Source organism: Ranitomeya imitator, chromosome 4, assembly GCF_032444005.1.
Source record: "Ranitomeya imitator isolate aRanImi1 chromosome 4, aRanImi1.pri, whole genome shotgun sequence".
NCBI lineage: Eukaryota > Metazoa > Chordata > Amphibia > Anura > Dendrobatidae > Ranitomeya > Ranitomeya imitator.
In genome coordinates this window covers 535073059-535217237 of record NC_091285.1, presented here as the reverse complement: position 1 = coordinate 535217237, position 144179 = coordinate 535073059, and positions in this window count along the sequence as shown.

The window sequence follows — 144179 nt, the reverse complement described above, 5'->3', positions numbered from 1 at the left end:
GTGAAAAATGCGTCTCTGCAAGAGAGATTGACATGTTGTCAGTGTCCGCGGGCGTCTGTGGACACATAGTGGACATGGGATTTCTCGAAATCCCATCCACTATGCTGTAACATCTGGCCGCTGCGGGTTTGACGCTGCATAAATACCCAAACCTGCAGTAATTCCTGATTGTGGGCACATACCCTAAGTCTAAAACCGCACCACATCCATAATATATAGAAAAAAAAAGAAAGAAAGAAACCAAGTAAAGCAGTTTTGACCAGTAAAAGATAGGGCCACTGCCTTTCATGGCACATATATTATGGCTTTATACACAATACAAAATATCTCAGTGACCCATACCTGTCAAAGGGAGGCCATTATGTTGGGCTATTCCCAAGTTCTCAATGGAGAGTGCACCACTCCAAATCCAGCCGTCTTCCTGATTATTGAGGGGCGGACTCTCATCATTGACAGTTCTGACCAGCTGCCTTATTGCTCTGCTGGCTTGAATTGTGCATTCCCGATGTAGCTATATTGGGGCAGCTTTGATGAGCTTGCTACATCATGCTGCAGTGATCTAGGTCTGCTTTAGAGCAGTGCTTACAAGCTCTATTGGAAACAGCTTGTAAGAACTGCGCATATTAAGCCACGCCTGATAGACCATATAAGAAGATTTATATTATCAAGAATGGAGCTGAATTTTAATAAATACTAAAGTGCATGTATTTACTAACACTATCCAACAATACTAATCAATGATGATGAGAATAACCCTTTAAGGGATTGTCTTAACATGGCAACAACTTTTCTAAAACATAACTGGCCAAGCAATCTGTTAATTGCTATGGGCTCCAGAAACCTCCAGCAAACAGTTGATATGACTGAAGAAAATTACAGCCAGCCAGAAGTTTTTCACTGGATAGGCTTCTGCAACAGCAAACCGGTATTACATGGTGGCATTTGAAATAAATGATTGATCAGTGAAATTATGATTATGTAATATACAGTCATGGGCAAAATTGTTGGCACCCTTGAAATTGTTTCAGAAACTGAAGTATTTCTCCCAGAATATGATTGCAATTGCACCTCTTTTGTTACACACATGTTTATTTCCTTTGTTGTCAGTGAAACAACACAAAAGTCAGAGAAAGAATGGGCCTGATAAAATTGTTGGCACCTTTCCTAAATTGTGGATAAAAAACTTTGTTTCAAGCATGTGATGCTCAATCAAACTCACCTGTGGCAAGCAACAGGTGTGGGCAAAATGAAAATCACCCCTGAATCCTGATCAACCAAAACTGAATAAAAATAATAACAATCTCAAGATTATAAGTCCATCTCCAGAGATCTTGATGTTCCTTTGTCCATGGTGCATAAAATAATCAAGAAGTTTACAACCCATGGTATTGTAGCTAAACACAGGTTTTCATTTCAGATTTTGCACTCTGTGCAAATAAGGGTGTGGACTCCTTTTTTTTAACTGGACATTATGTTTATATAGCTCCCCATCTCTGGGTGTCCACTGGTCGCGGCCTTGATCCTTCTCAGCCCTTATTCACAGTCACGTCATTTAGACAAATGGTAAGGTTTTAATACTAGAAGGTAGGATAAGGTCATTATGTTAACCAAGCAACCTGGATTATTTTCATACACTGTTGCTATTTATTTACCCCTTAGTGACGGAGCCAAATTTTTTAAATCTGACCAGTGTCACTTTATGTGGTAATAGCTCTGGAACGCTTCAACAAATTCCAGTGATTTTGAGATTGTTTTTTTCGTGACACATTATGCTTTATGATAACGGTAAATTTAGGTCAATATGTTTTCTGTTTATTTATAAAAAATATCAGAAATTTGAGGAAAATGTTAAAAAATTAGCAATTTTCAAAATTTGAATGATTATCCCTTTAATCCAGATAGTCATACCACAGCAAACCATTAATAAATAACATTTCCATCATGTCTGCTTTACATCAGCACCATATGTAAAATGTTCCTTTATTTTGTTAGTATTTTAGGAGTTTTAAAAATGTAGCAGTAGTGTTGAGCATTCCGATACCGCAAGTATCGGGTATCGGCCGATATTTGCGGTATCGGAATTCCGATACCGAGTTCCGATACTTTTGTGATATCGGGATTTAGATTAATGTGTAAAATAAAGAATAAAAATAAAAAATATTGATATACTTCAAACATGCATAGATCCCTAAAAAAAATGACTGCTACATAGTGTTGAGCGATACCGTCCGATATTTGAAAGTATCGGTATCGGATGGTATCGGCCGATATCCGAAAAATATCGGATATCGCCGATACTGATATCCGATACCAATACAAGTCAATGGGACACAAATATCGGAAGGTATCCGTAATGGTTCCCAGGGTCTGAAGGAGAGGAAACTCGCCATGTTTTCCTTCCTATGAATGAGCTTGTTAAGTACCTTCGATGACGTCGCGGCTTGTGATTGGTCGCTGAGCGGTCATGTGACAGCTCACGCGACCAATCACAAGCCGCGACGTCATCGAAGGTTATTAACGCGCTCATTCCTAAGAATGAGCGCGTTAAGGACCTTCGATGACGTCGCGGCTTGTGATTGGTCGCGTGAGCGGTCACATGACCGCTCCGCGACCAATCACAAGCCGCGACGTCATCGAAGGTCATTAAAGCGCTCATTCTTAGGAAGAAAAGCATGGCGATTGCAGCGGTGACAACCAGGGCCCATCCGAGGGTAAGTATATCAATATTTTTAATTTTTATTCTTTATTTTACACATTAATATGGATCCCAGGGCCTGAAGGAGAGTTTCCTCTCCTTCAGACCCTGGGAACCATTACGGATACCTTCCGATATTTGTGTCCCATTGACTTGTATTGGTATCGGATATCAGTATCGGCGATATCCGATATTTTTCGGATATCGGCCGATACCATCCGATACCGATACTTTCAAATATCGGACGGTATCGCTCAACACTATGTAGCAGTCATTTTTTTTTAGGGATCTATCCATGTTTGAAGTGCCCTTAGGGGTCTCATATATTGGGAAACCCGCAAAAGTTATACCATTTTAAAAACAGCACCCCCTGACAATAAACTGCAGTCAGGTAGTTTATTAACCCTTCCGGTGATTTTCAGGAATTAATGCAAAGTCGTATGACAGAAATGAAAATGTGTATTTTTACCACCTAAATGCCGCTAACTTCTGAGCAGGTTACAACAGCAATCAGACTCTAAGGCCGCTATTTGCTTGTGAATTGCCATCGCAAACATCAGGACCACACAATCATGATCTGAGGGCACCAATTGGGATAAATAGGAAGCCCCCACACTCTGTTAACCATTTATAATGATGTAGTCACTATTGACAGCAGCATCTAAGGGGTTAAACAGATATAGACAGTGCCAACACTGATCATCACTGATGCAGCAAGTTCTCAGCTATAGTGTACAGCCGACAGCTGCTGGATTGTCACCTGTATGGGAATGCTGCTCTCTTATATCTCAGGTCAGTTAAAAGACGTATTGGTAGTCATTAAGGGGTTTGCAGGGTATTTGCTCACTTTCCTTTTGTTGTTGGTTATGTTTACTTCCGTATTGAGCCTACACAAGATACTTGTGGTTGTAATTTGCTTATGAGATTCCTATCCTTGAAAGTTCCCTTAAAATATAAAGGCTGTATTTGCCCATTGCCATCTCCTAAAGGTACCGTTACACTAAACGATTTACCAACGATCACGACCAGCGATACGACCTGGCCGTGATCGTTGGTAAGTCGTTGTTTGGTCGCTGGAGAGCTGTCACACAGACAGCTCTCCAGCAACCAACGATGCCGAAGTCCCCGGGTAACCAGGATAAACATCGGGTTACTAAGCGCAGGGCCACGCTTAGTAACCCGATGTTTACCCTGGTTACCATTGTAAATGTAAAAAAAAAAAAACACAACATACTCACATTCCGGTGTCTGTCACGTCCCCCGGCGTCACCTTCCCACACTGACTGTCAGCGCTGGCTGGCTGTAAAGCAGAGCACAGCGGTGACGTCAAGAAGTCACCGCTGTGCTCTGCTTTACGGCAGGCCGGCGCTGACACAGTCAGTGCGGGAAGCTGACGGTGAGGGACGTGACAGACAACGGAATGTGAGTATGTTGTGTTTTTTTTTTTTTTACTTTTACAATGGTAACCAGGATAAACATCGGGTTACTAAGCGCGGCCCTCCGCTTAGTAACCCGATATTTACCCTGGTTACCAGTGAACACATCGCTGGATCGGCATCACACACGCCGATTCAGCGATGACAGCTGGTGATCAGCGACCAAAAAAAAGGTCCTGATCATTCCCAACGACCAACGATCTCCCAGCAGGGGCCTGATCGTTGGTCGCTGTCACACATAACGATTTCGTTAACGATATCGTTGCTACGTCACAAAAAGCAACAATATCGTTAAAGAAATCGTTATGTGTGACGGTACCTAAAGACCAGCCCTGATTGGAAAACTGTCTAAGACAAGGAATTAGATTGGAACAGCTTAAATATCAAATTTAAAAAAAAAGTTACCATTAGAAATATTTTTACCCCAGGAAAATGATAAGACTGGCTAAAACAGAACCACATAATTAATACCCAGAAAAAATACAAGCGTTAGAAGCAAAAAAAAGGACAACAGAAGAAACCAAATGAAGTAAACTTAAGAAAATAACAATTTAAATAATGTGCAAATATAAAAGTCACTATTAGACCTCATTTTACTGCAAGAAAAGGGCGCAGATGAAGGATACATCAGCCCCTTGTGTACATAATGTGTACAAGCCCCTATACTATGTGAGGGAAAGAATAGACGGCATATTCATCTAATCCTAGCCAAGAAGGAGAATGGAGAATATTTTCCTTGCTAATTCCTTTCTGCACATCACTTATGGTGGAATTACAGATGCACAGAGTGTCATAGGTACAGATACAGAACGCACACTCTGCTGGTCTCTTGCTCCCTTTCACACGCTCTTAACGAACCATTCATTTTTTTTAATTGCAGAATACATATGGATACTTGAAAGCTTTCCCAAGGTTTTTTTTCTCCCATTCAGCATATCATACTGTGCTCATGAATATACATTAAGAAAATCAGGAACAGGTGTTTCCAAGGTCCTGTTTCGTGGGAAGCAACCCGAAAATGCAAAGCATCTTCTGGAAGAGATAAGAAGGGTCAACCTTTCTCCTGTCTGTGGACAGGTGTCACACACCATCATTAAAATTCGGCGGAAAAAAAAAGAATTTGTCTGCTACACCCTGCGCACCTTTTTTTTTTTACTACTGGAGGCTAAGGAAAGAGGCTTTCTTCCACTGTTACATAAAGAGGTGTTATAATGATGATAATTATCATAGGTTTTAATGAAATTGCTAGCTAAAAAAAATAGCAAAGGCTTATGGGAAAGAGAGAAAGAGTGTAATGATGAGTGGTGTGACGGAGGTGGCAGCATGTAAGATTAAAGCATTAAGCCTGAATAGCCTGCTATGTCCTTTGCATTAACTCTCATTCACACTGCCCAAACATTATTTTAACTGACATTTTCTCTATTATTTCTGCTAGCACATTTTAATTGGGAGGTATGATTGATTTGATGAGGGGGGAGTAGGCACTGGCCTATGCTCTATATTTAATTGCCTGTTAAACTTTGTAACAGATTAAGGGATTCTTTCTTATATTGGGGGGCAACCTCTTCACTCTGGTTGGATTAGACATTTTATTGTGGCTCCATGAATTGTAGCTTAATATCTGTTCAGAAATTGATTGGCCTATATTATTTTTTGCACTTTGTAAATGTCAATGGCAACTTTCCTTAATTGTACTAACACCATGACCTCAGAGACCCTTTGGACCGTTAAGCTTTAGTCTTTACGTCTACCTGCTGCCCATTCTGTTTTAAGGCGCATATAGTATGGCTTTACACAAAGTACAAAATAAATCAGTGACCCATTCCTGTCAAAGAAAGGCCATTATGTTGGGTTATTCCCAAGTTCTCAATCGAGAGCGCACCACTCCAAATCCAGCCGACTTCCTTATTATTGACGGGCGGACTCTCATCATTGACAGTTCTGACCAGCTGCATTATTGCTCTGCTGGCCTGAATTGTGCATTCCCGATGTAGCTATATTGGGGCAGCTTTGATGAGCTTGCTACATCATGCTGCAGTATCTAGGTCAGCTTTAGAGCAGTGCTTACAAGCTCTATTGGAAACAGCTTGTAAGCACTGCGCATATTATGCCACACTTGATAGACCATATAAGAAGATTTATATTATCGAGAATAGAGCTGAATTTTAATAAATACTAAAATTCATGTATTTACTAACACTATCCAACAATGCTAATCAATGATGATGAGAATAACCCTTTAAAGGATTGTCTTAACATGAAAAAAGCTTTTCTAAAATATAACTGGCCAAGCAAACTGTTAATTGCTATGGGCCCAGCACCAGAAACCTCCAGCAAACAGTTGATATGACTGAAGAAAATTACAGCCAGCCAGAATTTTTTCACTGGATAGGCTTCTGCAACAGCAAACCGGTATTACGTTGAGCCATTTGAAATAAATGAATGATCAGTGAATTTATGATTATGCAATATACAGTCATGGTCAAATTTTTTGGCACCCTTGAAATTGTTTCAGAAACTGAAGTATTTCTCCCAGAAAATTATTGTAATTACACCTCTTTTGCTATACACATGTTTATTTCCTTTGCTGTCATTGGAACAACACAAAAATCTGAGAAAAAAAGGCAAATTGGACATAATTTCCCACAAAACCCTAAAAATGGTCCTGATAAAATTGTTGGCAACTTTCCAAAATTGTGGGTAAACAACTTTGTTTCAATCATGTGATGCTCAATCAAACTTACCTGTGGCAAGTAAGAAGTGTGGGCAAAATGAAAAATCACACCTGAGACCTGATAAAAAACAGGAGCAGTTGACTCATTCTTTGCATTGTGTGTCTGTGTGTCCCACACTAAGCATGGAGAACAGAAAGAGGAGACAAGAACTGTCTGAGGACTTGAGAACCAAAATTGATTAAAAATAATATTAATCTCAAGATTATAAGTCCATCTCCAGAGATCTTGATATTCCTTTGTCCATGGTGCATAAAATAATCACAGCTAATCACAATTAGCTATTATAGCTAATCACAGGTTTTCATTTCAGATTTTCAACTCTGTGCAAATAAGGGTGTTGACTCCATTTTCCTTGAACTGGACATTAAGTTTATATAGCTCCCTGTCTCTGGGTGTCCACTGGTCGTGGCCTTGATCCTTCTCAGCCCTTATTCACAGTCACGTCATTTAGACAAATGGTAAGGTTTTAATACTAGAAGTTAGGATTGGGTCACTATGACGTGGTGGGATGGTTTTTATGTTTTTTTATCAAAATTATGTTATCCAAGTACCCTATATTAATTTCATGCACTATTTCTATTTATTTATTTAGTGCAGGATATTTTCTTACTTTGTTTTTATCATAGGTTTGTCTGCTTAGGGACCAGTGTGAACATGTACCTACACGCTGCAACTTAAACTTCAGTTCATTTGTTTAGGTTTTCCTTTCAGGTTTTTGCACTTCGTGCAAACAAGGGTGTGGCCTCCCTTTTTTTTGAACTGGCCATTACATTTATATAGCTCCCCATTGCTGGGTGTCCACTAGTCGGGGCTTTGGTCCTTCTCAGCCCTTATTCACATTTACATCATTTAGACATATGGTAAGGTTTTAATACTAGTGGTTAGGACATCTCAAATAGGGTCACCATGAAGTGGTGGGATGGCTTTTATGTTTTTTTAAATCAAAATTATGTTACCCAAGCAACCTAGATTATTTTCATACACTGTTGCAATGCATTTATTTAATGCAGGGTATTTGCTTACTTTGATTTTGTTGTAGGTTATGTTTACTCCCATAAGATACTTGTGGTTGTAATTTGCTTCTGAGATTCCTATCCTTGAAAGTTCCCTTAAAATATAAAGGCTGTATTTACCCATTGCCACCTCCTAATACCAGCCCTGATTGGAGAACTGTCTAAGACAAGGAAATAGATTGTGAGTGCTGTTGGGGACATGGACTTATGTGAATAACATTAATCTTTGTACAGCACCGTAGAACATTTTGGTGCTATATGGGTGCTATAGAAGCAACAGGAAACAAATTAATAATTGGCATAGCATGCAAAACCATTACCTCGATAATATGTTATATTAAACAAATTTAATGAGGAATCTAATGTTTAAGGAAGATTGACACAGCAGGATTTAGATTTCAAACAGCAAATGCAATGCTTGGCAACCAATGTATATTCATAGCTCTAATTACTGACACATATAAATTATACAGCTTCTTTGACTCATTCGATCCATTTAGTATCTTACCTGGCTTTAATTAGCCACACAACCTAAATAATTGAACATGTCAGTAATTAATAGAAGGAGTAGTAACTTTTCTCTATCTTTAAATATATCCTGGACTGACTTAGCTAAAGAAGATACACTAGATGAAGAAGTTTAAAAATTCCAAACATGTAAAATTGGTCTGCAGGCAGATAAGCCCAAAGGGTATACAAGAAAAATCGCCAAGGTAGTAGACATTCTTGTCCTTTTCAAAACCATCTATCTGTACAAGTCAAAGGAGCCCCTCCTGTGAGCACTGATTATAATGGGCAGAGAGTCATGGTTAGCCTGTATTATTTCAAGTGTTGGTACTTTTCAAAAGGAAAGCAAATGCCATGAAAATTGTAAAATCAGTTGCTTTTTTAAGAATCCTATTGTTTATTCTCCAAAATTGGACAATTGATCTACGATATATAGCTTTGTAGTACGAACCACGGCCTATAATAAGATGCTGTCATGCCAAAGCAACCTTTTTTTCGTGACCCTAGGCTTTAGAGCTCAGGTGTGTCTGTACCCCTTGCACCCACTCATTATCATTATTTGTATACTCATGAATTAAAAATTCATTGAGGATTATCATAAAACAGAGTTGTAGTGTAACAAAATGTTGTAGTGAAGTTGAAATTTTTTTTTGTTAGGGCCCATACTCAGGCACTGTCATTACTGTAGTGGCAGCGATATTTCTATCAAATATCTAATGAATGTACAAGCCCCCCTTTAGAGCAAATAGCGTGGGACTTCATGTGATTGCGGCACCAGCTCCCCCATGTTTTCTATTGGCTAATTGGATTAGAGCTCAATTTTGGCATGTTCCCTTAGTTCTCTTAATGTTTGAGGTTTATTCATATCTCCTCCACTTTGATTTGTTACGTTAATGGTACTTACCTGTTGGTGATTGGTTTTTCTAGTCCTCAGATGACAGGCAGAAATGAGCAACAGGAGTCTGATTGGTTAACAGATTTCGGCGCCAAGGAGAAGAACTTCTTAAGCACTGCAGATGAAGTTACAGCAGCCGGGATCTTAATTACAGCTGCCAGCCAGCCCTTCCTAAGCTAACGTCGTCACGGTATTTATTAGATGGTGCTCGCCCAGCTTTCTGGGTGGAGACTGGATGGTTTTCTTGTCTATGGAGTAATGAATTTTATTGTTATTTATTGGATTAATATATGTAATATTTGGTTAAACATTATTTATTGGATGAATATATTGAATTTTGAGTAACCATTAATAAATACTGCGGCCTTTTATCTTCACACGATGTGTTTCGTGTCATTTATTTGGTAAGTGTGGAAGGTGGTTAGAGTCGGAGGAGTTTTGGTGCCTGCTATCCCATGAAAGCGGACAGTGCATAGGGGAGAAACGAGGATGGAGAAGGAATAGTAAGTGCAGTATTAGGAGGCTTGTGAAAAACAGATCTGCAGACTGGCTGTGGTCCAATTGTATATGTAACAGGTCAATAACAACCCCCTATTCGTAACTCATATTTGCAGAAATTGTATTTTTTTCTATACAATGTTATGTTTGCATACAAATTCTTAAATAGGAAGTCTAGTTGAATATGCTAATATTCCCCAGAAATATTTGTGCCCAACACATACTTGGCAGATGGTCAGGATGCTTTTACTACAATTCCTTCAGGGCAAGTTGGCTATCAGCATGAATAATTGCTATGATTAGGTCTCAAGAGTTCTTGTAGGACAATCACGGGGATTAACACAAATTTGCCTTTTAATTTTTTTCTTTATGATAGATCATTTGATATTCCTATACTTCTTGGATTTATATAGACATGACCTTTCTAACAGTTTTTCTTCACTTCATACATATTAAGTGCAAAATTAGAGTTTTGCAAGTTCTTCTAATATAACTTTTGGTTGTAATTTCAAAATATATACTCAATTACTTACCTCTAGAGATGGTTGAATCTTTTGAAATTTTAATTTGACGGGTTCAAAGAATTTTTCCCCAAAATTTGATTTCCAGCAAATAAATTCACCTCAAATTGCAATACTGCTTGACCTCCAGTTGCCCTGAAAAAGACATATGTAACACTCTGAGGTCTCCTAGGATTGTATTCAATCCGTCTCAAGCACTTTAAAACTATTACAGCCTTAGTAATGTCAACTGAATCCAGCTGAATGGATACAATCTTCAATATATCTTTATTGGTGCATTATTAAAGTATCTTCTTGTGCATCTATAGTCAATGAATTAGATCATCAACTTGATTCTGATGCACTCTGCAGCTTTACACATGAGTGCACCAGAAAGACTTTGATCTCTGAATTATGTTCTAACTAATGGATTATAGATGCAAGTGAAGATGTTTTAATAATGCACCAAAAAAGGATCCGTGGAGCTGGATCCCTCTTACTATTTGTCATTACAAGACATTTCTGTCTGGAGTACTTGTCCAATGTTTCTTGAACCTTCTCCTTCTAGCTCTATTGCTCAGATGTGAGCTCTAGCATCCTCTTACAATCCTAAATTACCATAGAATGGCTGCTGAATTTCCTGCGTCTGCTTTTATACAGATAATAGTAGCTCAAATTCTCTGGAACCTGCAAATTTATTGAAATTGATATCGATTATAGTGATAAGCCAATGTGTTTGGATAAAGTGTTATTCAAGGATGCTCAAGTGCTAACCGAGTGTCTTCAACGTATTTGAAAAATATGTTCGAGTCCCCTCGAGCTGCATGTCTCACGGCTGTACGATAGTCACAACACATGCAGGGATAACCTGTTTGTTAGGCAATCCCTGCATGTGTTGCAGCTGTCAACTATCCATGAGACATGCAGCCGTGGGGACTTGAACATATTTTTCAAGCACTCTGAAGACACTCGGTTAGCACCCGAGAATGCTCAGATAACACCTTATTCGTGCATGTTCGCTCAGCACTAATCAGTTTGCATCTGATTTGTTCATCTCTAATGAACACTAATTTTAATACAACAAAATACTGAAGTAACTTCCTTTCTGACTAGAGTATATCAAAGCCACGGACACTACAGTGTATGAGAATGCAGCATTCATGAAGTTGGTGGAAGTACATGTAGTAACCAACATTTCTGCATAAATGTAATTTGAAAGTGAAAAAAATGAGAATATAATCAAAATATTAGGTTTTATAACACAGAGACAAAATATTTGCACTTTGTTCACAAAAGAGATAACAGCCATTGTTTTTATATCAGAATGAACACTAATTTATCTAATCTATCAACAGGAGATGTGTAGGTGTATTATGTGTAAAATTATGGCGTTATGAAACAGGCTTGTATTACAGTGTGGGTTCACAATAGTAACTGAGCTTTATTGTATACTGAAAGTTTATTTTCTACGATGAGTATTTTCTATTATGGATACAAGCTTTGTGTGCACACTGAACATAATACTGGTAAAACAGAGAGCTCTCCGCTTCATCTTAGCTGTTCAGTCCTGTACTTGAACTACAAAGCAGTACCGCTGGAGTCGAGAGATTTTATGTGCAACGTGTAGGCAGGGATGGACCGACAGGGAGTCTGTTAGGCCGGTTTCACACGTCAGTGGCTCTGGTACGTGAGGTGACAGTTTCCTCACGTACCGGAGACACTGACTCACATAGACACATTAAAATCAATGTGTCTCTGCACATGTCAGCGTGTTTTCATGGACCGCGTGTCCGTTTGGAAAACACGGAGACATGTCAGTGTTCGTGGGAGCGCACGGATCACACGGAGCCATTAAAGTCAATGGGTCCGTGTAAAACACGTACTGCACATGGATGTTGTCCGTGTGCAGTCCGTGTACCGTGCAGGAGACAGCGCTACTGTAAGCGCTGTCCCCCCCGCGTGTGGTGCTGAAGCCGCAATTCATCCCTTCTTCCAAGCAGCGTTCGCTGGAAAGAAGGAATGAATAATCTTTTTTTTTCTTTCCCCTTAAAAATAAAGTTTGCATGTTCCCCCTGTGCGCCCCCCCCCCCCCGTTTGCCAGGAAATACTCACCGACACCCAGCTCCAGCGATGTCTCCTCTCAGCGGCTGCAGCCTGTGCTGTGTGAGCGGTCACGTGGTCCCGCTCATTACAGTGAGGAACATGCGCATATTGCGGGACCACGTGACCGCTCACACAGCACAGGCTGCAGCCGCTGAGAGGAGACATCGCTGGAGCTGGGTGTCGGTGAGTATTTCCTGGCAAACGGGGGGGGGGGAGGGGCGCACAGGGGATGGGAGGCAGGAGGGGACGCACAAACTTTATTTTTAAGGGTAAAGAAAAAAAAAGATTATTCATTCCTTCTTTCCAGCGAACGCTGCTGGGAAGAAGGGATGAATATCGGCTTCAGCACCGCACGCAGGGGACAGCGCTTAACTGTAGCGCTGTCTCCTGCACAGTCCTTCTGGTCCTCAGTCGGCACACGGGCGGCACACGGCTGCCGCACATGTGCCACACTGATGTGCTATGTAAGCACACGGACACGGATAATTCCGGTACCGATTTTTCCGGTAACATAGTAACATAGTAACATAGTTAGTAAGGCCGAAAAAAGACATTTGTCCATCCAGTTCAGCCTATATTCCATCATAATAAATACCCAGATCTACGTCCTTCTACAGAACCTAATAATTGTATGATACAATATTGTTCTGCTCCAGGAAGACATCCAGGCCTCTCTTGAACCCCTCGACTGAGTTCGCCATCACCACCTCCTCAGGCAAGCAATTCCAGATTCTCACTGCCCTAACAGTAAAGAATCCTCTTCTATGTTGGTGGAAAAACCTTCTCTCCTCCAGACGCAAAGAATGCCCCCTTGTGCCCGTCACCTTCCTTGGTATAAACAGATCCTCAGCGAGATATTTGTATTGTCCCCTTATATACTTATACATGGTTATTAGATCGCCCCTCAGTCGTCTTTTTTCTAGACTAAATAATCCTAATTTCGCTAATCTATCTGGGTATTGTAGTTCTCCCATCCCCTTTATTAATTTTGTTGCCCTCCTTTGTACTCTCTCTAGTTCCATTATATCCTTCCTGAGCACCGGTGCCCAAAACTGGACACAGTACTCCATGTGCGGTCTAACTAGGGATTTGTACAGAGGCAGTATAATGCTCTCATCATGTGTATCCAGACCTCTTTTAATGCACCCCATGATCCTGTTTGCCTTGGCAGCTGCTGCCTGGCACTGGCTGCTCCAGGTAAGTTTATCATTAACTAGGATCCCCAAGTCCTTCTCCCTGTCAGATTTACCCAGTGGTTTCCCGTTCAGTGTGTAATGGTGATATTGATTCCCTCTTCCCATGTGTATAACCTTACATTTATCATTGTTAAACCTCATCTGCCACCTTTCAGTCCAAGTTTCCAACTTATCCAGATCCATCTGTAGCAGAATACTATCTTCTCTTGTATTAACTGCTTTACATAGTTTTGTATCATCTGCAAATATCGATATTTTACTGTGTAAACCTTCTACCAGATCATTAATGAATATGTTGAAGAGAACAGGTCCCAATACTGACCCCTGCGGTACCCCACTGGTCACAGCGACCCAGTTAGAGACTATACCATTTATAACCACCCTCTGCTTTCTATCACTAAGCCAGTTACTAACCCATTTACACACAATTTCCCCCAGACCAAGCATTCTCATTTTGTGTACCAACCTCTTGTGCGGCACGGTATCAAACGCTTTGGAAAAATCGAGATATACCACGTCCAATGACTCACCGTGGTCCAGCCTATAGCTTACCTCTTCATAAAAACTGATTAGATTGGTTTGACAGGAGCGATTTCTCATAAACCCATGCTGATATGGAGTTAAACAGTTATTCTCATTGAGATAATCCAGAATAACATCCCTCAGAAACCCTTCAAATATTTTACCAACAATAGAGGTTAGACTTACTGGCCTATAATTTCCAGGTTCACTTTTAGAGCCCTTTTTGAATATTGGCACCACATTTGCTATGCGCCAGTCCTGCGGAACAGACCCTGTCGCTATAGAGTCACTAAAAATAAGAAATAATGGTTTATCTATTACATTACTTAGTTCTCTTAGTACTCGTGGGTGTATGCCATCCGGACCCGGAGATTTATCTATTTTAATCTTATTTAGCCGGTTTCGCACCTCTTCTTGGGTTAGATTGGTGACCCTTAATATAGGGTTTTCATTGTTTCTTGGGATTTCACCTAGCATTTCATTTTCCACCGTGAATACCGTGGAGAAGAAGGTGTTTAATATGTTAGCTTTTTCCTCGTCATCTACAACCATTCTTTCCTCACTATTTTTTAAGGGGCCTACATTTTCAGTTTTTATTCTTTTACTATTGATATAGTTGAAGAACAGTTTGGGATTAGTTTTACTCTCCTTAGCAATGTGCTTCTCTGTTTCCTTTTTGGCAGCTTTAATTAGTTTTTTAGATAAAGTATTTTTCTCCCTATAGTTTTTTAGAGCTTCAATGGTGCCATCCTGCTTTAGTAGTGCAAATGCTTTCTTTTTACTGTTAATTGCCTGTCTTACTTCTTTGTTTAGCCACATTGGGTTTTTCCTATTTCTAGTCCTTTTATTCCCACAAGGTATAAACCGCTTACACTGCCTATTTAGGATGTTCTTAAACATTTCCCATTTATTATCTGTATTCTCATTTCTGAGGATATTGTCCCAGTCTACCAGATTAAGGGCATCTCTAAGCTGTTCAAACTTTGCCTTCCTAAAGTTCAGTGTTTTTGTGACTCCCTGACAAGTCCCCCTAGTGAAAGACAGGTGAAACTGCACAATATTGTGGTCGCTATTTCCTAAATGCCCAACCACCTGCAGATTTGTTATTCTGTCAGGTCTATTAGATAGTATTAGGTCTAAAAGTGCTGCTCCTCTGGTTGGATTCTGCACCAATTGTGAAAGATAATTTTTCTTGGTTATTAGCAGAAACCTGTTGCCTTTATGGGTTTCACAGGTTTCTGTTTCCCAGTTAACATCCGGGTAGTTAAAGTCCCCCATAACCAGGACCTCATTATGGGTTGCAGCTTCATCTATCTGCTTTAGAAGTAGACTTTCCATGCTTTCTGTTATATTTGGGGGTTTGTAACAGACCCCAATGAGAATTTTGTTACCATTTTTCCCTCCATGAATTTCGACCCATATGGACTCGACATCTTCATTCCCTTCGCTAATATCCTCCCTTAAAGTGGACTTTAGACAAGACTTTACATAGAGACAAACCCCTCCTCCTCTCCGATTTTTACGATCCTTTCTAAACAGACTGTAACCCTGTAAGTTAACTGCCCAGTCATAGCTTTCATCTAACCATGTCTCGGTTATTCCCACTATGTCAAAGTTACCTGTAGATATTTCTGCTTCTAGTTCTTCCATCTTGTTTGTCAGGCTTCTGGCGTTTGCGAGCATGCAGTTTAGAGGATTTTGTTTTGTTCCAATCTCCTCACTGTGGATTGTTTTAGAAATGTTCTTACCTCCCTTCTGAGTATGTTTTCCTGGGTCGTCTTTGTACGAGTCTAATGTTTTTCTTCCCGTCCCCTCTTCTTCTAGTTTAACGCCCTCCTGATGAGTGTAGCGAGTCTTCTGGCGAATGTGTGTTTCCCAGGTTTGTTGAGGTGTAGTCCGTCTCTGGCGAGGAGTCCATCATACCAGTAATTCACACCGTGGTCAAGGAATCCAAATCCTTGTTGTCTGCACCATCGTCTTAGCCAGTTGTTTGCATCAAGGATCCTGTTCCATCTCCTGGTGCCATGCCCATCTACTGGAAGGATAGAAGAAAAAACTACCTGTGCATCCAGTTCCTTTACTTTCTTCCCCAACTCTTCAAAGTCCTTGCAGATTGTCGGTAGGTCCTTCCTTGCCGTGTCATTGGTGCCAACATGTATCAGAAGAAATGGGTGGACGTCCTTGGAGCTGAAGAGCTTTGGTATCCTATCGGTCACATCCTTGATCATCGCACCTGGAAGGCAGCATACTTCTCTTGCAGTTATGTCCGGTCTGCAGATGGCTGCTTCTGTGCCTCTCAGTAGTGAGTCTCCCACCACCACCACTCTTCGTTGCTTCTTGGCTGTACTTTTTGCTGTCACTTGTTGCTGTGTGCCCTTTTCTTTTTTGCTTGCTGGTATTGCTTCATTCTTAGGTGTGCCATCTTCATCCTCTACAAAGATTTGATATCGGTTCTTCAGTTGTGTGGTTGGTGATTTCTCCATGGTCTTCTTGCTTCTTTTGGTCACATGCTTCCACTCATCCGCTTTTGGAGGTTCTCTGACACTTTTTGCACCTTCTGTGACCAGTAGAGATGCTTCTGTTCTGTCTAGAAAGTCTTCATTCTCTTTGATGAGTTTCAAAGTTGCTATTCTTTCTTCCAGACCCCGCACCTTTTCTTCTAAAAGGGCCACTAGTCTACACTTCTGACAGGTGAAATTGGATTCTTCTTCTGGTCGATCTGTGAACATGTAGCACATGCTGCAGCTCACCATGTAGGTTGTCACATCTGCCATGTTGCTCCTAGATCCTGCTGACTTGCTGTGTGTTTTCCTTCTTGTGTAATCTACTCAGCCAAGCTCTCTTGCAATAATGTCCTACCGGCGCGCGGTTTGGTGATGCTTTCGAAGCAGCTGGTCCCGGCTGTACCCAACGATCTTCTAGCTTAGGGAGACTTCGCTTCTCCCAGAAGGCACCTGGAATATGCAAATTAGCCTCCTGAAGCTTGAATCCCTGGTTTGGTGATGCTTTCGAAGCAGCTGGTCCCGTCTGTACCCAACGATCTTCTAGCTTAGGGAGACTTCGCTTCTCCCAGAAGGCACCTGGAATATGCAAATTAGCCTCCTGAAGCTTGAATCCCTGGTTTGGTGATGCTTTCGAAGCAGCTGGTCCCGGCTGTACCCAACGATCTTCTAGCTTAGGGAGACTTCGCTTCTCCCAGAAGGCACCTGGAATATGCAAATTAGCCTCCTGAAGCTTGAATCCCTGGTTTGGTGATGCTTTCGAAGCAGCTGGTCCCGGCTGTACCCAACGATCTTCTAGCTTAGGGAGACTTCGCTTCTCCCAGAAGGCACCTGGAATATGCAAATTAGCCTCCTGAAGCTTGAATCCCTGGTTTGGTGATGCTTTCGAAGCAGCTGGTCCCGGCTGTACCCAACGATCTTCTAGCTTAGGGAGACTTCGCTTCTCCCAGAAGGCACCTGGAATATGCAAATTAGCCTCCTGAAGCTTGAATCCCTGGTTTGGTGATGCTTTCGAAGCAGCTGGTCCCGTCTGTACCCAACGATCTTCTAGCTTAGGGAGACTTCGCTTCTCCCAGAAGGCACCTGGAATATGCAAATTAGCCTCCTGAAGCTTGAATCCCTGGTTTGGTGATGCTTTCGAAGCAGCTGGTCCCGGCTGTACCCAACGATCTTCTAGCTTAGGGAGACTTCGCTTCTCCCAGAAGGCACCTGGAATATGCAAATTAGCCTCCTGAAGCTTGAATCCCTGGTTTGGTGATGCTTTCGAAGCAGCTGGTCCCGGCTGTACCCAACGATCTTCTAGCTTAGGGAGACTTCGCTTCTCCCAGAAGGCACCTGGAATATGCAAATTAGCCTCCTGAAGCTTGAATCCCTGGTTTGGTGATGCTTTCGAAGCAGCTGGTCCCGGCTGTACCCAACGATCTTCTAGCTTAGGGAGACTTCGCTTCTCCCAGAAGGCACCTGGAATATGCAAATTAGCCTCCTGAAGCTTGAATCCCTGGTTTGGTGATGCTTTCGAAGCAGCTGGTCCCGGCTGTACCCAACGATCTTCTAGCTTAGGGAGACTTCGCTTCTCCCAGAAGGCACCTGGAATATGCAAATTAGCCTCCTGAAGCTTGAATCCCTGGTTTGGTGATGCTTTCGAAGCAGCTGGTCCCGGCTGTACCCAACGATCTTCTAGCTTAGGGAGACTTCGCTTCTCCCAGAAGGCACCTGGAATATGCAAATTAGCCTCCTGAAGCTTGAATCCCTGGTTTGGTGATGCTTTCGAAGCAGCTGGTCCCGGCTGTACCCAACGATCTTCTAGCTTAGGGAGACTTCGCTTCTCCCAGAAGGCACCTGGAATATGCAAATTAGCCTCCTGAAGCTTGAATCCCTGGTTTGGTGATGCTTTCGAAGCAGCTGGTCCCGGCTGTACCCGGTAGCGGAATTATCTGGATGTGTGGGACAGGCCTTACAGGAAGTTTCAGTCAATAGCATCAGACAGGGCCGGGACAAGGTATTTTGGGCAGATTAGACAAATTGCACCAAACTAACCCCTCTGTACGGACATCTCATATCATCTCCACCCTACCACACATATACCCTGTTGTGAATTCTGTGGCTGAATTCACTTCTGTGGTCACAAGTGGTATTGCAGTCTCTGGGCTTCCTCCCTCAGGTGTTTTGGTGAGCTCGTTGGCTGCCTTGCTATTTAGCTCCACCTGAGTCTGTCTTCCTTGCTCCTTGTCAATGTTCCAGTGTTGGATCTGAGCTACTGCATCTTTCCTTGGGCCTGCTGCTCTGCTAGATAAGTGCTTCTAGTTTGTTTTCTGTTTTTTCTGTCCAGCTTGCTATTAACTTTTGCTGGAAGCTCTGAGAAGCAAAGGAGTGCACCGCCGTGCTGTTAGTTCGGCACGGTGGGTCTTTTTGCCCCTTTGCGTGGTTTTCGTTTTAGGGTTTTTTGTAGACTGCATAGTTCTCTTTGCTATCCTCGCTCTGTCTAGAATATCGGGCCTCACTTTGCTGAATCTATTTCATTCCTACGTTTGTCTTTTCATCTTGCTAACAGTCATTATATGTGGGGGGCTGCCTGTTCCTTTGGGGTATTTCTCTGAGGTAAGTCAGGCTTGTATTTCTATCTTCAGGCTAGTCAGCTCCTCAGGCAGTGCCGAGTTGCATAGGTAGTGATAGGCGCAATCCACTGCTGCTTATAGTTGTGTGAGGATAGATCAGGTACTGCAGTCTACAGAGATTCCACATCTCAGAGCTCGTCCTATTGTTTTTGGTTATTGCCAGATCTCTGTATGTGCGCTGATTACTGCACGCTGTGTTGCTGATTGCCAGCCATAACAGTACAAGGAGCCAAACCAATGATTCCCAATAGAGGGAAAAAAGAAATCCTGACAGCATTTTTTTTTCTTAGCTCTGTCTTCAGTCTTTTTTTTCCCCTAGACATTAGAGTGCTTCAGGACACAGCTGTGGACATGGATATTCAGGCTCTGTGCTCCTCAATGGATAATCTCGTTGTAAATGTACAAAAGATTCAAGATACTATTGATCAGAAATCGATGCTAGAACCAAGAATTCCGATTCCTGATTTGTTTTTTGGTGACAGAACTAAGTTCCTGAGCTTCAGAAATAATTGTAAGCTATTTTTGGCCTTGAAACCTCATTCTTCTGGTAATCCTATTCAACAGGTTTTGATTATTATTTCTTTTTTGCGCGGCGACCCACAGGACTGGGCGTTTTCTCTTGCACCAGGAGATTCTGCATTGAGTAATGTTGATGCATTTTTCCAGGCGCTGGGATTGCTTTACGATGAGCCTAATTCAGTGGATCAGGCTGAGAAAAATCTGCTGGCTTTATGCCAGGGTCAGGATGATGTAGAAGTATATTGTCAGAAATTTAGGAAGTGGTCAGTACTCACTCTGTGGAATGAATCTGCACTAGCGGCTTTGTTCAGAAAGGGTCTCTCTGAAGCTCTTAAGGATGTAATGGTGGGATTTCCTATGCCTGCTGGTTTGAATGAGTCTATCTCCTTGGCCATTCAGATCGGTCGTCGCTTGCGCGAGCGTAAATCTGTGCACCATCTGGCGGTATTGTCTGAGAGTAAACCTGAGCCTATGCAGTGCGACAGGACTATGACTAAAGTAGAACGGCAAGAACACAGACGTCTGAACAGACTGTGTTTCTATTGTGGTGATTCTACTCATGCTATTTCTAATTGTCCTAAACGCACTAGGCGGTTCGATAGCTCTGCCGTTATTGGTACTGTACAGTCCAAATTCCTTTTGTCCATTACCTTAATGTGCTCTTTGTCATCGTATTCTGTCATGGCGTTTGTGGATTCAGGCGCTGCCCTGAATCTGATGGATTTGGATTATGCTAAACGTTGTGGATTTTTCTTGGAGCCTTTGCGGTGTCCTATTCCGTTGAGAGGAATTGATGCTACACCTTTGGCCAAGAATAAGCCTCAGTACTGGGCCCAGCTGACCATGTGCATTGCTCCTGCACATCAGGAAGTTATTCGCTTTCTGGTACTGCATAATTTGCATGATGTGGTCGTGTTGGGGTTGCCATGGCTACAAACCCATAATCCAGTATTGGATTGGAACTCTATGTCGGTAACCAGCTGGGGTTGTCAGGGAGTACATGGTGATGTTCCATTTTTGTCTATTTCGTCATCCATTCCTTCTGACATCCCAGAGTTCTTGTCGGACTTTCAGGATGTATTAGAAGAGTCCAAGTCTGATGCCCTACCTCCGCATAGGAATTGTGATTGTGCTATCGATTTGATTCCTGGTAGTAAATTCCCTAAGGGTCGTTTATTTAATTTGTCCGTACCTGAACACACCGCTATGCGCAGTTATGTGAAGGAGTCCCTGGAGAAGGGACATATTCGCCCATCGTCGTCACCATTGGGAGCAGGGTTCTTTTTTGTAGCCAAGAAGGATGGTTCGCTAAGACCGTGTATTGATTACCGCCTTCTTAATAAGATCACTGTTAAGTTTCAGTATCCCTTGCCATTGATTTCTGACTTGTTTGCTCGGATTAAGGGGGCTAGTTGGTTTACTAAGATTGATCTTCGTGGTGCGTATAATCTGGTGAGAATCAGGCAGGGAGATGAATGGAAAACGGCATTTAATACGCCCGAGGGTCATTTTGAGTATCTGGTGATGCCGTTCGGACTTGCCAATGCTCCATCTGTTTTTCAGTCTTTTATGCATGACATTTTCCGTGAGTATCTGGATAAATTCTTGATTGTTTACTTAGATGACATTTTGATCTTCTCAGATGATTGGGAGTCTCATGTGAAGCAAGTCAGAATGGTTTTCCAGGTACTGCGTGCTAATTCCTTGTTCGTGAAGGGATCAAAGTGTCTCTTCGGTGTGCAGAAAGTTTCATTTTTGGGGTTCATCTTTTCCCCTTCTACTATCGAGATGGATCCGGTTAAGGTTCAGGCCATCCAGGATTGGACTCAGCCGACATCTCTAAAAAGTCTGCAGAAATTCCTGGGCTTTGCTAATTTTTATCGTCGCTTCATCTGTAATTTTTCTAGCATTGCCAGACCATTGACCGATTTGACCAAGAAGGGTGCTGATTTGGTTAATTGGTCTTCTGCTGCCGTGGAAGCTTTTCAGGAGTTGAAGCGTCGTTTTTGCTGTGCCCCTGTGTTGTGTCAACCTGATGTTTCTCTTCCGTTCCAGGTCGAGATTGATGCTTCTGAGATTGGTGCAGGGGCGGTTTTGTCACAGAGAGGTTCTGGTTGCTCAGTGTTCAAACCATGTGCTTTCTTTTCCAGGAAATTTTCTGCTGCTGAGCGTAATTATGATGTGGGCAACCGAGAGTTGCTGGCCATGAAGTGGGCATTCGAGGAGTGGCGTCATTGGCTTGAGGGTGCTAAGCATCGCGTGGTGGTTTTGACTGATCATAAGAACCTTACTTATCTTGAGTCTGCCAAGCGCTTGAATCCTAGACAGGCCCGTTGGTCGTTATTTTTTGCTCGTTTTGATTTTGTGATTTCATACCTTCCGGGCTCTAAAAATGTGAAGGCGGATGCTCTGTCTGGGAGTTTTGTGCCCGACTCTCCGGGGTTATCTGAGCAGGCGAGTATCCTCAAGGAAGGAGTCATTGTGTCTGCCATCTCCCCTGATTTGCGGAGAGTGTTGCAGAAATTTCAGGCTAATAAACCTGATCGTTGTCCGGCCGAGAAACTGTTCGTCCCTGATAGGTGGACTAGTAAAGTTATCTCTGAACTTCATTGTTCGGTGCTGGCCGGTCATCCAGGAATCTTTGGTACCAGGGAGTTGGTTGCTAGATCCTTCTGGTGGCCATCTCTGTCGCGGGATGTGCGTGCTTTTGTGCAGTCCTGTGGAATTTGTGCTAGGGCTAAGCCCTGCTGTTCACGTGCCAGTGGGTTGCTTTTGCCCTTGCCGGTCCCGAAGAGGCCTTGGACACATATTTCGATGGATTTCATTTCTGACCTTCCCGTTTCTCAAAAAATGTCGGTCATTTGGGTGGTCTGTGATCGCTTTTCTAAAATGGTCCATCTGGTGCCCTTGGTTAAATTGCCTTCCTCCTCTGATTTGGTGCCTTTGTTCTTCCAGCATGTGGTTCGTTTACATGGCATTCCTGAGAATATTGTTTCTGACAGAGGTTCCCAGTTTGTCTCGAGGTTCTGGCGAGCCTTTTGTGGTAGGATGGGCATTGACCTATCTTTCTCCTCGGCCTTCCATCCTCAGACTAATGGCCAGACCGAACGAACCAATCAGACCTTGGAAACATATCTGAGATGTTTTGTTTCCGCTGACCAGGATGATTGGGTGTCATTTTTGCCGTTGGCTGAGTTCGCCCTTAATAATCGGGCCAGCTCGGCTACCTTGGTCTCTCCATTTTTCTGCAATTCTGGGTTCCATCCTCGTTTCTCTTCAGGACAGGTTGAGTCTTCGGACTGTCCTGGTGTGGATTCTGTGGTGGACAGGTTGCAGCAGATCTGGACTCAGGTAGTGGACAATTTGACCTTGTCCCAGGAGAAGGCTCAGCTTTTCGCTAATCGCAGACGCCGTGTGGGACCCCGACTTCGTGTTGGGGATCTGGTTTGGTTATCTTCTCGTCATATTCCTATGAAGGTTTCCTCTCCTAAATTTAAACCTCGTTTTATTGGTCCGTATAGGATTTCTGAGATTCTCAATCCGGTGTCTTTTCGTCTGATCCTCCCAGACTCCTTTTCCATACATAATGTATTCCATAGGTCGTTGTTGAGGAGATACGTGGCACCTATGGTTCCATCTGTGGAGCCTCCTGCCCCTGTTTTGGTGGAGGGGGAATTGGAGTATATTGTGGAGAAGATTTTGGATTCTCGTGTCTCTAGACGGAAACTCCAGTATCTGGTCAAATGGAAGGGTTATGCTCAGGAAGATAATTCCTGGGTTTTTGCCTCTGATGTCCATGCCCCAGATCTTGTTCGTGCCTTTCATGTGGCTCATCCTGGTCGGCCTGGGGGTTCTGGTGAGGGTTCGGTGACCCCTCCTCAAGGGGGGGGTACTGTTGTGAATTCTGTGGCTGAATTCACTTCTGTGGTCACAAGTGGTATTGCAGTCTCTGGGCTTCCTCCCTCAGGTGTTTTGGTGAGCTCGTTGGCTGCCTTGCTATTTAGCTCCACCTGAGTCTGTCTTCCTTGCTCCTTGTCAATGTTCCAGTGTTGGATCTGAGCTACTGCATCTTTCCTTGGGCCTGCTGCTCTGCTAGATAAGTGCTTCTAGTTTGTTTTCTGTTTTTTCTGTCCAGCTTGCTATTAACTTTTGCTGGAAGCTCTGAGAAGCAAAGGAGTGCACCGCCGTGCTGTTAGTTCGGCACGGTGGGTCTTTTTGCCCCTTTGCGTGGTTTTCGTTTTAGGGTTTTTTGTAGACTGCATAGTTCTCTTTGCTATCCTCGCTCTGTCTAGAATATCGGGCCTCACTTTGCTGAATCTATTTCATTCCTACGTTTGTCTTTTCATCTTGCTAACAGTCATTATATGTGGGGGGCTGCCTGTTCCTTTGGGGTATTTCTCTGAGGTAAGTCAGGCTTGTATTTCTATCTTCAGGCTAGTCAGCTCCTCAGGCAGTGCCGAGTTGCATAGGTAGTGATAGGCGCAATCCACTGCTGCTTATAGTTGTGTGAGGATAGATCAGGTACTGCAGTCTACAGAGATTCCACATCTCAGAGCTCGTCCTATTGTTTTTGGTTATTGCCAGATCTCTGTATGTGCGCTGATTACTGCACGCTGTGTTGCCTGATTGCCAGCCATAACAATACCCCCTATACATGGTTCTATATATATATCTATATATATAATTGTCTAAGGGTTTTTCCGTCTGTCTGTCTGTCTGTCTGTCTGTCCTGGAAATCCCGCGTCTCTGATTAGTCGAGGCCGCAAGGCCTCGACCAATCAGCAACGGGCACAGCGACGATGATGTCATAAAGGATGTAGACATCCCGCGTCTCTGATTCAGCGACGGGCACAGTATCGACGTAGATGTCATAATGGTTGCCATGGCGACGATGATGTCATAGAGGTTGCCTCGACCAATCAGTGACGGGCACAGTCTGCCGCGAATTCTGGAATCATCATTGTCCATATACATATGCATATTCTAGAATACCCGATGCGTTAGAATCGGGCCACAATCTAGTATATATATAATCATCTAAGGGGCACTTCCGTCTGTTTGTCTGTCTGACTGTCTGTCTGTCTGAATTTAACGTCAGGTTATAAGCTTTTACTTAAAAATCATGGATAAGCGACATAACTTCTGTCAGGGAGTGTATATACAGTACACCACAGTGTACAATATTCCCTGCATGTTTACCAGATTTATCCATATATATATAACACCAAAAAATAATCATAAAGCCACAAAGTAAAATAAATGCTTTTTAATAATATTAAAAACGTGTATAAATAAAAACCACTGAGCACCACAAACAAACAACAATAGGTGGGACACCTGGACTGAACAAAAAACACTCAGTGCGTGTATATGACTCAAGGCAGTAACAAAAGTGATAACAAATACTCTATATATGAGAGTATGAGCAGGGGAAAAACATGCCAAATATAGATAAACTGAGCAACAGTAATCCCAAAAGGGATAAACAAATTCCAATAAACTCACAACAATATTACCAATAGCACTAGATATAAGAGACACATTTTTCTGCCACATACCACTACAGTATAAAGGTAAGTTCACATAGGGCATTGTTGCTGCTTTTTTTTCTGCAGCAAAAACCTGATCTTCTTGGGAGGAAAGAAGCTGCGTTAAAAAAGCAGGTTTAGGTGTGTTTTTGGTGCGTTTTCTGGTGCTTTTTTTTCTTTGACCATGCTAATGTCCTTGGATTTTCAGCAAAAAAGCAGCAAGTAATGATACATGCGTTTTTGCTGCATTTTTTTTCAACATGCCCTATGTCCAAAAACTGCAGTAAAGCACAAAATACTGATCACACAAAACCAATGTGTGTGCATGAGATTTCTGAAATCTCATAGGTTTTGCTGGTACTGTAAAAAGCAGCTGAAAACACAGGTCTGCGACTAAAAAGCTGTTTGATTATTTTCATCTAATTTCCATGTATTTTGGTGTGCTGAAAACGAATAAAATATTGAAAAAAATCCTGGACGTCAGGATTTGCCACAAAATGCAAAATTCTCTTCAAATTTAGTATATTTTTCTCAATTTTTGATTGATGAAGCAATTTGTAAAATCACTTCCACAAGATAGAGAATGCTTCAAATACTTGGTCACCAAGTTTCCAGGCCTCTCGGAGGCAAAATTGAAGGAAGGTGTGTTCGTCGGACCAGACATTAGAAGGCTTATAGCTGATCAAAACTTTATCAATACCATGACGCATCCTCAAAAAGAAGGGTGGTTTGCATTTAAAGAGGTCATAGAGAAATTTTTAGGCAATAACAAAGACCCTGACTACAAAAAAATTGTCGGACGAATGTTGAAAGCATTTCAAGCTTTAGGTTGCCTGATGAGTTTGAAAGTGCATTTCCTCCATTCCCACCTTGACAACTTTCTTGAAAATTTGGGAGCTGTGAGTGAAGAGCAAGGTGAATGATTCCACCAGGACATTAGGCTAGTTTCACATTTGCGTTCAAATCCGCAGCGTTTAATACGCATCCGCAAGTGCAGGAAAAAACGTATAGGAACACATACAAATGCAGCATTTTTTAGACGCATGCGGGAACGCATGCGGTTAATAAAACGCTGCGTTTTCTCACTTTTTCATGCGTTTTGTCACGCGTTTGCATTTTTTGTGGGCATGGTGGAAAATTTTACAGGAGAAAAATCTAGATAACCAGACACCGCCAATGGGACTACAGAGGGCATGTATTATTGGATATCTATATATAGACCCTAGGACTGCTGAAATCTTAACAGTGTGCTACTGTATCCTGTGTCATGATGGATCTTCACATGGAGAGCTTTTATTTCAACCTGGATTTAAGCATCAAGCTGTTTCTTGCCTGTGCGTTTGCTTGGGAGCAACACAGAAATCGCAAAAGATGGAGAAGGACATGGCGTAGGCGTTTTTGGCGACACCCCATTATCGAATTACATGAGAGCCATGGAGCCTATCACACGCTGTATGGCGAGCTTAATGCAAACCCGGACAAATTCCCAGAATATACAAGGATGTCGCAAGACTCTTTCTGGGATTTGCTTGCTCGTGTCCAAGGAGCCATCCGGAGACAGGACACCCAGCTCCATAGAGCGATTTCACCAGAGGAACGTCTGCTGGTTACATTAAGGCACGTAATGTTATGGAAATTTTGCTTGGATAAATCTATCCCTGTGTGTGCTGCGGCCATTCCCAATAAGACTGAGTATTTTGAGCGCTCATCAACAATGGACTGTACACTATTGTGACAATAACATTCCACCAATACTGATGATTTATTGTACATACATGGATTTATAATTGCATATAGAAAGGAGGTGGTTAGGGCTGACTCCCAAGCGTGTACATCTAATTCTGCTGGAAGTTTGAATTGTTCCTTCATGATTGGCCAGAGTGCATCACCTGCTTTTATTTCCATTTATGGCCCAGAGATCATTCCAGGTGGCTATATATGTTCACTGGTTCTGCTACATTCTTCGGTAAAATGGCATGGGATGCATCCCTGGGTCTGGAAGATTGTTGAGAATGCTGGTCACCTGACTTGGGGTGAAGTGCACATAGTGTAATGGTGGTGCCTCTATCTGCCCCTGCATTCTTGGTGCCTGTGGGTTTCTTTTCCTAGTACTGGGCAGCATGTATGATGTTCCCTCTTCATCTTCATCAGATGAATAGTTGTGATAGCGTGTGCTGGGGTCATACACTGGCTGATTTTGGACTTAGAAGTTGCCTTTTTGTGTGAGGATGTCTCCCCCTTGCTGAAGCATAGGCTTATATTTCTATGTTGGTGTGAATGTAGGCAGCTCTGACCGGTGCTGAAGTTGTACATTATCAGCAGATGGTGATGTCAGTCCTCCCCCTCTGCACCCAGGGCTGAGCTGTCATAGTAACATAGTAACATAGTTAGTAAGGCCGAAAAAAGACATTTGTCCATCCAGTTCAGCCTATATTCCATCATAATAAATCCCCAGATCTACGTCCTTCTACAGAACCTAATAATTGTATGATACAATATTGTTCTGCTCAAGGAAGACATCCAGGCCTCTCTTGAACCCCTCGACTGAGTTCGCCATCACCACCTCCTCAGGCAAGCAATTCCAGATTCTCACTGCCCTAACAGTAAAGAATCCTCTTCTATGTCTGCTGCCTGATGTGTCTGGGGGCTGCCTGCTGTAGGGTAGGGAGACTTTCACCTTCTCCCCCTCCCCCCGATATCACAACTGGCAATGGCTGCACTGTGCCAGGGACATAGAAGGGGTGCCTTGTGCTGTAAGCACTGGATACAGAGACACCACATTTGTTGAGTTGTGCCCAGCCAGCAGCGAAGAAGAAGAAGAGGAAGTAGAAGAAGAAGATTAATGCACATATGAATGCTGATTAAGCAACTAAAGTGTAGTGGTCTGCATCTAGGACAAAGTTGAGACATCTGATCATGACTTAATACATCTGGTGCTGTTCCGCTTTCTGCTGGAAATCCCCGAACTGTCTGTCTGGCTTATATCAGTTTATGTCAGCCATTTTAAGCAATTGATTATAGTGTATATATTAGCTGTAGATATATGAGTATACATGAGTATATATAATTATATAGGAGTATATATTTCCATCACAGTAACAATTCTAAACAAATGCCAGTGCTAATTTTGGGTGTTCTGACATGTATTCTTTGTAAGCACCGATAGAGAAATTTGAAGAAACTAGATCCCAAATATAATTAATAAAAACATTTATTTTATTACAAAAATGTAAGACCAATACAAAATATAATATAATATTACTTGGTGAGATTCTATATAAAAAAGTACAGAGCCAAAGACCGGTGTCACTCCCCACTAATAAGCATATTTGGACAAAAAATGTAACAGTCCATATGCCTAGTGAAAATATAATACCAATATTATGGCTGACTATCAGGACTATTGTAATATATACCAGTATATATCTTGCTCAATATAAGGGATAATGTTATCCCTAATCACCATATAACTAGCAAGACTATCACACATAATCAACATTACCTGTAGTCATGTTTGAAAGAGAAGGGAGATCAGCCAGTCAGAGCACACCTCGACGAGCATTTCGTTGCAACCGCAGCTTCGTCAGGAGTATTTTCCTTTATGTCTTTAGCAGAACAACACCATAAATAGAATTGATAGTAATTTTTTTTATTATTTATTTTCTTCCAGATTTCTGGCAACCGGAGAGAGTTTATCATCCCTCCACTTCGAATACCGGCTTGGAATTTCCACCCTGTCCGGAATAGTTGCGGACACCTGCTGGGCTTTGTGGAATGTTCTCCGGGATGAGTTTGTACCCCTACCCACCGCGGACATGTGGATTGAAATTGCTGAAAAATTCTGGAGTGTGTGTGATTTCCTCAACTGTTTGGGAGCGGTGGATGGAAAGCACATCCGCATTATCAAACCAGCCAGAACAGGATCGGAGTACTTCAACTATAAAAAATATATTTCTGTTGTGCTCATGGCAATAGCAGCTGCGGACTGTTGCTGCATCGCCATGGACTTTGGAGCTTTTGGCCATGGCAATGATTCCCAGACTTTCAAGAACTCGGATACCGGGCGCCGTGTGTATGGCAAAAAATTTAATTTACCACGGCCACGACCTCTCCCCAACACTGAAGGCCCACCGATGCCATTTGTTATGGTTGGTGATGAGGCCTTTCAGATGTGTGAAAACCTAGTGAAGCCATATTCCAGTCGGGACTTGAACCACACTAAGAGGATCTAACTACAGACTGACCAGGGCCTGAAGAACAGTAGAGTGTACCTTTGGGATTCTAGTCTCAAAATAGCGCATTCTTGCAACAGCCATTAATCTAAAAATGGAGACAGTTGATGAGGTGGTCAAAGCCTGTGTGGTTCTCCACAATTACATAATGGCTAAGGAGCGACCCAACATTGAACTGGATGAACCAGTTGGAAACCCATTGCCAGATTACCAGCATCACCCGCTGCGGTCAACTGCTGGAGTTGGCCACATGCGGGACCAAATTGCTGCCTTTTTTGATTCTGATATTGGATGTGTGTCATGGCAGGACAATGTTGTGTAAATGTCCTGTTGGGATTTGGTCTGTACCAGTTTTTTTTTTAAATGATACTAATATTTGTTGTTAATAAACTTTACTTTTTGGTATCTTGACTGTGTCTCCTATGTATTTTCTCTACAAACCACTTAGGTTGTTAGTGGTAAGGTTGTTAATGTCATTGCATCCTGATTCTGTTCTGCAGACTGAAGAGACAATGGCTGTTTAATACAAAACAGATCTATACTCATGAAGTCAGGTGTCAGAAATAATGAATTCATGATGCACATATAACAGCTTCATGAATTCACTATTTCTGACACATGTCCAGGTGAGCATATATATGCCTTGTATGACCGCCATCGTCCCTTCACTATGTGTGAAATGGATTACGTACAGAGAAGTGAAAATGGAGGTTATACAAGGCAGTTCTCTACTAACTAATTAGTTTTTGGACACATGACCTGTTGAGCATAGTTCTGCATTGTATTGCCACTATTTTCTCTTCAGTCTGCAACACTAGTCTCAGACTAAGCAGAACGAAGAGATTATGGAGAAAATAGAAGTATATCCACATCATATCTCTATACTAAAGATACACAAAGCTGCAGTGTTGTACTTGCTAACTGCTGGAGCTATGATGTGGCCAAAAAATAAAGTGTGCGGCACAGTGTTTTATTTGGCGCACGAAGTGTGTTGCCGGCGGCGAAATACACAATTAACCACACATAATTGGGGGCAAAAAACAATAGTATTTATTTTATTACAAACAAAATATTTATTTAACTGCGCCTGCTTGGGGTAGATTGATGGAAATGGGGGGGTTTGTAGCTGTGAGGCCTGGCTAAGTGTGGATGATGCAGGGGTGGCAGGAGAAGGGGCAATTAAACTAGTGGGGTCTGGTAGTTTGGGGATGGGGCTTGACACATGAGAGATCTGAGATGCACTGGAAGGGTGAGACAAACCGGACATTACAGACACACTGGGAGGTGAGGGGGAGGAATACTGATAGTACGCATTTTTTTATTTTTTTTCCCTTTCTGGGATCTACGTGTTCTGGGAAGCCTCAGTGGGCTCATTTGTCAAGGCATGGTCGTGGTGGGTGACCTGTCGGGGTCTGGCTGCACTGTGCTTATAGAGCATGCAGCTATGCCAGAGTCCATAGTGTTCATAGAGCGTGCAGCCATGCCAGAGTCCATAGTGCTCGTAGAGCGTGCAGCCATGCAATAGTCCATAGTGCTCATAGAGTGGTAGGCCATGTCAGAGTCCATAGTGCTCGTAGAGCGGAAGGCCATGCCAGGGTTCATTGTGCTCGTAGAGCGGGCAGCCATATCACAGTCCATAGTGCTCGTAGAGCGGAAGGCCATGCCAGGGTCCATTGTGCTCGTAGAGTGGGCAGCCATATCACAATCCATAGTGCTCGTAGAGCGGAAGGACATGCCAGGGTCCATTGTGCTCGTAGAGCGGAAGGCCAAGTCTGGGTCCTGCTGCATCGTGGTGGTGGTAGAGTGGAAGGCCAAACCTGGGTCCTGCTGCATCGTGGAGGTAGAGTGGAAGGCCATGCCAGGGTCCTGCTGCTGCATGGTGGTGGCAGTGGAGGAAGTCCAAGCAGGAGCAGCAGTTGTCATGGTGGTGGCGGTGGGCTGTCCAACAGCACTCGGCATGGTGGTGCTGTAGTGGTGTCCGGCAGTGCTAGGAATGGAGGTGGCCATGCAGTGGTATGCAGCAGAGTTCGGCATTGAGGTAAAGCGTGACAGTGTGGGCACAGGTGGATATGCTGCCACTGTCTGCTGAAAATACTGACTCTGCTGCATAGTCTGCACATAAGCAGAATTGAAGGCCTGCATGACACTAAGCTGGAGATCAGGAGTAAGGTGTTCCGACATGCCCTGTTCAATTTGGTAAAAAAAATTATGTGCTGGCCTCTGGAGGTTGGCTTTAACTTGTTCAAGGCTTTTGGTGACCTCCTGGATACGTGTATTCATATGGATAATGGCAGTATCCAGTCAGTCACCCAAAACCTGGAGTCCATCGTGAAAAACCGAGCTCAAGTGCAAAAACTCGGGCATGCGTGACCTGTCTGATGCCCTCTGCCACTGCCAGGAGGAGCCAAAAAAAAAGGGGCAGAGGCAGAGGACTGGGAAAGGGAACACCTGATGGACCAACTTCCTGGCCTCTAGTTAGTGTGGCAGGCCCACTTCCTTCCGTGGCTGTCTGATGAAGGACCGCTCCAGAACCTGGGTCAACAGTGCTCCTCCATGTGCTGTGAAAAAAGGAAAAAAAATGAATACCAAAAACTAAAAAAATGCCAACTCCTGTTGAATAGAAGCATACAGATTATGGCAATACAACACAACCTAATATACAGGAAAAATACTTACCTTCTCTGAGCAAGGACTGGTCTTAAAAATGCCAGAATGCGATGGTATTTATACTTTCGGATCCTTGCTCCAGAACCACTGGGAACACGGCTCTCTTGACGCAGGTCCTTGTTGAAGCGGTCCTTCAGCGAACGCCAAAGTGTTTTGACTTTGAGCACTGTTGAAAAAACAAAAAATAATGGTTAGACAATGGACTTTTGGCCATGCTCACACAACTGTGTGTGATGAGAGAAACTCCTCCTTCCCAGAGCCATAACATAAAATGGGAAAAAAATTCCAAGTGCGGTGAAATTGCAAAAAAAGTGCAATCCCACACTTGTTTTTTGTTTGGCTTTTTTGCTAGGTTCACTAAATGCTAAAACTGACCTGCCATTATGATTCTCCCGGTCAGTACGAGTTCATAGACACCTAACATGACTAGGTTATTTTTTATCTAAGTGGTGAAAAAAAATTCCAAGCTTTGCTAAAAAAAAAAAAAATTGCGCCATTTTCCGATACCCGTAGCGTCTCCATTTTTCGTGATCTGGGGTCGGTTGAGGGCTTATTTTTTGCGCGTCGAGATGACGTTTTTACTGTTAGCATGTCGGTGCAGATACGTTCTTTTGATCGCCCGTTATTGCATTTTAATGCAATGTCGCGGCGACCAAAAAAACGTAATTCTGGTGTTTTGAATTTTTTTCACGCTACGCTGTTTAGCGATCAGGTTAATGCTTTTTTTTAGTTGATAGATCGGGCGATTCTGAGCGCGGCGATACCAAATATGTGTAGATTTTATATTTTTTTTATTGATTTATTTTGATTGGGGCGAAAGGTTTAAACTTTTATATTTTTTTTATTTTTTTAACATTTTTTTCAACTTTTTTTTTTACTTTTGCCATGCTTCAATAGCCTCCATGGGAGGCTAGAAGCAGGCACAACACGATCGCCTCTGCTACATAGCAGCGATCTGCTGATCGCTGCTATGTAGCAGAAATGCAGGTGTGCTGTGAGCGCCGACCACAGGGTGACGCTCACAGCCACCGGCGTTCAGTAACCATAGAGGTCTCAAGGACCTCTATGGTTACAATGGAGACGCATCGCCGACCCCCGATCATGTGACGGGGGTCGGCGATGACGTCATTTCCGGCCGCCCGGTCGGATGCAGTAGTTAAATGCCGCTGTCTGCGTTTGACAGCGGCATTTAACTAGTTAATAGGTGCGGGCAGATCGCGATTCTGCCCGCCCCTATTACGGGCACATATCAGCTGTTCAAAACAGCTGACATGTCCCGGCTTTGATGCGGGCTCACCGCGGAGCCCTGCATCAAAGCAGGGGATTTGACCTTGGACGTACTATCCCATCCGAGGTCAGATAGGGGTTAAATGGAATAAGTTTGGGACAACCAGAAGTCTTCCTAGACCTTATTTTCCAGCCAAACTGAGCAATCGTGGGAGAAGAACCTTGGTGAGAGAAGGAAAGAAGAACCAAAAGATCACTATGGCTGCGCTCCAGAGATGCAGTAGGATGATGGGAGAAAGTTCCACAAAGTCAACTATCACTGCAGCCCTCCACCAGTCGGGCCTTTATGGCAGAGTGGCCCAACGGAAGCTTCTCCTCAGTGCAAGACATATGAAAGCCCGCATAGTATGCTAAAAAACACATGAAGGACTATGAAAAATAAGAATCTCTGGTCTGATGAGATGAACATAGACCTTTTTGGTGATAATTCTAAGCGGTATGTGTGGAGAAAACCAGGCACTGCTCATCACCTGACCAATACAATCTCAACAGAGAAACATGGTGTTAGCAGCATCATGCTATGGGGGTGTTTTTCAGCTGCAGGGACAGGACGACTGTTACCATTAAAGGATACATGTGGAGCGCCCCCTTGGGGCCGTGGGGTACTTGGTACCAGGTCGTGCGGTTCACAAGGGATGTCACGGTGGCTGACCCGGTCCGTGGCCCTGGGATGTCCGTGTAAAAGGGAAAGGTTTTTAAAGGGATAAAGTTTGTGTTCGTGAAGCCACCTGTGGTATTCGGTCAGCGACGCTGCTTTAAGGGGTCCGCTGGGGTGATGTTATGGCAGCTAGAAGGTATACCTTCTCACAGGTCAAGTATGTCCCCAGGGCTTCCCGGTGTGTAGATGGTGGATGGTGAGAGGCGCCGAGAAGAACGAGGACACAAGATTGCAGTCTCTTTACCTTTACTGAAGACTTCAGCATACACAGTCCAGGGCACCAGATCACAGGGCAGGCAGAGTCCGGCCTGTTTGCAGGCCAGAGTCCCCTTGTCCAGGTGGAAATCAGTAGCCTTCCCTTGCACTGCAGTGTTGTAGTTCCTTACTGCCTAAGGCTTCACATAAGGTCCTCACAGATGTAATGTCTTTCTCTCTGTCCCCCATATAGGATAGGACAAACCCGTATGACTCGTGGCTAGAGGCTGTTTATAGTTTATACTCTAGGAGGCCCCGGCCTCCAAAGGTTGCCACCGTGCCTCCTGGGTGTAGGGCGGACAGGTAACTTGCAATTAGCTGTCCTGCCGGTCTCTGAACAAGGCATAAAGGTCGTTAATCCCTCGGTGTTCCAGCTACCAGGATTCTGCACCTTAGAATGAGGCAGCCTGTGCAGGGCTGGTCCCCTTCTGGTATCCCCTTCTTTGCTACAACTTCCTTCACGCTCGCTGCAATACAGTTCTGCCTTCTGTATTTCTCTTCCTAGGAACTGTAGCTCTGAGGGCAAGCACAGCTCCGTGTCCTTCTCCTTTGTTCTCTGACAGGATCCCGCCCCTGTTAGGGACCAACCAACTGAGCTGAGCTCAGCCAGCAACTAACTAACTTTCCATACAGGCGACCAGTTTTACCTATGTGGAGAGTGACCCAATAAATAGGGCAAGAGCTCCCCCTGGTGGCCTGGAGTGTGAAGTGTGTTGCATGTTTGTGTTAAGGACCGGCGGAACGCACCAAGTATAGATGATATGACACTAGGTGCGTTCGCAGTCCGAGGTCCACCGTGCAGGTAAAAGACCCTGCTGCTAGTAAGACGGACTATATGGCGGTACTAAGAATACACACATGGGTTAACTTCACCCTGCGTGAAGGAAGCGATCCTGTTGCGTCACAGGAGCGCAGTACCGCATATAGAGCGCGAGCAAGAAGTCAGCGGACTCAACCCCTACACAGGATTGAAGTCCGATTAGACACTTGCTGGCACAACACCGCAACTGGGTGTGTAAGGAAACTAATAAAATAGAATCAATAGGCACGAGAGTGCGTGCGGTGCCGCACTGACGGACGCCACTAACCACCCAGGCTTGGGTAAGGAAAGCGCAGAGGAAGCGCACGGCGCCGTACTGGCGGACACAGCAACAGGACCCTGTGATGTGTGTTATGTGCAGATGGTTAGTCGGGCGCTAGATAGCTACCATCATCCGCGAGCAGTCAACAACTCTAGGGAGGGATACTTAGGAGCTTTCATCCATCGACATACATCCATCTACACACACACATAATATCAAGACAATACTAGCGCATGGCCGTGCGGTCATGCGCAGTTTATATAGTTGCAGCACAGGAAGCTGCTACTGAAGTTTTTGCCCTTTCAGGACCTTCCAGAAGGACCAATGGAAAGTGCTGCAGTACCTGAGCATGTTTTGCCCTTTCAGGACCTTCCAGAAGGACCAATGGAATGTACTGCAGCACCTGAGCATGTGACCGAACATGTGGCCCTCGACCTCCAATGGGAGACCCTGCCCTGGGCATGCTCAGACAGAGAACAGCAGGACTTAGATCCAGAAACGTCCACTCGCCGCTGCCCAGCACTGGCTTCAATGGCAGAAGCAGGAGAAGCAGCAGTAACTCTTCGCACAGAGTCAGACTGAGCGAGACGCTGGGATCGACGTCCCTGCTGAGCAGACTCCACTGCGGCTGGAGAAGAATGGGAGACCGCAGCGGAGACGGATCGAGATTCCCCCTGTGCAGCAGAGGAAACTCGACTCCTAACATTACCCCCCCTCCTTGGGCCTCGCTACGTTCGAAGGCAGCAATGAGCTGTGGGGCCCGAATGTGCTCAACAGGCTCCCAGGACCTGTCCTCGGGGCCATAACCCTTCCAGTCTACCAAATAAAATTTTTTGCCACGTACCACCTTGAACCCCAAAATAGCGTTCACCTCATAATCGTCCGTAGACGAACCCGATGTCCCAGCAGATGACTCGGAAAACCGGGACATATACACGGGTTTCAAGAGGGACACATGAAAGGTGTCGGTGATACCCAGGCGTGGTGGAAGGGCCAGACGGTAGACCACAGGATTAACCTGTTCGAGGACCTTGAAGGGACCCAAGTAGCGAGGTGCAAACTTAGTGGACTCTACACGCAGCCTGATGTTACGGGCGGAGAGCCACACTAAATCGCCAGGAGCAAAGGTCGGGGCAGGGCGCCGATGTGCATCGGCGGAGGACCTCATTCTCTCCTTCGAGGCCCGAATGGCATCCTGAGTGCGGTCCCAAATGTCCCGTGCCTCCACTGCCCAGTCTGCCACCCTGGAGTCAGCAGAGGACATGGGCATAGGCACAGGAACCCGCGGATGCTGGCCGTAATTAAGGAGGAAAGGAGTCTGACCGGTGGAGTCAGCTACAGCGTTATTAAGGGCGAACTCTGCCCATGGTAATAAAGATGCCCAGTCATCCTGCCTGGCAGAAACAAAATGTCGCAGATATGTGACCAGAGTCTGATTGGCCCTCTCCACCAACCCATTCGTCTCGGGATGATATGCGGAAGAGAGATTTAACTCAATGCTGAGAAGACGACAAAGCTCTCTCCAAAACCGAGATGCAAACTGGGGACCCCGGTCACTGACAATTTTGTCTGGCATGCCGTGTAGGCGGAAGACGTGTCTTATGAACAACGCTGCCAAGGCCCGTGCAGAAGGTAACCGTGGGAGCGGCACCAAATGCACCATTTTCGAGAAATGATCGGTAACGACCCAAATGACGGTACAGCCACGAGACTTGGGCAAACCCACCACAAAGTCCATCCCGACCATCTCCCAGGGCCTGTCTGCGACCGGCAAGGGATAGAGTAACCCAGACGGCCGTTGTCGAGGAGACTTATTTTTGGCGCATGAGACACACGCCAGAACGTAATCTCTGACATCTCGGAGCATATGCGGCCACCAGTACGTCCTCGCCAGCAGCTCAGATGTCCTTTTTGTCCCAAAGTGTCCACCCACCCTGGAGGAATGAGCCCAAGAGAGAACCTCCGGTCGCAAATTTATGGGCACAAAAGTCTTGCCCAGAGGCACAGACTCAAGTGACACCGGAGCCACGGTTCTCAAGCTCTCAGAAGGAACAATAAGCCGAGGCTCTGCTTCCTCCTCCTCAGATGACACAACAGAGCGAGAAAGAGCATCAGCTCGAATGTTCTTCTCCCCAGCGAGATAATGGAGGGTGAAGTGGAATCGGGAGAAGAATAAGGACCATCTGGCCTGGCGAGAATTTAGCCGCTGGGCTGTTTGCAAATATAGCAAATTTTTGTGGTCTGTAAAAACTTGAAAGGGAAAACGAGCCCCCTCCAAGAGATGTCTCCACTCTGAGAAAGCCAATTTCATCGCTAGCAACTCCCTGTCCCCGATGGAATAATTCCTCTCTGCTGGTGTGAAGGTCTTGGAGAAGAAGAAGCACGGATGCTTCCGACCTTGAGCATCCTTTTGGAAGAGGACTGCTCCAGCACCAACGGAAGAGGCATCCACCTCCATTATAAATGGCTTATCGACATCGGGACGATGTAGGATGGGAGCGCTAGCAAAATGAGACTTAGTAGAAGAAAAGGCCCTGGAGACCTCTTCAGACCACACTTTGGGATTTGCTCCCTTCTTGGTGAGGGCTACCAAGGGAGCTACCAAAGTTGAGAAATGGGGAATGAACTGGCGGTAATAATTAATGAACCCCATAAAGCGCTGCACCGCTTTAAGTGAATGGGGTTCTTGCCAGTCCATCACAGCCTGTAGTTTGGCAGGATCCATAGCCAATCCCTGGGCAGAGATGATATAGCCCAGGAAAGGTAAAGACTCCTGCTCAAACACACACTTCTCCAACTTTGCGTAAAGAGAGTTTGCCCGTAAGAGGTCGAAGACTCTGCCAACATCTCTCCGGTGGGAGTCAATATCTGGAGAGAAGATGAGAATATCATCCAGATAGACTACAACCGAGGTGGAAAGCATATCCCGGAAGATGTCATTGAAAAAGTCTTGGAAAACGGCTGGGGCATTACAGAGCCCGAAGGGCATCACCAGATACTCATAGTGCCCATCTCTGGTGTTAAACGCCGTCTTCCATTCGTTCCCCTCACGGATGCGAATCAGGTTATAAGCTCCCCGCAGGTCTAATTTGGTAAATACCTTAGCTCCCCGTAGCCTATCAAAAAGCTCAGAAATCAGGGGCAGCGGGTACTTATTCTTAACGGTGATGGCGTTAAGACCCCTGTAGTCTATGCAAGGACACAATTCACCATTCTTCTTCTGTACGAAGAAGAACCCTGCCCCTGCTGGTGACACTGACTTCCTAATAAACCCTCTTGCCAAATTCTCCTGGATGTATTGGGACATAGCCTCCGTTTCCGGGAGAGAAAGGGGATAGACACGTCCCCGAGGAGGTTCTGCTCCAGGCAAGAGATCTATAGGACAGTCATAGGGACGGTGAGGCGGAAGGGTCTCCGCAGCCTTTTTGGAAAAGACGTCTGCATAGGACCAATAGTATTTGGGGAGAGTAGAGAGATCTGCGGGTATCTCAGTGGTGGAAACCTGAACGCACTCTTTCACACATCTGCCCTTACAGGATTCACTCCAACCCAATATCCTCCCAGAGGTCCACTCAATATGTGGGGAGTGGAAATGGAGCCAGGGTATTCCCAGCAGAATCTCATCCATTCCCTCGGGAAGGACAAGAAGGGAAATAATCTCCTGGTGGGATGGGGACATGGCTAACGTGAAAGGGACAGTCTGATGTGTGATCTGTAACGGAAGTGTCGACCCATTCACCACTCTAACGGTTACTGGTTTGGCAAGCATAACCAGAGGTATTGCGTGGCGCAGAGCAAAAGCAGAAGACATAAAATTTCCCTCTGCTCCTGAATCCACACAAAGCTCTACTGTCAGAGTGGATGTGCCTAACAGGATTGTCCCTTTAAAGGACAATTTGGAGGAAAATGCCGCTGTGTCCAGTGAACCTCCTCCAATGGACACTGGACGCGACCGTTTTCCCGACCGCCGTGGACATTTATTAGCGTAATGTCCCGGTTGCTGGCAATTTTTACACACCACAGGTACTCGAGCGGTCTGAGACCTAGGTCCCGCTCGAGAAACCTCCATGGCCTCATGGGAGTCGGACGCCATTACAGGAGATTCTAGAGGTTTGGCAAAGGTGGGAGCCAGCCGAAACCTCTGCCTACACTGGGTCCGCTCCAACCTCCGTTCGTTAAAATGGAGATCGATGCGGGTAGCAATAGTAATAAGCTCCTCCAGTGTGGCGGGAATCTCCCTGGTGGCCAAGGCGTCCTTTACATGATCTGCCAGTCCTTTCCAGAACACCGGAATAAGAACTTTATCCGGCCATTCCAGCTCAGAAGCTAGAGTCCGGAATAGGATGGCGAACTGGCTGACCATGGACGAAGCCTGAGTAATTGCCAACAATTGGAGCGCGGTATCGTGGGTGACACGGGGTCCCAAAAAGACCTGCCTCAGAGCGTCCAGGAAGATAGGAGCACTCTGTACCACACGATCACCACGTTCCCAAAGCGGCGTAGCCCACTCCAACGCCCTGCCCGACAAAAGAGTTAAAATGAATCCCACTTTCGCCCGTTCCGTAGGAAAACGTGCAGCCAGCAGCTCGAGATGTATGGAGCACTGGCTCACGAATCCCCGACATAGCTTACTGTCACCAGCAAACTTGTCTGGAAGCGGGAGACGGGATAAGGTCGGAGCAGGGGTGGCAGTGGACAAACTGGCTGCAGCTGCACTAGCAGCCTGAACAGCGACAGCAGTAACGTCCACAGCTGAGGTTGCACGCTCTAGAGCCGCCAACCTACCCTCCAACTGCTGGATGTACCGCTGTAGACGCTGACCGTCCGCCATTTACTAGCCAGACCTTGGCGCTAGTATTATGTTAAGGACCGGCGGAACGCACCAAGTATAGATGATATGACACTAGGTGCGTTCGCAGTCCGAGGTCCACCGTGCAGGTAAAAGACCCTGCTGCTAGTAAGACGGACTATATGGCGGTACTAAGAATACACACATGGGTTAACTTCACCCTGCGTGAAGGAAGCGATCATGTTGCGTCACAGGAGCGCAGTACCGCACATAGAGCGCGAGCAAGAAGTCAGCGGACTCAACCCCTACACAGGATTGAAGTCCGATTAGACACTTGCTGGCACAACACCGCAACTGGGTGTGCAAGGAAACTAATAAAATAGAATCAATAGGCTTGAGAGTGCGTGCGGTGCCGCACTGACGGACGCCACTAACCACCCAGGCTTGGGTAAGGAAAGCGCAGAGGAAGCGCACGGCGCCGTACTAGCGGACACAGCAACAGGACGCTGTGATGTGTGTTACGTGCAGATGGTTAGTCGGGCGCTAGATAGCTACCATCATCCGCGAGCAGTCAACAACTCTAGGGAGGGATACTTAGGAGCTTTCATCCATCGACATACATCCATCTACACACACACATAATATCAAGACAATACTAGCGCATGGCCGTGCGTTTATATAGTTGCAGCACAGGAAGCTGCTACTGAAGTTTTTGCCCTTTCAGGACCTTCCAAAAGGACCAATGGAAAGTGCTGCAGTACCTGAGCATGTTTTGCCCTTTCAGGACCTTCCAGAAGGACCAATGGAATGTACTGCAGCACCTGAGCATGTGACCGAACATGTGACCCTCGACCTCCAATGGGAGACCCTGCCCTGGGCATGCTCAGACAGAGAAAAGCAGGACTTAGATCCAGAAACGTCCACTCGCCGCTGCCCAGCACTGGCTTCAATGGCAGAAGCAGGAGAAGCAGCAGTAACTCTTTGCACAGAGTCAGACTGAGCGAGACGCTGGGATCGACGTCCCTGCTGAGCAGACTCCACTGCGGCTGGAGAAGAATGGGAGACCGCAGCGGAGACGGATCGAGATTCCCCCTGTGCAGCAGAGGAAACTTGACTCCTAACAGTTTGTGATACCTGGATGCAGTTATCCTTCTTTGCTTCCAAGCGTAACATCACTCTCCCCGAGAACAAAGCAATACCACTGCGAGGACCAGGACCCTGGGGCATCGCACTCTCCCCGTTAAATCCAGTACTCCCAGACAGGGAAAAGAAAACAACAGTTACAGGTTAGCAAAAGACATACAAATTTTTGAAATGCAATGAAACAAATTAATATATTATACTAAAGCTTCCCTTTATGGAAGGTGAGGACTCTTGAACGTTGCATAACAAAAACATATTTACATTATGGATCCACTTTTTAATAAGGGTAGAAACAGTTACTAACTCCGAAATACGATTACCCAGATGGGTATACTATCTATTAAGGCTACTTTCACACATCAGTTTTTTTGTTTCAGGCACAATCCGGCAATTTTTGGAAAAAAGCGGATCCATTTTTTTTTTTTACGCCGAATCCGTTTTTTTCCCATAGAGTTGTGTTAGTGCTGGATTGTGCCTGATGGCCAGACATTTCATCCGTTTTTTTCTGGATCCGTCCAAATAGTCATTTTTGGCAGACGGAGAAAACGTCCACTGCAACGTTTTTTTGTCCGGCAGAAAAAAAAAGCACAGTGATGGAATCGGCCCAAAACACATGAAACGGAGGTGTAAAACAATGAATATGGTGCCCGGATCTGGTTTTCAAAGCATTTTCCATACAAATCATACAGATTTGCCGTTCTGGTCTCTCTCTCTCTCTCTCTCTCTGGAACCAGGAAGTCAAAACATCCATGCGCATTAAAGAAGACCAGATCCAGCTAAAAAACGGATCCGGCGCATCAGTTTTTCACAATTTACGTCGGATCCGTTTTTTTTTTAAATTTGCCAAATTTAGCCTGAAAACAAAAAACTGATGTGTGAAACTAGCCTTAGGTTTCAAAGTGCAAATCAACATCTTATTACTTTTATTCTTCTTCAAGTGCAAAGCTTCTGTCCAACCCTCACGGGTTGCTTTATTTTCTCTATTTTATTCAAGAGTGTATCAGGATATCAATACTCATTATCGGCTATATTGAAACACCATTCTGACTAAATTCAAACTTCAGCTTTCAGGACGATCTACTATATTAACTATTTAATATATTCTAGTAAAGTGCAACTAGCAAACATTCCCCTTAAGGATTTAAACAATATTCAAGTCTCTTTTACTGAGGTAGTGCAAAGTATCAATACTCAAGTCAGTCAATACCACTGTAACAGCAGGAACGATGCGAGGGACCCGTTATTAACCCCAATGTTGTTCTTGGGTGGGCTACAAGGCGTGTATCCAGACCTGGCATTCTGCCGCGCCAAACGGGTTTTTCTTCAGGTCTCTGTAAAACAAAGCAGTTCTCACAACAAGATTAGACACAGTCTGTTTTAGAAGCAGTCTCTGTAAAAGCTTTCTTCTGTAAAACCAGTAGGAAGCACCTACTAAGAAGGTGCAAACTATTTACAGCAAAGTTCCGATCATACACAGTTCATGATTCTCAGTTCCTAAGACAACTTGTGCAAACATGCACAAAACTTAGGATCATCTTAAAACTGAGGACCCCTTTAAGGAAATAACCCTGGCCAAGTTTAGTGAACTTATAGCAGCAAAAGGATGAAAATAAACTATTTACAGTCTTTATTCAAGTTTTGCTCTTTTATAACAGTTCTGAGGTAGCACTGGTGGAGGTAGTCCTTTAGGGTACGGGCGGCTACCAGGTGCTATGAATGGAGCTCCCTCACTCCAGAAGGGGGTCTGAGTGCCCACTGACTTCTGCTCCACAACAGCAGCTTTGGTGCAGGTGACAGTTGTTCCTGTGGCTACTGCAGTCTCTGTAGTGGTAATGGTGAACACTGTTGTCATGGTAAGGGTGCAGGCAGGAGTGACTGTAGGGGTAGTACTGGCTGTGGCCACTTTAGCACAAGGGAGAGCTGTGACTGCACAACGTGGCATGGCTGGCATCTTGGTGCTAGGTGGCTTGGGGACAGGATCCTTGTATTTGTGGACATTGAGAGCGAACCACCCTTTGGCACCAAAGTGCCTGGTGTAAGTGACGCAATCCCCTGGATACAGATCCCTAACCGGGTGTCCTTCCCACAAGTGAGACTCCACGTCCCTCCTGTTTATGAAGATCTCCTCATAGAGTCCCTGCTCTTTGATGAAGCCCAAGCCTCCTTTCAGTTTGAAGGTCACTACTATGCCCTGCTTATGTGGGGCCTGGTTGACAGAGCAGTCCTTGCGGCCCTGGGCCTTGGCCTGCAGATCCCTTTTATCATAGGCTCTGCGCTGGTCCTGGTGTTCCTCCTCCTTTGACTCCCATTTGCGGGTGAGTTGTCCCTGGTACTCGTCCCAGCTCACGACCTCCAGGGTTTCTCCCTCCTGCTTAGCGGTCCTGGGGAACCCCATGAGGTCGGGTCCAGGGTTGACCCAGAGGTACACTGTCTTTTCTACATTCAGTTCACCTGGCAAGGTGGTAGGTGCTATCGAAGCCTTCATGAGGCTCTCCATCCCTGTGGCCTGGTCCAAAGTTCAAGATTTTGGAACCAGCTGGACCAGCGGGGAGATGGCGATGTTACGAGGCATACTAACAGATCCTCAGTCATCGGGGCAGGGTCGGTGTTCTTACCTGCCACAGCGGTGTCTCTGGTGCTGGTCGGTCCTGTCGGTGGTGGAGTCTGTTTATCGGGAAGTGGTGCTGGAAGCAGTGCTGGAAGCGGTGCTGATGAGTCTTCCACGGGCGGCGTCCAACACGTGGCCTTGGCGCCCAGCTGCATCTGCAGGAGCTGGTCGATGAGCTCCTCCACTCCGGCCTGCAGGAAGTTAGGGCCAATGGGTGATGCCTGGCCGCGGTGTCTTTCTAGGTGGCTGGGGGAGTCCTCCACTTCCACCCCACTCTCTGATTCCGGGCTGCTGGCCATGGCGTCTTCCACATGGCTCTCTTTGTCCTGGTCTCTTTCCCACTCTCTACTCCGGGGGCGGTTCCTTTTTCTTGGTCTCCACCCACCATTTAAGATCAGGAGGCAGATCTTAGCTGCTGACGGACACGTCCTAGCACAAATCACGGGTAGGCACAGTTGTGGCACAGTCTCTAGGCTCACAAGACCCAATTTATGGGGTTTAGTAGATTCTGTTCGTGACGCCAAAGTTGGATCGCCCCCATGGGGCCGTGGGGTACTCGGTCCCGGGTCCTGCGGATCACAGTGGGATGGCACGGTGGCTGACCTGGCCCGTGGCCCTGGGACATCTGTGTAATAGGGAAAGATCTTTAAGGTGAATGTTTGTGGCGCCACCTGTGGTATTCGGTCAGGGTGACCGATGCTGCTTTGAGGGGTCCGCTGGGGTGATGTTATGGCAGCTAGATGGTATACCTTCCCACAGGTGAAGTATGCCCCTAGGGCTTCCCTTTGTGTAGATGGTGAATGATAAATGGCGCAGTGAAGAACGAGGACACAAGATTGCAGTCTCTTTACCTTTATTGAAGACTTCAGCATACACAGTCCAGGGCACCAGATCACAGGGCAGGCAGAGTCTTTCTCTCTGTCCCCCATATAGGATAGGACAAACCCGTATGACTGGTGACTAGAGGCTGTTTATAGGGACTCTATCACGCCCCGGCCTCCAAAGGTTGCCACCGTGCCTCCTGGGTGTAGGGCGGACAGGTAACTTGCAATTAGCTGTCCTGCCGGTCTCTGGAGCAAGGTATAAAGGTCATTACTCCTTTGGAGTTCCGGCTAGAAGGATTCTGCGCCTCAGAATGAGGCAGCCTATACAGGGCTGGTCCCCTTCTAGTATCCTCTCCTTTGCTACGACTTCCTTCACGCTCGCTGCAATACAGTTATGCCTTCTGTGTGTCTCTTCCTAGGCTCTGCAGCTCTGAGGGCATGCACAGCTCTGGTTCCTTCTCCTTCATTCTCTGACAGGATCCCACCCCTGTTAGGGACCAACCAACTGAGCTGAGCTCAGCCAGCAACTGACTAACTTTCCCTACAGGCGACCAGTTTTACCTATGTGGGGAGTGACCCAATAAACAGGAGCAAGAGCTCCCCCTGGTGGCCTGGAGTGTGAAGTGTGTTGCATGTTTGTGATACCTGGATGCAGTTATCCTTCTTTGCCTCCAAACATAGCATCACTTTCCCAAGAGGAAGCCAATACCACTGCGACGACCAGGACCCTGGGGAGCCACACATGAATGCGTCCAAGAACAGGTATCCTGGATGAAAACGTCTTCCAGAGGGCTCTGGACCTCAGACTTGGCAGAAGGTTCACCTTCCAACAAGACAATGACCCCAAGCACACAGCTAAAATAACAACGGAGTGGCTTCAGATCAATTGTGACCAATCTTGACTGGCCCAGCCAGAGCCCTGACCTAAACCCAATTAAGCATCTCTGGAGAGACCTGAAAATGACTGTCCACCAACGTTCACCATCCAACCTGACGGAACTGGAGAGCATCTGCAAGGAAGAATGGCAGAGGATCCCCTAATCCAGATGTGAAACATTATTATGGGGGACTTCAACTACCCTGAAATAGATTGGGGAACAGAAACCTGCAGTTCCAGCAAAGGTAATCAGTTTTTGACAACTATAAGAGACAATTGCCTTTCACAAATGGTTCAGGACCCAACACGAAGGGGAGCACTGCTAGACCTAATATTAACCAACAGGCCTGACCGCATAGCAAATATAAGGGTTGGGGGTCACTTGGGGAATAGTGATCACAAAATAATACGTTTTCATGTATCCTTTAATAAGATGTGTAGTAGAGGGGTTACAAGGACACTAAACTTCAGGAGGGCAAATTTCCAACGGATGAGAGATGATCTTGGTGCAATTAACTGGGACGATATCCTGAGACCTAAAAATACACAAAGAAAATGGGAGACGTTTATTAGCATCCTGGATAGGACCTGTGCACAGTATACACCATATGGGAATAAACATACTAGAAATAGGAGGAAACCAATATGGCTAAATAGAGATGTAAGGGGCGCAATGAGTGACAAAAAGAAAGCATTTAGAGAATTAAAGGAGGTAGGTAGTGATGAGGCATTAAATAAATACAGAACATTAAATAAATTCTGTAAAAAGAAAATCAAGGCAGCAAAAATTGAGACAGAGACAAAGAGTAAAAATAATCCCCAAATATTCTTTAACTATGTAAATAGTAAGAAACTAAAAAATGATAGTGTTGGCCCCCTTAAAATAGTCTGGGTGAAATGGTGGATGTGGATGAGGATGAGGAAAAAGCCAATACGCTAAATGACTTTTTTTCATCAGTATTTACACAAGAAAATCCCATGGCAGACAATATGATCAGCGATAACAAAAAATCCCCATTAAATGTCACCTGCTTAATCCAGCAGGAAGTACGGTGGCATCTAAAAATCACTAAAATTGACAAATCTCCATGCCCGGATGGGCTACACCCCCGAGTACTGTAGGAATTAAGTACAGTCACTGATAGACCATTTATTTTTAATCTTTAAAGACTCCATAATAACAGGGTCTGTACCACAGGACTGGCGTATAGCAAATGTGGTGCCAATATTCAAAAAGGGGACAAAAACTGAACTCGGAAATTATAGGCCAGTAAGCTTAAGCTCTACTGTGGGTAAAATCCTGGAGGGCATTCTAAGGGATGATATGCTGGAGTATCTGAAGAGGAATAACCTCTCAGATCTCAGACCATTATCAGACTACAACTTTTTCTCTTCCCTCTGTTTATGACGTACCCTTCTGGCTATTGACCTCAGACTCCTCGACTCTCCCGAATGACGGCTTACATAGTAACATAGTTTTTAAGGTTGAAGGAAGACTTTAAGCCAATCTAGTTCAACCCATATCCAAACCTAACATGCCCTAACATGTTGATCCAGAGGAAGGCAAAAAAAAACTCCATGTGGCAAAGAGTAAGCTCCACACTGGGGAAAAAAATTCCTTCCCGACTCCACATATGGCAATAAGGCTAGTTCCCTGGATCAACGCCCTATCGAAGAATCTAGTATATATAACCTGTAACATTATACTTTTCAAGAAAGGCATCCAGTCCCCTCTTAAATGTAAGTAATGAATCACTCATTACAACATCATGTGGCAGAGAGTTCCATAGTCTCACTACTCTTACAGTAAAGAATCTGTGTCTGTTATTATGCTTAAACCTTTCCTCCAGACGTAGAGGATGCCCCCTTTTGTCCGTCATGGGATCTTCTTGTGAAAATACTGTTGAAAAAAAGTAATTTAACATATTGGCTTTTTCCTCATCCTCATCCACCATTTCACCCAGACTATTTTAAGGGGACCAACACTATAATTTTTTGGTTTCTTACTATTTATGTAGTTAAAGAATATTTTGGGATTATTTTAACTTTCTCTGGCAATGAGTCTCTCTGTCTCAATCTTTGCTGCCTTGATGTGCTTTTTACGGAATTTATTCAATTTTCTATATTTATTTAATGCCTCATCACTACCTACTTGCTTTAATTCTCTAAATGCTTTTGTGGCACCCCAGGGTCCTGGTCGTCACAGTAATGTTGTTCTCCTCACGGTGAGAGTGATGTTACATTTGGAGGCAACGAAGGAGAACTCTTTGTCCAGTAACACAATGCATGCAACATGTTCACACTCCAGACCAGAAGGGGGATCTCTAAGCCTGTTTAAGGTGTACTCCCCTATCAGAACATCCTGATCAGAAGGGAAAGAGTTCAGTTCCTGTCAGAGACAGAGGGAAAGGAAGCAGAGGAGCCATGTAGCCTGAAGTGCTACAGCTCCTGGAAGGAGACATTTCAGAAAGCGGAATAAGTAGCAGTGAGCATGCTGGAAAGCAAAGCACAGAGAGGATACCAGAAGGGGACCAGCCCCGAGCAGGCTGCCTCCTTCTGAGGTGCAGATAACGCTGGTAGCCGGAACACCGAGGTAGTAAGGACCTCTACGCCTTACTTCAGATACCGGCAGGACAGCTAATTGCACGTTACCTGTCCGCACCTACACCCAGTAGGCACGGTGGCACCCTTCAGAGGCTGGAACATGCTAGAGTCCCTATAAACCGCCTCAAGCCACCAGCCATATGGGTTTTGTCCTATCCGACTACGGGGGACAGAGAGAGAGACACAACATCTGTGAAGACCTTATTTGAAGCTTATGCAGTAAGGGACTACACAACTACAGAGCAAGGGAAGGCTATTGATTTCCACCAAGACCTTTCCCTTTTATACGGATGTCTCAGGGCCACGGACCGGGTCAGCCACCATGACATCCCCATGTGAACACCGGACCCGGTACCGAGTAACCCCTTGTCCTGACTGGGCGCTCCACTTTCTTTTTGTCACTTTTTGCGCCGCTTACATCTCTATTTAGCCATAGTGGTTTCCTCCTATTTTCCTATTTCTAGTATGTTTAGGGTATAGATTGTGCCCAGGTCCTATTTGTGAGAAGTGATTCAGCATCACATTTAACCTTTTATCTGGTGTCAGGTGTGATTTTTATATTACTCACACCTGTTACTTGCCACAGGTGACTTTGAACTAGCATCACATGCTTGAAACAAAAATGTTTACCCACAATTTTGGAAAGGTGCTAACAATTTTGTCCACTTTTGTTTTTTGTGTGAAATTATGTCCAATTTGCCTTTCTTTCTCTTTTTTGGGTTGTTAAACATGTGTATAACAAAACATGTATAACTGCAAAGATTTTCTGGGTGAAATACTTCACTTCAAAGTTGTCAACACTTTCAGCCATGACTGTACATACGACATCCCCTGTCTATACACCATCCTCAGTTTCCCATATGTGGTGTATATGTAATAGGAGGTGATGATATTCCTGAAGAACCCCAGTGTGATGTTTCATTAATCCAAGAAGGCTGACACCTACTGTTCAGATGGAACCATGCAGAATCAACTGGAACAGGAAGAATTACAGGGGGGAAGTATTTAAGTGCATATGATGATGATGTTGATAATCCAGGCTTTGGTCGCAGGGTGGATTTTTTGCATGTTGTCAGAGCTCAAGTTGCAGTTCAAGTGAAGGTCTGGGGTGCTGGGTTTCTTTTTATACACACGCACTAATTAACCGATCATTTACTCAGCACAGGTGAGGATGTAAACTAGGATTGGGTGCATTATATGACCAGGCAACAAAACTTTTGTCTTGCCAAAATCAGACCATTCTGTGTCCATTAACTGATCAATATTTCTGCATTGATGCCAATTTATTTTTTTAACCTAAACCACATTTCGGAGGGTTTCAGGTTTCAAAAGAATAATTTATACAACCAATTGATGAATTTAATGTCAGGTTATAAGCTTTTATTTCCAGAACAAGTACTGTATAAGCGACAGAACTTCTGTCAGGGAGTGTATACAGCAGAACTGTTGTCTGTTATGTGAAGTATATACAGTAGTCTCATTGTATCCTATATGATATTTATGTACTGTACAGCAGTCTCAGTGTCTCCTTTGTGATGTATATGTTACGGAACTGCAACACAGAACTAGGTTAGAAGAGGGAAAACTGACCCTGCACTGAGACTAGGCTGATACCCTACGATGGAGTGGGCGACCCATTCCTTGCGAATAGACCCACCGACGATTCTAGGTTAATCTCAGCGAAGACCTATAGATAGGGGGAAGGAGGTCCCTAAAAGGTCTAACGACTGGGTGTAAAAAACAGGTCACCTTGTAATAGAAAACACAGAGACGGCTGCAGAAATCAACTGAAAACAGAAACTAAGGATAGCAGAACCAGAGGTCCCAGAACTGTATAAAATCCAACACAGAAAGCTATCAAAGCACCTAGCCAGAACTCTAGCGGATTAACACTGTTGTCCAGCAAGGATTGGGAGGCAGGTGCTGGGTAATAAAGGGTGATAGATACAATCACCTAACCTAAGACAACCCAGCACCAGGAGAAAAACACCAGCAGCCAGAAAACCACACAAGATGGCAGATGGTCAAAAACAAAACAGATTCTAACAGTATTAACATCAGTCTCGGTGTATCCTATGCAATGTACTGTATATAGCAGTCTCAGTGTTTAATATGTGATGTGTATAGCATTCTAAGTGTCTCTTATGTAATGTATACAGCAGACATCCCACTGCTTGCATTCTATATATGAAACTTAAGCAGTAATGAATTTCCCACTATGACAAGGCATGCAGTGTATTATACATTTGTGTATTGAAAAACTTACTGCTCCAAGCAGTTCTTCACAAAACTTATCACAAAGAGTTGTCTGTGCTCCAGACCTTTCAAGGTTTGGTTTGATTCACTGAACGTGTACATGTTTGCTGAACAGTTAAATAAACGTACCCGAAATTCAATGGGAGGCCATATCAAACATATATATACACAACACCTTAAGGGGTGACATAAAGCTTCATGAACATCTAACTTTAGGGGCAGACAGCATGAAAAGTGGAATCCATTGACCGATAGTAAAAATTTGCAAATGGCACAGTGGCAGTCAGCCATGGGCCATGCATGAGGTATCAGGGCCTGGGCTTTAAATTGAAGTTTCAATGAGGACCTGGTGGTTAAAGGAGCTGTGTAAGCCTTCTTTTCTGGAATCCCTTATACATCCATTTTTTACAGCCACACTCAGATGGTACAAACATCAATTCTATACAATACTATTGGTAGAAAAATGTAAGGAAAGTAACACAAGTTGTTGATTGATCAATTGACCCACAGTGGAACCTTTTATAATGAAACAGAAGCAGTCACCCATAAGCTATGCATGAGGTATCAAGGTCTGGGCCAACATTTACAGCTTTGAATTGAAGTTTCAATGAGGACCTGGCAGAGGTTAAGGGAGCGGTGTAAGACTTCTTAGCTGAGAGCCCTGATAACTCATGCAATGCCTCCATTTTTTCCAGCCAAACTCAGAAGACACAAACATCAGTTTCATACAGTACTATTCATAGAAAAATGTAAGGAACGTAACACAGGTAGTTGACTGAAAGTAAGTGCAAGCCTGCCTGTCTTGGAGCCCTACTTACACAGCCAACCAAGCAGATTGAGACCCAACTTGGAGTCATTTTCCATAGAGTAGAAACAGTATAATAGGCCTCTGACACGCCTTCCACTACAGACAGCCCACCAGATGGAGACCCAACTTGGAGTCTCCACATTTCAAAAAAATAATCTCATACACCACTAAAGTGGTAACAATTTTCACAGAGAAGAAATATTATAATAGGCCTCTGACACACCTTCCATCACAGGCAACCCACCAGATGGAGACCCAACTTCGAGTCTACATTTCAAAAAATTATTGACACACACCACTAAAGCGGCATAAATTTCCACAGAATAGAAACAGTATAATAGGCCTCTGACACATCTTCCACTGCAGGCAACTCACCAGATGAAGACCCAACTTGGAGTCAAAACATTTAAAAAACTTACTGTCACAGACCACTAAAGTGGCATCATTTTCCACAGAGTAGAAACAGTTTAATATGCCTCTGACACACCTTCTACTAAAGGCAACTGACCAGATGGAGACCCAAATCGGAGTCTCCACATTTAAAAAAAATATCGTCACTCACCACTAAAGTAGCAACAATTTCCACAGAGTAGAAATATTGTAAAATGCCTCTGACATACTGTACCTTCCACTACAGGCAACTCACCAGATGAACACTCAACTTGGAGTCTCCACATTTCCAAAAAATATTGTCACGCACTACTAAAGAGGCATTAATTTCCACATATTAGGAATAGTATAATAGCCTTCTGACACACCTTCCATTACAGGCAACTCACCAGATGGAGACCCAACTTGAAGTCTCCACATTTCAAAAAATTATTGTCACACAAAACTAAAGTGGAATCAATTTCCACAAAGTAGAAGCAGAATAATACGCTTCTGACACACCTTCCCCTAAAGGCAACCCACTTGATGGAGACCCAACTTCGAGCCTTCACATTTCAAAACTTAGTTGTCACACACCAATAAAGTGACATCAATTTCCACAGAGTAGAATTATTATAATATGGCTCTGACACACCTTCCACCACAGGCAACCCACCAGATGGAGACCAAACTTCGAGTCTCCACATTTAAAAAATGTTTGAAACGGCTCACAGAAATTGCTTATGCCACGTACACTGCTGCTGCTAATGTTTTTGCGATGATGCCTTGGCGTTCCTGGGATTGGACATCTAGAACTGTGCTGCACACTGTGTCCTCACTGCTGTCTTGGGGAAGACCACTGTTAAGATTGTCTACAAGTGTATTTTGATGCTTCCAATTTACTTTTGTACCGTGGATCTATCAGAGATTGATTAGGGTATGATCCGATTTTCTCAGATGTGGAAAAATTCTCTATTCAGTTTGTCAAAATCGGACTGCATTCAAATGTCATCCATGTGTGGTTCGATGTTTTCCCTGGACCCATAGACATGAATGGGCAAGTGCAATCTGATTAACGGAGGCAAATCGCACATGCTATGATTATTTTACCTTATACGACTTAGAGCGAGAAAAATATCAGACTTGTACTGCTTCATTGAATACAGTGGAAGAAATAAGTAATGAAGACATCACCAGTTTTCTAAGTAAATATGTTTCTAAATGTGCTATTGACATGAAATTCTCATCAGATTTAGGTACCAACCCATACAATCTACAAAGGCAAAGAAATCAAACCATAGATTAATTAAATAACTGTGCGTAATAATGAGAAATGACACAGGGTAAAAGTATTGAACACAAGAAGAAAGAGAGGTGCAAAAAGTAATGGAAAGTCATGACATCAGCTGAAATCTATAAGTAACTAGAAAGCAATCCTACAACTTAGCAAAAAATAATATCAGTTGGTTCAACTGATGGACTTTGAAAAAGGTTACCAAGGTTACCATTACCAAGGTGCCACACAAGAAACATGTCATGATGGGTAAAACCAGTGAGCTCAAGACCTTTACAACCCTCTTGTTCCAAAACATACTGATGGCATTGGTTACAAAATAATTTCTAAACTACTGAAGGTTCCAGTGAGTCCTGTTAGGGCCATAATCTAGAAGTGGAAAGAACATAATTTCACCATAAACCAGCCACAGCCAAGTGCTTCCCACAAAATTTCAGATAGAGGAGTGAAAAGAATTGTCAGAAAAGTGGTCCAAGAACCAAAGACCACCTGTGGAGATGTACAGAATGACCTGGAATCAGTAGGTACAATTGTTTCAAACAAAACCATAAGTAATGCACTCAACCTCCATGGCATGTATGCAGGCTCACAACACAAGACTTATTGCTGGAAAAAAACATTTTCAAGAGCTTTTAAAATTTTCTCAACAACATTTAGACAAGCCAGTGAAATACTGTGAGAATTTAGTTTGGTCATATGAAACCAAAATTGAACTATTTGAAAGCCACAATACACACCATGTTTGGAGGCCAAAAGGCACTGCCTATTGCCCCAAAAACACCATACAAACAGTGAAGTTTCAAGGTGGGAACATCATAACATGGGGCTGTTTTTCAGTATGCAGCAATTGTAGACTTCATATGATTAAAGGAAGGACGAATAGAAAAATGTATAGAGACATTCTGAAAAAAATCTACTGCCATCTAACAGGTTGATGAAGATGAAATGAGGGTGGATATTTCAGCAAGACAATGATCCCAAACACACAGCCAAGGACATTCTCAATTGGCTTCAGAGAAAGAAAATAAGCTGCTAGAATGGCCCAGCCAATAACCTGACCTGAATCCAATAGATAATTTATGGAAGGTACTAAATCTCAGAGTTCATAGAAGGAGCCCATGACAACTATTGGATTAGAAGAGTGCTTGTGTCGATCAATGGGCCAAAATCACACCTGAGCAATGCATGCCACTAGTTTCTCCATACAAGAGGAATCGTGTAGTTGTCATCACCAGCAAAGGCTTTTGTACAAGGCATTAATTACATTTCAGGAAGCGTGTTCAATACTTTTTCCCTGTGTCATTTCTCATCATTACACATAACTTTATATATGTAAAGAAATGCAAGAGAGCAATAGGGTCTTATCCAGGGTAAACGTTTGATGACATAAAGGTAAAACCGCTCACCTTGTAAGATTGTGTGACACACAACACTTAAAGAGCATGAAGGCCAGATGCAGCAGCTTCCATAGGATCTCAAATAAAGGTAACGGGATTGGAAGTGTTCCTCCCCTCTCTGGAATTATGACAAAGTAGTAGTAGATAAAGTTATAGGTTTATTGTTGATGCATTTCAGAGTCCACCTACTCCTTCTTCAGGACATACATATAAAAATATCCTGTAAAATGGCTATTTTTTTATGGTTGCCCTGAGGAAGGAGTCGATGGACTCTGAAACGCGTTGACAATAAACCTACAATTTTATCTTCTAATACTTGTCATAATTCCAGAGAGCAGAGAAACACTTCCAATCCGGTTAACTTTGTAACGTAATATATAGATTTCTATGGTTTGATTTCCTTACCTGTGTGGATTAGATGGGTTGTTACCGACATCTGGTGAGAATTTTATGTCAATAGCACCGTTAGAAATATATTTACTAAGAAAATTGGCGATGTGTTCAATACCTATTTCCCTGGTTGTAACATTGATCTGAGTGCGAACCGATGTTTTGATGGATAGCACTGCGACATAAATTACGGTTGTCTGCAGGAGCCCTTACATTTAGCAATCAGGAGTTGACTTGATATGGTTGTGGGGGCAGAGTCTTCATATTGTAGAAATCAGATTGCAAACGGTTCAAAAAGAGTTTGTCACTGGATGTTTTTTCATTAATGCGGTTATAACAACATGTTTAAAAGAATAGTGAAAGATACCAGAAGAAAAAGAGGGGTGGCAAATTTTAGTTAGGTGAGCAGTGACAGCCAGAGACAGGGTCTAGACAAGGTATGACCTAATAGAATCACTAACACAGGTAACGTGGCAAGAAGAATATACAACCTTGGAAATGGCTTATGTTATTAGGTGAAATGTGTGAATGGGGGCAAGTGTAGGGGGTCAAGGCAAGAAATGCTACTAGGGACTGTGATGTTGTAAATTTTAGCTTTGAAAAAGTGTGTGTGTATTTAATTAATGAATCCAAATGTAAATTGTCATGAACAGTAAAATAAGTGTTTTGTGTTTCAAACCTGAAAACTACTTGGACATGTTTCCTACCAGATGTAATACTTTCTTTCTGCTTTGTAAAATATTGTATTCCCTGTAAACAGCCTCCAGCCAGCAGTATAACCGTCTGTTGCTAAGAAACTGCCCATCCCAAAATTCATTGTTAGGCCAATTTATGCAATGTCTTACAGACGTTTTGTTGTTGTAGACATGATTCTTTTTTCTGCCACTGCTTTTGTTAAACATGGAAAGTTATGTAGACATATTTCATCATTTTAGAAGTCAATTCGGAATTAAGAATGTGCTTGTGCTGTTTCTGTGTTCTGCGGCAGCTGTGCTTACTACAGTGGTCGCCCATTAGTTCAGGTAGAGTAACCTTTAAAGCACATTCTTCAATGCTATTGCAGTGATCTAATTGCAAGCTCTTAGCTCAATGATAGGGCAGCATTCATCCATTCAACAATGAACATCTGGTGTCCTGTCCATTTCTATTGTTATCAAAAAGTGCATATTTCAGTCCTGAAATATTGGATTTTATATTCCTCGAGGTAGTGCAGTCGTGCGCCTTAGTGTATTATACCATTGTGCAGCTGCACCTAACATTTACGTTTTCTTCAGGTGAGAATGGCAGGTTTAAAAGAGGGGTATAATTAAATGTACTATGAGGGCTGAGTGGTAAGGGGTGGAGAAGGGGTGTGCGTAATGGTGACCATAATTAGGCAGCTGCAAAGAAGCAGTTAATGAACAAGGCAACCACTAATAAACACATTTCTGGCTGCAGTAATTGAAGGTTTTTCAAAGTTCACATCCGCATTAACCCCTTAACGTGAAGACGTTGTGGTGGGAACAGCGCATGGCTTTAGTCTTTGATTGGCGTATGGTCACCTCTTCTTCACTTCTGGCCACTCTCCTAACTTTAGCATACCGGTAGCAATGGGGACTGCACAAAACATAACTTTCATGGATTTTCTATAGGACTTTCAAGAGGCCAGGTGCTAAATTGTATATAATTTCCTGTTCTGGAGTGGAGGGTATTGTGGGAGAAAATTAGCACTCGAGATGGGACATCAGCCAAGAGCAGAGGCAGGAGCAAAGTCAAGGAGTTTGGATCGGTGATCTATGAGGATGCTGCATCCGCCTCCTTGAGAGGCATGCCTGATCATGACATTTGCAGGCCATTGCTGTCAATAGTTGGATTACATCTAGAGTAATTATTTGCACTCATCTAAGGCTACAAATATTGTATGTAAAGAATTAAAACACTGGTGAAAACATTTGCTTTTTCTCTCAATATCTCCCACTGATACACTAATATTTTCAGCTATGCAATGCATCAAATATAGTGTGAAAGTGCATTACGTAAGCCTAGAAGCATGTAGGCGTCATTTTGACAGTGTTAAAGAGCCATTGTACGTGAATACTTGCAGGCAAATGTCTCTTTTCTTCCTACTGAATATGTTCCATTTTACTCATTACACTTAAATCTTCACAGAACTGTAATTCCTGTACCTAATAAATAACCCCAAAACTTTTTTTTCCTAAATTCACAAAGAATAATGAAGAAGCTGCAGTATTTATTTTTTGCCAAACCCTCCTATTTATGTATGTGATGTATTGAAAGTGCATTAAAATACATACCCAGTTTCTGGTCTTCAGTGACGCTCTGGTCCACTTCTGGCTAACATGACCTAAAAACAGACTAACTGGCTCATTCGGGGTTTGCATGAAGTGTAAGTCGCTTTACTTAATGTAAGTCTATGGAGTCATATTTTGGATCTTATAGACTTACACCAGAAAAGAAGCACTGCTCCACAGTGTGAGCTGGCAGAGCTGAAGACCTGTCATATTGGACAGAAGAAGGCCGGAGTGGTGCTGGAAACCAGGGAAGACATCAATAATAACAATCTTTATTTTTATATAGCGCTAACATATTACGCAGCGCTTTACAGTTTTGCACACATTATCATCACTGAGGGACTCACAATCTAAATTCCCTATCAGTATGTCTTTGGAATGTGGGAGGAAACCAGAGTACCCAGAGGAAACCCACGCAAACACGGAGAGAACATACAAACTCTTTGCAGATGTTGTCCTTGGTGAGGTTTGAACCCAGGACTCTAGCGCTGCAAGGCTGCTGCGCCACCGTGCTGCCCAGTAAGTATGTTAATATGCTCGCACTACATCACATACATAATTAAAAGGTTTTAGAAAAAATACATTTTTACTGAGCCTCTTTTAAAATAAAAACTTCAAGCCTAAAACTCATGCAGAAACTATTCAATTAGGCCATGTTCACACATTCAGTATTTGGTGAGTTTTTTACCTCAGCGTCCGTAGGTCAAAACCAGGAGTGGTTGATAAATACAGAAGTGGTGACATGCCTCTATTATACTTTTTCTGTGATTGTTCCACTCCTGGTTTTGGCTTACAAATACTGAGGTAAAATACTGAGGTAAAATACTGAACGTGTGAACATGGCCTCAGTATCACATCACTGCAGATTTTTTGTTTTGCTTTCTTATGTTTTTTTTTAAATATATCCCTCTGCAGTGAGTAGGTTGTGCTGGTTTATATTGCCTGATCAATATTAAAATGGGATGTCTGACACCCCCCCAATACTCATCTTAAATCTTTTGATAGACTCCTTTTAAGTTGCAAAGAGCATCTCTTGGTCGTGATGAACCGTCATGCTCATGATTGTGAAATATGAAATTCCAGCAGCAGGGAAAAATACTTATAAAACATCCAACCTATTTTGTGCACATTAAAAATCCAGATCCTACATTGCCCATGGCCATCGGTAAGAGGACACATCTGTCTGAAATGCCGAGACTGGTAGGTAACAGCACTGGATTTTTAATTTGCATGAATTTCACTTTTTACATGCAAGTTTGGTCCAACTGAGTCTTGTATCTCTGAGCATGGAAGCTCCTGGACCACAGAAATAAAGGCTTACTGATTGTGTTGCTAACCATCATGCCCAGACATTTAAAGAATAGTCATTGATTCCAGTGTGAGCAGTGAAATTCTTAATTTCTCTTGTGGTGGCAGTACAGGAGAATATAATAGTGGCCACATACGATCACATGGGTTCCCAGCATTGGGGAACATGAAGACTTGTTTACTTCTAATGTACCCTTCCAATAAAATGGGATTGAGCTGAGCAGCCTGTAACCACCTGGGTAATAGCCATTTAAGTAGATATAGCTACATGTACAGAAGTGGTCGGTCATAAAAAGTTATGTGATCTGCAAGGCACTGTCAATCCATATTTACTAGTTGATATTACTTTTACCAAAATCATCAAATCATATAATTTCCAACAAAAAATCAAGACATAAAATAAGAAGAATAGGTATCGGTGGCGCAGTGGTTAGCACAGCAGCCTTGCAGCACTGGAGTCCTGGGTTCAAACCCCACCAAGGACAACATCTGCAAAGAGTTTGTATGTTCTCTCCGTGTTTGCATGGGTTTCCTCCGGGCACTCCGGTTTCCTCCCACATTCCAAAGACATACTGATAGGGAATTTAGATTGTGAGCCCCATCGGGGACAGCAATGATAATGTGTGCAAAATGTAAAGCGCTGCGGAATATGTTAGCGCTATATAAAAAAAATAAAGAATATAACCAGCAACCTGTCAGCTACTGTAGGACACACTGGACAATCGATGCTTAATTGCTCCACATAAAATAAAAATTTTGTGAAAGGGATAAAAGCACTTTGCGGATAAAAGGACGGGTCTTGCTGTCAGATAGTCAGACGATGCCTTTTTTGTTTGGACAACGCATCTGTCTGTGCTTTTCCTCACAGTTTTACAACCAACAAAGAATAAAAAACATACCTTGTGAACTGGCGCTATTCATGCTATGTCAGCACTGTGTTGGATTACCACTCTGATGGAATACTGAAAGACTGCCGCTGAGGTTTGGGTTCCTGACCTTTAGAGTGTGGTGCCATGTGCCCACCACTGCGGGAGCTTTACCACACAAGCAGGGGGGGTTGCCAGGTGTGGCATAGCACCCATGTTGCTAGCCAGAACGCCCATGGCTCCATGACACACCATCCCACAGGCACAACTTCACAGCAACAATGGCCACCACACAGCATCAACACCAAGTGAATAGATATAAAAAATCACATTCAACATGGTTAAAAACTAAAAGCTGCGAGAAAAATACGTAGGTGGAACCCCTCATGCAGTCTCCCACTAATTAAAAACACCTGGTCATCTTTTGTGTTCTAGCATCTAATGAGCATATGAAAATGTTATTGTGAAGGGAGAAGGTGCTAGCTGTGTCATCACCTATTGTGATTGGTGGATCCTGTGCTATCAGTTGTCTATAGAGGTAACACCTGTAATTATAATCCTGCCTGTGATGATAATGAAACTGCTAAAAAGTCTATCCTGAATAACAGGAAGTATGAGTCCAAAATAGTCTAGGGGGTAGAAGAAGATGCAGAGTCAAGAAGTTGAATGAATAATAATGTTTTATAGTTATGTATTTTTATAGAAGAATTTGCATGTTATCCTTATGGTCGGTTTGTGTCTCAGTTTTCCTGGAGGTTCTACCTCATGGCTGTCCCTGGAGATTGAGGAGGTCTGTCCATAGGGTAACCATTACAAGGCATAGGGATATAGTTGCAGTAGATATGCAACTATATGTAGGCAAAATATGGTTAACAGTTTGGATTAGTCCACATACTGTATGGGGAGGAGTTAGATCTCATAAAATTGTGAATCACTGCCTAGTTAGAGAGTAGGAGAAGAGAAAAAGAGTTCAGTCAGTGAAAGTCTCACACAATGTCAAGGTCCAAGTTTAAGTACAAGCTGTGATGGACCCTAACAGTACCAAGCTTGCAACCAGCAAGAGGGCTCACAGAGTATCTAAACCATATTTCAGGATGGTCTGGGGCCTATGGCTCGGAAGAGGTATTGAGATGTATATCTCTTTCTCTCCTAAGAGGAAGGAGCTGGTAGGGGAAGAGCCAAAAGAGGCAGTAGCGAGCTTCAGGAAAGTTGGCTAGCCAAACAGGGAGACCCTAGCGCCAACAGGAGCTGTTGAGGTGGAAACAGTATGGGCAGACCGGAGCCAAGACCTAGAAACATATTGTGAAATGTGAATCATAAACAAGAGGAGCTCTGCCCCATACTGTGAGCAGTAGCCGATTGTACCTGAATTTTGCAGTCAAACTGAACCTGTTGAACCGGTCACCTGGTGTGTTTGTTACTATTCCCGATCCCAAGAACACAGAAATAGCAGAGGTTTCCAGCCCACAAGTGAGTACAGAATGCATCCTATAGCACACCACACACAAGTTAGATTCCTGTCTAGAAGAGGGGTTTCATGATGAAGAGAATTCAGTTCCGGCTCACAGCCACCACCTTTGGCTCTCCCTTCAATAGATCCAGTAGTCAGTGTGAGAATTACAAGATTTAATCACAGGTCATCATGACTTGTGATATCAAAAAATGCTTAAGACAGTTATAAGGTCAAAAGTGGAAAGTTTTATTTTTATTTTATTCTATCTGATCCCCAGAGTATTTCATTTTAAGTCTTTTTAAAATGTATTATAATGTTCAAGAGGTATGCATTGCTCATAGCATAATAATCCAAAGCTTTCTAAAGATACACCCCAGCAGAATACTGGGAGCTTCTCCCCTTCACAAAGATCATTAAAGAAATGGGATTTAAAAAATGGCAATTTTTTAATGCTACAATCTGTAATTAAAAATTTGAAATCTTGCAGTTTTCAAACTTTCAACCTTATGACAAGTCAAGATGAGCAGATCAATCTGCTGAGGATTGAAATTAAGTTGAATGTCCTGAAATTTGCTATTTCAAGCTAATTTAAATATTTTGAGATTCGATTTGTGATTTGAAAAAAAGTTGCCCAAAATCATTTCCAACACCACTGAAGCATCTGAAAATGTGCTAATGCCTTTTTGCATTGCCGTGCAGGATTCGCCATAATGTCTTGCAGCTATGACATCTTTAGGATTATCATACTTCAGCACCTGGGCCCTCACAGATCAGCGGTTCCCAGCAGAGCACAGTTTTTACGACAAAATCGTTTTTCATCTCCAGAGTCATTGGGTAAGTCCTATAGATGGCAAGTTCTTATGGTCAAAAGAGTCTCCACATGTATTATCTGAGCTAAGCAATTGCAAGTTTTCCAGTATTGATATTTGTGCAAATTTGTTCACTGCAAATCAAATGTTAGGAAAAAATTGCCAAAGCTGATGAATTGGAATGTCACAAGATCTGCTCATTTCTAGTGACATGACCTACAACGTCATCATGATCATCATCATCATAATGGTGTCAGACCCCTATTAAAATAATATTGATGACATTATTTCTAAATTCTTGAAGGCCATTAAATGTAAATGGTAAAAATGTATTAAATTCAGACTAGAATACATTATGTTTTTTAAGAATTTTATACCGAGCCCCACTCCATACAGCCAACCAATTCCAGCCCTGTGCTGATGAGGGCCTAAAGCCCGAAACACGTGTCCACAGGTAGGAATTGGTTGGCTGTGTAAATTTAGAAACTAATCCGCAGCATTGCACGCTTGGCGGTTCCAAGCGCTGTGGATTAGACTGGGGTGGAAAGAGATGATTTGCATAGCTCCGCCTACTGCAAAGGATTCTGGGTAAACCTGCTATTCTTTGTATTATGCTGCTTGCAAGTACTTTCCGTTTCAGGAAAGCATCCACTATGTATGCCTAAAAAAGTCTTTTGTTGAACAATTTTTATCAGTAAAGTATTGCTTAATGGCATGGCATGTGTTTTACATTACATCCAGCACTAAAGCCTTTCTGCTTCTACGTCAAATCTACAAACTGCTGTCACAGACAGTTTTCCAGCAGCTGCTTTAAATTTCCCACGATCAAAACTACATTATGCAATACCCACAACACCTCCTGCCAGTCCCCATCCTTTTCTTTTCCCCTTGAGCCACAGTGATGTCATCATCAGTCAACCCTGGGAACTAGCATTGTTTCACTAACAAATAGAGAAATCCCCACTCAAGCATTGAAAATGAGGGCAGGCAAGCTGAAAAACCTACAAGTGCATGGGGGCTGAGGAGGCTTGAGTTGTCTGGTTAATTCAACGTTCATCTGGCAGAGAAGCTGCTGGGCAGTGGAAATAATGGATAGAAGAATTTATTTAGGCATGTGGATTAACACGTTTGCAGATGGAGGGACACAGAGTATCTTTATATGCAGTCCCCAAAGCCAGTATTCTTTCTTTTTATTCTGTTATTAGAACACTAGCGAGAAAATAAGACATAAATGACATCAATTGGAGAAATAGGGTAAATGCATTATACAAAAGACAAAACAAATATTGAGGTTTTAAAACAGACCTTTATCAAAAAAACATAATTTGCCTGCCTTAATTAAATGGTCACATTCATTTTTCAAACTTTGTATAAATCAATAGTACAAGCAAACGTAATAAATGTTTTAATATATCTTATCACAGACACACCTATGTTTTCTCTACCTATATGTCACTTTCCCACCCACCCCGGCCTCCATTATTCACTTTGAAAAACTGCTAAAATCAGTCTTACTCAAAACAAAATGGATTGCCAACTCACTGACCGATCAAGTTGCTGCAGCCCATTGAAGTCTCTGAAGAGGAAATGGGAGAGGGAGAGGAAAGAGCATAATGAGATAGAGAAGCTGAAAGATGGTGTTGCTGCTCTAGTAACTCTTTCATCTCCCAACAGTACTGGATTCACAGTTACACTGCTCAGAAAAGCTTTATAATGTCTTCGATTCTGCTTCTTCTAAACCTGTGCTACATAGGCAGTGCATGGAAGACATTATAGCAGCTACACTGAACCCACTAGCTCAGCGACACCTGAAAATTAGAGAGTAAAAAGTTGGTAGAAAATGAAGGTTACAAGTCATATAATGTCCAGAAATAGTTACTCTTCATCAGGGCCGTATTTGCCACTAGACACTTGAAGACACGTGCCTAGGGTGCCCTGATGCAGAGGGCAGCACCTGAGCAAGTTATTTTTTTCACCTGTGTCCCCAGAGACTGTTATGTAGTGTCTGTTTGGAGGCGGGAGACTGGCAGGGAAGAGGCAAGACAGTGGACAGGATTGGAGCAGGGTGGGGAGAAGGGAAGAAGCTGCAACCTGAAGAGTAGGAAGATGAGGAGGAGCGTAAGTGGCACTGGAGAAGTGGGATTCACAGAGGTGGAGCTAAGCACCCTGGGGCTGTGAGCAGCCAAAAGATGCTGTTTGCAGAGCAGCCAGCTCTGCTTGCAGTGCTGAGATTGCCAGTGTCCTCCCGGGACCGGCTGAGCCTTGCTTCTTCCTGATACCTCGGGCCATGGGTGGAGATACTGTTGCAACTGCATTGGGGCACGGAGACTCTGGAGGGCACCTGCAGGGTGGCTAATAATGAGGGCAATCAGGCCAGTTTATCCGGCCCCGAGGCTCCAGGGGGCCCCTGGTCAGATTGCCCTTATGTGCGGTGGGCAGGGAGCAATCCGCTGCCTGCAAGAGAAAATGGCAGCAGAGTGGAGCTGCAGGGAATGGATCCATCCTCCTTCCTGCATGCGCTTCCTGTCTCACACAGCAGCGGCTGAATGACATTGTCATTTAGTGCCGCGGCTATGCGAGACAGGAAGCTGCGGCTTCAGGATACCGTGCACAGAGGTGAGGTGTGTGTGTGTGTGTGTGTGTAGAGTGGTGAATGGTGCTGTGTGTGTATGTGTGTGTGTGTTTTGTGCAGAGAGGTGAATGGTGCTGTGTGTGTCTGTGTGTGTGTAGGTGGAGGAGAGGACAATGATGGGGTGATGAGGCAGAAGGCAATGATTGGGTTGACAGAGAGGGCAATGATGGGGTGATGGGGCAGAAGGCATTGATTGGGTTGACAGAAACGGCAATGATGGGAGTTATGGGGCAAAAGGCAATTATTGGGTTGACGGAGAGGGCAATGATAGGGGTGGTGGGGAGGACGAAATGATGGAGGTGATGTAATGGGCAATAATGGGGTGGTGGGGGAAAAATGGCAATGATGGGGATGGTGGGGAAGTAAGCAATGATGGAGATGGTGGAATGGGAAATGATGGGGGTGGTGAGGGAGGAGGAAATTATGGAGGTGGTGGAATGGGTAATGATGGGGTGTTGGGGAAAAGGCAATGATGGTGGCAGTGGAAAGGACAATTATGGGGTGGTGGGGAGGAGGCAACGATGGAGGTGGTGGAATGGGCAATAATGGGGTGGTGGGGAGAAAGCAATAATGTAGGTGGTGAAAAGGGTAATCTTGGGGGTGGAGGAGAGGACAATAACGGGGTGCGGGGGAGGAGGACAATAAGGGGTGTGGGGGATTGGGATTGGAGGAAGGGGTATTTATAATGGATTAAGGAACAGGGGAAGGTGGAGGAAGACGTTATTATCGATTATCATGTCTAACACAGTCGTTTAGTATAAAGTCTACTCACTTATGTATAGCACAGTTCCTTATTATATATATACAGTATATATATATATATCTTTGTCACCTTAAAAGGAGGGGGTCCAGACACATTTCCTGCACAGGGGCCCCAAGCTGTCTGTGTCCACCCCTGCCTCTTGTGATTTCCTGGAGGGATGTTGAAGCATACATACAGTTAGGGCCAGAAATATTTGGACAGTGACACAAGTTTTGTTATTTTAGCTGTTTACAAAAACATGTTCAGAAATACAATTATATATATAATATGGGCTGAAAGTGCACACTCCCAGCTGCAATATGATAGTTTCCACATCCAAATCGGAGAAAGGGTTTAGGAATCATAGCTCTGTAATGCATAGCGTCCTCTTTTTCAAGGGACCAAAAGTAATTGGACAATGGACTCTAAGGGCTGCAATTAACTCTGAAGGCGTCTCCCTCGTTAACCTTTAATCAATGAAGTAGTTAAAAGGTCAGGGGTGGATTCCAGGTGTGTGGTTTTGCATTTGGAAGCTGTTGCTGTGAGCAGACAACATGCGGTCAAAGGAACTCTCAATTGAGGTGAAGCAGAACATCCTGAGGCTGAAAAAAAAGAAAAAATCCATCAGAGAGATAGCAGACATGCTTGGAGTAGCAAAATCAACAGTTGGGTACATTCTGAGAAAAAAGGAATTGACTGGTGAGCTTGGGAACTCAAAAAGGCCTGGGCGTCCACGGATGACAACAGTGGTGGATGATCGCCGCATACTTAATTTGGTGAAGAAGAACCCGTTCACAACATCAACTGAAGTTCAGAACACTCTCAGTGAAGTAGGTGTATCTGTCTCTAAGTCAACAGTAAAGAGAAGACTCCATGACAGTAAATACAAAGGGTTCACATCTAGATGCAAACCATTCATCAATACCAAAAATAGACAGGCCAGAGTTAAATTTGCAGAAAAACACCTCAAGAAGCCAGCTCAGTTCTGGAAAAGTATTCTATGGACAGATGAGACAAAGATCAACCTGTACCAGAATGATGGGAAGAAAAAAGTTTGGAGAAGAAAGGGAACGGCACATGATCCAAGGCACGCCACATCCTCTGTAAAACATGGTGGAGGCAACGTGATGGCATGGGCATGCATGGCTTTCAATGGCACTGGGTCACTTGTGTTTATTGATGACATAAGAGCAGACAAGAGTAGCCGGATGAATTCTGAAGTGTACCGGGATATACTTTCAGCCCAGATTCAGCCAAATGCTGCAAAGTTGATTGGACGGCGCTTCATAGTACAGATGGACAATGACCCCAAGCATACAGCCAAAGCTACCCAGGAGTTCATGAGTGCCAAAAAGTGGAACATTCTGCAATGGCCAAGTCAATCTCCAGATCTAAACCCAATTGAGCATGCATTTCACTTGCTCAAATCCAGACTTAAGACGGAAAGACCCACAAACAAGCAAGACCTGAAGGCTGCGGCTGTAAAGGCCTGGCAAAGCATTAAGAAGGAGGAAACCCAGCGTTTGGTGATGTCCATGGGTTCCAGACTTAAGGCAGTGATTGCCTCCAAAGGATTTGCAACAAAATATTGAAAATAAAAATATTTTGTTTGGGTTATGTTTATTTGTCCAATTACTTTTGACCTCCTAAAATGTGGAGTGTTTGTAAAGAAATGTGTACAATTCCTACATTTTCTATCAGATATTTTTGTTCAACCCTTCAAATTAAACGTTACAATCTGCACTTAAATTCTGTTGTAGAGGTTTCATTTCAAATCCAATGTGGTGGCATGCAGAGCCCAACTCGCGAAAATTGTGTCACTGTCCAAATATTTCTGGCCCTAACTGTATCCTTCCTACAGCGGCCGGAGACCGGTGTGGGAGGAGATGGTGGGAACTGGGCGCACAGAATGCCAGCACTGCGGGGTGGTCGGGACTGGAGGAAATTAGTGTCTGCTATGTGACTGCTGCACAGACCAGGGCAGGATGTGGGAAGCGGGAACAGGCAGCTATACCTGGTCCTGTTGTGGAAGCTGGCAGCCAGGCTGAGGGCATCGTGTGCACAGGGCGGGCTACCAGTCCAGTTGTGGCATATGAGCACTGGCTGATGTGCCACTTCCCATCTGTCCTAGCTGGTAGGGTGCACTGGCGGTGGCAGGCACTGTGTACTGGGTAGTGTTTGCAATGGACTAGTTCAGTACAGTGGTATATACTGACTTGTACCTTGGTTACAATGGACTGCTAGTGTTTATTGGTTCTCATGGACTGGTACAGTATGCCAGGCAGTATCGAAAGGTTATAGTGGACTGGTACTGTATGCCGGGCAGTATCCAATGGTTCTTATGGACTGGTACAGTATGCCAGGCAGTATCAAATGGTTATAGTGGACTGGTGTTGAGGAGAGCCATAAGATCAAATACTTAATTAACCTCAAGACATAAGAGGTTGAGAGAAGTGACGCATAACGTGTATTGTTTAACCTTACTAAAGCTTTCTCAGATCAAAGTGAGACCCTAAATATGGCTGCCATTTCCTGTATCAGCAGACCATGTGCTGATATCCAAGATAACGCCCACCCTGATGACCTCATGGACCAACCCATAGTGATGCCCACCTTGATGACCTCATGGACCAACCCACCCTGATGACCTCATGGATCCGCCCATGGACTTGCTCATTGCCCAACCCACTAACCAATGGAATGCATCCGATCACTTCCATTTTAAAGCTAACCGAGCCCCCCTTACAGGGGATATATAAACTTGTGTCCTGACTGAATAAAGCCCCTTGGAGCTGAGCCATAGATTGATCAAGGAGAATTTACATCTGACTGTCTGTGTCATATGTTTATTTCTTTAGTGCGCAGCTGATCAATATCCATTAGGCCAGGAGTAGGCAACTAGAGAGTGAACATTTTATTAATTGTTCAACCCAACACTGGTACTGTATGCCAGGCAGTATCCAATGGTTATAGTGCACTGATACAGTATGCCAGGCAGTATCCAGTTGTTATGAAAGACTGGTACAGTATGCCAGGCAATATTCAATAGTTTTTTTCTCTCTGGAATGGTATCATTACACTGGTTCTTTCCTGGACACCCGTTTTTGTATGTGTCACTTGTCAAAGGAGCAGAATATGCAAATCTCTCATGAAAAACACATGTTTTGTAATAAGATTTCTTAAAATGTCCAAAATGCAAATTCTCAAATGTCTTGTCAGTGCAGTGCATTAATTTAAATCACTGCTAATTTTTAGGAAAAAAAGGGCTACAAGTCTCGCTGCAAAACCACAAGTGCTGCACATGTCCGCAAGTCTCATAAGGAATGAATGAGGCCAAACGCAGTGTTGCCTTAAGTGATCCGTTATGTGGCAGATGCGGAAAAACTGCCGGATCGGCCGCAAATGGCAAAAATCACTGATGTGAAAGTAGTTAAAAGTCACTGCCGACAGTGTCTACATTAGTCATACTCACCAATAGGGCAGACAGCACTAAAAGTGCCTAGGGCAACATAAACTCTAAATAAGGCCCTGCTCTTCATGTACACACAAAACAATTTTCCTGAAAAGTCTCTTGAAACTTTAGGCATTCTTTAAAGGGATTGTCCAGTTTTAGCATATTAACCTATTCAAAGAATAGGCTATCAGGGGCAGCATGGTGGCTCAGTGGTTAGCATTGCAGCACTGGGGTCCTGGGTTCAAATCCATCCAAGGACAACATCTGCAAGGAGTTTGTCTGTTCTCCCTGTGTTTGTGTGGGTTTCCTCTTGGGTTTCCAGTTTCCTTCAACACTCCAAAGACATACTGATAGGGAATTTAGATTGTGAGCCCCAATGAGGATAGTGATGATAGTGAATGTAAAGAGCTGTAGAATATGATAGTGCTCTATAAGCAAAGCATAATAAAAAAAAAAAAAAATCACATCAGCAGGGCACCTGGCTCCCCACCAAACAGTTGTAAATTGCTCTGTTAGCTGTCAAGATTTCCACACTTTTAATGTAAGCAGCTCAATTAAAAGTGTAGCGGCCCCTACCTGGTACAGCAGACTTCTGTTTCAAAAATAGGATCTGAACTGTAGCAGCGAGCAGCGACTACTGTACGTTAAACGCAACTCCGCTCAAAAAAACAAGTCATTGTTTGCAGCTTTTTTTAGTTATTTTTATTTTTTGTCTTGTGGATTTCGTTAATATTTTTTGCATCAAATTCTTCAAAATTACGTAAGTGTTTCATAAATTGTACCAAAATAACATAGATAACATTGCTCCAGGTATGGACTGGAGTACATTTGGCGCCACAATTTGAGACTTTCAAAAAATTAATCTACAACATCAAGAAAAGCCACAATTATGTAAAAGCAGAAATATAACTAAACATCAAAAAAAAGAGAACTTAAGAAAAACACAAATTTTAGATAAATTTGTAGCAAATAAAAAAGTCACTAATTGAAAAATATTCTCACCCAAAAACTTGCTGAAAATGCAATGATTAATTGGGTCCAAAGTGTTTGCATCCAGCGAAAGCTGAAGCAAATACCAGCTAATTGGTGGGGCTCCTGTGTGTCAGACCACCAACTATTTGATATTGATGACTTATCCCATGGATAGAAATAATTAACCACACCACAGAGGGAAATAGGAGGGCAGCAAAGGCCAGACAGATGTTATTGGTAGGTGACTCTATAATTAGGTGGACAGAGTCCTCTGCTTGGGTTCGACATATTGCGGAACGGATAGACAGATTGCTGGGTGTGGCTAGGAAAAATCCAGCGACCATGGTGTGCATCAGTACCAGTGACAAAGGTAGAGGGAGGTGGAAGGTCCTTAAACATGACTACAGGTATCTAGTAGAGAAGCTGAAGTCCAGGACCTCCAAAGTGGTGTTTTGAAAATACTACTGCTGCAACGAGCATCACTAGAAAGACAGTGGGAGCTTAGGGAGATACATAAAGGACTTAGAAATTGGTGCAGGAAGGAAGGCTTTGGATTCATGGAGAACTAGTCCATCTTTTCTGTTGGCTACAGGCTCTATGGGGCGGGTGCAGCTGTACTTGGGGAAAAAATGGTCAGACAGATGGAGGAGCCTTTTTTAAATAGGATATTGGGGGAGGGAGGGTAGTTGTGCTAATAGGGGAATAGATAGAGTAAACAGAGAGAGGGAGGTAGTAGGGGTCAATGAGGATTTAAGGGGGTCAGGGATATGTAAGGAAAGCAGGGAGAAGAAAAGGAGTAACAAATGTGCTAACAGTATTAAATGTCTGCTGGTAAATGCAAGAAGTCCAGCAAACAAAATGGATGAACTGGAGACTCTTATGTCAGTCCCAGAATACAATGTGGTGGGCATTACGGAAACATGGCTGCATGAAAGTCATGACTGGCTAATAAATGTAGAGGATTACACTACATTTAGAAAGGACAAGAAAGACAAAAAAGTGAGCTAGTGTGTAGTTTCAGAAAAAACAACTTAAAACTTATGGACAATGATGACATTGTGGGGAGCAGTGACAATGTAGAGTCAGTATAGGTAAATGACATAGGGATGGCAATAATGGAAAGCTGACAATTGGAGTTTGCTACAAGCCTCCTAATATAGCTAAACAGGTAGAGAATAAAATCCTGCAACAAATTAAAAAGGCAGCAAATAGGGTCATTATTTTGGGGGATTTAAACTATCCAGACATTCAATTGGACATATCTTCTCGTTTTGATAAAAGCTGCAAGTTCTTTTACGCAGTTCAGGACAATTACCTCTCTCAGCTGGTAGATGATCAGACCAGAGGAGGTAATCTGCTGGGTCTGATCCTGTCAAATAGACCACATACAATTTCAGACCTACAGGTCAGGGAGCATTTAAGAAGCAGTGACCATAACATGGTAAGTTTCAATCTAATTTTCAATCAACCATTCAAAAGGGGAAATGCCATGTCATGGCAACTGGGGATATCAAACATAAATGGGGCATGTTTAAGGAAATACTACTAGTATCCTGCTAAAAATAGGAATAAAAAGAAACCATTATAGATACTGAGGGGCGAACCCCTGGATATTCGGGTCTTGCGGGTTCGGACAAACAGTTAAAACAGGTTCTGTTCGAGTACCAGAACAGTACTCGAACCCCATTCACATGTGGATGATCAGCTGTAAAATCATTACTGCCGGTCAGAGAGACACAGTTCCCAGGCTGTCAATTGACAGAGTGAGCATGCAGCTGACCTCCGGTCACTTGCGTTGACTGACAGGACTGCTACTCCCATCAGCCTATGCCTGCTGCTGCTAATAACAGAGGGAGCAAGCAGCAGCTGATGGGAGTATTCATTAACTGTCGCCTGCACTCTAAATAAATAATTTAAAAAACTGCATGGTTTCTCTTGCGTTTTTGATAATCATCCAGGCAAAGCTGAAAGTTGCGGGCTGCAACCCTCAGCTGTCAGCTTTAGCAAGACTGGTTAACAATAATAGAGGGGCCCCCACACATTTTTTTTAATTATTTCTATAAATAATTTAAAAATTGGCTTGTGGTCTACCCCATTTTTGACAACCAGCCAAGCTAAAGCAGACAGCTGGGAGCTGGTATTCTCAGGCTGGTAAGGGGCCATGGATATTGGCCCCTCAGCCTAAAAATAGCAGCCTGCAGGGGCTCAGAAAAGGCACATCTATTGGACGCGCCAATCCTTGCGCTTTGCCTGGCTCTTCCCACTTGCCCTGTGGTGGTGGCAAGTGGGGTTTATATTTGTGGGGTTTGTGTCACTTTTGTATTGTCCGATGACATGAAAATCATGGCTTAGTAATGGAGAGGCGTCTTAAAGACACCTCTCCATTACTAATCCTATAATTGTATTGTAAATAAATATACAGCCAGAATATCAAAAATATCAAACACAGTTATAATCAATCACCTACCGCCTTTTCCACTGGAACTAAGGTCTCCTGTAAAAAAAAAACAAAAGTTAAAAACAATGATATCCCTCACCTGTCCGTCGTTCTGACCCATGTCGTAATCCATGTCTGGGGAATAAACAGTTTTCAACTTGGACGGTGCTAAGATGCATTAGGTGAGTATAACTGTGTTTGTTATTTTTAAATGAAAAAGTAAAAGTGTGTTGTTGTTTTTTTACTTCAAACAAAATATTTTATTTTGTCCATAGTAATAGATAAAAATTGTCCAGGCGGTGACAGATTCCCTTTAACAAAAGTGAGAAGGTTGATCCAGATAACTACCTTCCGGTAAGCCTGACCTCAGTAGTCTGCAAAGTTTTGGAGAGCATTATAAGAGATGACCTACAGAGATATATTGCAGAGAATAATATATTAAACGACAACCAGCATGGATTCATTAAAGATAGGTCGTGTGTAACTAACATGTTGGGTTTCTATGAGGAGATAAGTGCAAGTCTGGATGTTGGTAATGCGGCTGATGTGATTTATCTGGACTTTGCAAAGGCATTTGATACTGTTCCACATAACAGCCTTATACTGAAGCTACAGAAGCAAGGACTTGGGGAGACTATATGAAGATGGGTAAGGAATTGGCTAAATGACAGGAAACAAAGATTTGTTGTAAAAGCTACATTCTTTAAATTTCTGTAAATGGGATATAGTCAGCAGTGGAGACCGCAGGGATCTGTGCTAGGACTGATTCTTTTCAATCTTTTTATTAATCACCTTGTGGACAGGATTGAGAGTAAAGTGTCAGTCTTTGCTGACGACTAGGGTTGAGCGACTTTTACTTTTATAGGATCGGGTCGGGTTTCACGAAACCCGACTTTTTCAAAAGTCGGGTCGAGTGAAATCGGCCGATCCTATAAAAAAGTCAGGTCGGGGTCGGCCGAAACACGAAACCCAATGCAGTGCATTGGGTTTCCAATGGTTCCCAGGGTCTGAAGGAGAGGAAACTCTCCTTCCGGCCCTGGGATCCATATTTAAGTGTAAAATAAAGAATCAAAATAAAAAATATTGCTATACTCACCCTCTGACGCGCCCTGGTACTAACCGGCAGCCTTCCTTCCTTAGAATCAGCGCATGAAGGGCCTTAGATGACGTCGCGGCTTGTGATTGGTCGCGCGACCGCCCATGTGACCGCTCGCGCGACCAATCACAAGCCGCAACGTCACCGAAGGTCCTTCAAGCGCTGATTCATAGGAAGGAAGGCTGCCGGAAAGAAGCAGGGCATGTCCGAGGGTGAATATATTCCTATACTTCACGAGCTGATTCTAAGGAAGGAAGGCTGCCGGTTAGTACCAGGGCGCGTCAGAGGGTAAGTATAGCAATATTTTTTATTTTGATTCTTTATTTTACACTTAAATATGGATTCCGATACCGATTTCCGATATTGCAAACATATCGGAACTCGGTATTGGAATTCCGATACCAGATTCAGAAGATCGCCAACCTCATGGCCGACCCCACACAGGGATCGGGTCGGGTTTCATGAAACCCGACTTTGCCAAAAGTCGGCGACTTCTGAAAATGGCCGACCCGTTTCGCTCAACCCTACTGACGACACCAGACTATGTAGAATATTAAAGTCTGACCTTGACATTACAATATTGCAAAACAATCTGGATAAGATGACATGGCAAATGAGGATTAATGTAGATAAATGTAAAGTAATGCACTTAGGACGGAGTAATCCTATTGCTGCATATACATAAAATGCGAGTATACTCTGGACTACAGAACAGGAGAAGGACTTGGGCATTCTGGTTCCAATAAGCTGAGCAGCAGTACTCAATGTCAACAGCAGCCGCAAAAGCAAAAAGATTTTAGGATGTATAAAAGGAGAGACAAAATCCCACGATCCCAACATATTATTACCCCTTTATAAATCACTGGTGAGGCCACATCTAGAATATGGGATCAAGTTTTGGGCTCCACATTTTAAAAAGGATATTCAGAAGTTAGAATCAATTCAACGACGAGCAACCAAATTATTATTATTAACTCTTTTTAAGCCATAAAGGACCTTCACTTGTTCGCGCGAAAACTGGTATTGAAGAAACTACATGAGAAGCTTAAAATAGGGGAGGAAAAGAATGAAAAAGAGCTGGAAGTCATATCTATATTGGAAGAACTGAGTGGTGAACAGGAGAGACCCAATACCTGGGGTAAGTTTATGCCACCTACCCCACAGAAGTTCCCACCATTTAACCTTTATCATAATGTGGATTTGTTTGTAAAACTGGTATCTGATGAATTTGAGAACATTTTGGAAAAAAATCACACATGGTAATGTCATCTATGCTCAAAGAGAAGCATTGAGAGAATTGAAGAATCTTAAGGGGGCAGTGATAAAACCCGCTGACAAAGGGGGAAATGTGGTGATATGGCCCACGAAGCTATATGAAAAGTAGGCCTTCAGGCAATTAAGAGATAGCACATGTTATCAGAGGTTAACATTCAATCCTACACTGACTTATCATGGGGACATATCAGATATCTTAGAAGAAGCCTTCCAAAAGGGGATCATAACCAAGGAACTGAGGAACAATCTGATACCTACTTTTCCGGAATTGGCTTGCATTTATTTCATCCCCAAAATCCACAAGAGCCTAACGGCACCACCTGGATGCCCCATTGTATCAGGCAATGGAAGCCTGTGTGAAACGATTTCTAAATATCTAGACTTCCATCTGAAAACATTAGTGCTTGATCTACCGTCACATGTAAAGGACACAGGAGATGTCTTGAAGAAGGTAGAAGGTATCCCGATGGATAATGATATGTGGCTAGTAAGTCTGGATGTGGAATCCTTATACACATTGATACAATTCCAAGATAGAATACTGGCCACTAGAACCTTCCTAATGATGACTGATTATGATGCAGAGTTTGTCAACTTTCTTTTAATCCTTCTTGAATTCGTGTTGAGACATAATTTTTTCATGTTCAAGGAGACTATTTACTTGCAGAAACGGGGAACTGCTATGGGACAGATTTTGCCCCCTCATATGCAAACCTGTTTTTAGGCATGTGGGAGAGGTTAATCTTTTTTGTGAACCCCACAGCCTTTCTTGAGAAGGTCCTGTTCTGGGTCCGCTATATTGATGATATTCTTATTATTTGGCAGGGCACAGAACAGGACCTTCTCGACTTTTTGGACATCTTAAAATGATAATTGCATGAATATTAAGCTGACATGTAAGTACAGCCAGACATCAATAGACTTCCTGGACATACAGATCTTGAAAGGACCACATGGAATCCTGGAAACCAATGTCTACCAAAAAGATACGGCCGTTAACTCCATACTCCATGCAACATCATCGCATCCACAATCACTGATTAATGGAATCCCCACGGGTCAATTTTTAAGAGCTATGAGGATATGCTCCTGTGATGGCACTTTTTCTGAACAGGATGAAATTCTAACAACCATATTTGAAGACAGGGGATACTCGAAACGAAGTATCAAGAGGGGTCTAAAAAGAGCTTATAAAGTGAAACGAATGGATCTGTTATTACCCAAAACTAAGGAACTAACTGAACCAAAAGTGAGATTCATTTCAACCTACAATGGGAAATGGTCTGAGGTAAGGGCTGCTCTTGAAAAGTATTGGCCATTATTGTTGACTGACAGGACCTTGGGCAAACACATTAGTGATCAGCCCTTCGATCACTTATAGAAGATTAAGTAATCTTAAGGACCAATTGGTTCATAGTTATTATGCTGGTCCAATCCCAGAGAAAGCCTTTGGCTCTAAGGGGCAAAAATGGGGATTTTTTTCCATGTAATAGCTGCATAGCATGCCCCAATATGGTAAGAGCATCTACTTTTGAGTCTAGTACGGGTACAAAGACATTCACAATCACTCGACACATCACTTGTAGTAGCATTGGGGTAGTGTATTATGCCACCTGCCCCTGTAAAAAGATTTATGTAGGCTTGACCTCTAGACCCTTAAAGATCCGAGTAAGGGAACACTACAAGGATATTGTAAATGCTAGAGAGATTGAGGACATAACCTCTCAAAAACCAGTACCTAGACATTTTAGACAATTTTAGAATTGTGATGGTGGACTATTGAAGGTAATGGGGATCGATAGGGTACACATAGATCAGAGAGGTGGAAATTGGAGGAGAGATTTAGCCCAACTGGAGGCACGGTGGATCTCCAAAATTGTCTCTGTCCAACCTAGAGGTTTAAATGAAGTTCTAAGTTTTGTCCCCTTTCTTTAATGTGTGTTTCTTCTTTTCTGTGTTTTTTATTAGATTTTTTTATTGTATATTTTATCATTGTTTTTATCTATTTTTCTAGTTCACGTTACTTTTACCGTGCCTTTCTCTTTCCTTGTGGTGGTTCAAGTGTCCTCACTAATGTGTATGGAAATTCAGGAAACCCGCTAAGAAAAAATGACATACCCCTGGGCTACATCTTCGTTGGAGTCGATGTCCTAGGAATAACTGACTGTCCTGATTTAATTGTGTATATGATATGTTAGTCAGAACCCCTATGGGAATGTATGACGTAGGCCTATAGTATAAGGTGTAATACCTATATGTCTTGTTATTAGTGTCTTGATACTCTATTGTATTTTGACTCTTTGGAAGCTTGTTTATCCATGACATTGCACAGTATATGTGAATCTACTAATTTTTGTAATTCTCTGCTAGATGCTGTATATGGGTAATGTTACACAGTTATCTTTTGTGCGGTTTACATAGTATTATTTATGATGCAGTGCACTTTGTTGCAACTTCTGCTGTTGAGCAGTTTTTGTAATGTACGGTACTTCTGGAGATCAGTTTAAATTATATTGGGCTTGTATAAGCTCATGTGGTATTTTTTATGAAATGATAGTTATTGATAATTTATGCACTTAGCACTTTTAGTCTCACTTATTGTGTACCTATTGGGTTTTTAGGTATATTTTTATGGCCTCCTTATATCACTTTTTCATGTCAAAGGCATCACTAGTTTGTCATTAGGTATACTTTATGTCCCTTTATATCACTTTTTATGCCCAATGGCATTACTAGTTTGTCAGTATTTTATAGCTGGCATTCTAGACACTTATATACATTATGTATGATTCACTCACATTGCACGGGTTATTTACAGACATACCGCAGGTTATGCATTTGCTGACCAATATGGAAAGATAGAAACACATATACATATACCGTATTTTCTGGCGTATAAGACGACTTTTTGACCCCTAAAAATTGTCCCAAAAGTTGGGGGTCGTCTTATACGCCGGGTACGGCGTGTGCAGGGAGCGATCCTACATGTCGGCGTGTGGTTCCCAGGGTCTGGAGGAGAGGAGACTCTCCTTCAGGCCCTGGGATCCATATTCATGTAAAAAATAAAGAATAAAAATAAAAAACATGGATATACTCACCCTCGGACGGCCCCTGGATCACAGCGCTGCTAGCGTCTCCCTCCGTTCCTAAGGAATGCAGTGAGTGAAGGACCTTCGATGACATCACGGTCAGGTGACTGGTCACCTGACCGCTCATGTGACCGCGACGTCATTGAAGGTCCTTCACTCACTGCATTCCTTAGGAACGGAGGGAGATGCTAGCAGCGCTGTGATCCAGGGGCCGTCCGAGGGTGAGTATATCCATGTTTTTTATTTTTATTCTTTATTTTTTACATGAATATGGATCCCAGGGCCTGAAGGAGAGTCTCCTCTCCTCCAGACTCTGGGAACCACACGCCGTATAAGATGACTGGGCGTATAAGATGACCCCCGTCTTATACGGCGGGCATATCCCAAATTCCATATTTTATATGGTAAAGTTGGGGGTCGTCTTATACGCTCAGTCATCTTATACACCAGAAAATACGGTACATATCTCACTAAAATATTTAAAAGAAAGTTATTTGGGAGTTTGCATAGTAATAGTCACTCTAGGATTATGATGATTATCTGCATAGTGGAGGATAGGGTTGAGCGAAACGGGTCGAACATTTTCAAAAGTCGCCGACTTTTGGCTAAGTCGGGGTTTCATGAAACCCGATCCGACCCCTGTGCGGGGTCGGCCATGCGGTACGCGACTTTCGCGCCAAAGTCGCGTTTCAATGACGCGAAAAGCGCCATTTCTCAGCCAATGAAGGTAAACGCAGAGTGTGGGCAGCGTGATGACATAGGTCCTGGTCCCCACCATCTTAGAGAAGGGCATTGCAGTGATTGGCTTGCTGTCTGCGACGTCACAGGGGCTATAAAGAGGCGTTCCCGCCGACCGCCATCTTACTGCTGCTGATCTGAGCTTAGGGAGAGGTTGCTGCCGCTTTGTCAGAAGCAGGGATAGCGTTAGGCAGGGTCCATTAACCACAAAACCGCTTGTGCTGCAGCGATTTGCACTGTCCAACACCACCCTCGGTGTGCAGGGACAGTGGAATTTTTTTTTTTTTTTTTTTTCCCCTCAGCGCTGTAGCTCATTGGGCTGCCCTAGAAGGCTCCCTGATAGCTGCATTGCTGTGTGTACGCCGCTGTGCAAACCAACTGCTTTTTTCAAAGCACAAATCCTCTTGTTCCTTCCTTTCTGCACAGCTATCTTTTTTGTTTGTCCACACTTTTTATTTCATTTGTGCATCAGTCCACTCCTTATTGCTGCCTGCCATACCTGGCTGAGATTACTGCAGGCAGGGAGATAGTAGCTGCCTGCCATACCTGGCTGAGATTACTGCAGGCAGGGAGATAGTAATTGTAGGACATTCCCTGTTTTTTTTTTTTTTTTTTTTTTGGTGGGAGATTAAGATTGGCAATTTGGCATTTCTGCTAGAGTGCCATCCCTGTGTGTGCCATCTCTCTCACATAGTGGGCCATAGAAAGCCTTTTCATTTTTCTGTATTTTTTTTTGTGGGGTGTATAAATTCTCCCTGATAAAAATACAGTGGGAGATTAATATTGGCCTTTGGGCTTGTGTGCCAGTCCTGAGTGTGCCATCTCTCTCACAAATAGTGGGCCATAGAAAGCCTATTTTATTTTTTTTTGGGTTTTATAAATTCTCCCTGAAAAAAAGGGAGATTAATATTGGCCTCTGGGCTTCTGTGCCAGTCCTGAGCGTGCCATCTGTGCCAGTCCTGAGCGTCCCATCTCTCTCACAAATAGTGGGCCATAGAAAGCCTATTTAATTTTTTTTTTGGTTTTATAAATTTTCCCTGAAAAAAGGGAGATTAATATTGGCCTCTGGGCTTGTGTGCCAGTTGTGAGCGTGCCATCTGTGCCAGTCCTGAGCGTGCCATCTCTCTCACAAATAGTGGGCCATAGAAAGCCTATTTAATTTTTTTTTTGGTTTTATAAATTTTCCCTGAAAAAAGGGAGATTAATATTGGCCTCTGGGCTTGTGTGCCAGTTGTGAGCGTGCCATCTGTGCCAGTCCTGAGCGTGCCATCTCTCTCACAAATAGTGGGCCATAGAAAGCCTATTTAAATATTTTTTTGGTTTTATAAATTCTCCCAGAAAAAAAGGGAGATTAATATTGGCCTCTGGGCTTCTGTGCCAGTTGTGAGCGTGCCATCTGTGCCAGTCCTGAGCGTGCCATCTCTCTCACAAATAGTGGGCCATAGAAAGCCTATTTAAATATTTTTTTGGTTTTATAAATTCTCCCAGAAAAAAAGGGAGATTAATATTGGCCTCTGGGCTTCTGTGCCAGTCCTGAGCGTGCCATCTGTGCCAGTCCTGAGCGTCCCATCTCTCTCACAAATAGTGGGCCATAGAAAGCCTATTTTATTTTTTTTTTGGGTTTCAGAAATTCTCCCTGGAAAAAAAAAGGGAGATTAATATTGCCCTTTGGGCTTGTGTGCCAGTACTAAGCGTTCCATCTCTCTCTCTCTCTCAGTCAGTGGGCCATAGAACGCATATTTTTGGTTTTATTTGTTTTCTAAATTCTCCCTGAAAAAATCATTTTATTTTATTTGGTTTCTAAATTCTTCCTGATAAAATCATATTTTTTTTATTATTTTTATTTCTAAAGTCTCCCTGAAAAAAAAAAAAAAAAAAAACAACCAAAAAAACAGTGGGAGATTAATATTGGCCTTTCTGCTTGTGTGCCAGTCTTGACTCCTGGGTGTGCCATCTCTCTCTCTCTCTCTCTCTCTCTCTCTCTCTCTCTCTCTCCAATTGTGGTCCATAGAAAGCCTATATTTTTTTTCCTTGATTTGGGTTCTAAAATCTACCAGAGAAAATAACTACATCAATCATTGGTAGAAAAATATTGGCCTCTGGGTTTGTGTGCCACTCCTGACTCCTGTGTGCGTCATCTCTCAGTCAGTGGGCCATAGAACGCCTATTTTTGGTTTTATTTGTTTTCTAAATTCTCCCTGAAAAAATTATTTTATTTTATTTGGTTTCTAAATTCTTCCTGATAAAATCATATTTTTTTTATTATTTTTTTTTCTAAAGTCTCCCTGAAAAAAAAAAAAAAAAACAGTGGGAGATTAATATTGGCCTTTCTGCTTGTGTGCCAGTCTTGACTCCTGGGTGCGTCATCTCTCAGTCAGTGGGCCATAGAACGCCTATTTTTGGTTTTATTTGTTTTCTAAATTCTCCCTGAAAAAATCATTTTATTTTATTTGGTTTCTAAATTCTTCCTGATAAAATCATATTTTTTTTATTATTTTTTTTTCTAAAGTCTCCCTGAAAAAAAAAAAAAAAAAACAACCAAAAAAAACAGTGGGAGATTAATATTGGCCTTTCTGCTTGTGTGCCAGTCTTGACTCCTGGGTGCGTCATCTCTCAGTCAGTGGGCCATAGAACGCCTATTTTTGGTTTTATTTGTTTTCTAAATTCTCCCTGAAAAAATCATTTTATTTTATTTGGTTTCTAAATTCTTCCTGATAAAATCATATTTTTTTTATTATTTTTTTTTCTAAAGTCTCCCTGAAAAAAAAAAAAAAAAAAACAACCAAAAAAAACAGTGGGAGATTAATATTGGCCTTTCTGCTTGTGTGCCAGTCTTGACTCCTGGGTGCGTCATCTCTCAGTCAGTGGGCCATAGAACGCCTATTTTTGGTTTTATTTGTTTTCTAAATTCTCCCTGAAAAAATCATTTTATTTTATTTGGTTTCTAAATTCTTCCTGATAAAATCATATTTTTTTTATTATTTTTTTTTCTAAAGTCTCCCTGAAAAAAAAAAAAAAAAAAACAACCAAAAAAAACAGTGGGAGATTAATATTGGCCTTTCTGCTTGTGTGCCAGTCTTGACTCCTGGGTGCGTCATCTCTCAGTCAGTGGGCCATAGAACGCCTATTTTTGGTTTTATTTGTTTTATAAATTCTCCCTGAAAAAATCATTTTATTTTATTTGGTTTCTAAATTCTTCCTGATAAAATCATATTTTTTTTATTATTTTTTTTTCTAAAGTCTCCCTGAAAAAAAAAAAAAAAAAAACAACCAAAAAAAACAGTGGGAGATTAATATTGGCCTTTCTGCTTGTGTGCCAGTCTTGACTCCTGGGTGTGCCATCTCTCTCTCTCTCTCTCTCCAATTGTGGTCCATAGAAAGCCTACATTTTTTTTCCTTGATTTGGGTTCCAAAATCTACCAGAGAAAATAACTCCATCAATCATTGGTAGAAAAATATTGGCCTCTGGGCTTGTGTGCCACTCCTGATTCCTGTGTGCGTCATCTCTCACTCAGTGGCCCATAGAAAGCATATAGTTTGTTACATTTGTTTTCTAAATTCTCCCTGCAAAAATCTATTTTTTTTTTTTTGGGGGGTTTCTAAAGTGTTCCTGAAAAAAATAAAAATAAAAAAAAAATAATAGTGTGACATTAATATTAACATTTGTGCTTCAGTGACAGTCCTGCGTGTGGGGCATCTCTCTAATTTGCAGCCACCAAAAAAAGAGTGTGTAACATTGGGCCTGATTTTCGCTGTGGTCTCACCAACCTGTAAAGGGGTAGCTAAATCATACAGAAGTTATAGCTCACCGTGTAAGTTGTGTGACTGCAACAAATAACGTTAGTTTGGTTACGTTTTTAAAACAATGAGGAAGTCTAGTGGAAGAGGTCGTGGCCGGGGGCGTTCATTGTCAGCTGGTAATGAGGGTAGTGGTAGTGGTGGAGCATCAGGTGGTCGTGGGGGAAAAAATATTGCACCTAAGTCTGGAGCTGTGGAGCCAGGTTCGTCGTCCGGCTACACAAGGCCTCGAACGCTCCCTTTTCTGGGATTAGGAAAACCGCTTTTAAAGCCGGAGCAGCAAGAGCAAGTTTTGGCTTATCTTGCTGACTCAGCCTCTAGCTCTTTTGCCTCATCTCGTGAAACTGGTAAAAGTAAAAGCAGCGCGTCGTTAGTGGATGTTCACGGTCAGGGACAAGTCACTTCCTTGTCCTCTTCAGCAAAAACAACAACAGAGAAGAATGCAGCAGGCGACACAACGGGTTACTCCATGGAGCTCTTTACACATACCGTCCCTGGCTTAGAAAGTGAAGCAGTTAACAGTCCATGCCCATTACAAATTGAATCTGACATGGAGTGCACTGACGCACAGCCACAGCCAGACTACTATGCTGGTCCTTTGACTCAGACCACAACATTGCCCTCGCAGGGTGCTGATCAAGAATCAGACCCTGATGAGACTATGTTGCCCCATCACGAACGCTATACCACCGAACGACACGGTGACACAGACGAAGTTGCGCAGGAGGTACAAGAAGAGTTATTAGATGACCCAGTTCTTGACCCCGATTGGCAGCCATTGGGGGAACAGGGTGCAGGCGGCAGCAGTTCTGAAGCAGAGGAGGAGGAGGGGCCGCAGCAGGCATCAACATCGCCACAGGTTCCATCTGCCGGGCCCGTATCTTGCCCAAAACGCGTGGCAAAGCCAAAACCTGGTGGAGGACAGCGTGGCCATCCGGTTAAAGCTCAGTCTGCAATGCCTGAAAAGGTATCCGATGCTAGAAAGAGTGCAGTCTGGCATTTTTTTAAACAACATCCAATTGATCAGCGCAAAGTCATCTGTCAAAAATGTTCTACTTCCTTAAGCAGAGGTCAGAATCTGAAAAGTCTCAATACTAGTTGCATGCATAGACATTTAACCACCATGCATTTGAAAGCTTGGACTAACTACCAAACGTCCCTTAAGGTTGTTGCACCCTCGGCCAATGAAGCTAGTCATCAACGCAACATCCCTTCCGGCAGTGTAGGACCACCATTTAGCGCACCACCTGCTGTATCTGTGCAGGTATCTTTGCCAGGCCAAAGCAGTCAGGGTCAGGGAATCACCAGTTTCGTAGTAGGAAACACTGCATCTAGGGCACCGGCGGCAACAATACCATCTCCCACCGTCTCTCAGTCTGCCATGTCCACCGGCACCCCCGCTAGTTCCACGATCTCCAGCTCTCCAGTCCAGCTCACCCTACATGAGACTATGGTTAGAAAAAGGAAATACTTAGCCTCGCATCCGCGTACACAGGGTTTGAACGCCCACATAGCTAGACTAATCTCGTTAGAGATGATGCCCTACCGGTTAGTTGAAAGCGAAGCTTTCAAAGACCTGATGGACTACGCTGTACCACGCTACGAGCTACCCAGTCGACACTTTTTTTCCAGAAAAGCCATCCCAGCCCTCCACCAGCATGTTAAAGAGCGCATCGTCCATGCACTCAGGCAATCTGTGAGCACAAAGGTGCACCTGACAACAGATGCATGGACCAGTAGGCATGGCCAGGGACGTTACGTGTCCATCACGGCACACTGGGTAAATGTGGTGGATTCAGGGTCCACAGGGGACAGCAAGTTTGGGACAGTTCTGCCTAGCCCACGGTCTAGTAAACAGTTGTCTGTAGCCGTTCGCACCCCCTCCTCCTCCTCCTCCTCGTCCTCCTGCAGAAGCAAGAGCTCGTCCACAGACCGCAGTCGCACAAACACTCCATCCGCACCTGCCACTGTTGCACACCAGGTCTCCCATTATGGGGCAGCTACTGGCATACGTCAGCAGGCTGTATTGGCTATGAAGTGTTTGGGCGACAATAGACACACCGCGGAAGTTCTGTCCGAGTTCTTGCAGCAAGAAACGCAGTCGTGGCTGGGCACTGTAGATCTTGAGGCAGGCAAGGTAGTGAGTGATAACGGAAGGAATTTCATGGCTGCCATCTCCCTTTCCCAACTGAAACACATTCCTTGCCTGGCTCACACCTTAAACCTGGTGGTGCAGTGCTTCCTGAAAAGTTATCCGGGGTTATCCGACCTGCTCCTCAAAGTGCGTGGACTTTGCGCACATATCCGCCGTTCGCCTGTACACTCCAGCCGTATGCAGACCTATCAGCGTTCTTTGAACCTTCCCCAGCATCGCCTAATCATAGACGTTGCAACAAGGTGGAACTCAACACTGCACATGCTTCAGAGACTGTGCGAACAGAGGCGGGCTGTTATGTTTTTGTGGGAGGATACACATACACGGGCAGGCAGTAGGATGGCAGACATGGAGTTGTCAGGTGTGCAGTGGTCGAAGATTCAAGACATGTGTCAAGTCCTTCAGTGTTTTGAGGAATGCACACGGCTGGTTAGTGCAGACAACGCCATAATAAGCATGAGCATCCCCCTAATGCGTCTGCTGATGCAAAGTTTGACGCACATAAAGGATCAGGCGTCTGCACCAGAGGAAGAGGAAAGCCTTGATGACAGTCAGCGATTGTCTGGTCAGGGCAGTGTACATGACGAGGTACCGGGCGAAGAGGAGGTGGAGGATGAGGAGGATGATGGGGATGAGTATATTTTTAATGAGGAAGCTTTCCCGGGGGCACGGGAAATTGGTGGCGTGGCAAGGCCGGGTTCTGGTTTTTTGAGGGACACAAGTGACGTAGATTTGCCTGCAACTGCCCCTCAACCAAGCACAACCGCAGATTTGACAACGGGAACTTTGGCCCACATGGCGGATTATGCCTTGCGTATCCTCAAAAGGGACACACGCATTACAAAAATGATGAACGATGACGATTACTGGTTGGCCTGCCTCCTTGATCCTCGCTATAAAGGCAAATTGCAAAATATTATGCCACATGAGAACTTGGAACTAATATTAGCAACAAAACAATCAACTCTTGTTGACCGTTTGCTTCTGGCATTCCCTGCACACAGCGCCCGTGATCGTTCTCACACGAGCTCCAGGGGCCAGCAGACCAGAGGTGTTAGAGGGGCAGAAATCAGAAGTGGCGTTGGACAGAGGGGTTTTCTGACCAGGTTGTGGAGTGATTTTTCTATGACCGCAGACAGGACAGGTACTGCAGCATCAATTCAAAGTGACAGGAGACAACATTTGTCCAGTATGGTTACAAACTATTTTTCATCCCTTATCGACGTTCTCCCTCAACCGTCATTCCCATTTGATTACTGGGCATCCAAATTAGACACCTGGCCAGAATTGGCAGAATATGCATTGCAGGAGCTTGCTTGCCCGGCAGCTAGTGTCCTATCAGAAAGAGTATTCAGTGCTGCAGGTTCAATACTAACAGAAAAAAGGACTCGTCTGGCTACCCAAAATGTAGATGATCTAACCTTCATTAAAATGAACCACAACTGGATTTCAAAATCTTTTGCCCCACCCTGCCCGGCTGACACCTAGCTTTCCTATGAAAAGGTCTTGCCTGTGGACTATTCTGAATGACTTTTCCAATCTCGTAATTTTCTTCACCTGATTGTCCAGCATACGACATGTTTCCACCTCACGAAATGGCCAAACTCCCCACACGGGGCCGTGCTATCGCCACTTTGCGCTTGGACCCTTGAGAGTGCTGTTTGTCTGAAGAGGTGGGTGTGGCCGCTTTTGGTCGACGGCACTGCCACTGGGTCCCTCATAGTACAATAAAGTGTCTCTGGCGGTGGTGGTGCGCACCCAACGTCAGACACACCGTTGTAATATGAGGGGCCCTGTGCCTGTACCGCCGGCCACAAGACAGTTCCCCCCCCCAGCTCAAACAGTGCTGTACCACTAGCAAAATTATCTCTCACAGCTTCACCAATGTGTAGTCTAGCCGCTGACATCCTTCAATGCCTGGCACTGACAATACCATTGTTTTGACATTTTTGTTATGTTAGGCCTTCGAAGCCTGTCTGCGGTCCCTTCTTTCTACAACTACTACACTGACCAGGCCACTGCTGGCCGTGTTACCCTGGAACCAATTTAAAAGTGCCTACAGTCAGCCCAATTTTGTTATGTTAGGCCTTCGAAGACTGTCTGCCGTCACTCCTTCCACTAGACTTCCACTGACCATACACTGCTGCCCATGTACCCCTGGAACCAATTTAAAGTGCCTACAGCCAGCCCAATTTTGTTATGTTAGGCCTTCGAAGCCTGTCTGCGGTCACTCCTTCCACTAGACTTCCACTGACCAGACCACTGCTGCCCGTGTACCCCTGGAACCAATTTAAAAGTGCCTACAGCCATGTGTTATTATTTTAGGCCTTCGATGCGTGTCTGCGGTCACTCCTTCCACTAGGCCTCCACTGACCACACCACTGCTGTCCGTGTACCCCTGGAACCAATTTAAAATTGCCTACAGCCATGTGTTATTATTTTAGGCCTTCGATGCCTGTCTGCGGTCACTCCTTCCACTAGACTTCCACTGACCAGACCACTGCTGCCCGTGTACCCCTGGAACCAATTTAAAAGTGCCTACAGCCAGCCCAAGTTTGTTATGTTAGGCCTTCGATGCCTGTCTGCGGTCACTCCTTCCACTAGGCCTCCACTGACCACACCACTGCTGCCCGTGTACCCCTGGAACCAATTTAAAATTGCCTACAGCCAGCCCAATTTTTTTATTTTAGGCCTTCGATGCCTGTCTGCGGTCCATTCTTTCAACTACTACTACACTGACCAGGTCACTGCTGCCCGTGTACCCCTGGAACCAATTTAAAATTGCCTACAGCCAGCCCAATTTTTTTATTTTAGGCCTTCGATGCCTGTCTGCGGTCCATTCTTTCAACTACTACTACACTGACCAGGTCACTGCTGCCCGTGTACCCCTGGAACCAATTTAAAATTGCCTACAGCCATGTGTTATTATTTTAGGCCTTCGATGCCTGTCTGCGGTCACTCCTTCCACTAGGCCTCCACTGACCACACCACTGCTGTCCGTGTACCCCTGGAACCAATTTAAAATTGCCTACAGCCATGTGTTATTATTTTAGGCCTTCGATGCCTGTCTGCGGTCACTCCTTCCACTAGGCCTCCACTGACCACACCACTGCTGTCCGTGTACCCCTGGAACCAATTTAAAATTGCCTACAGCCATGTGTTATTATTTTAGGCCTTCGATGCCTGTCTGCGGTCCATTCTTTCAACTACTACTACACTGACCAGGGCACTGCTGGCCGTGTACCCCTGGAACCAACATCAGAAAATATAAAAATAAGTATTTTGCTTATAAAAAAGAAAATACTGGTGAGATATCAAATGCAGACATTTTAACATTAAAAACAAACACACAACTCTAATCTGGTACAGTACTAAAAATGGCCACCAGCTACAATTACTTTCTCCTGCAAGTAGTTAACTGAAAGTTTTTTTAAATTGAAAACACACATATGGCATCCACCGAGTGTTGTCCTGTCGCGTCTTCTTTATATTATTGCCGAGAAGATGCAAAATAATGAAAATAATAAAATCATTAATTACCAAAATAATAGAGAAAGTCAACACCACATTGCAAATAAACATTCATTCCAAATAAAGAAGCAGGGCGCGTCCGAGGGTGAGTATATACCTAATAAGAATATAATCACCCTCGGACGCGCAATGCTTATTTCCAACAGCCTTCCTTCCTAAGAATCAGCCCTTCCGTCGTGTAGAGAGACGTTGTGTTACACTCCAAGGTGTTCCCCAGGTTGCCTTTCCTGAGCTTCGATCTTCCGGCTCTCGTTTAGTAGTTCTTGGAAACTACTCTGCATTAGGCCTTCAAATTGGGTATGGGGTGTAGAGAGATGGTGTGTTCCACTCCAAGGTGTTCCCCAGGTTGCCTTTCCTGAGCTTCGATCTTCCGGCTCTCGTTTAGTAGTTGTTGGAAACTACGCTGCATTAGGCCTTCAAATTGGGTATGGGGTGTAGCGAGAGGGTGTGTTACACTCCAAGGTGTTCCCCAGGTTGCCTTTCCTGAGCTTCGATCTTCCGGCTCTCGTTTAGTAGTTCTTGGAAACTACACTGCATTAGGCCTTCAAATTGGGTATGGGGTGTAGAGAGAGGGTGTGTTACACTCCAAGGTGTTCCCCAGGTTGCCTTTCCTGAGCTTCGATCTTCCGGCTCTCGTTTAGTAGTTGTTGGAAACTACGCTGCATTAGGCCTTCAAATTGGGTATGGGGTGTAGCGAGAGGGTGTGTTACACTCCAAGGTGTTCCCCAGGTTGCCTTTCCTGAGCTTCGATCTTCCGGCTCTCGTTTAGTAGTTCTTGGAAACTACACTGCATTAGGCCTTCAAATTGGGTATGGGGTGTAGAGAGAGGGTGTGTTACACTCTAAGGTGTTCCCCAGGTTTCCTTGCCATTGCTTCGGTCTTCCGACTCTCGTTTAGTAGTTGTAGAAAAGTACACTGCATTAGGCCATACAAAATGGGTATGGGGTGGAGAGAGATGGTGTGTTACACTCCAAGGTGTTCCCCAGGTTGCCTTTCCTGAGCTTCTATCTTCAGGCTCTCATTAAATTGTGGTTAAATGGAACAACTGCATTTGGCGTACTAGTTGGTTTGGGGCCTACTATCGGTGTCTGCCACTCCTTGCTGTTCTCCTCCACTGAACAAAGCTGTGCCGCCTGTTTACTACGGTTGCCAATTTTGAACTGCATTTCGACTACTTACTGATTTGGCCCTACTCTCTGTGTCAGCCTCTCATTCCAGTTGTCCTCCACTGCAATGCCCCCTGGTTATTCCTGTGTTACCAATTTTGAACTGCATTTAGCCCACTTTCTTCTTTGGGCCTATATCTGTGTTTCCACTTCATCGTGCCCATTGCCCAGCCAGTGATAGATGAGTCTGCTGGTACATTGACCCATAACGCAACATTCCCCGTGCACGCTACACAACAACATTGTGACCCTGCTGAAAGTCAGGTTGCTCTTCCCGCATACCATACCACCTTACACGGGGACAAAGAGGAAGGTGCAGATGAAAGTGCAGGTTCCTTCATCAGGTGGGGGGAGGAATACTAGTTGGCGACGTCACTGGCACAGGGCCTCTCATAGTACGCAAAAGTGTTGCTGCCGGTGGGAGGCGCCCCCGCCGTGCAAACACACCGCTGTACTTTGAGGGGCCCTGTGCCAGTGCCAATGCCAACGAGTGGGCCCCCCCTGCTTGCTCAGGTTCACAGCACTTGCAAAGTTGAAATACTTACCTCTCCCTGCTCCACTGCCGTGACGTGGTCCAGATTTCCTGGGCCCACTAATTACTTGAACCAGCCCTACCCCCCACAACTTTAGCCAAATGACCCCCAATTTCAAATGCCTTCCAATTATTATAAGGTAAATTACGCTTGACAAGCTTCATTAAGAAGAATGGATGGTTTTGACATTAAAATGGCCACTCTAGGTGTTTTCCTGGCCCCCACTCACTGCCGACTATGCTGCCCCATTGACTTGCATTGGGTTTCGTGTTTCGGTCGATCCCGACTTTACGTCATAATCGGCCGATTTCACTCGACCCGACTTTGGACATAGTCGGGTTTCGCAAAACCCGGCTCGACTCTAAAAAGGTCAAGGTCGCTCAACTCTAGTGGAGGACATTGACACATAGATCTAGCATCATGCAGTGGTGAGCGCTTCTGTAGACTTCCGGGTATGTGTCGCCCTGGAGACACGTCAGTACTGCGTCTGGCTCCGCCCCTCCATCTTGACGTGTCGGATGGAGGTGTGTGAGCCGGCGGCACGTGACGCTGACCGGGGCTGACGTCATGCTCGGCGCGTCGGCGGAAGCGCCGCAACGAACCACTGCCACCACTGACTTATGGGAATATAAATGCATGCTAGACACGCTCACATACACGGAAAATCCCCAAAGAAGAAGCGGAATGCGAAACGCGCGTCGGGGACCAATGCTGCCTGACTAGGTCGTATACCCTCTCATACTTATGTTGATTTAGACTGATCTCCTATGTTCATTTGTGGTTGCTGCTATTAGCACTATACTGGAGGTGCGTGCTTGCCCAATTTACTTGAATACATGCAATACATCTTGAAGCAAAATTGTATGCTTATGTTAATTTGCATTGACTCTCGATTTCCTTCTGTGTCTGCTACAATTAATACTATACTGAGGCGTTTGCCCTGTCAACTGGAATATGGGTGTAATATCACTTGTGGCAGATCTTAAATAAGCACTGTGCACTTTATTTTATGGAATTAGCTTGACCACATTTAATTGCATTTCTTATAATAGATAGTTATCCATTTGCATTATAAGAATCACATATAGCCTTGTTTTCTTATAGTTAATATATCATATTAGCCCTTTGGGAACATGCTTATAGGAGGATTGTAGGCAAAGATAGGCCAACTTGAACAAAGGGACCTATATATTTCCATGTAATTTGAGGCACTATGTGTATCTATATGAGCCTTTAGTTTATATGTGGTGTTTAGCTATATGGATGGTAATCGATGGAGATATGGTCAAGATATGTAGGGGTGCACTACCCAATTGGGCGGTTGTATTGTGCATTAGTATCTTCATTTTTTAATTTGTTTGTACTTTTTTACTAAATTATTGAAAATAAAGTGACTGAAAATGTTATATTGGCATTTGCTCCCCCTTTTTTCTGTTTGGATTGGATATTGTTGTGGGAAGCACCATTGCTTAAGCCTTTTTGTGTATAGGTGTATCAAATTATTGCAGGGGATGAAGGGCCTCTCATATGTGGAGAGGTTGAAAAAGTTGGGCTGGTTTAGCTTAGGCTAGTTTCACACTAGCGTTTTGAGGAGCTGCGGACTTCCTCCTTGAAGCCCGGCCCTCGGCCGCACCTCCGCCGCTTGCTCCACCTACTTCTGCATGCGGCCTGCATGCGGCCTGCGTACCCAGGTACATTAGGTACGCAGGTCGTGCGGTGGTATGCAGATGCTTCCACATGCGTCGTTTTGACGATGCGGAGAAAAAAAGAAATTGCTACCAGCTGCGTCCTACGCTGGTTGGCGCATCGTCAAAACGACGCATGCGGAAGCATCCGCATACAGCCGCATGACCTGCGTACCTAATGTTAAAGATAGGTACCCAGGCCGCATGCAGAAGTAGGCGGAGCTAGCGGCGGATGTGCGGCCGAGGACAGGGCTTCACGGAGGAAGTCCACAGCCCTCCGTAGCTCCTCAAAACACTAATGTGAAACTAGCCTTAGAAAAAAGATGCCTCAGAGGAGATTTCATTTACATGTATAAATATATGTGTGGCCAGTACAGAGGACTGGAACATGACTTATTCCTTCCAAAGACCATACTGATGACTAGGGTGGAAGAAAGGCGATTCCGGCAGCTAAATAGCAAAGGGTTCTTTACACTTAGAGCCATCAGACTGTGGAATGCCGACCACAAGAGGTGTTAAGGGCCGACACTATAACAGCTTTTTATAAAGGGCTGGATGATTTCCTTGATAGACATAATGTTGTGGGTTATAATTAAATTAGTGACAAAATGTACAATTGGTGGGGAATGGTTGAAATTGTTGGACCTAGGTCTTTTTTCAACCTATATAACTATGCATCGTTAGTTATGGAAGTAGGCAGTCAAGTTTGCATTAGTGATGACGAGCGAGTATACTCGTTGCTCGGGTTTTCCCGAACACGCTCGGGTGGTCTCCGAGTATTTGTTCGGAGATTTAGTTTTTGTGGCCGCAGCTGCATGATTTACAGCTACTAGCCAGCCTGAGTACATGTGGGAGTTGCCTGGTTGCTACGGAATCCCCACATGTAATCAAGCAGGCTAGTAGCCGCAAATCATGCAGCTACGGCAAGAAAAACTAAATCTCTGAGCAGTCACAAATACTCGGAGACCATCCCAGCGTGCTCGGGAAAACCCGAGCAATAAGTATACTCGCTCATCACTAGTTTGCATGCATCAGTAGATATTTTGCAGTATTATTTGAATATACATATATCTAATGGTCTAACACGAAAAGCTAAAATTTCAGGTGCCACCTTCGAGACAAAACTGCAAAGTAACAATATCTATACTGTTAAATAGCTTTTGCACTTTTTACTTTTGCCAAAAGTATATGCTGGAAAAGTCTGTGAATGTTTCTTTAACCCTGCAATAGGCCTCCGTCATGGAGAATGCTGCTGCCTACTATTTATTTTGCTCTACACCATAGCAGACTGCACTTTCTTATTCATAGGGCCACTGTCAAAAAATAAAGTATACTGAGCAGTGTGTCCATTTAGGCTATGTGCACACGTTCCGAATTTTTCGCAATAAAAATGCGATAAAACCGCGAAAAAAATGCAACCATTAAACATCCTATTAAATAGAATGCAATCCGCAATTTTTGTGCATATGTTGCGTTTTTTTCTGCAAATAAAACGCATCGAGGAAAAAAACGCAGCATGTTCATTAATTTTGTGGATTTTTCGAGGACTTCCCGCTATTTTCAATGCATTTGAGAAGCTCCGGAAGAAAATGTGAAAAATCTGCACAAAAAACGCACAAAAACACATGCGGATTTCCTGCGGAAAAAGTCCAGTTTTGTTCAGGAGATTTCTGCAAATAATCCTGATGCGTGCACATAGCCGTAGTGTTGCCATACCAAAGCATGCGTTCAGACTGTGGCCACTTGTAAGCATATAAGTTGTGAACGAATATGCCTAGCAGTAGCTAAAATGCAATTTTATTTGATATGAGGAAACTAAAACATTTTGTGATCATTTTACAGTAATTGATGGGACATTTTTTCATATGTTGTGAACACCAGAATCTTCAGACATCTGTTACCAACAATGGACAAACAATCATGCGAATTGATAGCATCTGTCTGAAATAGCTGTTTTCTGACAATTTTTCTAAAGGCTGGAGAAATGTTATGACAGACATCAATTATATGATTAAAAGTAGACCATTTCACCATAAAATTATATTGCTAGAGTCTAATCTCCCTTTAAACCCTTTGCCTGTCTGCTTTCCTGGCCTTAATGACCAAAGCAAATGAAGCAATTCTGTTACGTCTTTATTTAAAGAGAACCTGTCACCAGTTTATGTTTCCTAACCTGAAGGCAGCATAAAATACCTTAATTCTAGCACTATCTCACCAGGCTCCTTGGTCTTGTTTGGAAAGAATCTCTGTCTTAGGCCTCTTTCACATGTCAGTGTCTCCGGTACGTGTAGTGACAGTTTTCTCACGTATCGGAGACACTGACACACGTAGACCCATTCAAATGAATGGGTCTATGCACATGTCTCCGTGTTTTCACGGACCGTGTGTCCGTGTTGAAAACACAGAGACATGTCCGTTTTTCGCCGGCAGCACGTACCAAAATACGTGCAGCACACGTGCACACGGAGAACAGTGTGCTCTCTCCTCCGTGTCCACGTACCGCCCGCAGGAGAGACAGCGCTACAGTTACCGCTCACACAGGAGAAGCTGCCAGCGCTGAGAGGAGAGAGGAGACATCGCGGGAGCTAGGTGAGTATTTCTATGCAAGGGGCTGGGCGGCGCACGGGGGATGGGAGGGGAGAGTCACAAGCACTTTATTTTTAACAAAAAAAAAATTGAGCTTTCATCTCTTCTCTCCTGCGGGGGAGAAGAGATGAATGCGGCTTCAGCACCACACAGGGGGGACAGCGCTTAGTGTAGCGCTGTCTCCCCTGCACGGTCTGTGTGGTCCTCAAGCGGCACACGGGCGGCACACGGATGCCGCACGTGTGCCACACTGATATGCTACGTGAGCACACGGACACACGGACACAGATAATTCCGGTACCGATTTCTCCGGTACTGGAATTATCTGGACGTCTGAAAGAGGCCTTATGTGCTTCTGCTCTGCTAGTCCTCTCAGTGATTAGCTCAGTCTAAACCAACAAGTGCCATTGATTCCTGTCTACACTGTGCATAGGCAGAAAGCTACCAATCAATTCTTGGGAGCGTGGCTAGTCAGAGCTCATGTATCTGAGCGATTGGATACTGGCAGAGATGCAATAGATATGTTTTATGTAAAGTACAGCAAAAAAAAGTGACACCCTGCTAGAATCAGGGTCTCTGCTTCATTTAATGCTGCCCTCACATTGAGTTAAGCAGAAAAAGTATGGTGACTAGGGTTGAGCGAAACGGATTGTTCATTTTCAAAAGTCGCCGACTTTTGGCACAGTCGGGTTTCACGAAACCCGACCCGACCCCTGTGTGGGGTCGGCCATGCGGTACGCGACTTTCGCGCCAAAGTCGCGTTTCAATGACGCTAAAAGCGCCATTTCTCAGCCAATGAAGGTGGATGCAGAGTGTGGGCAGCGTGATGACATAGGTCCTGGTCCCCACCATCTTAGAGAAGGGCATTGCAGTGATTGGCTTGCTGTTTGCGGCGTCACAGGGGCTATAAAGAGGCGTTCCCGCCGACCGCCATCTTACTGCTGCTGATCTGAGCATAGGGAGAGGTTGCTGCCGCTTCGTCAGAAGCAGGGATAGTGTTAGGCAGGGTCCATTAACCACCAAACCGCTTGTGCTGGAGCGATTTCCACTGTCCAACACCACCTTTTGCAGGGACAGTGGAAGCTACATTTTTTTTCCTCAGCGCTGTAGCTTATTAGGCTGCCCTAGAAGGCTCCCTGATAGCTGCATTGCTGTGTGTACGCCGCTGTGCAAACCAACTGCTTTTTTCAAAGCACAAATCCTGTTGTTCCTTCCTTTCTGCACAGCTATCTTTTTTGTTTGTCCACACTTTTGATTTAATTTGTGCATCAGTCCACTCCTTCTTATTGCTGCCTGCCATACCTGGCTGAGATTACTGCAGGGAGATAGTAATTGTAGGACAGTCCCTTTTTTTTTTTTTTTTTTTTAATTCTCCCTAAAAAAATAAGTTGTGGGAGATTAAGATTGGCATTTCTGCTACAGTGCCAGTCCTGAGTGTGCCATCTCTCTTAAATAGTGGGCCATAGAAAGCCTAGTGTTTTTTTTTTAAATTTGGTATCTAAGTTCTCCCTGAAAAATAAAAAAAACAGTGGGAGATTAATATTGGCCTTTCTGCTTGTGTGCCAGTCCTGAGTGTGCCATCTCTCTTAAATAGTGGGCCATAGAAAGCCTAGTGGTTTTTTTTTTAAATTTGGTATCTAAATTCTCCCTGAAAAAAAAAAAACAGTGGGAGATTAATATTGGCCTTCCTGCTTGTTTGCCAGTCCTGAGTGTGCCATCTCTCTTAAATAGTGGGCCATAGAAAGCCTAGTGTTTTTCTTTTAAATTTGGTATCTAAATTCTCACTGACAAAAAAAAAACAAGTGGGAGATTAATATTGGCCTTTCTGCTTGTGTGCCAGTCCTGAGTGTGCCATCTCTCTTAAATAGTGGGCCATAGAAAGCCTAGTGCTTTTTTTTTTAATTTGGTATTTAAATTCTCCCTGAAAAATAAAAAAAACAGTGGGAGATTAATATTGGCCTTTCTGCTTGTGTGCCAGTCCTGAGTGTGCCATCTCTCTTAAACAGTGGGCCATAGAAAGCCTAGTTTTTTTTTTAATTTGGTATCTAAATTCTCCCTGAAAAAAAAAAACAGTGGGAGATTAATATTGGCCTTTCTGCTTGTTTGCCAGTCCTGAGTGTGCCATCTCTCTTAAATAGTGGGCCATAGAAAGCCTAGTGTTTTTTTTTTAAATTTGGAATCTATATTGTCCCTGAAAAAAAAAAAACAGTGGGAGATTAATATTGGCCTTTCTGCTTGTGTGCCAGTCCTGAGTGTGCCATCTCTCTTAAATAGTGGGCCATAGAAAGCCTAGTTTTTTTTTTTTTTTAATTTGGTGTCTAAATTCTCCCTGAAAAAAATAACAGTGGGAGATTAATATTGGCCTTTCTGCTTGTGTGCCAGTCCTGAGTGTGCCATCTGCCTTAAACAGTGGGCCATAGAAAGCCTTTTTTTTTTAATTTGGTATCTAAAATCTCCCTGAAAAAAAAAACAGTGGGGGATTAATATTGGCCTTTCTGCTTGTTTGCCAGTCCTGAGTGTGCCATCTCTCTTAAATAGTGGGCCATAGAAAGCCTAGTGTTTTTTTTTTAAATTTGGTATCTAAATTCTCCCTGAAAAATAAAAAAAACAGTGGGAGATTAATATTGGCCTTTCTGCTTGTGTGCCAGTCCTGAGTGTGCCACCTCTCTTAAATAGTGGGCCATAGAAAGCCTAGTGCTTTTTTTTTAAATTTGGTATCTAAATTCTCCCTGAAAAATAAAAAAAACAGTGGGAGATTAATATTGGCCTTTCTGCTTGTGTGCCAGTCCTGAGTGTGCCATCTCTCTTAAATAGTGGGGCCATAGAAAGCCTAGTGTTTTTTTTTAAATTTGGTACCTAAATTCTCCCTGAAAAATAAAAAACAGTGGGAGAGTAATATTGGCCTTTCTGCTTGTGTGCCAGTCCTGAGTGTGCCATCTCTCTTAAATAGTGGGCCATAGAAAGCCTAGTGCTTTTTTTTTTAATTTGGTATTTAAATTCTCCCTGAAAAATAAAAAAAAACAGTGGGAGATTAATATTGGCCTTTCTGCTTGTGTGCCAGTCCTGAGTGTGCCATCTCTCCTAAACAGTGGGCCATAGAAAGCCTAGTTTTTTTTTTAATTTGGTATCTAAATTCTCCCTGAAAAAAAAAAACAGTGGGAGATTAATATTGGCCTTTCTGCTTGTTTGCCAGTCCTGAGTGTGCCATCTCTCTTAAATAGTGGGCCATAGAAAGCCTAGTGTTTTTTTTTTAAATTTGGTATCTATATTGTCCCTGAAAATAAAAAAAACAGTGGGAGATTAATATTGGCCTTTCTGCTTGTGTGCCAGTCCTGAGTGTGCCATCTCTCTTAAATAGTGGGCCATAGAAAGCCTAGTTTTTTTTTTTTTTTTAATTTGGTATCTAAATTCTCCCTGAAAAAAATAACAGTGGGAGATTAATATTGGCCTTCCTGCTTGTGTGCCAGTCCTGAGTGTGCCATCTGCCTTAAACAGTGGGCCATAGAAAGCCTTTTTTTTTTAAATTTGGTATCTAAAATCTCCCTGAAAAAAAAAACAGTGGGGGATTAATATTGGCCTTTCTGCTTGTTTGCCAGTCCTGAGTGTGCCATCTCTCTTAAATAGTGGGCCATAGAAAGCCTAGTGTTTTTTTTTTTAAATTTGGTATCTCAATTCTCCCTGAAAAATAAAAAAAACAGTGGGAGATTAATATTGGCCTTTCTGCTTGTGTGCCAGTCCTGAGTGTGCCACCTCTCTTAAATAGTGGGCCATAGAAAGCCTAGTGTTTTTTTTTAAATTTGGTATCTAAATTCTCCCTGAAAAATAAAAAAAACAGTGGGAGATTAATATTGGCCTTTCTGCTTGTGTGCCAGTCCTGAGTGTGCCATCTCTCTTAAATAGTGGGGCCATAGAAAGCCTAGTGTTTTTTTTTAAATTTGGTACCTAAATTCTCCCTGAAAAAAAAAAACAGTGGGAGAGTAATATTGGCCTTTCTGCTTGTGTGCCAGTCCTGAGTGTGCCATCTCTCTTAAATAGTGGGCCATAGAAAGCCTAGGTTTTTTTTAAAATTTGGTATCTAAATTCTCCCTGAAAAAAAAACAGTGGGAGATTAATATTGGCCTTTCTGCTTGTGTGCCAGTCCTGAGTGTGCCATCTCTCTTAAATAGTGGGCCATAGAAAGCCTAGTGTTTTTTATTTTAAAATTTGGTATCTAAATTCTCCCTGAAAAATAAAAAAAACAGTGGGAGATTAATATTGGCCTTTCTGCTTGTGTGCCAGTCCTGAGTGTGCCATCTCTCTTAAATAGTGGGCCATAGAAAGCCTAGTGTTTTTTTTTTAAATTTGGTACCTAAATTCTCCCTGAAAAATAAAAAAAAGTGGGAGATTAATATTGGCCTTTCTGCTTGTGTGCCAGTCCTGAGTGTGCCATCTCTCTTAAATAGTGGGCCATAGAAAGCCTAGTGTTTTTTATTTTAAAATTTGGTATCTAAATTCTCCCTGAAAAATAAAAAAACAGTGGGAGATTAATATTGGCCTTTCTGCGTGTGTGCCAGTCCTGAGTGTGCCATCGGTCTTAAATAGTGGGCCATAGAAAGCCTAGTGTTTTTTTTTATTTGGTATCTAAATTCTCCCTGAAAAATAAAAAAAACAGTGGGAGATTAATATTGGCCTTTCTGCTTGTGTGCCAGTCCTGAGTGTGCCATCTGTCTCAAATAGTGGGCCATAGAAAGCCTATTTTTTTTTTAATTTGGTATCTAAATTCTACCTGAAAAAAAAAACAGTGGGAGCTTAATATTGGCCTTTCTACTTGTTTGCCAGTCCTGAGTGTGCCATCTCTCTTAAATAGTGGGCCATAGAAAGCCTAGTGGTTTTTTTTTTAAATTTGGTATCTAAATTCTCCCTGAAAAAAAAAACAGTGGGAGATAAATATTGGCCTTTCTGCTTGTGTGCCAGTCCTGAGTGTGCCATCTCTCTTAAATAGTGGGCCATAGAAAGCCTAGTGCTTTTTTTTTTTAATTTGGTATCTAAATTCCCCCTGAAAAATAAAAAAAACTGTGGGAGATTAATATTGGCCTTTCTGCTTGTGTGCCAGTCCTGAGTGTGCCATCTCTCTTTAATAGTGGGCCATAGAAAGCCTAGTGTTTTTTTTTTTATTTGGTATTTAAATTCTCCCTGAAAAATAAAAAAAACAGTGGGAGATTAATATTGGCCTTTCTGCTTGTGTGCCAGTCCTGAGTGTGCCATCTCTCTTAAACAGTGGGCCATAGAAAGCCTATTTTTTTTTTTAATTTGGTATCTAAAATCTCCCTGAAAAAAAAAACAGTGGGAGATTAATATTGGCATTTCTGCTTGTGTGCCAGTCCTGAGTGTGCCATCTCTCTTAAATAGTGGGCCATAGAAAGCCTAGTGCTTTTTCTTTAAATTTGGTATCTAAATTCTCTCTGAAAAATAAAAAAAACAGTGGGAGATTAATATTGGCCTTTCTGCTTGTGTGCCAGTCCTGAGTGTGCCATCTCTCTTAAATAGTGGGCCATAGAAAGCCTAGTGCTTTTTTTTTTAAATTTGGTATCTAAATTCTCCCTGAAAAATAAAAAAAACAGTGGGAGATTAATATTGGCCTTTCTGCTTGTGTGCCAGTCCTGAATGTGCCATCTCTCTTAAATAGTGGGCCATAGAAAGCCTAGTGCTTTTTTTAAAAAATTTGGCATCTAAATTCTCCCTGAAAAATAAAAAAAACAGTGGGAGATTAATATTGGCCTTTCTGCTTGTGTGCCAGTCCTGAGTGTGCCATCTCTCTTAAATAATGGGCCATAGAAAGCCTAGTTTTTTTTTTCAAATTTGGTATCTAAATTCTCCCTGAAAAAAAAACAGTGGGAGATTAATATTGGCCTTTCTGCTTGTGTGCCAGTCCTGAGTGTGCCATCTCTCTTATATAGTGGGCCATAGAAAGCCTAGTGTTTTTTTTTTAATTTGGTATCTAAATTCTCCCTGAAAAATAAAAAAACAGTGGGAGATTAATATTGGCCTTTCTGCTTGTGTGCCAGTCCTGAGTGTGCCATCTGTCTTAAATAGTGGGCCATAGAAAGCCTTTTTTTTTTTTATTTGGTATCTAAATTCTCCCTGAAAAAAAAAACAGTGGGAGATTAATATTGGCCTTTCTGCTTGTGTGCCAGTCCTGAGTGTGCCATCTGTCTTAAACAGTGGGCCATAGAAAGCCTATTTTTTTTTTTAATTTGGTATCTAAAATCTCCCTGAAAAAAAAAACAGTGGGGGATTAATATTGGCCTTTCTGCTTGTTTGCCAGTCCTGAGTGTGCCATCTCTCTTAAATAGTGGGCCATAGAAAGCCTAGTGTTTTTTTTTTTTATTTGGTATCGGCCTCACTCAATGGTCTTCTGCAGCCACTCACAAAGACGGTCACACATTGGACCTCATCTTCACCCGCCTCTGCTTTCTATCTAACCTCTCTAACTCACCTCTTCCACTCTCTGACCACAACTTTCTCACATTCTCATCTCTCTCCATTCCATGTCTACAATCCCCACCCCACAAACTTTCACACCCTCGCAGAAATATTAAACATCTTGACCTACATTCATTCTCTGAATCCCTCCTCCCCCTCACAGGCATAAGTTCCATACACAATGCGGATGACGCTGCTGCTCTATATAATACCACAATAGCTGTAGCTTTGGAATCGGCTGCCCCACTTACACATACCAAAGCTCGCAAAATCAACAGACAGCCCTGGCACACCAGCCTGACCAAAGAACTTAGGCGAGCTTCCAGGGCTGCTGAGCGCAGATGGAAAAGATCCCACTCCAACGAGCACTTCATCGCATTCAAACAGTCCCTCACTACTTTCAAGACCACACTTGCCACAGCTAAACAAACCTACTTCTCATCTCTCATATCCTCCCTCTCTCACAACCCTAAACAGTTATTCAACACCTTCAATTCTCTCCTCCGTCCCCCAGCACATCCTCCCTCCCCACTTATTTCTGCTGAAGACTTTGCCTCATTTTTCAAGCAGAAGATTGATAGCATTAGAGACAGTTTTGGTCAACAACCCCCAGAGCTCTTCCTCCCGATTTCCCAGCCCTCCACCTCCAAAACCAACTTCTCCACCATTACAGAAGATCAACTCTCCACTCTACTCTCAAGATCACATCTCACCACCTGTGCACTTGACCTGCTCCCATCCCACCTCATCCCAAACCTCACCACAATCTTCATCCCAACCCTAACCCATCTCTTCAACTTATCTCTAACAACTGGTGTTTTCCCCTCAAGCTTTAAACATGCCTCAATCACACCTATCCTCAAAAAGCCCTCTCTTGACCCATCCTCTGTATCTAGCTATCGCCCTATATCACTTCTCCCCTATGCCTCCAAACTACTGGAACAACACGTCTACCTTGAACTGTCCTCCCATCTCTCTTCCTGCTCCCTCTTTGACCGCCTACAATCTGGCTTCCGGTCACACCATTCCACCGAAACTGCCCTAACTAAAGTCACCAATGACCTCTTAACTGCCAAGAGCAAGCGACACTACTCTGTCCTCCTCCTCCTCGACCTGTCGGCTGCCTTTGACACAGTGGACCATTCCCTATTATTACAAACCCTCTCATCCCTTGGCATCGCAGACTTGGCCCTATCCTGGATCTCATCATACCTAACAGACCGGACATTCAGCGTCTCCCACTCACACACCACCTCCTCACCTCGCCCTCTATCTGTCGGAGTCCCACAAGGTTCAGTCCTTGGGCCCTTGCTCTTCTCCATTTACACCTTTGGCCTGGGACAGCTCATAGAATCTCATGGCTTTCAGTATCACCTCTATGCTGACGACACACAGATCTACATCTCTGGACCAGATATCACCTCCCTTCTAACCAGAATCCCTCAATGTCTGTCCACTATTTCATCCTTCTTCTCCGCTAGATTTTTGAAACTTAACATGGACAAAACAGAATTCATCATCTTTCCCCCATCTCACGCGACCCCCCCAACGAACCTATCCATTACAGTAAATGGCTGCCCACTCTCCCCAGTCCCACAAGCTCGCTGCCTCGGGGTAATCCTTGACGCTGATCTCTCCTTCAAACCACATATCCAAGCCCTTTCAACTTCCTGCCGACTGCAACTCAAAAATATTTCACGAATCCGTTCATTCCTCAACCATGAATCTGCAAAAACCCTAGCCCATGCCCTCATCATCTCTCGCCTTGACTACTGCAACCTCCTGCTCTGTGGCCTCCCCGCTAACACTCTCGCACCCCTCCAATCTATTCTAAACTCTGCTGCCCGACTAATCCACCTGTCCCCCCGCTATTCCCCGGCCTCTCCCCTCTGTCAATCCCTTCACTGGCTCCCCATTGCCCAGAGACTCCACTACAAAACCCTAACCATGACGTACAAAGCCATCCACAACCTGTCTCCTCCATACATCTGTGACCTCGTCTCCCGGTACTTACCTACCCGCAACCTCCGATCCTCACAAGATCTCCTACTCTACTCCCCTCTTATCTCCTCTTCCCACAATCGTATACAAGATTTCTCTCGCGTATCACCCCTACTCTGGAACCCTCTACCACAACACATCAGACTCTCGCCTACCATCGAAACCTTCAAAAAGAACCTGAAGACCCACCTCTTCAGACAAGCCTACAACCTGCAGCTACCACCGATCGACCAAACCGCTACATGACCATCTCTACCCTCACCTACTGTATTCTCACCCATCCCTTGTAGATTGTGAGCCCTCGCGGGCAGGGTCCTCATTCCTCCTGTACCAGTTATGACTTGTATTGTTTAAGATTATTGTACTTGTTTTCATTATGTATACCCCTCCTCACATGTAAAGCGCCATGGAATAAATGGCGCTATAACAATAAATAATAATAATAATAATAATAAATTCTCCCTGAAAAATAAAAAAAAACAGTGGGAGATTAATATTGGCCTTTCTGCTTGTGTGCCAGTCCTGAGTGTGCCACCTCTCTTAAATAGTGGGCCATAGAAAGCCTAGTGCTTCTTTTAAATTTGGTATCTAAATTCTCCCTGAAAAATAAAAAAAACAGTGGGAGATTAATATTGGCCTTTCTGCTTGTGTGCCAGTCCTGAGTGTGCCATCTCTCTTAAATAGTGGGCCATAGAAAGCCTAGTGTTTTTTTTTTAAATTTCGTACCTAAATTCTCCCTGAAAAATAAAAAAACAGTGGGAGATTAATATTGGCCTTTCTGCTTGTGTGCCAGTCCTGAGTGTGCCATCTCTCTTAAATAGTGGGCCATAGAAAGCCTAGGTTTTTTTTTTAAATTTGGTATCTAAATTCTCCCTGAAAAAAAACAGTGGGAGATTAATATTGGCCTTTCTGCTTGTGTGCCAGTCCTGAGTGTGCCATCTCTCTTAAATAGTGGGCCATAGAAAGCCTAGTGTTTTTTTTTTAAATTTGGTATCTAAATTCTCCCTGAAAAATAAAAAAAACAGTGGGAGATTAATATTGGCCTTTCTGCTTGTGTGCCAGTCCTGAGTGTGCCATCTGTCTTAAATAGTGGGCCATAGAAAGCCTATTTTTTTTTTTTTATTTGGTATCTAAATTCTACCTGAAAAAAAAAACAGTGGGAGATTAATATTGGCCTTTCTGCTTGTTTGCCAGTCCTGAGTGTGCCATCTCTCTTAAATAGTGGGCCATAGAAAGCCTAGTGTTTTTTTTTTTTAATTTGGTATCTAAATTCTCCCTGAAAAAAAAAACAGTGGGAGATTAATATTGGCCTTTCTGCTTGTGTGCCAGTCCTGAGTGTGCCATCTCTCTTAAATAGTGGGCCATAGAAAGCCTATGCTTTTTTTTTAAATTTGGTATCTAAATTCTCCCTGAAAAATAAAAAAACAGTGGGAGATTAATATTGGCCTTTCTGCTTGTGTGCCAGTCCTGAGTGTGCCATCTTTCTTAAATAGTGGGCCATAGAAAGCCTAGTGTTTTTTTTTTATTTGGTATTTAAATTCTCCCTGAAAAATAAAAAAAACAGTGGGAGATTAATATTGGCCTTTCTGCTTGTGTGCCAGTCCTGAGTGTGCCATCTCTCTTAAACAGTGGGCCATAGAAAGCCTATTTTTTTTTTTAATTTGGTATCTAAAATCTCCCTGAAAAAAAAACAGTGGGAGATTAATATTGGCCTTTCTGCTTGTGTGCCAGTCCTGAGTGTACCATCTCTCTTAAATAGTGGGCCATAGAAAGCCTAGTGCTTTTTTTTTTAAATTTGGTATCTAAATTCTCCTTGAAAAATAAAAAAAACAGTGGGAGATTAATATTGGCCTTTCTGCTTGTGTGCCAGTCCTGAGTGTGCCATCTCTCTTAAATAGTGGGCCATAGAAAGCCTAGTGCTTTTTTTTAAAATTTGGTATCTAAATTCTCCCTGAAAAAAAAAAAACAGTGGGAGATTAATATTGGCCTTTCTGCTTGTGTGCCAGTCCTGAATGTGCCATCTCTCTTAAATAGTGGGCCATAGAAAGCCTAGTGCTTTTTTTTTTAAAATGTGGTATCTAAATTCTCCCTGAAAAATAAAAAAAACAGTGGGAGATTAATATTGGCCTTTCTGCTTGTGTGCCAGTCCTGAGTGTGCCATCTCTCTTAAATAGTGGGCCATAGAAAGCCTAGGTTTTTTTTTTTCAAATTTGGTATCTAAATTCTCCCTGAAAAAAAAACAGTGGGAGATTAATATTGGCCTTTCTGCTTGTGTGCCAGTCCTGAGTGCCATCTCTCTTAAATAGTGGGCCATAGAAAGCCTAGTGTTTTTTTTTTTAAATTTCGTATCTAAATTCTCCCTGAAAAATAAAAAAAACAGTGGGAGATTAATATTGGCCTTTCTGCTTGTGTGCCAGTCCTGAGTGTGCCATCTCTCTTAAATAGTGGGCCATAGAAAGCCTTTTTTTTTAAATTTGGTATCTAAATTCTCCCTGAAAAAAAAAAAAAAAGTGGGAGCTTAATATTGGCCTTTGTGCTTGAGTGACAGTCCTGCGTGTGTGGCATCTCTCTCATTTGGTGCCACAGAAAACAGAGTGTGTAACATTGTGCCTGATTTTCCTTGCGGTCTCACCAACCTATAAAGGGATATCTAAATCATACAGAAGTTAGAGTTCACCTTGTAAGTTGTTTGACAGTAACAAATACCGTTAGTTTGGTGACGTTTTTAAAACAATGAGGAAGTCTGGTGGAAGAGGTCGTGGCCGTGGGCGTTCATTGCCAGCTGGTAATGATGGTAGTGGTAGTGGAGCATCGGGTGGTCGTGGGAAAAACAATATAGCACCTAAGTTTCGAGCTGTGGAGCCAGGTTCGTCGTCTGGCTACACAAGGCCTCGAACGCTCCCTTTTCTGGGAGTAGGAAAACCGCTTTTAAAGCTGGAGCAGCAAGAGCAAGTTTTGGCTTACCTTGCTGACTCAGCCTCTAGCTCTTTTGCCTCCTCTTCTGAAACTGGTAAATGTAAAAGCAGCGCGTCGTTAGTGGATGTTCACGGTCAGGGACAAGTCGCTTCCTTGTCCTCTTCAGCAAACACAGCAACAGAGAAGGATGCAGCAGGCGACACAACGGGTTACTCCATGGAGCTCTTTACACATACCGTCCCTGGCTTAGAAAGTGAAACAGTTAACAGGCCATGCCCATTACACGTTGAATCTGACATGGAGTGCACTGATGCACAGCCACAGCCAGACTACTATGCTGGTCCTTTTACTCAGGCCACAACATTGCCCTCGCAGGGTATTGATCCAGAATCAGACCCTGATGAGACTATGGTGCCCCGTCACGAACGCTATACCACCGACTTACACGGTGACACAGACGAAGTTGCACACGAGCTAGAAGAGGAGGTTATAGATGACCCAGTTGTTGACCCCGATTGGCAGCCATTGGGGGAACAGGGTGCAGGCGGCAGTAGTTCTGAAGCGGAGGAGGAGGGGCCGCAGCAGGCATCAACATCGCAACAGGTTCCATCTGCCGGGCCCGTATCTGGCCCAAAACGCGTGGCAAAGCCAAAACCTGTTGGAGGACAGCGTGGCCATCCGGTTAAAGCTCAGTCTGCAATGCCTGAAAAGGGATCCGATGCTAGAAAGAGTGCAGTCTGGCATTTTTTTAAACAACATCCAATTGATCAGTGCAAAGTCATCTGTCAAAAATGTTCAACTACCTTAAGCAGAGGTCAGAATCTGAAAAGTCTAAATACAAGTTGCATGCATAGACATTTAGCCACCATGCATTTGCAAGCCTGGACTAACTACCAAACGTCCCTTAAGGTTGTAGCACCCTCGGCCAATGAAGCTAGTCAGCAACGCTACATCCCTTCCGGCAGTGTAAGGCCACCATTTTCCGCACCACCTGCAGTATCTGTGCAGGTTTCTTTGCCAGGCCAAAGCAGTCAGGGTCAGGGAATCACCAGTTTCGTAGTAGGAAACACTGCATCTAGGGCACTGGCGGCAACAATACCGTCTCTCACCGTCTCTCAGTCTGCCATGTCCACCGGCACCCCCGCTAGTTCCACGATCTCCAGCTCTCCAGTCCAGCTCACCCTACATGAGACTATGGTTAGAAAAAGGAAGTACTTAGCCTCGCATCCGTGTACACCGGGTTTGAACGCCCACATAGCTAGACTAATCTCGTTAGAGATGATGCCCTACAGGTTAGTTGAAAGCGAAGCTTTCAAAGCCCTGATGGACTACGCTGTACCACGCTACGAGCTACCCAATCGACACTTCTTTTCGAGAAAAGCCATCCCAGCCCTCCACCAGCATGTTAAAGAGCGCATCGTCCATGCACTCAGGCAATCTGTGAGTACAAAGGTGCACCTGACAACAGATGCATGGACCAGTATGCATGGCCAGGGACGTTACGTGTCCATCACAGTACACTGGGTGAATGTGGTGGATGCAAGGTCCACAGGGGACAGCAATTTTGGGACAGTTCTGCCTAGCCCACGGTCTAGGAAACAGTTGGCTGTAGCCGTTCGCACCCCCTCCTCCTCGTCCTCCTGCAGAAGCGAGAGCTCGTCCACAGACCGCAGTCGTCCAACCACTCCATCTGCAGCTGCCACTGTTGCACACCAGGTGTCCCATTATGGGGCAGCTACTGGCAAGCGTCAGCAGGCTGTATTGGCTATGAAGTGTTTGGGCGACAACAGACACACCGCGGAAGTTCTGTCCGAGTTCTTGCAGAAAGAAACGCAGTCGTGGCTGGGCACTGTAGATCTTGAGGCAGGCAAGGTAGTGAGTGATAACGGAAGGAATTTCATGGCTGCCATCTCCCTTTCCCAACTGAAACACATTCCTTGCCTGGCTCACACCTTAAACCTGGTGGTGCAGTGCTTCCTGAAAAGTTATCCGGGGTTATCCGACCTGCTCCTCAAAGTGCGCGGACTTTGCTCGCATATCCGCCATTCGCCCGTACACTCCAGCCGTATGCAGACCTATCAGCGGTCTTTGAACCTTCCCCAGCATCGCCTAATCATAGACGTTGCAACAAGGTGGAGCTCAACACTGCACATGCTTCAGAGACTGTGCGAACAGAGGCGTGCTGTTATGTATTTGTGGGAGGATACACATACACGGGCAGGCAGTAGGATGGCAGACATGGAGTTGTCAGGTGTGCAGTGGTCGAAGATACAAGACATGTGTCAAGTCCTTCAGTGTTTTGAGGAATGCACATGGCTGGTTAGTGCAGACAACGCCATAATAAGCATGAGCATCCCCCTAATGCGTCTGCTGATGCAAAGTTTGACGCATATAAAGGAGCAGGCGTCTGCAGCAGAGGAAGAGGAAAGCCTTGATGACAGTCAGCCATTGTCTGGTCAGGGCAGTGTACAGGACGAGGTAGCGGGCAAACAGGTGGAGGAGGACGAGGAGGATGATGGGGATGAGTATTTTTTTAATGAGGAAGCTTTTCCGGGGACACTGGAAATTGGTGGCGTGGCAAGGCCGGGTTCTGGGTTTTTGAGGGACACAAGTGACGTAGATTTGCCTGAAACAGCCCCTCAACCCAGCACAACCGCAGATTTGACAACTGAAACTTTGGCCCACATGGCGGATTATGCCTTACGTATCCTCAAAAGGGACACACGCATTACTAAAATGATGAACGATGACGATTACTGGTTGGCCTGCCTCCTTGATCCTCGCTATAAAGGCAAATTGCAAAATATTATGCCACATGAGAACTTGGAACTAATATTAGCAACCAAACAATCAACTCTTGTTGACCGTTTGCTTCAGGCATTCCCAGCACACAGCGCCTGTGATCGTTCTCACACGAGCTGCAGGGGGCAGCAGACCAGAGGTGTTAGAGGTGCAGAAATCAGAAGTGGCGTTGGACAGAGGGTTTTTCTGACCAGGTTGTGGAGTGATTTTGCTATGACCGCAGACAGGACAGGTACTGCAGCATCAATTCAAAGTGACAGGAGACAACATTTGTCCAGTATGGTTACTAACTATTTTTCATCCCTTATCGATGTTCTCCCTCAACCGTCATTCCCATTTGATTACTGGGCATCCAAATTAGACACCTGGCCAGAATTGGCAGAATATGCATTGCAGGAGCTTGTTTGCTCGGCAGCTAGTGTCTTATCAGAAAGAGTATTCAGTGCTGCAGGTTCAATATTAACCGAAAAAAGGACTCGTCTGGCTACCCAAAATGTTGATGATCTAACCTTCATTAAAATGAACCACAACTGGATTTCGAATTCTTTTGCCCCACCTTGCCCGGCTGACACCTAGCTTTCCTATGAAAAGGTCTTGCTTGTGGACTACTCTGACTGACTTTTCAAATCGCGTAATTTGCAGCAGCTGATTGTCCAGCATACGACATGTTTACACCTCCCTAAATGGCCAAACTCCCCCCACGGGGCAGTGGTCTCGCCACTTGGCGCAAGCACCCGTGAGAGTGCCGTTTGTCTGAAGAGGTGAGTGTGCCCGCTTTTGGTCGACGGCACTGCCACTGGGTCCCTCATAGTACAATAAAGTGTCTCTGGCGGTGGTGGTGCGCACCCAACGTCAGACACACTGTTGTAACATGAGGGGCCCTGGGCCTGTACTGCCGGCCACAAGAGAATTCACCCCCCCTGCTCAAACATTGCTCTACCACTTGCACAATTATCTCTCACACTTCCACCAATGTTTAGTCTATGCGCTGACATCATTCAATGCCTGGCACTGACAATACCATTGTGTTGACATGTATGATGATACTTAACATAGTAAGGGGCAGTGTCCTATATTTACACCATTAAATAATTAGCGGCAAATTACTAGGTCTAAAACTCAGTAGAGGAGCCGACCCCTGTACCTAAGTATTCCACCCTTTTGTGTTTTGGTTTTGTTGTAATGCGAGACATTAACATCTATTTATTTTTTGGAGTACTAACTGGCAGACACTCATTACAATCGGCCTCCGCTGACAACACCAATGCTGCCTGTGTACCCCTGCAAGAGAATTGCAAGTGCCTACAGCCGAATTTTGTTATGTTAGGCCTACTATGCCTGTCTGCGGTCCCTCCTTCCACTAGTCCTCCAGTGACCTGTCCACTGCTGCCCGTGTACCCCTGGAACCAATTTTAAAGTGCCTACAGCCAAATTTTGTTATGTTAGGCCTACTACGCCTGTCTGCGGTCCCTCCTTCCATTAGTCCTCCAGTGACCTGTCCACTGCTGCCCGTGTACCCCTGGAACCAATTTTAAAGTGCCTACAGCCAAATTTTGTTATGTTAGGCCTACTACGCCTGTCTGCGGTCCCTCCTTCCACTAGTCCTCCACTGACCAGACCACTGCTGCCCGTGTACCCCTGGAACCAATTTAAAAGTGCCTACAGCCAAATTTTGTTATGTTAGGCCTACTACCCCTGTCTGAGGTCCCTCCTTCCACTAGTCCTCCAGTGACCTGTCCACTGCTGCCCGTGTACCCCTGGAACCAATTTTAAAGTGCCTACAGCCAAATTTTGTTATGTTAGGCCTACTACGCCTGTCTGCGGTCCCTCCTTCCACTAGTCCTCCAGTGACCTGTCCACTGCTGCCCGTGTACCCCTGGAACCAATTTTAAAGTGCCTACAGCCAAATTTTGTTATGTTAGGCCTACTACGCCTGTCTGCGGTCCCTCCTTCCACTAGTCCTCCACTGACCAGACCACTGCTGCCCGTGTACCCCTGGAACCAATTTAAAAGTGCCTACAGCCAAATTTTGTTATGTTAGGCCTACTACGCCTGTCTGAGGTCCCTCCTTCCACTAGTCCTCCAGTGACCTGTCCACTGCTGCCCGTGTACCCCTGGAACCAATTTTAAAGTGCCTACAGCAAAATTTTGTTATGTTAGGCCTACTACGCCTGTCTGAGGTCCCTCCTTCCACTAGTCCTCCACTGACCAGACCACTGCTGCCCATGTCCCCCTGGAGCCAATTTAAAAGTGCCTACAGCCAAATTTTGTTATGTTAGGCCTACTACGCCTGTCTGCGGTCCCTCCTTCCACTAGTCCTCCAGTGACCTGTCCACTGCTGCCCGTGTACCCCTGGAACCAATTTTAAAGTGCCTACAGCCAAATTTTGTTATGTTAGGCCTACTACGCCTGTTTGAGGTCCCTCCTTCTACTAGTCCTCCAGTGACCTGTCCACTGCTGCCCGTGTACCCCTGGAACCAATTTTAAAGTGCCTACAGCCAAATTTTGTTATGTTAGGCCTACTACGCCTGTCTGCGGTCCCTCCTTCCACTAGTCCTCCAGTGACCTGTCCACTGCTGCCCGTGTACCCCTGGAACCAATTTTAAAGTGCCTACAGCCAAATTTTGTTATGTTAGGCCTACTACGCCTGTCTGCGGTCCCCCCTACCACTAGTCCCCTACTGACCAGACCACTGCTGCCCGTGTACCCCTGGAACCAATTTAAAAGTGCCTACAGCAAAATTTTGTTATGTTAGGCCTACTACGCCTGTCTGAGGTCCCTCCTTCCACTAGTCCTCCAGTGACCTGTCCACTGCTGCCCGTGTACCCCTGGAACCAATTTTAAAGTGCCTACAGCCAAATTTTGTTATGTTAGGCCTACTACGCCTGTCTGAGGTCCCTCCTTCCACTAGTCCTCCAGTGACCTGTCCACTGCTGCCCGTGTACCCCTGGAACCAATTTTAAAGTGCCTACAGCCAAATTTTGTTATGTTAGGCCTACTACGCCTGTCTGTGGTCCCTCCTTCCACTATTCCTCCAGTGACCAGTCCACTGCTGCCCGTGTACCCCTGGAACCAATTTTAAAGTGCCTACAGCCAAATTTTGTTATGTTAGGCCTACTATGCCTGTCTGCGGTCCCTCCTTCCACTAGTCCTCCAGTGACCTGTCCACTGCTGCCCGTGTACCCCTGGAACCAATTTTAAAGTGCCTACAGCCAAATTTTGTTATGTTAGGCCTACTACGCCTGTCTGCGGTCCCTCCTTCCACTAGTCCTCCAGTGACCTGTCTACTGCTACCCGTGTACCCCTGGAACCTATTTTAAATTGCATAGAGCATCCTTTTTTTAATAGTAGGCATACAAACTCTGTTTGTGGTCCATAATTGAAATTGTCCTCCACTGAACAGACCAATGCTGCCTGTGTACCCCTGTAACCTATTTTAAACTGCATTGAGCCAAATGTTGTGTTTAAGGCCTACTACCTGTGTCTGTCTGCGCCACTCAATACAGCTGTCCTCCTTTTAAAAAAGCTGAGCGTCAATAGTCTGGTTTTCAGCCTATAGGAATTTGAAAACTGCATTGGGGCTACTACTACTACTTCGGTAGGGCCTACTAACGGTGTCTGCCGCTCCAAGGTGTTCCCCAGGTTTCCTCTCCATAGCTTAGAGCCTCTAGCTCTCGTTTAGTAGTTGTTGAAAACAACACTGCATTAGGCCTACAAGTTGGGTCTTGGTTGTAGAGACGGTGTCTTCCGCTCCAAGGTGTTCTCCATGTTTCCTCTCCATTGCTTCAATCTTAAAGCTCTTGTTTAGTAGTTGTAGAGAACAACACTGCATTCGGCCTACAAGTTGGGTCTGGGGTGTAGAGACGGTGTGTTCCACTCCAAGGTGTTCCCCAGGTTGCCTCTCCATTGCTTCAATCTTCTGGCTCTCGTTAAGTAGTTGTTGAAAACAACACTGCATTCGGCCTACAAGTTGGGTCAGGGGTGTAGAGACGGTATCTTCCGCTCCAAGGTGTTCTCCAGGTTGCCTCTCCATTGCTTCAATCTTAAAGCTCTTGTTTAGTAGTTGTTGAAAACAACACTGCATTCGGCCTACAAGTTGGGTCAGGGGTGTAGAGACGGTGTGTCACACTCCAAGGTGTTCCCCAGGTTGCCTCTCCATTGCTTCGATCTTCTGGCTCTTCTTAAGAAGTTGTTGAAAACAACACTGCATTCGGCCTACAAGTTGGGTCTGGGTTGTAGAGACGGTGTCTTCCGCTCCAAGGTGTTCCCCAGGTTGCCTCTCCATTGCTTCAATCTTAAAGCTCTTGTTTAGTAGTTGTTGAAAACAACACTGCATTCGGCCTACAAGTTGGGTCAGGGGTGTAGAGACGGTGTGTTACACTCCAAGGTGTTCCCCAGGTTGCCTCTCCATTGCTTCAATCTTCTGGCTCTTCTTAAGTAGTTGATGAAAACAACACTGTATTCGGCCTACAAGTTGGGTCTGGGGTGTAGAGACGGTGTGTTCCACTCCAAGGTGTTCCCCAGGTTGCCTCTCCATTGCTTCAATCTTCTGGCTCTCGTTTAGTAGTTACATAGTAACATAGTAACATAGTTAGTAAGGCCGAAAAAAGACATTTGTCCATCCAAATCAGCCTATATTCCATCATAATAAATCCCCAGATCTACGTCCTTCTACAGAACCTAATTGTATGATACAATATTGTTCTGCTCTAGGAAGACATCCAGGCCTCTCTTGAACCCCTCGACTGAGTTCGCCATCACCACCTCCTCAGGCAAGCAATTCCAGATTCTCACTGCCCTAACAGTAAAGAATCCTCTTCTATGTTGGTGGAAAAACCTTCTCTCCTCCAGAGGCAAAGAATGCCCCCTTGTGCCCGTCACCTTCCTTGGTATAAACAGATCCTCAGCGAGATATTTGTATTGTCCCCTTATATACTTATACATGATTATTAGATCGCCCCTCAGTCGTCTTTTTTCTAGACTAAATAATCCTAATTTCGCTAATCTATCTGGGTATTGTAGTTCTCCCATCCCCTTTATTAATTTTGTTGCCCTCCTTTGTACTCTCTCTAGTTCCATTATATCCTTCCTGAGCACCGGTGACCAAAACTGGTGACCAAAACTGTTGCAAACAACAGTTGCAACAACTGTTGCAAACTGTTGAAAACAACACTGCATTCGGCCTACAAGTTGGGTCTGGGGTGTAGAGACGGTGTCTTCAGCTCCAAGGTGTTCCCCAGGTTGCCTCTCCATTGCTTCGATCTTCTGGCTCTTCTTAAAGGGGTTGTCCACTACTTTCATGTAACCCCCCAATGTATCCCCCCAGGGCCCCTATTGCATTGTGTAAATACCTTGCGTTGTCGTTTTTGCCTGTGAGCGGCGCTATGGCTGCAGCTGGGTACGGGTCACATGACCCCCAGACTGCAGCCGCCGCTCATTTCCGCCGACGTCACGTCAATTTCCAGGCTCTGAAAATTGACGTGACGTCAGCAGCAGGCGTGACCAGCCCCCACAGACTGCAGTCACTCAGCAAAAGTGACTGGGCTGGGGGCGGGGCTGCCTGCAGGGCTGTGCTGGGGGCGGGCGGGGCTATGTGTGCTCACTGCTCACGCTGGGATCTGAGGACAGGGCTGTGCTGGCTCTGCTGGGGGGAGTGCGTGGATGCCTGACGCTGGAGTCTGGGTGCCGGCATGTGCCGCTCGGCGCCGGCGGTCTCCTGTGCCGCTCGGCGCCGGGGGTCTCCTGTGCCGCTCGGCGCCGGGGGTCTCCTGTGCCGCTCGGCGCCGGGGGTCTCCTGTGCCGCTCGGCGCCGGGGGTCTCCTGTGCCGCTCGGCGCCGGGGGTCTCCTGTGCCGCTCGGCGCCGGGGGTCTCCTGTGCCGCTCGGCGCCGGCGGTCTCCTGTGCCGCTCGGCGCCGGGGGTCTCCTGTGCCGCTCGGCGCCGGGGGTCTCCTGTGCCGCTCGGCGCCGGGGGTCTCCTGTGCCGCTCGGCGCCGGGGGTCTCCTGTGCCGCTCGGCGCCGGGGGTCTCCTGTGGGGGGTTGTTGGTGTGTGTGTGTGTGTATGTATATATATGTGTATGTATGTGTGTGCAGGCATCGTCCGATGGGACTACAAGTCCCATCGGGCTCTGCCTGCTACACTGACAGTGACTGGCACATTAGCCAATGATGGGACAGTTGTAGTCCCATCATCCGGCTAATGTGTTGAATGAAAAAAAAAAACACTCAGTACATACATACAACACACACCATGTAACATGCGACGACATGCACCATGCGACGACATGCTACATGCACCATGCGATGACATGCACCATGCTACATGCACCATGCTACATGCACCATGCGACGACATGCTGCATGCACCATGTGACGGCATGCGACATGTACCATGCGACGACATGCACCATGCGACGACATGCACCATGCAGCGACATGCACCATGCAGCGACATGCACCATGCAGCGGCATGCGACATGCACCATGCGACGACATGCACCATGCGACGACATGCACCATGCGACGACATGCACCATGCAGCGACATGCACCATGCAGCGACATGCACCATGCGACGGCATGCGACATGTACCATGCGACGACATGCACCATGCGACGGCATGCGACATGCACCATGCAGCGGCATGCGACGACATGCACCATGCAGCGGCATGCGACGACATGCACCATGCGACGACATGCACCATGCAGCGACATGCACCATGCAGCGACATGCACCATGCAGCTACATGCACCATGCGACGGCATGCGACATGTACCATGCGACGACATGCGTCATGCACCATGCGACGGCATGCGACATGCACCATGCGGTGACATGCACCATGCGGCGACATGCTACATGCACCATGCGCTGGCATGCACCATGCGACGACATGCAGCGGCATGTGACATGCACCATGCAGAGGCGTGCAACATGCACCATGCAGCGGCATGCGACATGCACCATGCGACGACATGCACCATGCAACAACATGCGCCATGCGACGGCATGTGACATGTACCATGCGACGACATGCTACATGCACCATGCGATGACATGCACCATGCGACGACATGCACCATGCGACATGCTACATGCACCATGCGCCGGCATGCGACATGCACCATGCAACGACATGCACCATGCGACGACATGCGACATACAGTACATACATACTACAGACATACAGTACATATAACATAGAGTACATACTCACCATCACTTGTCACTTTGTTCCCCGAAGCCATTGTCACCTGTAAAAAATATTAAAATAATAAACGAACAATATACTCCCTGTCCGCAGAAATCCAATTAAAACGAGTGTCCCACGACGATCTCCCGTGGAGAGCAGGAGCATCAGTTGATGCGACCACTCTCCAGGGGCTCCAGGAACACAATGATGGAAGGTATCCTTCCATCATGTATTCCTCACAAGGTATTCCTACGCCCCTGTGAGAAAATAGTCCCTAGTCTCACTATTGGCATTGCTGGGTGAGACATTTTCCCACGCAGCAATTGCCATAAAGTGAGACCAGTGAACTAGAGTAACCTCAGTGATGCACTGCAGGAGCCATTGTCTCCTGTCAGTGTGTCACTGAGGGTCCTATAGAGCAGTGACATCACCCGATGTCACTGTTCTATAGGGGAGATCGTCGTGGGACACTCGTTATTAATTGGACTGCGTCGGACAGGTAGTATACGGTTTATTATTTTACTTTTTTTTGCAGGCGCAGAAGTATGGTAAGTATGGTTAAATGAAGAATATTAAAATATTTTTTTCCAAATGTGTGTGTTTTATTAACCCTTTCTTACTATTGGATTAGTAATGGATAGGCGTCTTATTGACGCCTCTCCGTTATTAACCCGGCTTCATGTCACCTTACAATAGCAAGGTGACATTAACCCCTTATTACCCCATATCCCACCGCTACTCGGGAGTGGGAAGAGAGGGGCTAAGTGCCGGAATTGGCGCATCTTACAGATGCGCCATTTCTGGGATGGCTGCGGACTGGTATTTGTAGCCGGGGGGGGCCAATATCCATGGCCCCTCTCTAGGCTATGAATATAAGCCCGCAGCTGTCTGCGTAGCCTTTCTGGCTATAAAATATAGGGGGACCCCACATCATTTTTTTTGGGGGGTCCTCCTATTTTAATAGCCAGTAAAGGCTACGCAGACAGCTGCGGGCTGATATTCATAGCAGGCTACAAATATTGGCCCCCGGCCGTCGGCTTTCCCCCTCTGGCGCAGAGAATTGCACGGGAGCCCACGCCGTTTTTTTCTTTATTTTTAAAAAATTCAACGCTCATTAAGGCCTCTTTCACTCTTGCGTCGGTACAGGTCCGTCGCTATGCGTCGGGCCGACGTACCGACGCACGTTGTGAAATTTGTGTACGAAGTGGGCAGCGGATGCAGTTTTTCAACGCATCTGCTGCCCATTCTGAAGTGCGGGGAGGAGGGGGCGGAGTTTCTGCCGCAACGGCCAAAAAAACGTTCACTTGAACGTTTTTTCGTGCCGACGGTATTCCAAAACACGACTGATCCGTAGCACGACGGACGCGACTTGTGGCCATCTGTCGCTAATACAAGTCTATGGGTGAAACGCATCCTGCGAGCACATTTGCAGGATCCATTTTTTTCCACCGGGATGTTTTTTTTCCGCCGGATCCGTTTTTTTCCGCCGGATGTTTTTTTTTTTCCACCAGATCTGTTTTTTCCACCGGATCCGTTTATTTTCGCCGAATCCTTTTTTTTACGCTAGATCCGTTTTTTCTCATAGAGTTGTATTAGCGCCGGATTGCACGTGATGGCCACACGTTTCATCCGTTTTTGGCAGGATACGTCAAAAAAGCTGTTTCCGCCGGACGGAAAACACATACAGAGAAACGGTTTTTCGGTACGTCGAAAAAATGCACAGCGACGGATCTAGCAAAAAACGGATGAAACGTGTGGCCATCAGGCGCTAATACAACTCTGAGAAAAAACGGATCCGGCAAAAAAAAAAAAGGATCCTGCAAATGTGCTCGCATATAGTATATAAGACAGCCTCCCCCATAGAATATAATATACCCCACATAGTATAAGACAGCCTCCCCCATAGAATAGAATATACCCCCGCAGTAGTATATAACACAGCCACATCTATAATATAACACTGGGAGCGTCATTCTGTCCGAAGCCTTTACAGACTGCGCAAGCGCCGGCGCAGTCTGGACCCCACAGAGTGACGCTCCCAGGAGATCGAGGTATGCGTAAACACTGAACGCACACCACGATCTCCAACGGAGAGGCAGGGACGCGCCAGGAGGGTAAGTATAAGCTATATTCACCTGTCCCCCGTTCCAGCGCTGCGTGCGGCTCTGTCTCCCGGGTCCTCTGCCTGTGATTTTCACAGTTCAGAGGGCGCGATGACGCGCTTAATGCGCGCTGCCCTCTGACTGAACAGTCACAGCCAGAGGACCGGAAGAAGTGGCGTGCAGCGCTGGAACAGGGGACAGGTGAATATAGCAAGTGTCGGGGGCCTGAGCTAGCGGCAATACCGGCACCTGACCCCCACAGCGCGCCGGTGTCCCCGCCTGCTCAGGCCCCCCAGCACTCGGTGCCCAGCGACGATAGGTGAGTATGTTATTTTTTTTTTTTTTATATATATATATCGCAGCAGCATACGGGGCATATAATACTATGAAGCATCTTATGGGGGCCATCAACATTTATGGAGCAGTGTATGGGGCATATACTATGGAGCATGTTATGGGGGCCATGAACCATAATGGAGCAGTGTACCGGCCATATGCATGGGAGCAGCAAATTACAGAACGGTGGCGCAGGATGGGAGCAGCACATGTCAGAATGGGGCTGCAGGATGGCAGCAGCACATGACAGAACAGGGGTGCAGGATTTGAGCAGCACATGACAGGATGGGGGCGCAGGATGGAGCAGCACATGACAGGATGGAGACCATATACCAATATAAATGCTCGCCACCTGGGCGTAGAACGGGTTCAATAGCTAGTAGTATATAACACGGCCTCCCCCATAGAATATAATATACCTCCCATAGTATATATCAAAGCCCGCATATAATATAGCACAACTTGCATAGTATATAGCACAGCCCATGTAGTAGTATACAGCACAGCGCGGGTCGTAGTATATACAGCACAGCCCGAATAGTAGTTTACAGCACAGCCCGTGTAGTAGTATACAGCACAGCCCGTGTAGTAGTATACAGCACAGTCCGGGTCGTAGTATATACAGCACAGCCCGCGTAGTAGTAAATACAGCACAGCCCGCGTAGTAGTATATACAGCACAGCCCGCGTAGTAGTATACACAACACACAGCCCACACAGTGGTATATACACAGCACAGCCCACACAGTGGTATATACACAGCACAGCCCACACAGTGGTATATACACAGCACAGCCCACACAGTGGTATATACACAGCACAGCCCACACAGTGGTATATACACAGCACAGCCCACACAGTGGTATATACACAGCCCACACAGTGGTACATACACAGCCCAGCCCATACAGTGGTATATACACAGCACAGCCCACACAGTGGTATATACACAGCACAGCCCACACAGTGGTATATACACAGCACAGCCCACACAGTGGTATATACACAGCACAGCCCACACAGTGGTATATACACAGCCCACACAGTGGTACATACACAGCCCAGCCCACACAGTGGTATATACAGCACAACCCACATCTCATCCCCCCGATAATGGCTCCACACTCTCCTCACCTTTCCTCTTGCCCGCGCTGCTCCTGGCTCCTGTCTCGGCGGCTGCAGTCTGCCCGGGACACAGCAGGTGTGCGATGATATGACGTCATCGTGCACCCGCAGTGTCAGAGGCAGAGCGGGGAATGATGGGAGAGGGAGCGTCAGCGGACGCTCTCTCCTCCATCATTGCATTGAACTATACCGGCGTCATGGACGCCGGTATAGTTGAATGCGGCGGCGGCACTGGCGGGAGTAGGGGGGAAAGAGTGCAGCGGCCCACTACTGGCACCGGCCCTTCTGGCATTTGCCAGAAGTGCCCGATGGCCAGTTCGGCCCTGGTCACCACCCACACACTTCCCTCCTCCTGAACTGCAGCGTTTCTTGGACCCACATCCGCAGCAAAACTGCAGATATTTTCTACATCTCAATGAAAGTTTGAGGCCGGAGTCACACTACAGCGAGATACGGTCGAGTCTCGCAGGTTAAATACAAGCTCTGGCACCGGCACTCCGGAGCGGAGCGTGCGGCTCCATGTATTGCTGTGCGGCTGCACGCTCCGCTCCGGAGTGCCGGTGCCAGAGCTTGGTTTTAACCTGTGAGACTCGGCCGTATCTCGCTGTGTGTGATCCCGGCCTAAGGGTGCAGAAACGCTGCAGTTCGGCACAAAAGAAGTGACATGCTGCGGAGAAAAAAAAAAGCTGCGTTTCGGTGCGGCCTTTTCCGCAGCATGTGCACAACAAGTCTGCGGCTCCCATAGACTTACATTGGTTGTGCACTACAATGCGGATTTGCTGCAATTCTGTGCGGCAAAAAACGCTGCGGATCTGCAATCAAATCCGCAACGTGTGCACACAGCCTTAGCATTTAGTGAGCCTAGCAAAAAGGCAAGCAAAAAACAAGTGTGGGATTGCACTTTTTTTGCAATTTCATCGCACTTTGAATTTTTTTCACATTTCCTGTTACACGACATGGTGAAACCAATGGTGTCGTTCAAAAGTAGAACTTGTCCCGCAAAAGATAAGCCCCCACATGGCCATATTGACGGAAACATTATGGCTCTGGAAAGAAGGGGAGCGATAAACGAAAAAAGCTCCAGGGGTGAAGGGGTTTAGAAACATGGATATGGACATATCTATGGAAATAGATATATAGATATATCTGTATGTATCCATCTATCCCATATCTATCTAATTCTATCCATCTGTCTGTGTCTATCTATCTATCTATCTATCTATCTATCTATCATCTCTCTATCCCATATCTATCTATCTATCTATTATCTCTCTATCCCATATCTATCTATCTATTATCTGTCTGTGTCTATCTATCTATCTATCTATCATCTGTCTGACTATTATCTATCTATCCCATATCTATCTATCCCACATCTATCTATCTATCTATCTATCTATCTATCTATCTATCTATCTATCTATCTATCTATCTATCCCACATCTATCTATCTCATATCTCTCTCTCTCTCTCTATCTAATATCTATCTATCTATCTATCCCATATCTATCTATCTCTCTATCTATTATCTATCTATCTATCTATCTATCTATCTATCTATCTATCTATCTATCTATCTATCTATCTATCTATCTATCGCTCTGTGTAATGGAGTGTGGGTTGGACAAATGTAAAAGAGGAGTTGGACAGAAATGACACCACAAATCTTTTTGAAGAGAGAGGAGGGAGAGGAGGGAGGGGTTTGGGTGTGTTTTTGGAGGGGGTGTGCTAGATTCGGGCTTAGTGGCATTGCAAAGCATCATGGAACTTGTAGTATTAGGTCACAATAAGGAAGTAGTCGATTAACCCCATGAGAGCTGAATCCAGCACTGAAGATGTGCTGCTACAGCATGATAACAGCTAATATTGCTAAAATAAACACAGTAGATGTTTTCAGTGGCACATAATAGCAAGATTTATGAAAAAAAAAAAAAACTTTATAGTAGTGGATAACTTCTTTAAGTAGTTGTTGAAAACAACACTGCATTCGGCCTACAAGTTGGGTCTGGGTTGTAGAGACGGTGTCTTCCACTCCAAGGTGTTCTCCAGGTTTCCTCTCCATAGCTTCAATCTTCATGCTCGTCTTAAGTAGTTGTTGAAACAACACTACATTAGGCCTACAAGTTGGGTCTGGGTCGTAGAGACGTTGTCTGCCACTCCAAGGTGTTCTCCAGGTTGCCACATAATCAAAGCTGCATAGAGCCTATTTTGTAATTTTATGCCTACAAAGTCTTTCTGTGGTCCCTCCTTCCAATTGTCCTCCACTGAGCACAACAATGCAGAACGTGTACCCATGTAACCTTTTTTAAACCGTCTAGCCAACTTTGTGGTTTAAGGCCTACTTGTAGTGTCTGGCTGCGCCACTCAATACAGCTGTCCTCTTTACAAAAAATGACCTACAATTACGTATCTGGTTTTCAGCCTATCGGAATTTTAAAACTGCAGTGGGCCTACTAGTTGGGTTGGGGCCTTCTATCTGTGTCTGCCGCTCCTTGCTGTTCTCCTACAGTGAACAAGGCTGTGCCGCCTGTTTACTACTCTTGCCAATTTTGAACTGCATTTAGACTACTTACAGATTTGGGCCTACTCTCTGTCAGCCTCTCATTCCAGTTGTCCTCCACTGAACAAAACAATGCCCCCTGGTTAGTCCTGTTACCAATTTTGAACTGCATTTAGCCCACTTTATTCTTTGGGCCTATATCTGTGTTTCCTCCTCATCCTGCCCATTGCCCAGCCAGTGATAGATGAGTCTGCTGGTACATTGACCTATAACGCAACATTCCCTGTGCACGCTACACTGCAAGATTGTGACCCTGCTGAAAGTCAGGTCCCCCTTCCCGCATACCATACCACCTTACACGGGGACAAAGAGGAAGGTGCAGATGAAGGTGCAGGTTCCTTCATCAGGTGGGGGGAGGATTACTCGTTGGCGACGTCACTGGCACAGGGCCCCTCATAGTACGCAAAAGTGTTGCTGCCGATGGGAGGCGCCCCCGCCGTGCAAACACACTGCTGTACTTTGAGGGGCCCTGTGCCAGTGCCAATGCCAACGAGGGGGCCCCCCTGCTTGCTCAGGATCACAGCACTTGCAAAGTTGAAATACTTATCTCTCCCTGCTCCACTGCCGTGACGTGGTCCAGATTTACTGGGCCCACTAATTACTTGAACCGGCCCTACCCCCCACAACTTTAGCCAAATGACCCCCAATTTCAAATGACTTACAATTATTATAAGCTAAATTAAGATTGACAAGCTTCAGTAACAAGAATGGATGTTTTTGTCATTAAAATGGGCTCTGTACATGTTTTCCTGGCCTCTACTCACTGCCGACTATGCTCCCCCATTGACTTGCATTGGGTTTCGTGTTTCGGTCGATCCCCGACTTTTCGCGATAATCGGCCGATTCCACTCGACTCGACTTTTGAGATAGTCGGGTTTCGCGAAACCCGACTCGACTCTAAAAAGGTCAAGGTCGCTCAACCCTAATGGTGACTATAGATGACGGAATTACCTGGAATTCGTTACTGGTGCGACTCATCCAAAAAATGTGATTTTGATCGAATTAATTTGTCACAAATCAAAAGTTCTCCAATTGCCCTGAATGACGCCAAAATACGCTGCGTATGCTTTTTTGCTTGCGTTTGCATTGTTTATGTGCATGCGTTCGTTATTTTCTGGAGAATTTGAGTATGCGGACAATGCTTTTCCAGTAGAATTTCCTTGACACAAGCCACACACAATGGACGTGTATCATGGAATTTCTATGTATAGACCCTGCACAGATGAAATCCTCTTCTTTTGCTGCTGTATTCAGCTGCAAGATGGATTTTAGCATGGAGTGCTTCAATCTTAATCTTGATTTGTCATTGATATTGGCTTTTGCCTTTGCTGTGACTTGTGAAGAAGAAAGAAGAAGAGAAAGATGGAGAAGACGTCATCGTCGCTATTGGCAACACCCCATCATTGAACTCCAAGAGAGCCATGAAGCTTACTACTTGTTGTACACCGAGATGCGTGAAAACCCGGAGAAGTTCTTCTACTACACGAGGATGTCGGAACAGAGCTTCAATAACTTGCTGCTACATGTCCGAGGATCCATCACCAGGCAGGACACACAACTACGTCAAGCAATTACTGCTGAGGAACGTCTGTTGTTGACCCTGAGGTACGTAATTTTGAAACAGAAACACATGTCATTAGTATTATTGTTATAAAAGCCATGTACTGATTTTTTTTTTCATTTTCTGTTCAGCAAATTCCTGGCTACCGGTGAGACCTTATCATCTCTATATTTTCAATTCCGGATTGGAGTTTCCCCCCTTTCTGGGATAGTTGCAGACACCAGCCGTGCATTATGTGATGTTCTGCATGAAGATTTTCTCCCCAACCCACAACTAAACTCTGTATGGAAAATGCTGCAAAATTCCAGGACATTTGTAATTTTCCAAACTGTTTGGGGGCTGTGGACGGCAAACACATTCGGATTTTGAAACCTGCTGGTAGTGGATCCAAGTATTTCAATTACAAAAAATACTTTTCAATTGTTCTCATGGCGATTGCAGATGCTGACTGTCAATTTGTCGCTGTGGACGTTTGCTCATTTGGATGGGGAAATGACTCTCAGACTTTCAAAGAATCTGACATGGGCCAACATTTGTATGGGAATAATTTCAATCTTCCAATGCCACAACCTCTTCCGAACACTGAAGGACCGCCAATGCCGTTTGTTGTGGATGGGGATGAGGCATTTCAAATGTGTGCCAACCTCCTAAAACCATACTCGAGTCGGGATTTGAAGTACGACTGACAAGGGCACGAAGAACTGTGGAGTATGCCTTTGGTTTACTGGCATCTAAATGGTGCATTTTGGGAACAGCCATCAATCTAAAAACTGAGACAATTGATGAGGTTGTCAAAGCGTGTGTTGTTCTGCATAATTACATCCTGGCGAAAAAGCGACATCACTTAGAACTTGAGGAACTTGTTGCTAGCACATTGCAGGGTTACCAAGATCACCCTCTGAGGACTACAGTGGAAGTTGTCCAAATGAGGGTTAAGTTTGCTGCTTACTTTGTTTCGAATATTGGATGTATGGCATGGCAAGACAAAATGGTTTAATCCGCTTGTAAGTAAATTTACCTGTAATATTTGCTGACTTTAATAATAACACCTCCACTGGAACACCCGTTAATACTTCACTCAGCAATACAATGCACACATGTATGTGTTTTCAAATAAAGAGACAAAGAAAACACAGGGATTCTTAAAGCAAAAGTCAACTTTTATTAAACAAAATACAATTTTTTTTTCTTCTACTTAGATTAATTTAAATATAAAATAACAATCTTGTTTATGTTTGTGGTCTGCCCGATGGTGTGATGTTGTGTACCAGGGGGGTATCCTGCTGGGATGATTGTGTGTGAGTCGGTGACGGTGTGGTTACAGGGGAAGCGGCAATAAAATGAAGGATTGGTTCATGTATGGTGTGGTCTACCATGTCACAGTTTGGACTAAATAATTGGGCAGATGACACATTGGGAGCACATGGAACATTGGGGGAAGACGACACATTAGGAGTTGAAAATAAATTGGAAGGGATAGACACATTGGAAGGGATAGACCCAAGGGATGGTGTAGACAGATTGGAAAACAGAGACAAATTGGGAGGTGAGGGTGGAGGTGGTGGGTCCATTTTTAGTGACCTTTACTTCTCCCTGTCTTTTCTTTAGGGTGTTGAGCAGAGTCAGTAATGGGCACCTATTTTTTGGTGTTCCCTCAGTGTTTCTTCCTTGCATGTTGCAGGGATTCTGCATTTGGCTGCGTGGTGGAAGCTGCATGCTGCAGGGGTGCTGCACTTGGCTGCATAGTGGAAGGTGCATGCTGCAGGGGTGCTGCACTTGGCTGCGTAGTGGAAGCTGCATGCTGCAGGGGTGCTGCACTTGGCTGCATGGTGGAAGCTTCATGCTGCAGGGGTGCTTGTTGTGAATTCCGCTCTTGGGCTCCCTCCGGTGGTTGTAAGTGGCACTTTTGTGAGTTCTGCTCTTGGGCTCCCTCTTGTGGTTTCAACTGGTATGGCTGCTCCTTGGATTTAGCTGTCAGCAGCTGCTTCTACTTATTGTCTTTTCTGATCGGCTAATTATGCCTGGCTCTTTCCTTCAGCCAGTGCCACTTGTAAATGGTTCCTGGTTGGATTCACATCTCTTTGGATTTCCCTGTTATCCTGACCAGTTCAGCAAAGCTAAGTTCTTGCTTGCTCTTTTCTGTCCACAGATTGTGGACTTATCCGTTCTGTACTTTCTATGTTTGCCCAGCTTATCAGTATGAATTAACTCTGTGTTGCTGGAAGCTCTGGGAAGCAGATTTACCCTCCACACCTTTAGTCAGGTGTGGAGATTTTTGTAATCTCTGCGTGGATTTTTGTAGTGTTTTATACTGACCGACCGCACAGTATTCTATCCTGTCCTATCTATCTAGCTAGACTGGCCTCCTGTGCTCATCCTGGTTTCATTCTGTGTATGTCTTTTCCCCCTGCACTCACAGTCATTATTTGTGGGGGGCTAATCTATCCTTTGGGGATTTTCTCTGAGGCAAGATAGTTTTCCTGCTTCTATCTTTAGGGGTAGTTAGCTCTTAGGCTGTGACGAGATGCCTAGGGAGAGTTAGAAGCATCCCACGGCTACTTCTAGTGTTGTGTTGAGCTTAGGGACTGCGGTCAGTACAGATACCACTTCCTTCAGAGCTCGTTCCATGTTGCTCCTAAACATATAATACAAAAAGCAACTGGTGCACCACCATAAAGTTGGTATATATATATATATATAGGGGGTGCAAAATAGTAGAAAAAACCTAGATACAAAAACAAAGAAAAAGACTCTACTATAAAATGCACACCACCCAACACAATATAACAAAATACAAATTTTATTGGCACAAAAATTAAAACACAATTAAAAGCACTATGTTGCTAATCCTACTAAATACATGGTACAAATTGCTACAAAACATCCATATTACAGCCTGGGGCACAGATACAATACATAATAATCTGTATACCATATATGATTCAAAAGTGCCCTGCCTAATGGCTCATGGGGAGTCCACATACATATACACCCTAATAATCAGACCCATACAAGGCTGAACAAAACGCCATAAGCAGATACAAACCAGCGTTAAAAGCAAGCAGGCTGGAGGATGCCCGAGGATTTAACAAGCCATGGCCCCACGCGTATCGCCTCCCGAATGAGGCTTCGTCAGGGGAAGTACAAAGCACTGCCAATAGCAAAGTATATATACATACGCAATCAATATTAAATAGCCTACCGGTGTGGAGCCGCACGACACCAGGGAAACTGGACCGATATACCAGCTCTCACCAGACTTGGAGAGCGAGGCTATGACTCACCACTTCCCAGGATTCCCTGCGGCAGAGTACTATAACAGCCAATAAGCTGCAGGAGACGACCGCGCACGCGCACATGGCCAGCAGCGCTCAGAATAGGTGTGGGCAGAGCGGGCAAAATACAAAGCAGCAAATACGCTGCAGACCGCGCACGCGCACACGGCCAGCAGCGCTGAGAATAGGTGCGGGCAAAGCGGGCACAGTACAAAGCAGCAAGTGCGCTGCAAAGGTCGAAACTGAGCGAGTAGACATTGTAGTGTCATGGTATCCAAGTGGGACGATAAGGGAAATGCCCAAGGTGAAGATACTACTGCCATAAAGGCATGGACCAGCCAGCTATATATAAGAGTAGAATCCCAAAGAGAGGGGGGGGGGGAAAGGCATGCACACAAATGTACAAACATGACAAATGGATAGAATAACAAAAAATCAATAATCAATTAGGAAGGAAAATTTGACTATACATGCATGCAATGAGAAAGTATGCATAAAAAAGAGCAAACTAGTTTGCCCCTTCTATGCATAATATCAAGGGCCCAAACCTATAAGAGGCCATATATTTAAGCATGTGGAGATAGAAATACCATCCAGTGCATACGTTCACAACACACACAATTCCACACCATCCAATACACACGCATACATATCTGGTCCCCGGGGATCAAGCAGTCCCACCAATCATATCCATTTCCCACAAAAGCAATAGGAAGTAGAACAAACCATATTAGACAATCCTTTTATTATATAAAGTTTAACACATATTTAATCATTTATTTGTTCTCCTATAAAAACCCCCATAACCCTGATTACAATATCAAAATTACGCATATAATACGCATAGAGAGAGAATCCTTGCAAAAAATCCCAATTATAATATCAACATTACGCATATAATATGCAAAAAGGGAGGGGGGGGAAAGAAATACCCTATTACTATAAGGAACCCCATGAGCCAAGGCAAAAAGGAGCACAATATATCCCATGAGCCAATATAGACATGCACTCCTTAGATTCTAATAACACCAATAAATAGCATCAGAATAGATGGATGAAAATAAATGTAAGTTCGAATGATCAATCGTAAGGTCCATCCTGTGGGTAGCCAAAATCCCCTCCAAATCGCACGACCACCAGTAGGAATCCATATCCACGATATACTCTCATCCTCCAGCGGTCCATGTTAGTAAAGAGGAGGAATATAAAGCCACCTGGCTTTCTTCCCTCCAAATATAACTTCAAGGAAATCTGTGTATAGGATGGTCCATCCAAGAATAGTTACTCCTTCAACCCAAGAACCCGGTGAATAGAAGCTCTTCGTTTAAACCTGCAGGGGCGATAGAACCCAAATTAAATACCCAGCGTGATTCAGCCTGGAGCAGCCTTTTCTTCGGAGAACCCCCTCTCTCAGAGATAGTAATCTTTTCCAGACCCACCACCCGTATGTTGGAAACACTACCCGAATGGTGTGCCAAAAAATGGGCCGCCACCGGAGTGAGAGTCCTCCCTTTACCAATATCACTACTGGCCAAATTAATGGTGGAGAAATGTTTCTGTATCCTGCGTCTCAGTTCTTGGGAGGTCTGGCCAACATAGACCAGTTGGCATGGACAAACTAAGGCATAGATGACATGTCTAGTCTTGCAATTGATATATCCCTTAAGACGAAACCGCTTACCATCAGTAGGATTGTCAAAACCATCTCTACATGGGCCCATATGGGGACAGATATTACAATCCCCACACGGGAATAAACCTCTAAGCCTAATCCCTCGATTGAGTCTGGTAGTCTGCCACTTATAATGGCTGTTAACCAACAAGTCTCACAGATTGGGTGCCCTCCTAGCCACAAGAAGGGGCCGCTCTCCGACAATATTAGATGTATTTAGGTCCGTAGTTAATATGCCCCAATGTTTCCGCATTATATTGCCTATTTGCGGCCAATGAGTATTGTAGTTGGTAATAAATTTTGGGACATAATCTCGTACCTTATGCTTTTTGTCCAGAAGAGACTCCTGTGTGTGGGCCTTAGCCCTTTGGAACGCTTGGGATATACATCTCTGGGGATAATTTCTATCCCTAAATCGGGAAGTGAGTGTCCGAGCTTCAGAACGAAAGTCCTCCTCACGTGTACAGTTTCTTCTTGATCTTAAAAATTGCCCAATCGGGACTCCATATTTCGTATGTTGGGGATGAAAGCTTCTAAAGTCGAGGAGGCTATTAGTTGCTGTTGCCTTACGGTATAACTTGGTTAGAACAGCGCCATTTTCCACCATAATTTCCAAATCCAGAAACGTGGCTGAGGAGGAAGATATTGTATAGGTAAGAAAAATGTTGTGAGAGTTGTTATTCAACAATTCCATGAATTCCCTACATTCTGTTTCCGTCCCGGACCACACAAAGAACACATCATCAATAAAGCGCATCCAATGATGCACTTTATCCCTAAACATATCCAATACATAGACCATGGTCACCTCCCACCATCCCAAAAATAGATTGTCGAGAGCCGGGGCACATTTGGCCCCCATTGCCACGCCTGATGTCTGGAGATAGAATGTCCTGTCAAATGTGAAGTAATTATGTTTAAGGATAAACTCCACAAGATCCACGATCAGCGAGTCGTGTGCGCGTGCGCGGTCGTCTCCTGCAGCTTATTGGCTGTTATAGTACTCTGCCGCAGGGAATCCTGGGAAGTGGTGAGTCATAGCCTCGCTCTCCAAGTCTGGTGAGAGCTGGTATATCGGTCCAGTTTCCCTGGTGTCGTGCGGCTCCACACCGGTAGGCTATTTAATATTGATTGCGTATGTATATATACTTTGCTATTGGCAGTGCTTTGTACTTCCCCTGACGAAGCCTCATTCGGGAGTCGATACGCGTGGGGCCATGGCTTGTTAAATCCTCAGGCATCCTCCAGCCTGCTTGCTTTTAACGCTAGTTTGTATCTGCTTATGGCGTTTTGTTCAGCCTTGTATGGGTCTGATTATTAGGGTGTATATGTATGTGGACTCCCCATGAGCCGTTAGGCAGGGCACTTTTGAATCATATATGGTATACAGATTATTATGTATTGTATCTGTGCCCCAGGCTGTAATATGGATGTTTTGTAGCAATTTGTACCATGTATTTAGTAGGATTACAAGCAACATAGTGCTTTTAATTGTGTTTTAATTTTTGTGCCAATAAAATTTGTATTTTGTTATATTGTGTTGGGTGGTGTGCATTTTATAGTAGAGTCTTTTTCTTTGTTTTTGTATGTTGCTCCTAAACCACCAGATCATAACAGGTGCTGCACTCTGCAGCGTGGTGTAGCTGGGAACTGGAGGAACTTCCGTAATGTCCAGCGGTGGTGGTGGAGGAGGATAATAATAATAATCTTTATTATAGTTCACTTGTGTTGTCATCAGTTGTTGGGTTGACGTGTGTCCAACTCCTTGAGATGTATGCAGTGGTGCTGGCGTATTCTGCCACTGATGCTGTGTTGGCCCTTGTTGCCATGTAGGCAAATAAAAGTGTGCCTGCTGGTGATATCCTGACTGCGAACGGTAGGTTTGGGACTGCTGCATGGCCTCGCTGTAAGCAGCCTGACAGACCTTCATTACATACAGCTGGATTTCAGGCGTCAGGTTCTCCGACACACACCCGCTCTATTGCGGAAAAAAAATACTGCACCGGTCTCTGAAGGTCGGCTTCTAGGTGGTCAAGGCGTCTGTGGACTTCCTGGAAAAGTGTGTTCACCGGTGTGAACCCACTATCCAGTCTTTCTACAACCGCCCTCTTCCCATCCTCGAAGATCGAGCTTAAGTGAATAAACTCGGGCATGATTGACCTCTCCCAGGCCCTCTGACGCTGGTGAGAAGACCCAACAAAACCAGTGGGAGAGGGTTGGGAGAGGCGAAAACCTGATGGACCGGCTGCCTATTCCCCAGTCTGTGAAGCCTGCCTGGCTGCTCCATAGCTGCTGGATGATTGGGACTTTTCATTGGCTGGTCGATGAGGGGCCGCTACAACTGAGGACGATCCAGGTTTTGTGGTCCTGCTCCAAGTTCTGTGTTGAAAATAAATTAAAAATATTACTAAAAAATAAAAATCAGTTCATTTAGTAAAAACGTTACACATGGCCATGGATACAGTTTAAAGTAATGCAACACAAAAGAGACTCACGTTTGCTGAGCAACCATAGGCCTCAGGAAATACAGCACAGGATGGTATTTGTATTTCGTGACCATTGGATCAGCACCACATTGAACCCGAATCTCCTCCCTCATATCCTTATTGAAGCGATCTTTCATCGAACGCCAACGGACTTCTACTCTCTTCACTGTGAAGGGGGAAGAAAAAATAAATAATTTGTTAAACAAGGCACCTACATTTACAGGTTCACTGAAGCATCAGACCACATTGCAATACTTACGAAAATCCTTTCTGTCTTGTGGGGTGGCATGGTCCCAATCAGGCAACAGCAATCTGGCCACTTCTTCTCAATCGTTAGTCGGAATGATGACGATCACGGGTGTTTCACAACGTTACTCGCTCTTGCACAAGAGGAATCAGTTGGTCATTGTCAATGAAGGGTTTGCCTTCCTCACGTTGTGAAAACTATACATCAAAGAAACAAAAAATAATGCAAAAAATAAATTATAAGTCATATAGTTTTAAAGATACAAAACTTAAACCAAATTCAATTACAACTATGATAATGAAAAGACTACTTACACCCCGTCTTTCCGCCACAGGAGCTTGAGCCCGACGACCCTGGGAAGATTCATTTCCACTTGACTGCCCCTGTTCTTCCACACTGGAAGGTTCCTGTAAAGAAAATACATGATTTACCACATGTGTAGTATTGACAGTCAATACACACCAATCAGTATAGCAAATGTGATTAAATAATCAGGGTCAGATCCACTATGGGAAGCATTCTGGTCTTCACTGGAGGACATGTTGGAATAGCAGGTAGCAGTCAAGTGAAACACTAAATAACATAACAGAAAGAACAGATAAGAAAAATTGAATTTGTAGCCAAAAAAGTCAAAATTAAAAACACAGTGGACGCCAAGACTTACATTGCAGCCAGTAGTCCAATAGCACAGCAGTTAAGCAGCACAGAAATGGGGCAGCAGCACAGCACCGGGACAGCAGCACCACACTGGGACAGGAGCACAACACCGGGACAGCAGCACAACACCGGGACAGGAGAAATCAGGGCCAGTACCACACCACCGGACAGGAGAAATCCGTGATAGGAGAAATCCGTGACAGGAGCACCACACAGTCTGCAAGAAACAGAAAGCAAAACATAAGACACAAAGTGACAAAGAGTTTGAGACTGGACAGACTGTGCGACTGGGCCGAGCAACATAGTAATTGAAAAGTACAGACACTCATACTTACATTACGCAGCAGCTGTGAGGGCCAGTACCACACCACAAGACAGGAGAAATCAGGGTCAGTACCACACCACCACACAGGAGAAATCAGGGTCAGTACCAGACCACTAAACAGGAGAAAATCAGGGCCAGTACCACACCACCGGATAGGAGTAATCAGGCCAGTACCACACCACTAGACAGGAGAAATCAGGACCAGTACCACTTATTCGGACAGGAGAAATCTGTGGCAGGACCACACCACTGGACAGCAGAAATCAGGACCAGTACCACACCAACGGACAGGAGAAATCACAGCCAGTACGACACCACCAGACAGGAGAAATGTGTGACAGGACCACACCACTGAACAGGACAAATCCATAACAGGACCACACCACTGGACAGGAGAAATCAGGGCCAGTACCACACCAACAGACAGGAGAAATCAGGGCCAGTACCACACCACCAGGCAGGAGAAATCAGGGCCAGTACCACACCACTGGACAGGAGAAATCAGAGCTAGTATCACACCACCGGGAAGGAGAAATCTGTGACAGGCACACCTCACAGTCTACAAGGAACAGAAAGCAAAACATAAGACACAAAGTGACGAAGAGTGTGAGACTGGGCCAAGTGGAGCGCCCCCAGACACAGGGCCACGAGTTCTCGGTACCGGGCCTCTCTGATTCGGTTCTGAGGCTGTCACGGTGGCTAGACCCGGTCCGTGACCCTGCTAAGGGGCATCCAATAAAAGGTGATAGGAGTCTGTCAAGGTTTCGTGATGCCACCTGTGGTGTTCGGTCAGGGTGACCGACGCTGCTGTGGGGTCCGCTGGGGTGATGGAATGGCAGCTGGATGGTATACCTTCCCACAGGTGAAGTATGTCCCCAGGGCTTCCCAGTAAGGTAGATGGTGATGGTGCAGTCTCTTTACCTTTTTACTGGAGACTTCAGGATCCTCAATCCAGAGCACGCTTAACAGGGCTTTCTGAGACCGGCCGGTCCGATGGGCACATCCAGAGTTCCCTTTGCAGGTGGAAATCAGTGCCTACCACTAGCGCCTGTGTGTTGTAGTGCTACCCTGCTGAGCATTCGGAATAGTCCTCACAACTGTTGTTCTCGTTCATTCGTTCTTTCTAATTCTCTCTCGCTTGTTCCAGATGTTACTAGTTTCTCGTCCCCCATGTATGTTATGGCTAGGACGCACCCGTATGACGGGAAGGCTCGGAGCTCTTCTGGGACCCTAGAGACGCCCCTCTCCACGCGTTGCCCCCTATGTGTTCATAGGAAATTTAAGGTAGACAGCCAACCTATAATTAACTGTCCTGCGGAGTTCGAAGTAAGGCCTAGAGTCAGTTACTCCCGCGGTGTTCCGTCCACCGGCTACGCGCCTCAGTAGGATGTTGCCTCGTTCTCACGGCACGACGCCTACTGGTTCTCCTTTGTGCTTGATCTTGTTTCTCACTGTTCCACAATATCCTTCCCTTCATGTCACTTTCTTAGGATACCGCCGCGGGGTGTGCAGGCGCGGTTCCGTTACGTTCTGCTCTGTTCGCTAGGCACCTGCCAGGTTCCCACGCCTGACAGGGACCCCACTGTGTCTTCTCCCTGCAACACCCCCTGCCACGGGATGTTGCCTGAATCCAACCCAGTCAGCTTCTGACTAACTTCCTATCCAACCCCTAGTTTTACCAGTGTGAGGAGTGGCCCAATAAATAAAGCCTTTTTCTCCCCCTAGTGGCCGGAGTGTGAAGTGCAATGTGTGCTTGGTGATACCTGGTCAGTAGAATTCCTTCAGTGCCATCAGATGTACCATCACTCCCCTTAGTGGCAGAGTGTCATACTGCAATGACCAGATATCTGGGGCGCTGCACTCCCCCCCGGTTAAATCCAGTACTCCTGGACTCGGAAGAAGAACAACAGTACATTTCAGCAAAAGACATACAAAATTTTTGAAATGCTTAGAACAAGTAAATAGAACAATGCTTCCCTTTATGGGAGGTGAGGACACCTGAACGTTACAATCAAAAACAGGATTAAATATTTTTAAATAACATTATGACTATAAATAACTCTTATCACCCAGCCGGGTATTCTACTAAGTGCAAATTCTGAACAATAATTTAACTTTTCCTTTAAGGGCGTATAAGCTGAACCCACTAAAGGCCTACTACAAAATACTATAAAATAATTCAACTTGTCTTTCCTTTTTAGCTTCACCAATGCAGGACCTAACACATAATGACAAACTCGTGCATTGACCACACAGGTCAATCGGACAAGGAACTGATAAACAGTCCAAAGAGGAAAAGTCAGTAGTCAACTTGGTGCCCTACACAGCCTTCAGGGCTTATTATCACAATGTACACCCTGTCAAGTAAAGCAGAGGAACCAAAATTATAAATGTATGCTACTGTTAAAGAGGTATTAATTAAGGCTCACTATAAGGTGAAGAGACAGCACCGCTATTTGTCACCAATAAGAAGCCTCAAATACACGGGGACACACATAGAGCTATTGGAACAATCTCACCCAAATGTGATGCTGCAGCATACTGAAATGTGTTCCCCATGTCAGGATAAGAGTCCTATGGATCAAATTCCGTCCATCTAGGATCAGTTGGACTCCAAGACCACCTCCTGTGTTAAAGACCACCTCCCTACACGTTTCATCTCAAGGAAGAATAATCAGGGGACAGGGCAGTCAGTACGTGGTCAGGATTTGAAGGAGTGCTCAACCGAGACAAAAAATCTCCAGGGAGCCTCTCTCTGATTTGGTTCTGAGGCTGTCACGGTGTCAAGGTTTCGTGACGCCACCTGTGGTGTTCGGTCAGGGTGACCGACGCTGCTGTGGGGTCCGCTGGGGTGATGGAATGGCAGCTGGATGGTATACCTTCCCACAGGTGAAGTATGTCCCCAGGGCTTCCCAGTAAGGTAGATGGTGATGGTGTGAGGTGCAGTCAATAACAAGGACACAGGGTTGCCGTCTCTTTACCTCTTTACTGAAGACTTCAGGATCCTCAATCCAGAGCACGCTTAACAGGGCTTTCTGATACCGGCCGGTCCGATGGGCACATCCAGAGTTCCCTTTGCAGGTGGAAATCAGTGCCTACCACTAGCGCCTGTGTGTTGTAGTGCTACCCTGCTGAGCATTCGGAATAGTCCTCACAACTGCTGTTCTCGTTCGTTCGTTCGTTCTTTCTAATTCTCTCTCGCTTGTTCCAGATGTTACTAGTTTCTCGTCCCCCAGGTATGTTATGGCTAGGACGCACCCGTATGACGGGAAGGCTCGGAGCTCTTCTGGGACCCTAGAGATGCCCCTCTCCACGCGTTGCCCCCTATGTGTTCATAGGAAATTTAAGGTAGACAACCAACCTATAATTAACTGTCCTGCGGAGTTTGAAGTAAGGCCTAGAGTCAGTTACTCCCGCGGTGTTCCATCCACCGGCTACGCGCCACAGTAGGATGTTGCCTCAGTCTCACGGCACGACTCCTACTGGTTCTCCTTTGTGCTTGATCTTGTTTCTCACTGTTCCACAATATCCTTCCCTTTGTGTCACTTTCTTAGGATACCGCCGCGGGGTGTGCAGGCGCGGTTCCGTTACGTTCTGCTCTGTTCGCTAGGCACCTGCCAGGTTCCCACGCCTGACAGGGACCCCCTGTGTCTCCTCCCTGCAACACCCCCTGCCACGGGATGTTGCCTGAATCCAACCCAGTCAGCTTCTGACTAACTTCCTATCCAACCCCTAGTTTTACCAGTGTGAGGAGTGGCCCAATAAATAAAGCCTTTTTCTCCCCCTAGTGGCCGGAGTGTGAAGTGTAATGTGTGCTTGGTGATACCTGGTCAGTAGAATTCCTTCAGTGCCATCAGACGTACCATCACTCCCCTTAGTGGCAGAGTGTCATACTGCAACGACGAGATCTCTGGGGTGCTGCACAAGCAAGATAGTAATTGAAAAGTACAGACACTCATTCTTACATTATGTAGCAGCTACGAGGGCCAGTACCACACCACCGGACAGGAGAAATTAGGGACAGTACTACACCACTGGACAGGAGAAATCAGGGCAAGTACCACACCACCGGACAGGAAAAATCCATGATAGGACCACACCACCAGACAGGAGAAATCAGGGCCAGTATCACCCCACCGGAGAGGAGAAATCCATGACAGATCCACACCACTGGACAGGAGAAATCGTGGCCAGCACCACACTACCAGATAGGAGAAATCCATGACAGGACCATACCACCGGACAGGAGAAATCAGGGACAGTACCACACCACCAGACAGGAGAAATCAGGGCCAGTACCACACCACCAGACAGGAGAAATCCGTGACAGGACCACACCACCGGACAGGAAAAATCCGTGATAGGACCACACCACCAGACAGGAGAAATCAGGGCCAGTATCACCCCACCGGACAGGAGAAATCCATGACAGATCCACACCACTGGACAGGAGAAATCGTGGCCAGCACCACACTACCAGATAGGAGAAATCCATGACAGGACCATACCACCGGACAGGAGAAATCAGGGACAGTACCACACCACCGGACAGGAGAAATCAGGGCCAGTACCACACCACCAGACAGGAGAAATCCGTGACAGGACCACACCACACCACCGGACAGGAGAAATCAGGGCCAGTACCACACCACTGGACAGGGGAAATCCGTGACAGGACCACACCATCGGACTGGAGAAATCAGGGACAGCACCACACCACCAGATAGGAGAAATCCGTGACAGGACCACACCACCGGACAGGAGAAATCAGGGACAGGACCACACCACCGGACAGGAGAAATCAGGGCCAGTACCACACCACCGGACATAACAAATCCGTGACAGGACCACACCACCAGATAGGAGAAATCAGGGCCAGTGCCACCCCACCGGACAGTAAAAATCAGTGATAGGTCCACACCACCGGACAGGAGAGATCAGGGCCAGCACCACACCACTGGACAGTAGTGTTGAGCGATACCGTCCGATACTTGAAAGTATCGGTATTGGATAGTATCGGCCGATACCCGAAAAGTATCGGATATCGCCGATACCGATATCCGATACCAATACAAGTCAATGGGACACCAAGTATCGGAAGGTATCCTGATGGTTCCCAGGGTCTGAAGGAGAGGAAACTCTCCTTCAGGCCCTGGGATCCATATTAATGTGTAAAATAAAGAATTAAAATAAAAAATATTGATATATTCACCTCTCCGGCGGCCCCTGGACATCACGCGGGTAACCAGCAGGCTTCTTTGTTTAAAATGAGCGTGTTTAGGACCTGAGGAATGACGTCGCGGCTTCTGATTGGTCGCGTGCCGCCCATGTGACTGCGACACGACCAATCAGAAGCCGCGACGTCATTCCTCAGGCCCTAAATTCCTAGAATGAGGAGTTTAGTGCCTGAGAATGACGTCGCGGCTTCTGATTGGTCGCGTCGCGGTCACATGGGCGGCACGCGACCAATCAGAAGCCGCGACATCATTCCTCAGGTCCTAAACACGCTCATTCTAGGAATTTAGGGCCTGAGGAATGACGTCGCAGCTTCTGATTGGTCGTGTCGCGGTCACATGGGCGGCACGCGACCAATCAGAAGCCGCGACGTCATTCCTCAGGTCCTAAACGCGCTCATTTTAAACAAAGAAGCCTGCCGGTTACCCGCGTGATGTCCAGGGGCCGCCGGAGAGGTGAATATGTCAATATTTTTTATTTTAATTCTTTATTTTACACCTCACTATGGATCCGATACCGATATCCGATACCACAAAAGTATCGGATCTCGGTATCGGAATTCCGATACCGCAAGTATCGGCCGATACCCGATACTTGCGGTATCGGAATGCTCAACACTACTGGACAGGAGAAATCCGTGACAGAAGCACCCCACAGTCTACAAGGAACAGAAAGCAAAACATAAGACACAAAGTGACGAAGAGTGTGAGACTGGGCAGAGCAACATAGTAATTAAAAAGTACAGACACGATACTCATACCACTATTACTCCCCAGCAACATGCCCACTGTCTTGGGGTCATACTTAATTCCGAGCCTTCATTCACAGCCACATACGATCACTGGCTCGCTCTTGATATCTGCACCTCAAAAATATTTCTAGAATTTGACCCTTTCTTACTTTCGACTCTGCAAAAACTCTCACTGTTTCTCTTATTCATTCTCGTCTGCACCATTGTAACTCTCTACTTACCGGTCTCCCACTTACCAAACGCTCCCCTCTCCAATCGCTCTTGAATGCTGCAGCCAGGATCATATTCCTCACCAATTGTTACACCGATGCCTCTACCTTGTGCCAGTCATTACACTGGTTACCCATCCACTCCAAAATTCAGTACAAACTTATTACCCTCACCCACAAAGCACTCCGTGGCTCAGCAACACCCTACATCTCCTCTCTCATCTCAGTCTACCACCCTACCCTTGCCTTCTATTCTTCTAATGACCTGAAGTTAGCATCCTCAATAATTAGAACCTCCCACTCCCATCTCCAAGACTTTTCATGTGCTGCGCCAATTCTTTGGAATTCACTACCCAGGTGCATACGATTAATCTCCAATCTCCATAGTTTTAAGCGTGCCCTAAAAAAGCTCTTGTTCAGACTGGCCTACCATTTCAACACATTAACCTAACTATCCCTGTGTTGCCCATTCAAAATTTTTACCATAACAGGTTCCTCGCATCATGTTCTCACATGCTTTATGCATTTAATAGCCCTCAGTGTCTGCACTGTTACATGCTTAGGCTGATAACCGGTTCATGCAGAATTACATGAACACCCAATTCTTACACTTTGGCTGGTCCGAACAACGAAAGCAATTGTTACCATCCACCTTTTGTGTCTCCCCTTTTCCTCATAGTTTGTGTTACATGCACGATGCTAGGTTCAGATAGGGGCTGAACAGGTCACTCATTCCTTTGGCTGCTGCCAGAATGGTAAACAAGTTTCCCACAATCCCCCTAGGGCTCTGTTAACCACTTTCTCTCACCTGTGACTGTGTTAACTCCTCTAGTTGATGGATGCTTTTGAAGCAACAGCAGTTAGCACTAATTCTGCATGTCACACTCTTCCCTCCTTTTTGAATGTCGTCCTCGACATTTGCCTCAATTGATCGATCTGACCAATTCTAAGACCATGGTGGGAGTCATGTCACTTCATATACATATTGGCATAAGATTCTTAAACATCAATAACAACCTATTCTTACAACCTTTTACTTGTAGGACTCCTGTAAGAAATAAACAATTAAAAACAGCATCTCTTCAGCTGGAGCTTTTTGTACGACTTCAACCAGCTCTCCCTCTCACTAGGCCTTTACAGTTCTTTGTTTCTACAAAGTTTTTTTAAAAAAATCACAACGTGAAAACAAGTCTTTCCACCAGGCAACATCTTCCATACTGCCTCTCGGTGATAAATACCACTCAAGAAGGCTTACCTGGTTAGTAGGCAGGGATACCTGTTTCCAAACGACAGTCCTTGACACTTGACTAGTAGGGTTGAGCGAAACGGGTCGAACATTTTCAAAAGTCGCCGACTTTTGGCTAAGTCGGGGTTTCATGAAACCCGATCCGACCCCTGTGCGGGGTCGGCCATGCGGTACGCGACTTTCGCGCCAAAGTCGCGTTTCAATGACGCGAAAAGCGCCATTTCTCAGCCAATGAAGGTAAACGCAGAGTGTGGGCAGCGTGATGACATAGGTCCTGGTCCCCACCATCTTAGAGAAGGGCATTGCAGTGATTGGCTTGCTGTCTGCGACGTCACAGGGGCTATAAAGAGGCGTTCCCGCCGACCGCCATCTTACTGCTGCTGATCTGAGCTTAGGGAGAGGTTGCTGCCGCTTTGTCAGAAGCAGGGATAGCGTTAGGCAGGGTCCATTAACCACAAAACCGCTTGTGCTGCAGCGATTTGCACTGTCCAACACCACCCTCGGTGTGCAGGGACAGTGGAATTTTTTTTTTTTTTTTTTTTCCCCTCAGCGCTGTAGCTCATTGGGCTGCCCTAGAAGGCTCCCTGATAGCTGCATTGCTGTGTGTACGCCGCTGTGCAAACCAACTGCTTTTTTCAAAGCACAAATCCTCTTGTTCCTTCCTTTCTGCACAGCTATCTTTTTTGTTTGTCCACACTTTTTATTTCATTTGTGCATCAGTCCACTCCTTATTGCTGCCTGCCATACCTGGCTGAGATTACTGCAGGCAGGGAGATAGTAGCTGCCTGCCATACCTGGCTGAGATTACTGCAGGCAGGGAGATAGTAATTGTAGGACATTCCCTGTTTTTTTTTTTTTTTTTTTTTTGGTGGGAGATTAAGATTGGCAATTTGGCATTTCTGCTAGAGTGCCATCCCTGTGTGTGCCATCTCTCTCACATAGTGGGCCATAGAAAGCCTTTTCATTTTTCTGTATTTTTTTTTGTGGGGTGTATAAATTCTCCCTGATAAAAATACAGTGGGAGATTAATATTGGCCTTTGGGCTTGTGTGCCAGTCCTGAGTGTGCCATCTCTCTCACAAATAGTGGGCCATAGAAAGCCTATTTTATTTTTTTTTGGGTTTTATAAATTCTCCCTGAAAAAAAGGGAGATTAATATTGGCCTCTGGGCTTCTGTGCCAGTCCTGAGCGTGCCATCTGTGCCAGTCCTGAGCGTGCCATCTCTCTCACAAATAGTGGGCCATAGAAAGCCTATTTAAATATTTTTTTGGTTTTATAAATTCTCCCAGAAAAAAAGGGAGATTAATATTGGCCTCTGGGCTTCTGTGCCAGTCCTGAGCGTGCCATCTGTGCCAGTCCTGAGCGTCCCATCTCTCTCACAAATAGTGGGCCATAGAAAGCCTATTTTATTTTTTTTTTGGGTTTCAGAAATTCTCCCTGGAAAAAAAAAGGGAGATTAATATTGCCCTTTGGGCTTGTGTGCCAGTACTAAGCGTTCCATCTCTCTCTCTCTCTCAGTCAGTGGGCCATAGAACGCATATTTTTGGTTTTATTTGTTTTCTAAATTCTCCCTGAAAAAATCATTTTATTTTATTTGGTTTCTAAATTCTTCCTGATAAAATCATATTTTTTTTATTATTTTTATTTCTAAAGTCTCCCTGAAAAAAAAAAAAAAAAAAAACAACCAAAAAAACAGTGGGAGATTAATATTGGCCTTTCTGCTTGTGTGCCAGTCTTGACTCCTGGGTGTGCCATCTCTCTCTCTCTCTCTCTCTCTCTCTCTCTCTCTCTCTCTCTCTCCAATTGTGGTCCATAGAAAGCCTATATTTTTTTTCCTTGATTTGGGTTCTAAAATCTACCAGAGAAAATAACTACATCAATCATTGGTAGAAAAATATTGGCCTCTGGGTTTGTGTGCCACTCCTGACTCCTGTGTGCGTCATCTCTCAGTCAGTGGGCCATAGAACGCCTATTTTTGGTTTTATTTGTTTTCTAAATTCTCCCTGAAAAAATTATTTTATTTTATTTGGTTTCTAAATTCTTCCTGATAAAATCATATTTTTTTTATTATTTTTTTTTCTAAAGTCTCCCTGAAAAAAAAAAAAAAAAACAGTGGGAGATTAATATTGGCCTTTCTGCTTGTGTGCCAGTCTTGACTCCTGGGTGCGTCATCTCTCAGTCAGTGGGCCATAGAACGCCTATTTTTGGTTTTATTTGTTTTCTAAATTCTCCCTGAAAAAATCATTTTATTTTATTTGGTTTCTAAATTCTTCCTGATAAAATCATATTTTTTTTATTATTTTTTTTTCTAAAGTCTCCCTGAAAAAAAAAAAAAAAAAACAACCAAAAAAAACAGTGGGAGATTAATATTGGCCTTTCTGCTTGTGTGCCAGTCTTGACTCCTGGGTGCGTCATCTCTCAGTCAGTGGGCCATAGAACGCCTATTTTTGGTTTTATTTGTTTTCTAAATTCTCCCTGAAAAAATCATTTTATTTTATTTGGTTTCTAAATTCTTCCTGATAAAATCATATTTTTTTTATTATTTTTTTTTCTAAAGTCTCCCTGAAAAAAAAAAAAAAAAAAACAACCAAAAAAAACAGTGGGAGATTAATATTGGCCTTTCTGCTTGTGTGCCAGTCTTGACTCCTGGGTGCGTCATCTCTCAGTCAGTGGGCCATAGAACGCCTATTTTTGGTTTTATTTGTTTTATAAATTCTCCCTGAAAAAATCATTTTATTTTATTTGGTTTCTAAATTCTTCCTGATAAAATCATATTTTTTTTATTATTTTTTTTTCTAAAGTCTCCCTGAAAAAAAAAAAAAAAAAACAACCAAAAAAAACAGTGGGAGATTAATATTGGCCTTTCTGCTTGTGTGCCAGTCTTGACTCCTGGGTGCGTCATCTCTCAGTCAGTGGGCCATAGAACGCCTATTTTTGGTTTTATTTGTTTTCTAAATTCTCCCTGAAAAAATCATTTTATTTTATTTGGTTTCTAAATTCTTCCTGATAAAATCATATTTTTTTTATTATTTTTTTTTCTAAAGTCTCCCTGAAAAAAAAAAAAAAAAAAACAACCAAAAAAAACAGTGGGAGATTAATATTGGCCTTTCTGCTTGTGTGCCAGTCTTGACTCCTGGGTGCGTCATCTCTCAGTCAGTGGGCCATAGAACGCCTATTTTTGGTTTTATTTGTTTTCTAAATTCTCCCTGAAAAAATCATTTTATTTTATTTGGTTTCTAAATTCTTCCTGATAAAATCATATTTTTTTTATTATTTTTTTTTCTAAAGTCTCCCTGAAAAAAAAAAAAAAAAAAACAACCAAAAAAAACAGTGGGAGATTAATATTGGCCTTTCTGCTTGTGTGCCAGTCTTGACTCCTGGGTGTGCCATCTCTCTCTCTCTCTCTCTCCAATTGTGGTCCATAGAAAGCCTACATTTTTTTTCCTTGATTTGGGTTCCAAAATCTACCAGAGAAAATAACTCCATCAATCATTGGTAGAAAAATATTGGCCTCTGGGCTTGTGTGCCACTCCTGATTCCTGTGTGCGTCATCTCTCACTCAGTGGCCCATAGAAAGCATATAGTTTGTTACATTTGTTTTCTAAATTCTCCCTGCAAAAATCTATTTTTTTTTTTTTGGGGGGTTTCTAAAGTGTTCCTGAAAAAAATAAAAAAAAAAAAAAAATAATAGTGTGACATTAATATTAACATTTGTGCTTCAGTGACAGTCCTGCGTGTGGGGCATCTCTCTAATTTGCAGCCACCAAAAAAAGAGTGTGTAACATTGGGCCTGATTTTCGCTGTGGTCTCACCAACCTGTAAAGGGGTAGCTAAATCATACAGAAGTTATAGCTCACCGTGTAAGTTGTGTGACTGCAACAAATAACGTTAGTTTGGTTACGTTTTTAAAACAATGAGGAAGTCTAGTGGAAGAGGTCGTGGCCGGGGGCGTTCATTGTCAGCTGGTAATGAGGGTAGTGGTAGTGGTGGAGCATCAGGTGGTCGTGGGGGAAAAAATATTGCACCTAAGTCTGGAGCTGTGGAGCCAGGTTCGTCGTCCGGCTACACAAGGCCTCGAACGCTCCCTTTTCTGGGATTAGGAAAACCGCTTTTAAAGCCGGAGCAGCAAGAGCAAGTTTTGGCTTATCTTGCTGACTCAGCCTCTAGCTCTTTTGCCTCATCTCGTGAAACTGGTAAAAGTAAAAGCAGCGCGTCGTTAGTGGATGTTCACGGTCAGGGACAAGTCACTTCCTTGTCCTCTTCAGCAAAAACAACAACAGAGAAGAATGCAGCAGGCGACACAACGGGTTACTCCATGGAGCTCTTTACACATACCGTCCCTGGCTTAGAAAGTGAAGCAGTTAACAGTCCATGCCCATTACAAATTGAATCTGACATGGAGTGCACTGACGCACAGCCACAGCCAGACTACTATGCTGGTCCTTTGACTCAGACCACAACATTGCCCTCGCAGGGTGCTGATCAAGAATCAGACCCTGATGAGACTATGTTGCCCCATCACGAACGCTATACCACCGAACGACACGGTGACACAGACGAAGTTGCGCAGGAGGTACAAGAAGAGTTATTAGATGACCCAGTTCTTGACCCCGATTGGCAGCCATTGGGGGAACAGGGTGCAGGCGGCAGCAGTTCTGAAGCAGAGGAGGAGGAGGGGCCGCAGCAGGCATCAACATCGCCACAGGTTCCATCTGCCGGGCCCGTATCTTGCCCAAAACGCGTGGCAAAGCCAAAACCTGGTGGAGGACAGCGTGGCCATCCGGTTAAAGCTCAGTCTGCAATGCCTGAAAAGGTATCCGATGCTAGAAAGAGTGCAGTCTGGCATTTTTTTAAACAACATCCAATTGATCAGCGCAAAGTCATCTGTCAAAAATGTTCTACTTCCTTAAGCAGAGGTCAGAATCTGAAAAGTCTCAATACTAGTTGCATGCATAGACATTTAACCACCATGCATTTGAAAGCTTGGACTAACTACCAAACGTCCCTTAAGGTTGTTGCACCCTCGGCCAATGAAGCTAGTCATCAACGCAACATCCCTTCCGGCAGTGTAGGACCACCATTTAGCGCACCACCTGCTGTATCTGTGCAGGTATCTTTGCCAGGCCAAAGCAGTCAGGGTCAGGGAATCACCAGTTTCGTAGTAGGAAACACTGCATCTAGGGCACCGGCGGCAACAATACCATCTCCCACCGTCTCTCAGTCTGCCATGTCCACCGGCACCCCCGCTAGTTCCACGATCTCCAGCTCTCCAGTCCAGCTCACCCTACATGAGACTATGGTTAGAAAAAGGAAATACTTAGCCTCGCATCCGCGTACACAGGGTTTGAACGCCCACATAGCTAGACTAATCTCGTTAGAGATGATGCCCTACCGGTTAGTTGAAAGCGAAGCTTTCAAAGACCTGATGGACTACGCTGTACCACGCTACGAGCTACCCAGTCGACACTTTTTTTCCAGAAAAGCCATCCCAGCCCTCCACCAGCATGTTAAAGAGCGCATCGTCCATGCACTCAGGCAATCTGTGAGCACAAAGGTGCACCTGACAACAGATGCATGGACCAGTAGGCATGGCCAGGGAC